The sequence below is a fragment of the Eptesicus fuscus genome, chromosome 5 (genome assembly GCF_027574615.1).
Source record: "Eptesicus fuscus isolate TK198812 chromosome 5, DD_ASM_mEF_20220401, whole genome shotgun sequence".
NCBI lineage: Eukaryota > Metazoa > Chordata > Mammalia > Chiroptera > Vespertilionidae > Eptesicus > Eptesicus fuscus.
The window spans coordinates 58,105,383-58,249,561 of NC_072477.1; the positions used below are offsets into that span (position 1 = coordinate 58,105,383).

Here is a 144,179-nt window from a genome sequence, read left to right on the forward strand (position 1 = left end):
TCACAATCCTGGACCCCTGGCTCCTAATCGCTCACCTGCCTGCCTGATTGCCCCTAACTGCTCCCCCTGCCAGCCTGGTCGCCCCTAACTGCCTCTGCCTGCCGGCCTGATTGGCCCCAACTGCGCCCACCCCGCCAGTCTGGTTGCCCCCTACAGCCCCCCCCCCCCCCCCCCCGCTGGCCTGATTGCCCCTCACTAACACCCCTGCCAGCCGGGTCGCCCCACGCAGCCTGCTGCTTGGTCGTTTGGTCGTCCCTCACTAAACCCCCCTGTCGGCCTGGTCACCCCACATAGCCTGTTCGGTCGTCCTTTAGGTTGTGATGGTCGCTTAGGCTTTTATATAATCTCCCACTGATCACATTTACTCCCTGGCTTTTTCACCCTTATTGTGGATAACTTCTAATTATCTGTCATCATTTCTGACCTTTTTTCCGAATACCAAACTGTTAGTTCTGTATCTTTTTAACAATTCCACCTTGATGTTCTGTCATGATCTTAAACACATGTATAAAATAAAATGTTATCTTTCTCCAAATCTCCTTTTCCTTCTCTTGGTTTTCTCATTTTGTTCATGCTATCACTATTATCTCTTTCAGATGCAAATCTCAACCATCCTTAACTCCTTACCCCTCACACTAAATCAGACATCAAATTTAATATGCCCTTTTCTTAAAAAAAAAAAATTAATTATATATATATATATATATATATATATATATATATATATGTAATTATTGATTTCAGAGAGGAAGGACGAGGAAGAGATAGGAACATCGTTGAGAGAGAATCATTGACTGGCTGCTTCCTGCACATCCCCTGCTGGGGATTGAGCCTGCAACCCGGGCATGTACCCTGAGACAAGGAATCGACACTCAAACACAGAACCACACAGGATAGGCTAATATGCCCTTTTAATAGCTTACAAAGGATTATAAATGAAAAAAAAAAAAGTTAGTTTTATTAAATACCTTTACTACAGATAGGAAAAATGAAATTCAGCCAGGTTTTGAGATATGTCCAGGTCATATAACTACAGAGTAGTTACAGCCTAGACTTAATGGTCAGTTAAGCCTTGAATTTGAGGCTCCTCACTCCAACTGCCATGCTCTTTCACCTTCACATAATGCCTCAAGTTCTGTAGTAGTTTTGCATTTTCTCTTTTACCATTGCCATCCCCAGAATCAGGCCTACCTTATCTTTCACATTTGTAATAAATATATAGAAAGACTGGCTCAGTTAGCAGGGTAAACATTGGTAGTATGTACCCAGCATTCCCCAGGAAAACCTTTTCAAATTTAACTCCAGAAAAAATTTTAAACCATTATATACTAGAGGCCCGGTGCACGAAATTCATGCATGGGTAGGGTCCCTAGGCCGGACCGGCAATCAGGGCCTTCCAGCTGCCAGCCCAGGTCTCCCTTCCCTGGCTGTCCCCTAATGGTCAGTGCATATCATAGTGAGTGATCAAACTCCCAAGGAGACAATTTGTGTATTAGGCTTATATAAATATATATACTAAAAAGCACACCCATCCCAAACCTATAGCTCAATGAATCACAAAGTGAATACCCTTGTAACCCCTTATGTCCAGAAAGAACATTGGCACACTTCAAAAACCCCCTTGCACCTTTCTAAGCACTACTCTGCCCCGCCCCACCCCCAAGCTAATAATTTCTTCTTTAATTTTTATAACCTACATATTCCTAAATGAGTTTGGTTTGGCCTGTTTTTTGAACTTTGAATTTTCCAAAGTGGCTATACCAATATGCATCCCCACCAGCGATGTAGTTTCAATTATTCCAACTCTTGGCATTTTCTGTTTTCCATTTTAGCCATTTTTGTGAGCATGCAGTAGTATCTCACTGTAGTTTTAATTTACCGTATTTTCCGGCGTATAAGACGACCCCCAACTTTTCCAGTTAAAATATAGAGTTTGGGATATACCCGCCCTATAAGATGACACCCGGCGTATAAGACGACCCCCGACTTTTGAGATTTTCCTGAGTTAACCCTTTGCACTCGCTTGCTTTTTTCTCGATTCCTTTATTCTACTCGGGATTTAATTTTTTAAATACCCCAGATTTTACAAAGCGCGGCAGTAGAATAAAAAACTGGAGTTTCTTTTCATACAAACTTATTTATTTGGATTTTTTTATATTTCAAATTATTGATACATTCAAAGAGTAATTTTAATCTCAACATCTGAGTGCAAAAGGTTAAAAAGTTGTCTTATACGCCGGAAAATACAGTACATTTTCCGAATGATTAAAAAAGTTGAGCATCTTTACATGTTTATTGGCCACTTAGATTTCATTTTATGAGGTCTCTTAAAATCTCTTACCCATTTAACATTGAGTTGTCTTTTTAAAAAATTGATTTGTGGGTCTATAAATTCTAGGTAGGAGCAGATATATTTCTATTGTAGAAATGAACTCATTTGCCTGATGCTGTTAGAATACTGCTACCTCCCCTTACTCCGGTCCCAAATTTACCAATGAATCATCTGGGAGAGATGTACAGACATACCTTGGAGATTCCGTGGGTTTGGTTCCAGACCACTGCAATGAAGCAAGAATTGCAATAAAGCCAGTTGTAATCTTTTTGCTAGCAGAGGGTCTTGCCTTCAATTTGTAAAACATGCACTGTCCATGAAGTGCAATAAAACAAGGTATGTTTGTAGTCAACTTCATGCATTCTCTTTAAAACAATGTAGAATTGTTGTGCCAGGAAATTTTCTAGGTATCCTACATAATAAAGAGCTACTATGCAAATGGTCATCACACCCTCACACCATAATGGTTCAGACATTCAACACTGGGGAGAGAGGAATGGGGATCAGCCAGGCACAAATGAGCTCACGAGAGAGAAATGGGGACCAGCCAGACTGCAATCCAGAGCACCAGCAGCTGTTACTACGGCCCAGGAAAGGGGCCTGGGACTCTGCCCGCCCCAGAGTCCCAGGTGCCTGCGGCTGCGGCCAGGGTAAAGCCGCCTGCCCACGGTCCCCCATGGCTGCGGCCGGCAGAGGGAGGGACGCCCGGGTCCTAGGCGAGGCAGAGGTGGTTAGGGGTGATCAGGCAGGCAGGAAGTGGTGGTTAGGGGCGATCAGGCAGGCAGGCAGAGGTGGTTAGGGGCGACCAGGCAGGTAGGCAGAAGGGTTAGAGGTGATCAGGCAGGAAGGCAAGCGGTTAGGAGCCAGCTGTCCCGGATTGTGAGAGGCAGGTGGACATCCCCTGAGGGGTCCCAGATTGGAGAGGGTGCAGGCTGGGATGAGGGACCCCGGCCCCGTGCACGAATTTCATGCACCGGGCCTCTAGTTGGGAATATAATGGCAAAAAAAGTGAATAGGTACAATAATTTTGAAATGAGACCTTTACTGGAATCCTATCTTTAATGTTTACCACTTTGGTAACTTTAGGGAAGTCAACTACTTATTTTAGCCTTAGTTTCCTCGTTGGAAAAATGGGGCTATTAATACCTATTTTATAGAGTTGTTGTGAGGACCAAATGAGACAACATATGTAACAGGCTTTGCACAGTGGCTAGCACATAGGAAGCATTTAATAAATGGTAACTATTATCAATTTGGTTATTTCCATGTAGCCTTCCATTTCCATATGGAAGGAGAAATGAAACAGCTGTTTATTCCTAGCTGTTATAGATCTCACTATAATGGAAAAATGGCATTTGGATTTAGATAAGTATTCTGGGAACTTGGTCCTTTAAAAAATATATATTTTTATTGATTTTTTTTAGAGAAGAACAGAGAACCATTGGTCAGATGCCTCATGCAAGCCCCCTACCAGGATTGAACCCACAACCCAGGCTTGTGCCCTGACCAGGAATCGAACGGGCAACCTTTGGTGCACGGGACGAAAGCCCAACCAAGCAACCACCGGTCCAGTCCTGACTTCCTTCATCTTTTTATATATACACTAGAGGCCTGATACACGAAATTCATGCAAGGGGCTTGGCCCTCAGAGCCGCAGTGGTTTGCCTCAGCCCTCATAGCCCCGACTTCATCCAGGTCACCTGGCTGTCTGGTTTAATTAGCATATTACACTTTTATTACTACTACATATATATATTTTTATTGATTTCAGAGAGAGGAAGGGAGAGATAGAAACATCAATGATGAGAGAGAATCACTGATCAGCTGCTTCCTGCACGCCTCCTACTGGGGACTGAGCCCACAACCAGGCATGTGTCCTTTACCGAAATTGAACCCAGGATCCTTCACCCCGCAGGCTATCCTGAGCTCTATCCACTGAGCCAAACCAGCTAGGGCGACTTCCTTCATCTTGAGTGCCTCTAGAGCAGTGCCTCAAAAATCATGTTGTGAAAGATCATAAAAGATAAAAACAAATTACTAGAAAAGGGTAATAAAAAAGAAAATAAAGTTATACACAATATAAGAGCTATATTTTTATTAGATCCACAGATAAAAAATTTGTGTTAAGTTGCTATAAAAGTTTCTAAATTCTTTTAAAAAAATATATTTTATTGATTTCTTACAGAGAGGAAGGGAGAGGGATAGAGAGAAACATCGATGAGAGAGAAACATCGACCAGCTGCCTCCTGCACACCCCCTACCGGGGATGTGCCCGCAACCAAGGTACATGCCCTAGACAGGAATTGAACCTGGGACCTTTCAGTCCGCAGGCCAACGCTCTATCCACTGAGCCAAACCGGTTTCAGCAGTTTCTAAATTCTTACTCTCAATTTCTGTAAATGCCTAATCATGGCCCAATAATAAAGGGTTTGCAAACTGGCATTGTCCTATGGACCACTTTTGGTGGTGCTGCTATAGAGCACTGACAAAAATCAGACTTATGAATCGAAAGGGCTAAGGGTCAGAGCCTGAAATGCAGGACTCAACTGAAGGGTTGCTCTTGGTTCTGAGTCACCAGCTGGAAACCCAGTGGCCTTTTCCTAGCCTCAAGGACAACATTGTCACTTTGTAGTTCAAAAACTATCCACTATTCCTTTTTTTTGTAGGGTAAAATCCCAACCCTTTAACATGGCATACAAGGCCTTCCCAGGTGGGTTCCAAACATTCCATTAAGATTCCATGGTACAATACAGTAGCAACTAGCCACATGTAGCTATTGGGCACTTGAAATGTGGCTAATTTAGGATCTGAAATTGTAATTTTAACTTTAATTTAAAATTATATTAAAAAAACTGATATGTAATTCAAGTACTGCAAAACTTTTAATTATGTTTGAAATGTCTTGGATATGTAAATGTGCTTTTTAACGGTAAATCTTATAAAATCAAGTATTGAGATATGCTGTCAGGTAAAATACACACCAGATTTCAAACACTTAGCAATGATAAAAAGAATGTAAAACGTTTAAAAACATGTAATACTTAATACTGATCACATATGAAATGATACTCTTGGATACACTGGGTTAAATAAAAAACTATTTAAATTGCAACTGTTTCTTTTTACTTTTTTAATGTGGCTACTACAAAATTATACATGTGGCTTGTGTAATATTGATATTGGACAGTTCTTGTCTAGACAACCATGCCCCAACCCTTGGAATCATTTTAAAAGTCTATAATAAAAAAAGTGTAATATGCAAATCGACCGAACAGCAGGAAGACCCAGACGACCATGCTATGATATGCACTGGCGCCAGGCCAGCCAAGGCAGGTGTGATGCAATTGGTTGGGGGGCCCTGCCATCACCCCCCAGGCCACCCTCTGCGGGGCGATCGATGGGGAAGCTCTGTGACTGATCACCCCAAAGAGGGAGGCCCAGGCCACCCAGCTGGTGGTGCTACAGTGGGTGGGCGGGACCTCCCTCTGCGAGGTGACTGATCTGGGGAACCCGCGATCCATGCCCCGCAAGGGAGGCCCAGGCTAGCCAAGAGATCACACCCCACACCTGTCGCCCGCAGAGGGAGGTGACCCGTGGCGGGGGAGTGGGGGCAGCACCGCACAGATGGCAAGCAGTGGCAGCGGTGGGGGCGAGGCCAGCTACCGGCAGCTAGGAGAAGGAAAGCCCTGATAGGCCCTGATCGCTGGCCAGGCCTAGGGACCCTATCCAAGGGGTCCCGGATTGTGAAAGGTGCAGGCTGGGCTGAAGGACAACCCCCCCCCCCCCCACACACACCCCTGTGCACAAATTTCATGCACCTGGCCTCTAGTCCTATATAATAAAAGCCTAATATACAAATCGACCTAACAGTGGAACGACCAGTTGCTGTGACGTGCACTGACCACCGGGGGGCAGAAGCTGCCCCCAGCCTGCAGGCCAGCCAAGGCAGGTGTGAGCTGGCCCCCCTCCCCGCCACAGGTCGCCCCACAGAGGCAACCGGTGGCAGTGGCAGGGCTGGCGAGTGGGCAGCACCAGGCTGGCCAAAGCGGGTGCCAGTGGGGGCCTCCTGATTGCCCCACAGATTGGCCCTGATTGCTGGCCAGGCCTAGGGACTCTACCTGTGCACAAATTTTGTGCCTTGGGCCTCTAGTATATATATCTTTTTTAATCATTTCAGAGAGGGAGATAGAAATATCAATGAGAGAATCATTGATCGGCTACTTCCTGCATATCCCCTACTGGGGATCAAGGCCGTAACCCATGTGCCCTGACCAGGAATTGAACCATGACCTCCTCCTATTCATAGGTTGAGGCTCAACCATGAGCCACATTAGCCAGGCTGGAATCACTATTCTTCCCCTTCCCTCACTCATGTTTGATTTCTCAGCAACAAACTATATCTCCAACCCATCTATACTTTATCTTTACTGCTATTCTCCTTGTTACTCTCTATTCCTTAAAACCCATCAATGGCTTCTAGAGCAGGGTCACCAAACTTTCAGACCTCACGGACCACCGGTTGGCAACTGCTGTTCTAGAGCACTTAAACTTACCAAGGATGCAGATTTCATCTTCTACCATTCCTTTCTTTGCCCGCTAGACTTCAGCCACACTAGCTTCCTTGCTAAACACAATAAACTCTCACTTCTGGATTTTGCCCTGCTATTCCCTTTGGTCTCAAATATTGCCCTTAACTTATTATCATTCAAGTCTTAGCAGAGAATATCTTCTGAGAGGTCACCTTTGACCAACAACCAAAATTTTGCCCACTCTCTGCCCCAGAACAAGGCTTTTCAATGTTCTTCATGGAACATATTATGGGATATTATTTTTCCTCCTCTTTTGGAAAACTTACAGTCTGTTCCCTCCACCAGAAGCAGGAGCCTTTGTTGGTCTTGCTGCTGCTTAATCTATTCTAGTGTGCAGAACAGTGCCAGTCACAGCTCTTGAAACAACGTAAATGAATAAACATCTAATTACCTACTAGACATATCTGCTTATTTGGTTCACAATCACTTCAATTTCCAAAAGGTCGTAACAAAACCTTCTTCCTTCCCTAATATGTATTTTTCTTTAAATATGTTTTATTAATTTTTTTTTTACAGAGAGGGAGAGAGTTAGAAACATTGATCAGCTGCCTCCTGCACACCCCCTACTGGGGATATGCCCACAACAAAGGTACATGTCCTTGACCGGAATCGAACCTGGGACCCTTCAGTCTGCAGGCCGATGCTCTACCCACTGAGCCAAACCGGTTAGGGCCTAACATGTATTTCTTTCCCCTGGTTTCCAATCTGTCATCCTCCCAGTTGCTCTCCCAAAAACCTTTGGGAGTCATCTTTGACATCTCCCTCTCAGTTATTCCCTTACCCAGTAGACCAATTCACCAAGCTCTCAATCACTGGTAGTCTTCTTCAGGCCTATTTGCCTCTATCTCAATAATCTCTCATCGATTACTGTTTCCATGCCTCTGATTTTTGCACAATCTGTCTAAAATGCAAATCCTTATGATGCTTCTATCTAAAATCTTTCAACTGCTTCTTCTTAGCTCTCAAAAGCTAATTCCTGCACATGGCATTTCTGGCCTTCCCGACTAGACTTCTCAGGCACTCCTGATACAGCACTATCTTCTTCACCCAATATTCTTCAGAGTTTGCATCTTAACCTTTGCACTTATTGCTTCCTCTGCCTGGAAGGACCTTCCCCAATTTCCTTATTAAAGCTAATTGCTTCTCCAGTCCCATTCCATTCCTGCCTCCCAAGGTAAGAGATTCCTCTTGTCTGAGATTTCACAGTAGTCAACAGTTTACCCTCATTCTACTGATGATGCCTAATTACTTGTCTGCATTCTACAGCGTAAGATCAATGAAGGCAAGGATGCTAGAGAAATCATCAGCTGAATGAATTCAAAGAACTCAGTTAAAGAAGAGCATCAGACCAAAAATTTGACCACTTTTTATCAACCGAAGCAATGAAAATATTAGACCAAAAGGAAACACAGAATATGGCCCCTGGGTCATTCACTCTGCTTCTATTTTAGGCACAATGCTTTAAGAAGTCACACAAAAACTATACAAAGCTTGACTACGTCAATGTTACAAAAGGGTTAAGCGGAGAAAAAGATTACTTATCCGAGGCCACAAAAATCAGTGGGCAAAATGGATTTTATTAAACCTGTCAGCTCTCTTGATTTGTCTCAGATAGCCTCAATGCCTAGATATAGGATGCCAAAAGTTGCACAGTTAGCAGGCTGGGGAAGCCGGGTAGGTAAGTCCTTCCCAGGCTCCTCTTGTTAAAAACACATCAGTGTGGGCCTGGCCCTGCAGCTCAGTTGGTTACAGCGTTGTCCTGAGATGCTGTGGGTTTGATCCCCAGCCAGCACACATACAAGGAGCAACCAAAGAATGCATAAATAAGTGGAACAACAAACAGATGTTCCTCTCTGTAGAATAAATCAATAATAACCCCCCCCCCCCAAACAAAGCAGTGTGTTGGGTTTCTTAGCAAATCGGCCCATGTAAATTAAACTCATAAGGCTTTACTTTGCACATCACCATAGCCAAATAAACTTCTGCTCCTCTAAATACAACACAACACACATCCTGACATTCTGGCCACAAAAAAGCACATCTCTACCTCCGGTGACAGTAATCAATCCAAGGGAGTTCAGAGAGCAGTTACTAGGATCTACGAAGTATGAGACAGCATCAGGATTAAAAAAAAAAAAAAAAAAAAAGTAATCTATACGTCATAAACCTGACCGTCCTCGTTCCTCCCCTTGTACCTCCACAGCGACTCCTGTCCCAGCCTGCCTAGCTGAACCTAAGGCCGCTTCTAAGTTAAACCCCGGCCGCCCTTCCATCGCCGCCGGCACTCCGCGAGGCGCCTCAGCTTAACCTCGGAGCCCGGACGCCCCGTCCCGCAGCGTTCATGCCGGAGAGACACGGAGGTTAGCACACGCACTGCAGTTGCCCAACTCCCAGTCCGCGGAGGAGGCGGGAAAGCCCGGCGGCGGCGGCGGCGGCGGCCCGCTCCCGCGCACATGGCCGCACTCCCACCCGTGCGCGCAGGCGCCGGGCGAGCCGGGACTCGCGGGCGCCGAGAGCGGATCATTCCGCCGATTTCTTTGTGTGGCCCAACTCTAGAAATGGCCCATTTCCTGCCCCTCCGTTAAAAACGAAAATCACACCCTCTCGCCCCCTTCTTCCCTCCGGAATGGAGTCGGGCGGCGGGTGGGAGGGGGACCTGCTGACGCGGCCCGGGCGGAAGGGCTCGGAGCCGCCGGGGGCCGGTCCGGGAGGGATGCTGGGAGGCGGACTCACTCGCACACGATGTGTCCCTCCGCGCGCACACGGGGGACTTTTCGGTGGGGATTTTGGGCGCCGACCAGACGCGGCATTTTCGGAAAATAGCGCCCTGTGCAGCTGAAGCGCTGTGTGTGTAGCGGGGCCGCGTCAGCTCGGCCGGGTACGGAGCGCTTCGGGTCCCGCACCCCTCCCGCCGCTCCCCCGCCGCCGCTCCCAAAGCTTTTCCAGGTCAGTGCGGGTCTGTGTAGGGCCCTGTTACCACCGGATGTGGAAGTTGATCTCTTCGCTGGTAAAAAATAATTCCACTTCCCCCGGAACCCAGATCATCCCCGCGATTTCCTGTTTATTGCATTAAGGCGCCGGGTTTCCGGGGCTCCTGGCCCCGCTTATTCCGCGGGGGTCGGCGGGGTCGGCCTGGGCGCCCGCTCCGCCCGCGCCGCCGCCGCGCATTGTCCGCTGGGCACCCCGCTTCGGGGAGGGGCGGGCAGACATGGTGGTGGCCGCCGCCCCCTCCTCGGCCCCGGCGCCGCGGCCTCCCCGCCGCTCCTCGCCAGTCCGGTCCGGAGCGGCGGCTCCGGCGGGGATGGTGTCGGGCCGGGGCGGCGGGGGAAGCCCTGCGGGCGGCGGGCGGGGTAGAGGGGCAGGCGCGGCCCGGCCTCGGCGCCCACCGCCCGGGAGCCGCGGATCTCTTTGTCTGGGCGGCCTGGCTGCCCTGCCGGGCTCGCTGGAGCGGGAAAAGGGCGGCCGGGCCCGGGCGCGCTGCACCGCGGAGCCCTCGGGGCCGGCAGCCGCCGGGGCCGCGGCAGAGCGGACGGTCCGAACAGGGTTAACCCGGGAGCCCTCCCCGTCCCGCTTGGGGCTGCCACGGCGACTGCCTCGGCGTCGGGGACCGGAGCCCTGTGGGGACGAAGCCTGCCACTCTGGATGCTGGGACCTGCTTTTGGGACTGGGCCGCCGGGATCCGCGGGTGCATGGCTTCGGGGAAAGTTGAGAGTTTGGCCAGGTCCCCTCCGCCTGGGCACTGTTCGTGTGTCCTGAAGCGTGCTTCGCTGAAGCTCTCTTACCGGGTGCCTAGCCTCATGGGTGCAACGTGAAAACTGAAACCAAAGGAATGATGCAGGCCCGCTTTGTGTGTGTGTTTTCCCACTTGACGCTTGTTTGCAGTACACATAACTTGCTTTAAACCTGATTGGACTGTGGCGAGCAGACATCTGTCCCGAGGAGGGGCAGAGACCTCAGTGCTTCTGAAGGGGGCTTGGTGATGTGGAAGTATTTTAAGTGCTCTCTGGACAATGGTTTGCTGTCTGGATTCAGGCAAGTTACTTTTCTCAAGTACACTTTTTACCTGGAAAATGGTTTGATGTAGTTAGTAAAGGATCCTTGCAAGTTTGCCATCAGAATTAAAGATGCACTGTGCCGTCACTTATTATGTAGAAGTTAGCGGTCACACGTCCTTTTTTTTTTTTTTTTGCAGATAGTTTATTTCACATATAGATCCACCCGGTTTGGTTTAAATTTCTTAGTAACATGTAACCATCAGCCTTGACACTTCCACTTTCAGGCTCAGACTTTGAATTTAAGGAAACTAAAGACTGCTTTATCTGCGTTTTTTAATTTTCCTCCTTTTAAGTATGTAAAATAACAAAAATAAACTCATTGCATGTTAACGTAAGTGACATATTGGTCAAAGAGTGACATTTCGACAAGAGTTTAAATGTCTGGTTGAATGGAAGACAGATTCTTAAATCTACTTCTGCATTCAATCTGTTGTGGTATCACACCATAAAACCTCTGGAACAATCCACTGTATACTTTTTTTTTTTTTTTTAAACTAAGAAATGGTGAGTTTGTGCTCACCATACAAGTCAAGTCAGGGTATTATACCAGAATTTTTTTTTTTTTTTTAACCAGACATTTTAAAAGTATGGATAAGATGGCGTATTTCTACACTTTTTTTCTTAGGCTCTAACTTTTTTTCAGTTTGGGAATTAGATGCATAAACAAGCATTACGAATAAAGATTGCATAATCCTTTGTGATTCTGTACACAAATGAGATGTGAGTTCCATATTGGATGTGCTTGTGAAAACTTGTATGTAAATGTAATTTTTGAAGCTAGGACACTTCTCAAAGCACTTTAGGAACTCTAGATTTAAAGGGAATCCTGTAGTGAAACCTTTGGTAAACAATACTTTTGTAATGCATATATTTACCCTCCAAGTAAACTCAGAGTTCTGTAACTTAGAGTTCTCTATCTCTGATTCAATCTGGGTTTTCTATGTTGAGGGGCAATTACACTGTAAACGTGAAAATTTAAGGCCACACGTTGATTTAATGGTTTTGAAATGAAGCTAAATTCATTTCCAGTTGTTTCTGTGAACTCGAGTCAGATTCTGTCTGTAGTTCTACACTGTTCCATCAACAGGAAGCATCTGGTCATTCTTCTTGTAATTGTTAGAAAATGCCAGGTATATTTTTGATGTTTGCTATTCAAATGAAAATAAATATCAGATTGGATCTTGGTTTGCCCCTGACCCCCTTATCTCTGAGATGTATTTATAATGGGCCACATCTTTCCTAGAATGGACTTTTTTTTTTTTGCTCCTGAGTACCTCATGAGTTAGAAATAGTAACAGGTAGAACAAACAAGTCATGAGGAATGCAGATTATTACATGAATTTTTGAATCATGACTTCATTTTGAGCATGCATTTTTGGCTGTGTGGTGTCTGTCCTTTTGCAAGTAGCCTGAACATGGATGAACTCACTGATAGATTCCATCGCTTCTTTCTCTGCAAACAAGCCAAACAAATCTTAAGAGTTCAGGGCAACTTAGTTTTCTAATGAATATCATTTCTTTGGTTCCACAGCTTTCCAACTAGTAATCATGTTTCTATAACACTAATGTCTCTACAGTTATAATTAGTATTATACTTAAATTTTCTGAAGATGCTTGTTTCATCATGCTCTCTAGAAGGCAAATCTCTTAAATCTTAGTATTAGTAGTACTAGGGCTTGTGTTTCCTCACACTGTTGACAACAGTGTTATGCACAGAGAAGATACTTTGGTGTAATCAGCTGTCAGTTCAGTCTTTGGTAGGCGAGTACACCTTTATTTGGACTAAGTATGTCCATGATGTAAGTGTAGAGGCTTAGCATGAAGTGATTTTTCTACGGAATGTAATAAATCCATATGCAAGGCTATTGATACATTTAGAAATAGAAATCTAAATCTCTTAGCCCTAGTTCTCTGAAAATTTTTTTTATTTTATTTTAATTGGTTGCAGAGGAAGGGAGAGGGAGAAAGATAGAAACATCAACGATGAGAGAATCATTGAGGCTGCCTCCTGCACGGCTCCTGCCAGGGATCGAGCTTGAAACCCAGGCATGTGCCCTGACTAGGAATTGAATCAGAACCTTTTGGTGCCTGGGTCAATGTTCAACCATTGGGCCACACGGGCTGGGCTAATTTTATTTTTTGAAGTATATGACATCCTGAAGTTGGTAGAACATCATAGATAAAGAGCATTATTAGTCCTACTTTGTACTGGTTGTATTAAAATGAGACATTATGTCAGCATAAGTGGGACCTTGTATCAGTTTTCAGACTTTATATCATAATCACCTGGCAGGCTAATTAAAAAAAAACAACCCCAAAAACCTGCCCTAGCCAGTTTGTCTCAGTGGATAGAGTGACGGCCTGAGGACTGAAGGGTCTGGGATTCGATTCTGGTCAAGGGCACATGCCTGGGTTGCGGGCTCGATCCCAGTGGGGAGTGTGCAGGAGACAGCCGATCAATGATTCTCTCCCATCATTGATGTTTCTATCTCTCCCTCTCCCTTTCTGAAATCAATAAAAATATATTAAAACAAACAGATGAAAGAAAAAAAACCCTGCAGAGGCCCAAGCTTAAGTAGCATAGGATGTGGGCCAGTAGGTGGTAGACAAGTTTTTTTCAAGTTCCCTAGGTGGTAGACACAACCAGAGGACCTTGATCATGGGGGAAATGAAAAGGAGGAAAGGCTCAACAAGCTTATCTGAGAAATGATAGTTGTCTATAAATATTTGGAGGCTTGTCACACAGACCAGGTTTGATCTGACCAGAAAGAACTAGGATCAATCCGTAGAAGTTAGAAGGAGGCAGATTTTAATATTCTTCCAAGATATATTCTTTTGGGTGGTTGGTTGTCTGCTGTCACTGACTGTTCAAGTTAGGGACTTTAGAGTAGAGGAATGGTGCTGAGTGAGCATTTGGGCTCAGTGTCCTTAAGTTTTCTACAAATTATGAGATTTTATGGAATGTATTTAAGTTTGCAGCTACAAAAGTGGAAGAGCAAAAGCTAATCGAGTGAACCAAGCTGGCTAGTTTAACTGGATCATAGTTTTTATTTTCTTGGATTAAAAAGAACTGAGTGTTAAGTGAGAGAGCTATTTGATGAGGTCTTTAAACCCAGCTTTAATTTGGCAGACTCAAAAGCCTTCTGATATGGAAATTCCCATTTAAAGGAATTTATCTTGATCTAATAAAGATACCATTAAATTGGTAGCTTATGAACATACCAATTGCAGCATTGTTGATAATAAAAGCTGTGTATTAACCTTTACCCCCCTTAATCATATAAAGTAGATAATGTCCCATTTTTCAGAAGAGAAAATTGAGCGGTAGAGAAATGGGGTAGCTTGCTTAAGGTAGCAGAGTTAATGGTAGAGCCAGAGCTTGAATCCAAGCCATTTGACTCAAGAGCCAGTGACTCTTGATCATTATGCTGTAAAGTTGTAAACAACCTAAACATTTCACAGTGATTGCTGGGGTATATCCCCACTGTGAGGCACTGCCTCATTGTTAAAATGATGTTAGAAAAATGTAAGACAGGAAAAGATGTCTTGGTATACGGGAGTGAAAAACCATTTAAAAATTCCATTTTGGATGAGAAACACGTATTGACATCTGGAGGATATGTGCCACATTGTTCAGTGGTTATTTCTGAGTGTAGGTTTATAGGTGATTATTTTCTTTTTTCTTATCCAAGTTTTCTAATTTCTATGAATATGTATTGTGTATTACTTGTAATGAAAAAGATATTAAGATGTTACATGTCAATTAAAATTAAAGATATTAACATAAGCTGAGGAGTTTGGATTTTATACTATGCAGTTGATGCAAGTTAGGAATTCACATAATTGAGAATTTGTAAGTGCATGAAGTGTTTTGTATTTTTTGTTTTGTTTTATCCCTTAACATTCTAGAAGTAATATATTAATTGAATAGAGAAACATATCACTGACTCCTACCACTCTACCATAATAATCAGTTCTCTGTTTTATGTTTTTTTCCCCACTTATGTATAATGTTTCAAACGTTGTATGCATTCTAGCCAAGTCACTCTCTAACTATGTGACTTTAGGTAACTTGTTCACTCTGTGCCTCAGTTCCTCTTTGGTAAATTAGGGATAATTATAATACTTCCTTCATGGTAGTTGGGAGGATTAAATGAGTTACTGCATATAAAATTACTGCAGAACAGTGTCTGACATATAGTTGATAACTCAGTAAATATTAGCAATTATTATTATAGGGTCATAGCCCACTAAAATCCTTGGGGTCTAATAGGCTTTGAAATTAAGAATTGTTTCTGGATATAGGGGATGTAATGTTATATAACTTTTCAACAGAGCTTCTTAAACACGTTGCTATTTCTGCAGGAAAATGTATGAACATTTACACTAAATGGGGTAAATAAAGACTATAAATCGCTTCATGTCAGTTCAGGTTTGGTTTTTACTGCTAAATAAGTTATTTTGGGTTTCAGAACTGTTTTTGGACTTTGGAATTGCAGTTAGGAACCTGTAGAATATTTACTCAATTTTGAGTCCTATTTTAATATTAAAATATACACATTTTTATGTTATTTAACTTTGTAATCCATAATAAAAGTTAAAAAATTAAAAAGAAAATACTCACTTCCATTTCCTTTGATTAAAAAATATGCTAAACCCACCGATACTATGATTCTGTTGCATAGTGTAGAATCTTTTCTGGAAGAGGCTTGAGAGTTTCTCTAATCCAGTGGTCGAGAGTCTAGGTCAGTGGTCAGCAAACTGGTTAGTCAACAGAGTGGCAAACCGCGGCTCGTGAGCCGCAGTTTTCCGACCACTGCTCTAACCCAGTTAGCTTTTTTCTGCCTCATTACACTGGAGGGATAAGACATTTTTACTATGCTGCTTTACTACACCAGCGATTCTTTAAAGGAGCTGAGTGGAGGCCATCATGGCACCTCACTTTAATATACCCTCCTATTGTGTAAATGTGGAAACTGAGGTGGATATTTATCCTAAGCCGTAATATTATAGAATTGGACGTTGGAATTAGGATACTTCATCTCATGATAAAGTTTTTGGATGTGCAGTCCTTCTACTCCTGTACTCCTTTGTGTCTACAGCACTTACCATATATCCAAACAGGTAAAACTAATTTTAATTTTTTATTAAAGTATAGTTGACATACAATATTATGAGTTTCAGGTGTACAACATAGTTATGCAACATTTATATACCTTATGTGTTCACGATAAATCTATCCATCTGTCCCCGTACAAAGTTATAGTGACACTATTGATTATATCCCATATGCTGTATATTACATTCCTGTCACATTTATAACTAAGTTTGTACCTCTTACTTCCCGTCACTTTTTTCACCCATCCCCCAAATCCTCTCTCCTATGCCAATAATCAGTTTATTCTTTATAGCTATGAGTCTTTTGTGTGTGTTTTTTTTAAGATTCCATATAAATGAGGTCATAGGGTATTTGTCCTCTGTCTGACTTATTTCACTTAGCATAATATCCTCTAGGTCCATCCATGTGGTCACAAATGGCCAGATTTCATTCATTTTTATGGCTGAGTAATATTCCATTGTGTAATACAACATCTTTATCCATTTATTGAGCATCAGATGCTTAGGTTGCTTCCATATCTTGGCTATTCTGAATGATGCTGTTTTAGTTCATTTGAGACTGGTAGCTTATAAACAACAGAATTTTATTTCTCACAATTCTAGAGGCTGTTAGGTCCAAGATCAAGACAATAGCATTGCTGGTTGGGTTTTGGTGAAAACTCTCTTTCAGGTTGCAGACTTCTCTGTTATATAATCACATAGTAGAAGTAGCAAGGGAGCTATCTCAGGTCTCTTTCATTGGAACATTAATCTCATTCATGATCTATCTGCCTTCATGACCTAATCACTTCCCATCTTATAATACCATCACTTTGGGCATTAAGAGTTCAACATACAAATTTGGGGAGTTGGGGGGCGACACATAAATATTCAGCCCATAGGAAACAGTAGGTGTGTAAGTGAATGATCTAAAAAATTTTCCTCTCATCCTTAGTGGCTTGTGTGAACTTTTTGACTTTTGCCCACTTATTACTCCAGCTATGTTCCTTTATTCCGTTCATAGCAACCTATGGCGGGGTCTCTCTTTTCTGAGTCCAGCACAGAAAGAGAATGATCAGATTCTTCGAGTAGAGGGGCTGGGGATTGAGAAATAAAAGAAAGAGACAAGAGACAGAGATAGAAGGAAAAAGCTGGGACCGGGTGGACCGCTACCCTCTTCTGATGGAGAGAGAGTGACCCAGAGCCGATGCAGCGTGTTTATTTTATACCCCCAAATACCAGGAGGTTTCATCAAAACTTAAAGGAGCTTGGATGGGCCCGGATTGTAGTCATTCCCTCATTCCCGGTGCTAGACTGGATTTACATATCAAAACCCACTTCCTGACACCTGGGCAAAGATAAGAGTCGGTGCTGAGAACGCATCTGCCTTTTTGGTAAATGTCGCCTTGGGTTCAGCTGACAATTATTAAGGAAGAATGCCCATGTGCCTTCCCAGGCGCTCTCCACAGCAACCCTCAATTTCTCTCCCTTAGCTTGTTCCTGTATGCATTAGATATAGCCTGAACTTGACAAGACTCACCTCTCATATTTTACTAGGCTCCTGTTGTCAATCTTTCTACTATCTATTTTCTCTGTTTTTCCTCACAGGTTGTAGTGTATTTGTGGAGGAAGGTGGATAATAATGAAGATATTTTTGGCCACTCTAAATTTATGCTTAACAATTCGAGTGGGTTCTTGCTATTTCTTGGAAAATGCTTTATAAATCTCAGATTTTCTGTTGTCTCATATCTTCTTTCTCTTCCTCAGAATATACCATTGACTTCTATTTAATTGAAAAAGAAAATAGAGTACAATTTTGCACATTTTTTATTGTCACCATGAAAAAAAACTTTCATCTTATTTTGTAAACTGAATGGAAGTAGAATCTTTTGTTTTTGTAGGAATCTTGGTGCCACATCTTTCCTCTCTGATCACTCTGATCATTATTTGCAGTGGTTGTTTCTCCCTGCCTTCAAGTATGTACAGACTTCTATATTTGGGGAAGAGAAAAATCAACTTGGATTAACTATTGCTACTATTCTTTCCAGCTATCCTTGTTTCTCTTTCAAAAATATTTTTAAGGTCTTAGTTAAAATTGCTGTCCTCAGCTCTTTTGCTTTAAGGAACATCCTTCTTGCCATTGGTATTGTTTTCATCCTGATTTTGTTCAGCCAGTCATGTGCCACTTACTACTAATGGAGGGGATACATTTGTTAGGTGATTTTATCATTGTGCAAACATCATAGAATGCACTTAGATCGTCTAGCTTACTACACACCTACGCTATATAGTATAGACTATTGCTCCTAGGCAACAAGCCTGTACACAAGTCTCTGTACAAAACAACATGAATCAAGCACAAGAAAAAATGATGCAATCAAGAGATGTGGAAAACATGAGATGTATGAGACTGCTGCTGAATAACAGCATACTGTTTTACAGCAAACTTTTTTTTTTTTTTTTTTACTAGTATATAAGTAGAAAGAGTTTACTCTAACATAATGATAAAAGGTATACTATAGCTCTGGCTTAGTTGGTTGGAGCGTCATCCCATACACCAAAAGGTGGGTTTGATCCCGGTTGGGGTGCATGCAGGAGGCAGCCCATTGATCTCCCTCCCTCCCTCCCTCCTTCTAAGATTAAAAAAGTATAGTAAAATACATAAGCCAGTAACATAGTTGGTTATTATTATATCAAGTATTATACACTGTACATAATTGTATGTGCTACACTTAATATATGACTGGCAACACAGTAGGTTTGTTTACATTGGTGTCACCACAGACATGTGAGTAACGTGTTGCACATGACCTTAGGACTGCTATGCCAACACTAGGTGATAGGAATTTTTCAGCTCCATTATAATCTTATGGGACTACTATGGTGTATGTGGTCTGTCATTGACTGAAATGTCATTAGGCAGTGCATGAATGAATATATTAATTTCCATGTAGGAACATTCTGAACATTCTTTCCTTGCCCTTCATGTTAGTGTGCTATCCTGGTTTTCCTTCTCTGACTACTACCTTCAGTTTTTGTTGTTTCATGATCCTCTTACCACTGTAGTTATTCCCCTCAGTAGTTGGTCCCATCCTTCCCTCTCTTTGTCTTCTCTCAGATGGATGTTTTATATACTAACTGGAGGCCTGGTGCACGAATTTGTGCATGGGTGGGGTCCGGCTGGCCCACCCCGATGGGGGCCCATCGGGGTGGGGCCGGCTAGGGGGAGGGGCTATTGGGGTGTTGGGAGCCGATTGTGGGTGGGGCTGGCCGGGGGGAGGGGCCGTAGGAGGTCTCCAGGGCGTGTCCTGCCCATCTCACTCAGTCCCAATCTGCTGGACCCTAGCAGTAAGCTAACCTACCCATTGGAGCGTCTGCCCCCTGGAGGTCAGTGCACGTCATAGCGACTGGTCGACTGGTCGTGCATGTCATAGTGAGCAGTTGGGCGTCCTTAGCATATCATTAGCATATTACACTTTGATTGGTTGAACAGATGAACGACCGACCGGACACTTAGCATATTAGGCTTTTATTATATAGGATGCTTCCTAAATGTGTACTCTCCAGGTTTGTGTCTCCCAGTGGCTTACTGAATATGTCCATTGGGAGGCTCAAGGAATTTCCATCACTTTTAACCCTTTGCACTCGCTTGCTTTTTTCTCGATTCCTTTATTCTACTCGGGATTTAATATTTTAAATACCCCAGATTTTACAAAGCGTGGCAGTAGAATAAAAAACTGGAGTTTCTTTTCATACAAACTTATTTATTTGGATTTTTTTATGTTTCAAATTATTGATACATTCAATACAATTTGACATACGAGCTGCTACCGATGCTAACCGTGTCAAGTCACACTTGACATCCGAGTGCAAAAGGTTAATTGTTGTTGATGAGAGAAAGAGGGAGGGAGGGAGGGAGGGAGGGAGAGGGAGGGAGGAGAGAGAGAGAGAGAGAGAGAGAGAGAGAGAGAGAGAGAGAGAGAAAGGGAGTGTGCAGGGAAACATTGATTTGGTGTTTCACCCATTCATGAATTCATTGGTTGATCCCTGTATGTGCCCTGACCAGGGATCAAACTGAAACCTTGGCGTATCTGTATGACACGAAAACCAACAGAGCTACCTGGCCAGAGCTCCATCACTTTTAGATTTATTATTATCAAACTTCCAACCTGTTATATTTTTCTTTGTTAATTTTATCATCATGCTTAAATCTTAAAGTTTTCTGTGATACATGTTTTTCCATTATTTCTTATATCCAGCAATCAGTACAGTTCTTTACTCTTTACTGGATCTTAGTTTGTCCTGGGATTCTGCACTGCCTATTATTTGCCCTTTCCAACTTTAGTCTCCTTCCTCCAAATCCATCCTGCATATGACTGCCAGGTAATTTTTCTAAAACTTTTTTGAACCTATTGCTACCAAATCTAAGCAGTCTGAGGAGAGAACATGTGGTATAGACCTTTGCACTCTCCATTGTGCCAAGCAAAGTGAGTTGAACTTGTGTTGAATAAATGTTTGAATGGATCACCTTTGCTCAAAATGTTGAATGACTCCCAATTGTCTTCAGGACAAAGTCCAAACTCTACTTTCTGGTTTTCAAACCTTTTTATTATCTTCTTCAATCTCATTTTTTTTTTACTCCTAATATTATTATCAAGCTAGTATCTCCTCTGTAATATATCATGTTCAGGCTCAGCTTCATGTGTTCTTCCTTTTCCTTTTCCTTGTCTGTCAAAGCCTATTCAGAAATGTTTGCCCTTTGCCAGGCACTATTGTAATCTCTGGTGTTATAGTAATGAACAAAACAGGAGACAAAGTCTCTGTTTTCTTAGAGCTGACATTGGGGGTGGGAGGAGGAGGAGCACTGTAAACAAATGTCAGGTGGTAATGAGTGCAATGAAGGGAATAACACTGGATAAAGAGATAGAATGGTGTGGGAGATGGTTGTTATATAAGGTGGTCAGGGAAAGCTTCTGTCCTTGCGTGTCTGGAACGATGCAGTTATCTAAGTGAAGAGCTCTCTAGGCAGAGTAGACAACATGTCCAACCAAGACCCTATGTGGGAACGTGTTTAGCTTGTTAGAATAATTACAAAGACTTGTGTGGCTACAGCAGAAAATTAAGAGGGAGTGATAGATAAGGTTAGAGAGGTAATGTACATTTCAAATGGTTAAGTCTTTCATTGAAGAAAAGTCTTCCTTGACTACATCATTTTGTTTGGTAACTTAAAGCGCTCTGAATTCATATAGCTTTCAAATATCATCTCTCAATAAGTCCAATATAGCCAGTTTTTCCTCTAGTGATGAAACATAGCACTGTTTTCTCAATTGTGCCCTAGAAGTTGGCCTGCATTTCTGCATTTATCGGCTATGTTGTTAAAAAAAAATATGTGTGTGTGTGTGTGTGTGTGTGTGTGTGTGTGTGTGTGTATATATATATATATATATATATATATATATATATCCTACCTAATAATAGACAAATATGCAAATTGACCATACCTCCGACACCCATAAGCCACGCCCACAAGCCACGCCCACCATCCAATCAGCGAGTATGCAAATTAACCCGACCAAGATGGCTACAGCCACAGAGAACAAGGTTTCCTAGGTAACAGAGGAAGCCAAGCTTTCCGCCTGCCCTTGCCAGGCCTAAGCCTCCACTCAAGCTACAAAGTTTCAATTATAGAAGGTAAACAAATTCAAACAGAAATGGCGACAGAATGGAGCTTGAGAGAGCAGGCCAGGGTTGCTCCCGGCAACAGGGGAAGCAAAGCTTTCTGCACACCCTGGCCAGGCCCACCCGCTTAAGGCTACAAAGTTTCAATTATAACCCCAAAAGAAATGGCTGCCGGCTGGGAGCCCCAGGCTTGGCTCCGCTCCAGGCTACAAAGTTTCAATTGTAGAAGGAAAATAAATTCCAGATACCAGGGCCTCTGCTTGGGTTGCCAGGGGGCGTGGCCGGCCTGCAAACCACCACAGGCTCCTCGCTCAGGCCGCCCCACACCCCAAGGGAACCCCACCCTGATTAGGGACACCCTTCAGGGCAAACCAGCTGGCCCCCACCCCTGTACCAGGCCTCTATCCTATCTAATAAAAGAGTAATATGCAGATTGATCATCATTGCAACACACAATATAGCTGCCCCCATGTGGTCAAAGATCCTGCCCCAATGTGGACACAAGATGGCCACCACAAGATGGCCAGCAGCGGAGGGCAGTTGGGAGGTACCCGGCCTGCAAGGGAGGGCAGTTGGAGGTGATCAACCCTGCAGGAGAGGGCAGTTAGGAGTGACCAGGCTGGCAGAGGAGGGAAGTTGGGGGCAAACAGGCTGGCAGCGGAGTGGTTAGGGGGTGATCAGGCTGGCAGGCAGAAGCAATTAGGGGCAATCAGGCAAGCAGTTGGGAGCCAGCAGTCCTGGATTGTGAGAGGGATGTCCGACTGCCCGTTTAGGCCCGATACCACGGGCAGTCGGACATCCCTTGAGGGGTCCCAGATTGGAGAGGGTACAGGCTGGGCTGAGGGACAACCCCCCTCTGTGCATGAATTTCGTGCACCGGGCCTCTAGTGTGTGTGTGTGTGTGTGTGTGTGTGTGTGTGTGTGTGTGTGTGTGTATATATATATATATATATATATATATATACACATACATATATATATATATATATATTTAAACATTAAACTTTCATTACAATGTGAAGTTCACTCTATAACAAACATTTGAGAATTGAGACCTACTTAAGAAATGGGAGATTGACAATTTAGGTTAATTCTGGGACTTATGTTTATGAAATAGAAATGTTGGTGGCCAACTATTTAATTATTTTTTACTTAAAGTTAATCCTGTATTCTATAGATGATTGGAATACATGATTATAAATATGTTGTAGAAAGCTATTTTGATAAATTTGACCACAGTTTAAGACTTTGGCAACACTTAAAAAAAATTTAAACAGACTGGGAGGAATACTTGCAAGATGTAAAACTGAAATATACATAATGCACTCCTACAAAGAAAGTGACATAGAAAAATAATTAAAGAATATGAACAGGCAGTTTCAGAAAAGGAAACATAAATGGCCAACAAACATTTGATAAGATATGCAATCTCATTAGTAATTTGAGTTACATGTGCTGCATTTTACCCATCATATAGGCAAAACTTTAAAAAGCTTGGTAATACTAAGATTGGCTATGTTGTAAGGTAGTAATAAATACTATACACTATTGTTTGGAGTATAAATTATATAGCCACTAGGGGGTGTAAATTAGTGTGAGTAGTTTGGTAGTATCTATTAATTTAAAATGCTATTCCTACCCTAATTTGTTTGGCTCAGTGGATAGGGCATTGGTCTGCAGACTGAAGGGCCCCATGTTCGATTCCAGTCAAGGGCACTTACCTTAGTTGCAGGCTCGATCCCCGGCCCTGATTGGGCACATATGGGAGGCAACCAATTGACGTATCTTTCTCACCTCGATGTTTTAAAAAACTGGAAAAATAAGTAAAACTGGCTATAAGTAGGCAAATGAGCAAGTAAATTGCTATATTCATTCTATGGAATAACGTAACAATTTAAAAAGTGAATAATTAGCCGAAACCAGTTTGGCTCAGTGGATAGAGCGTTGGCCTGCGGACGCAAGGATCCCGGGTTCGATTCCGGTCAAGGGCATGTACCTTGGTTGCGGGCACATCCCCAGTGGGAGGTGTGCAAGAGGCAGCTGATCGATGTTTCTAACTCTCTATCCCTCTCTCTTCCTCTCTGTAAAAAATCGATAAAATATATTTTTTAAAAAAAATAAAAAAAAGAATAATTACATAAACTATTTCATGGTAAGTTGTAGAGTAGTATATACAGTATGATAGTATTTATATAAATAAGGAAAATATCAGACCAGTATCCTACATAATAAAAGAGTAATATGCAAATTAACCACCACTCCGCTACACCGACAAACCACTCCCACCAGCCACGCCCACCAGCCAATCAGTGAATATGCAAATTAACCCCAACCAAGATGGCTGCTGCCGCAGAGAGCTGGAGAGAGGCTTGGGTTTCCCCTGGCAATGGAGGAAGCCAAGCTTTCCACACACCCTGGTTGACCCAGGCCTCCACTCAAGGATACAAAGTTTCAATTATAGAAGATAAATCCCAAGAAAAATGGCAGCAGCCACTGAGCTGGAGAGAACTGGCTAGGGTTTCCGCCGGCGACGGAGGAAGCCAAGCTTTCCACCTGCCCTGGCCAGCCTAGGCCTCCACTCCAGGCTACAAAGTTTCAATTATAGAAGGTGAATAAACTCCAACAGAAATGGCTGCCGCCACTGAGCGAGCAGAAGGCTTGGCTTCGCTCCAGGCTACAAAGTTTCAATTGTAGAAGATAAATATATCCCAGATACCAAGGCCTCCGCTTGGATCGCCGGGGGGCATGGCCGGCCTGCAAACCACCACAGGCCCCTTGCCCAGGCCGCCCCACACCCCAAGGGAACCCCCACCCTGATCCGGGACACCCTTCAGGGCAAACCAGCTGGCCCCCACCCATGCACCAGGCCTCTATCCTATCTAATAAAAGAGTGATATGCAGATTGACTATCACTCCAACACAAAAGATCAAGATAGCTGCCCCCATGTGGTCAAAGATCTTGCCCCCATGTGGACACAAGATGGCCAGCAGGGGAGGGCAGTTGGGAGGGACCAGGCCTGCAAGGGAGGGTAGTTGGGGGCAATCAAGCCTGCAGGGGAGGGCAGTTAGGGGTGACCAGGCCGGCAGAGGAGGGAAGTTGGGGGCAAACAGGCTGGCAGGGGAGCAGTTAGACATCAATCAGGCTGGCAGGGCAGTGGTTAGAGGGTGATCAGGCTGGCAGGCAGAAGTGGTTAGGGGCAATCAGGAAGGCAGGCAGGTGAGCAGTTGGGAGCCAGCCGTCCTGGATTGTGAGAGGGATGTCCCAGATTGGAGAGAGTGCAGGCTGGGCTGAGGGACATCCCTCTACCCCCTCGTGCATGAATTTCGTGCACCAGACCTCTAGTTATATTATATGCATGCAAATGCAAAGAATAAGGTCTGGTAAGATAAATACTAAATTTGCCTGACCGGTGTGGCTCAGTGCTTGAGTGTCAATCCATGAACCATTGATATTTCTATCACTCTTTTCCTCTCCCTTCCTCTCTCTGAAATAAATAAATACATATTAAAATTAGAATATTATAGTGTATATTAAAAATTGAAAATGATCAGTTTGGCAATAGGGTGGATAATAGTTGGGGAAGGATGGAAAACCAGTTTTGGGGTACTTCATTAATACAGGCATCAGAACGCATTGGCAAAGAGAATGGTGAGAAAAGGACTAATTTAAAAACGACAGGGCAATTTGGCAATATCTATCAAAATTACAACTGTATTTATCTTTGTCCCAGTAATTCTATTTCAGGGAATTTATCTTACAGTAATATGAAATGAAATGATACATCTACAAAGTTATTCATTATAGCATTGTTTATAATAGCAATAGTGTCCACCTATCCTATAAAGTAAAAGAGTAATAGGCAAATCAACCGAACGGCAGAAGACTGGTCGCTATGACGTGCACTAACCACCAGGGGGCAGATGCTCAATGCAGGAGCTACCCCCTGGTGGTCAGTGCGCTCCCCCTGGGGAGCGCCGCTCAGCCACAAGCGGGGCTGATGGCTGGCGAGCGCAGTGGCAGTGGTGGGAGCCTCTCCTGCCTCTGTGGCAGTGCTAAGGATGTCCGACTGCGGCTTAGGCCTGGCGAGTCGGACATCCCCCAAGGGCTCCTGGACTGCTAAAGGGCGCAGGCCGGGCTGAGGGGACCCCTTCCCCCCAGTGCACGAATGTTGTGCACCTGGCCTCTAGTAATAAAATAAGGCTTATGTACACAGTGACATACTAAGCAGGTGTACAAAAAAATGAGGAAGCTCTTTATGAAATAATAGGAAAAAAGATCTTCAGGATGTTTTAAATAAAAGCAAGTACAGACAAGTATATAGTAGTGCTGTCTTGTGGTAATTATAGAAATACTGGAAGGATATCCATGACATTAGTGAAGGTGGTTACTTATTGTGGCTGGGAGGAGGATGGGAATAGTTTAAGTGCTTTCATTGAGACTTTTCGATGTATGCATTTCTGTGTTTGGATTTTTGAGTTACACTAAAGCATTTCCTATTGAAAAAAAAATTAAGAGAAAAAAGATGTGAAGTAGACCCTAAAGGACTTGATGACCAACTAACTAACTGTATGTAGAGATGTGAGGGAGAAGGAGGAGTTGAGGATAGCTATTAGGTTTCTGATTTGTGAGGTAGAGAGTTTGGTAGCATTCTCAAGGAGTATAGGAGGAAAATTAGGTTTTGGCATGTGTGTGGGAAGTTCTGTATGTGCTAATTGAAAAATTCTTACTCCTTTTCAGTTTAGAGTGTGTGTGTGTGTATAATTTATGTGCTTTAGGTATGGAACTTGACCTTATATTACACATGAATATTAAATCGTCATAAAATATTTTTTAAAGATCTTTTTTATTGATTTTTAGAGAGAAAGGAAAGGAGAGGGAGGGAGAGAGAGAGAGAAACATTGACCATCATTTGCTGCCTCCTGCATGCCCTCTACTTGGGATCAAGCCCGAAACCCCAGGCATGTGCTCTGCCCAGGAATTGAGCCAGCAACCTTTCAGTGCACAGGATGATGCCCAACCAACTGAGCCACAATGGCCAGGGCAATAAATATATCTTATCCTTTGATTACAGACATTGATATTCTAGGTTTTATAGAGAACAGCTTTGAAATGATGTCATAATTTTTCTGTCAAATAGTGACATTGGTATGCATGGATTGAATATAGTTAGAGAACTAGAGACTGTATATCTGATAAATACATAGCTAATGTGGAAAATAGGAACTTGATTTATCAGCATGGTTCCAATTTAATTACAGTTTCTGGTACTTGAAATTTGAAGAAATAAAAATAGCTTTGAATGAAGAAGTAATCTTTAGGGTAGATGAAATTATATTGTAATTTTTAAAGCAGTATTGAAACTGGTTTAGGGAAGTTTATAGTAGAGGACAAAAGTATATACATACTTTTAATCCTCACCTGAGGATATGTTAGAGAGAGAGGAAGGGAGAGAGAATCATAGATCAGTTGCCTCCCACACGCACCCTGACCAGGGATCGAACCCGTAACCTAGTTATGTGCCCTTGATTGGGAATCGAACTCGAAACCCTATGGTGTACAGGATGATGCTTCAACCAACTGAGTCACCCAGCCAGAGCCCAAAGTATATTTTATAGTACATTTGGGAGTAACTGTATATAAGGGAGGTTTATCCTAATGGAGGAAAGGAGTCACCACATTGTGGGTGCTGCCTAAAAGAAGCTCTTGCAATATAATTTGGGGTTTAAAATTTATTTGAATGAGTTATTTCAAAATCTGATTTCTGAGGTCTTAATTTCTTTCATATAACTTTTACCTGATTATATTTGGCTAGACTCAAAAAAGTAAAAGGAGAACACAAGTAAAGCACATACATGTCAGGACATGCAAATGAATTTAGTAGTTCTTTTCTGAGTTTATGTTAATAAGGATTTGGGTGTTGACTAGCAATTAAAAAAGAGCGGTTAAGTAATTCTCACTTGAGATTTAACATTTTAACCATTTTATATCTGAAGAGCAGATGTTTTACTGAAAATAGTTTTATTAATGCTAATAATTTATTTATTAAAATTACAAATAATGTTATATATAGAATCCTATAACAATTAGAGATGATGTTGTTAGATGAAGATGAAACTGTTATGTCACCTTCAACCTGTGCTTACTTCTTTTCCCACTGCCTTTCTTAGTACGGCCTTCCTCCAGAGCTTTGGGAAACACAACTTGAGAAATACTGAATTGGGTTGGGCTACAGTTGGGCTTGGATGCCCTTACCATATATATATATATGTAGTGTGTGTGTGTGTGTGTGTGTGTGTGTGTATTATTATATATCCTATATAATGAAAGGGTAATATGCAAATAGACAGAACGGCAGAACAACCAAACAACCAATCAAAGCATACTATGTGAATGATATGCTAAGGCTGCTCAACCACTCGCTATGACATGCACTGACCACCAGGGGGCAGACAGTCAACTGGTTGAACAGTCGCTATGACGTGCACTGACCACCAGGGGGCAGATGCTCTGACCAGTAGGTTAGCTTGCTGCTGGGATCCGGCAGATCGGGACTGAGTGAGATGGGCTGGACATGCCCTGGAGCCCTTCCACAGTCCCTCGCCGGCCTGATCATGCACTGGTGGGGTCCCTCAGCCTGGCCTACGCCATCTTGCAATCCGGGACCCCTTGGGGGATGTCGGAGAGTTGGTTTCAGCCTGATCCTGCAGGCCACTGCCCTTGGGGGAGGCTGGTGAGCACTGCTGCGGCAGTGCAAGCCTCTCCCGATTGGGACTGATTGGGTGCGAGCCCACGGCAGGCACAGTGGGGCCAGGATGAGCAGGAGCGGCAGGTAGGAGCTGCAGGTGGCATTGGACTGCGGGTTTCGGCCCGATCCTGCAGGCCACCCAGAGGGACCCCATCTGTGCACGAATTTGTGCACTGGGCCTCTAGTATATATATAATTTATTTTAAAAATATTTTTATTGATCTTTTCTTTTTAGAGAGAGGAAGGGAGAGGTAGAGAGAAAGAGAAACATCAGTGTGAGAGTGGATCAATGATCAGCTTGCCTCCTGCATGCCCCCCTACTGGGAATTGAGCCTGCAACCTGGGCATGTGCCTGACCGGGAATTGAACTGTGACCTCCTGGTTCATAGGTTGACGCTTAACCACTGAGTCATGCCGGCTGAGCAGGAACTGAATTTTTAATTTAAGTTTAAATAGCCACATGTACCATATTAATGCAATTCTAAAGAATATACATTGGTTAAAATGAAATTGATCCCACAGTGGAGGAATAAAATGCATAGAAGGGCTGAAAAATAAAGAAAGTGATATATATTTGGAAAATGAAAATTGATTGTATAAACCTGTAAAAATATCTAATGGATTAAAGGCAATAAAGAAGGGGATAAGTGGGGTTTTAGTTTCTAAGGTCCAAGGTAAAGTTTAAAAAAACTCTTTGTATAGAAAACTTTAAATATGTAAAAAGAGAGTATATTGAACCCCCATGTATCTATTACCCATCTTTAAAAATGATCAATCATGCATGACTAATCTAGTTTCATATATATTTCCTAATTATTTTTAGAAATTTCAAGTATCACATTATTTAATCATAAACATATTGTTTTTATCTCTAAGAATATATAAACTTAAACTATAATAGTACCACTATCATATCCAGAAAAACTCAACATAATTCCTTAATATCATTACATATTAAAGCAGTGTTCACATTTTCCCAGTTATCTCCAAAATGATTTTTTTTAAGACAAGATTTTTAGGCCAGTTTTAGGTTCACAGCAAAATTGAGGGAAAAGTATAGGATTTCCCATACACCATCTGTCCCCATGCATGCATAATCTCCCCGTTAACAGTATACCCCACCAGAGTGGTATATTTGACTTTTGAGTTGTGAAAATATTTTACATATTTAAAAATTACAATTCAAGCTTAGTTTGGCTCAGTGGATAGAGTGTCGGCCTGCGGACCAAAGAATCCTGGGTTCAATTCTGGTCAAGGGCATGTACCTCGGTTGCAGGCTCCACTCTGGCCTGGGCCCTGTTCAGGGCTCGTGCAGGAGGCAACCAATCAATGTGTTTCTCTCACATTGATGTTTCTCTCTGTCTTCCCCTCTCCCTAAAAATCAATGGAAAAATATCCTCGGGTGAGGATTAACAACAACAACAAAAATAAATAAAATTACAATTCAAAATAAAAATAATCCCTGAAATTAAAAACAAGCTTAAACAAATGAACTTAGAGTGTATATCAAAAAGGTTATCCTATATAATAAAACCCTAATATGCAAATTGACCAAATGGTGAAACAGCTGGTTGCTATGATGCACACTGACCATCAGGGGGCAGATGCTCAATGCAGGAGCTGCCCCCCGAGTGGTCAGTGCGCTACCACAGAGGGAGCGCTGCTCAGCCAGAAGCCGGCTCACGCTAAGGAGCAGCGAGGCCAGCTTCTGGCTGGCGAGCGCAGCGGCGATGGTGTTGATTGGGCCTAAGCTGGCAGGCGGACATCCCCCAAGGGGTCCCAAACCATGCGAGGGTGCAGGCCGGGCTGAGGGACCCCCCTCCCCCAGTGCACGAATGTCGTGCACCGGGCCTCTAGTTTAAATATATGGAGAAAAACACTATCTCAAGTGACTTTTGAGCTCAACACTAAATGGCATATGTGCTAAGGACAAAAACCTTAAACTTCATTTCATTGCTAGTTGTAATCTTAATATTTTTATTTTGATATCAGTTGATATATATTGTAAGTAAAACCAATAAGTTTTTATGCTTATAGATTAGCAGCCCATAAGATACATGTATAAAATCAAAGAAGCTAAGCAAAAATCTGATAATGTTGAATTTGAATTATGTCATTATGAATTTATGATTTAAAATATATCTCTTAATTCTATTCAAATATACATATATTCCTTTCATAGCTCTGTTCACTGAAAGGACCTAGAAACAAGTATGTCATTTTGGTAGATATGAGTACATCTATTTCCCCAATGTTGGTCTTTAAATACTTCTACTTAGATCCAGGGCTTCTCAAAGCAATGACTGACTTCTGGACTGGGGCAGGCCACATATTTTGTGAACCTGGAACACCTTGTGCCAGAAGCAGGAAGGCTTTTAAAGACACAAAAGCCAATCTGAAGAGGCTCTAATTGGCTAAAATTGGCACAGTTTGAACATCAAAAAGTATGAGATTAATTTATTGAAACAACATCCTATATAATAAAAGCCTAATATGCTAAATGTCCAGTTGTCTGTTCAACCAATCAAAGCGTAATATGCTAACGATATGCCAAGGCTGCTCAACCACTCGTATGACGTGTACTGACCACCAGGGGACAGACAGTTGACCAGTCGACCAGTCGCTATGTCGTACACTGACCACTGGGGGGCAGACGCTCCGACCGGCAGGTTAGCTTGCTGCTGGGGTCCGGCCGATTGGGACTGAGCAAGACGGGCTGGACATGCCCTGGAGCCCTCCCGCGGTCCCTCCCTGGCTGGCCAATCTCCTGCATCCCTCCTAGGCCCTGATCGTGCACTGGTGGGGTCCCTCGGCCTGGCCTGTGCCTTCTCGCAGTCCGGGACCCCTCGGGGGATGTCAAAGAGCCAGTTTCGGCTTGATCCCGCAGGCCAGGCCGAGGGACCCCACTGGTGCACGAATTTGCGCACCAGGCCTCTAGTCTATATATATATAAAAGCCAAGCGACCGGAATGACAGGACAGGAATGACCAGTTACTATGACCCGCACTGTGGCCGGCCAACCAGCCTGATCAGGGACGGGGCTAGCCGGCCAACCTCCTGCAGCCCCGCCCCCCAGCTGTACCCCACCTGTGCACAAATTCGTGCACCGGGCCTCTAGTATAACAATAAAAAGGAATGGAGATGACTGTTATAGATCTATTCTTTACTCTAAAACTTGATGATTATGCATTTAAGCCCTGGCTGGTAGCTCAGTTGATTAGAGCGTCATCCAGATATGCCAAGGTTGTGGGTTCAGAACCCTAGTCAAGGCACATACAAGAATCAACCAATGGCCCTAGTTGGTTTGGCTCAGTGGATAGAGTGTCGGCCTGCGGATTGAAGAGTCCCGGGTTCGATTTTGGTCAAGGGCATATGCCCGGGTTGCAGGCTTGATTCCCAGTAGGGGGGATGCAGGAGACAGCCAAACAATGATTCTCTCTCATTATGATATTTCTATCTCTCTCCCTCTCCCTTCCTCTCTGGATGTCCTTCCGGACAAAGCCACCGTGGCGGGGGCTGAGGCAGAGGTGGTTAGGGGTGATCAGGCCATCAGGGGAGAGCAGTTAGGGGCGATCAGGCTAGCAGGAGAGAGCAGTTAGGGGGCAATCAGGCTGGCAGGGGAGAGTAGTTAGTCTCTTCCTTTGGATAAATACATGTGATTTTAAAAAAGACTAGTAGTTGAATGGGGTAAAGGGACAGTGGGTTGCAAAGATGAGAATTTAGTAGAATTTATGGGTACCTTTATTCCAAATGAATTTGTGAAGTCTTAGGACAAAGGCCATACATATCCTCCTATAGTTTTTAGAGAGAATGTCTATCCAGTGTCATAATGGGTAATTCATCAGATGCAATTTTTCTAAAAGAATGTCCTAAAAAAAATAAATAAAATAAGAGAATGCCCTATATCTTATTTTAAAATGTTGCAACTTTTTGTCCTAGCCGATTTGGCTCAGTGGTTGGAGCGTCGGCCTGCAGACTGAAGGGTTAGGTTTTCAATTCCGGTCAAAGGCACGTATCTTGGTTGCACTCTCGATTCCCAGCCTAGGATGCATGCAGGAGGCAACTGGTCGATGTGTTTCTCTCACATCGATGTTTCTCTCTCTCTGTCTCTCTCCCCTTCCCTTTCACTCTCTCGGAAAATCAATGGAAAAAATATCCTCAGGTGAGGATTAACAGCAACAACAACAAAAAGTTGCAACATTTTGCAATTTTTAAAGTTTTTTAGTAGGCACATTAAAAAAGCCTGGAAGAAACAGATGAAATTAATATTGATAATATATTTTATTTAACTCCATATATCAAAAATACTACCATTTGAACATGTAATCAATACAAAAGCTACTAATAAGCTATTTTATATTATTTTTGCTACCAAGTCTTCAAAATCTGGTGTATTATACTTATACACACCTCAGTTTGGACTAGCCACATTTCAATAGTCAGTAGCCTCTTTTGGCTAGTGGCTATTGTATTGGACAACTCAGTTCTAGAACATACTAATTTGAAACCTTTGAACTCAGTTTGGTATCTTTATTTTCTAGAAATATATACTGCAGTATTTACAGATAAAATATGTCTGATATTTACTTCAAAATAATACTTGTACATGGGAAATGGGTTGGCCATGAATTGATAATTTTGAAGCTAGGTGGTGGCTAAGTGGCAATTCATTATACTATTGTTTCTATTGGGAATTTGTTCAAAAATTTTCATAATAAAAAGTAAAAAAGCCGAAACTGGTTTGGCTCAGTGGATAGAGCGTCGGCCTGCGGACTGAAGGGTCCCAGGTTCGATTCCAGTCAAGGGCATGTACCTTGGTTGCGGGCACATCCCCAGTAGGGGGTGTGCAGGAGGCAGCTGGTTGATGTTTCTAACTCTCTATCCCTCTCCCTTCCTCTCTGTAAAAAATCAATAAAATATATTAAAAAAAAAAAGTAAAAAATAAAAACCACAATATTCCATTATCATCTACTTTAATTTATTGTTTACACAAGGGCATTTTAATTTTTGCCCATTTTACAACATTTGTTATAATTATGCTTCAGATAGTTTCCTTATGATAGATTATATGAGTGATATTACTAGGTCAAAGAGCATGAACATCTTAAAGGATGTTGGTTCATACATAGTGCTAAATCGCTTGATGAAGAACTTTAGAAGAATTTTATTGAAGTGATATTTTATTCTAAAAATTTTAATGAGACAATCGAGGTTTATTATTAAGTATATTAGAGGATTACATTTTCTAAGTGTTTTTACTCATATTCATTTTTAAGAGTGCTAGTAGCAATTTACATGGATCTAGTTAGTATTTTACAGTTTTACAGAGTGTTTTCATGTCCAGTAGATGCTATAAACTCACAAAAGCTCTATGACTTATGAATTACAGAAATTCAAAGCAAAATAGACTTTAAGTTTTAAAAATTTAATTTTGTATAATTCTTCTTACCACTAGATGGCCTTCTTAGCATGTACTTTTGAGCAAATGTAGATTTCATTTTTAGACTTTGGTTTTTGTTTTAGAGGGAGAGAAACATTGATTGGTTGTTCCACTTATTTATATATTCATTGGTTGATTCTTGCATGTGCCCTGACTGGGGATTGAACTGGCAACCTCCTGGTGCAAGGATGACATCCAACCAACTGAGCCACTTAGCCAGGGCTTGTGTATTTTTTAGAAATTGATTTTTAATCTTGTTAGATCTCTGGCTGCCTTTTTATAATAAATGTTTTATATTGCCCCTTTTGCTAACTGGAAATGAAAATCATAGTTAATATTACCTATCTGCATAACTAAAAACTCATTATAATACTCTAATTTTAATATACAGGAGAAATAGAAGGAAAGCAACTTATAATAAAATGTGTATTTCAGTATGTAAATATTCAAGTGCACCACACCAGCTGGCACAAGAGGTATCAAATGGTTGCCACCTACACATAGAATTATTGTGAATGTGACAGCTGTGAAAGCATAATTGATAAAAGTATCATTTATAGTGGTGATTCACAACCCAAGTGGCATTGAGATTGGTGACATGATTTTCCAAATTGGTGAACAATTCCTAGTAAAGTTCTGAACAAACAGATTTATAGTATAGTTGCATTTTGGAAAATTTGGGATACATTAATAATTGTGGAAAATACATTTTTTTACATATTGAATTCTAGCCTTATATATATTCAGTAGAATGTTTGAAATTCATCCAGGACCTGTGGCAATTCTTTTCCATAGTGGATTGTTCCCTGTATTGCTGCACCTCTAGTATCCCTGGCACTTGCCCATTAAATACTAGTAGAGCTTTTACCCCATTCCTCCGTCCATCAATCCCCAGAATGCCTTCGTATATAGAGTGTCCTCTAGGGGTTATTGTTGCTACCATTGAGAACCACTGATTTAAAAGTATTTAGCTATATTAATCTACTACACAGTTGTATTGCTCATGGAACCGCAGTAACTTAAGTATCTTAGGTCATTAAGTATGATGTTTTGAATAGTTAAGATAATTGCAGAATTCTGAGAGAAGTTGATTTGTTCAAATGCATCATTGTTTTGCAATTCTTGAAAGCAGATCAATAAGTTTGCTATTTGAAGTTCTCAATATCCTGCATTTTTTTTCCATTCTTCCTGTTTAGTAAGTCAGTAGTATATAATTTTCCTCAATGTCAGCATTTCCTTATTTAACAGCCACACAACATAATTTGTCCCTTAAAAATCCACTTTTTAATTTACTATCGCACCAAAAAAATTAAGGAATAAACTTAACTAAGGAGGTAAAAGACCTGTACATGGAAAACTACAGGACACTGAAAACAGAGATAGAGGAAGACATAAACAGATGGAAGAACATACCGTGTTCATGGATTGGTAGAATCAACATCACTAACATGTCCATACTACCCAAAGCAATCTATAGATTCAGTGCACTCCCCATTAAAATACCAATGGCATATTTCACAGACCTAGAACAAACTCTCTAAAAATTCATCTGGAATAAATAAAGACCCCGAATAGCTGCAGCAACCCTTAGAGAGAAGAACAAAGTAGGAGGGATCTCAATACCAGATATCAAGCTGTATTCCAAAGCCACTGTTCTCGAAACTGCCTGGTACTGGCACAAGAACAGACATAGACCAATGGAATAGAATAGGGAACCCAGAAATTGACCCAAACCACTATGCTCAATTAATATTTGACAAAGGAGGCAAGAACATACAATGGAGTCAAGACAGTCTCTTCAATAAATGGTGTTGGGAAAATTGGACAGATACATGCAAAAAAAATGAAACTAGACCACCAACTTACACCATACACAAAAATAAACTCAAAATGGATAAAGGACTTAAACATGACGGGAAACCATAAAAATACTAGAGGAATCCACAGGCAGCAAAATCTCAGACATATGCAGAAGCAATTTCTTCACTGATACCGCTCCGAGGGCAATGAAAACTAAAGAGAAAATAAACAAATGGGACTACATCAAAATAAAAAGCTTTTGCACAGCAAAAGAAACCATCAACAAAGCAACAAGAAAGCCCACTACATGGGAGAACATATTTGCCAATGTTATCACTGATAAGTGTTCAATCTCCAACATTTACAGGGAACTCATACAACTTAACAAAAGAAAGATAACCCAATCAAAAAATGGGCAACAGACCTAAATAGATACTTTTTGAAAGAAGACATAAGGAAGGCCAAGAGACATATGAAAACATGCTCAAAGTCACTAATCATCTGAGAGATGCAAATCAAAATGACAATGCAGCCCTAACCGGTTTGGCCCAGTGGATAGAGTGTCTGCCTGTGGACTGAAGGGTTCCAGGTTTGATTCCGGTCAAGGGCATGTACCTTGGTTGCGGGCACATCCCCAGTGGGGAGTGTGCAGGAGGCAGCTGAATCGATGTTTCTCTCTCACCGATGTTTCTAATTCTCTATCCTTCTCCCTCTCCCTTCCTCTCTGTAAAAAATCAGTAAAATATATTTAAAAAAATGACAATGCGGTACCATCTCACACCTGTCAGAATGGCAATCATCAACAAATCAACAAATGACAAACAAATGACAAGTGCTGGTGAGGATGCGGAGAAAAAGGAACCCTCGTACACTGCTGGTGGGAATGCAGACTGGTGCAGCCACTGTGGAGAACAGTATGGAGTTTCCTCAAAAAACTAAAAATGGAACTCCCATTTGACACAGTGATCCCACTTCTAGGAATATATCCCGAGAAACTAGAAACACCAATCAGAAAGGATATATGCACCCCTATGTTCATAGCAGCATAATTCACCATAGCTAAGATTTGGAAACAGCCTAAATGCCCATCAGCAGATAAGTGGATTAAAAAACTGTGGTACATCTACACAATGGAATACTACACTGTGGTAAAAAAGAAGGAATTCTTACTATTTGCAACAGCATGGATGGAACTGGAGAGCATTATGCTAAGTGAAGTAAGCCAGTCAGAGAAAGATAAATATCACATGATCTCACTCATTTATGGAATATAATGAACAACATAAACTGATGCACAAAAACAGATCCAGAGATAGAGAGGTATCCATCTGACCATCAAACCTCAGAGGGAAGGTAGGGGAGGGTGGGGTTAAGGGGGAGAGATCAACCAAAGGACTTGTATGCATGCATATAAGCCTAACCAATGGACACAGACACCACAGGGGTGAGGACATGAGTGAGGAGGGTGGGGGGGGGGGTAATTGGTGCATAAGGACACATATGTAATACCTTAATAAAGAAAAGAAATAAAATTAAAAAAATCCACTTTTTAAATTAGGAAGATAACATAGTAACATTGAAGAAGCTTTGTAAACTGGAGGCAAATTTCCCATAATCACAACTTCAAAAAATAATTTTCAGCATTTTGTTCTCTTTGTGCATATTTTGCCATTCAAAAACTTGTTCTGTATTTTATCTTTTCACTTAACATGACATAACTTTTTAATGTTATTTTATAACTTCAAAACTATTATTTTAAATTACTGCATATTATTCTACTAGATTTCACACTTTAACCATTTTCCAATCTTTAGATTGTTCACATTATAAAAATGATTATGTAGATACATATCATACATATTTACTTATATAATCCTTATTGATAGATCTGTTTCAATATATTTTTGTTTATTCTTCTGAGTAGATCTCAAAAGTTGGGTCATTTATTGGTTCAGTAGTATGGGACATTTTTGTAACTTTGGAGATTTTAAATTCATCTATGTTTTGTTTAGATGTCCCTGGTAGATTTGGGAAAGAAGCTTTTAGAAGCGGCACGAGCAGGTCAAGATGATGAAGTTCGTATTTTGATGGCAAATGGAGCTCCTTTTACTACAGACTGGGTAAAGAATGATTCTAATGTGGTATTTTTTCTTCTCATTTTAGAGGTTTTTTTTTCAGATAAAAATTTAGTATTGTGTTTATAAGTGGTAAAAATTTTATTTTGCAAATTTGTTTGCAACTTTAGAATTATAGCTGTCTTTTGAAGGGAATGGTTTGTATCACAAGAGGGTTTTTTTTTTTTAGACCAGTGGTCGGCAAACTCATTAGTCAACAGAGCCAAATATCAACAGTATAACTATTGAAATTTCTTTTGAGAGCCAAATTTTTAAAACTTAAACTTCTTCTAATGCCACTTCTTCAAAAGACTCGCCCAGGCCGTGGTATTTTGTGGAAGAGCCACACTCAAGGGGCCAAAGAGCTGCATGTGGCTTGCGAGCCGCAGTTTGCCGACCACGGTTTTAGACTATGGAGTTTAATAAGATAGGATGAATATAAAATGTAACTAGTTGTGATTTAATTTAAAGGTCTTATAAATAGCACAGGTACAATTTCTGATTCAGAAAATAACAGGTAAAGATTGGGGTTAATGTTATAATGGCTTCTAAAAAGGAAAAAAAAAGTTTGCATTTTAATTGATAATTTGTAAAACTATTGCAAACATGACCAAAGAGGAAGACTAGAATGGGAAGTTCTTAGTAACTGAAGGCAACTGTGAGGAAGACAAAAACCATAATTCTATTTAATTCTGGGGTTAAATCAAAAGGGTTGCTTTTGGGAATTCCGAGGGCTAGGAATCTAGATTAACCTTTCCACTGGTAACAACTAAAAATTCCAGATTTTTAATTTTGTTGGTTTTGGCTGACTTGTCCTGTGTTCTTTTTTATTATTTATTAAAAACAAAACAAAACAAAACAAAACAAATTTTAACATGGAAAATTTCAAACATTATCAACCCCTTCATAGCCTTTACTCAACTTCAAAAATTATCAAATCATGATGAATTTTGTTTTCTCTATAACCCCATCTACTTTTTTTTATGTATTATTTTAAAGCAAATTCTAGGAATCATCTCACCCATACATATTTTAACATGTCTTTAAAGATAAAGATATTTTGATTAAATATTTCAAAAAATCTTAAGTGCACTCATGAGTTAGAGAGAAAATAGAGATTATCAACCTGAAAAACCAAGTGAAAGGCAGAACCCAGATAAATTTTACCCAAGAACATTTGCTGAACTAAGTAAATTTGCCTATTGGTTTTCCCACCTCATTGGCATGGATTACTGAAGGCAAAGACCTGAGACTGCTCACAGAGAGAAGTCTCCTAGGAAAGTCTCTCCCCATAACTCTGGAACCCCAAAGAGATGCACCTTCAGTACAAGGATAAATCAGAAGTACTCCCTTCCTCCTCCTACCTGCTTCTGCCCCTGGCCCTGTTATTAGGGTACTGCAAAGTAAAGGAACTGACTTGAACCAATACATCAAATGGAGAGAGGAAAAGATTTGGAGTCACAAGCCATTACTTGCACACATTTGTGTCCTGTACATTCTATAAAACCATAAATTGAAAAATGAATGTAAAGTGATCTTTGGACTAGATCCTAGGTTCCTGGGAGAAACAAATGAATATCCTTTCTGGAGGAACCTACCTTCATTCTAGGCTTTATATCCACAAATGAAATTCCAGGAAAAATGAACAGTCAAAAATAACAGATAAAAAACAAAACAAAACAAAAAATAACAGACAAGGAAAAGATATTTTGAACAATAGCCTACTGAAACAACTGACAACAGAAGACTTATAAGAACTTTAGATAATATTTTAATATAAGCAGATTGAGAATAGCTGAAAGAAAATTACTAAACTGAAATATATGAAAAAAATCATCTAGAATGCAATGCAGAAATTGATACAAAATGTAAAAGCTGTCAGGAGTCATGAAGGCTAGTGTGAGAAAGACTAAGATATATGTAGTCATAAACCCACTAGGAGAGTGAGAATAGGGATGAAGTAATATTAAGACACGATGTCAGATTTTTCCAGGACTGATGAAAGATGGCAGCTCACAGATTGAAGTGGCTCATCAAATCTCCAGCAGGATCAATAAAAAAAATCTCTAAGAATAGACACATCATAGTGATACCACAGTATATCAAGACAAAAAGATCTTAAGAAGGATTAGTGTCCATAAAACATGGAATTCCCAGGGCAGTAGTAAAAAGACAAGACAAAGAAGTATGGGCAGATGATTTAATATGCTACTTTACTAAAGATAAAGTTCAAATGACCAATAAACATGAAGAGATGCTCAGCTACATTACTAATTAGGTAAATGCAAAGTAAAATCATGAAATATCGATTGTATATCCACCAGATTAGCCAGAAAAAAAATGTCTAGCAGTACCAAGCAGTGATAAAGAGATGTGTGGAGCACAGTTTGGCAGTACCTAGTAAATTCGAACATGTGCATACTTGTGATGTTGAACTTCTGAAAACATTCCCAAGAGAAACTCTTGTTCATGTACTTGAGACATGTATAAGACTATTTTTAGCAGCAGCATAATTAATAGTAACAAAAACTGGAAACCCAAATGTTCATCAGTAGATTAGTTAAATTAATTAAATTAATTAGTTAAATTAATTAGTTAAATTATTCATTCAGTAGACTATTACAGAGCAGAGAAAATTAGTGAACTACACTTAAATTCACCAGCATGGGTGAATCTTATGAACATACTGGTAAGCAAAAGAAGGTAAGTCACAGAGCATTACATGCAGTATGATTCTATTTAAACAAAGTTCAAAATAGGCAAAACCAAGAGTATATTATTTAGAGATATATAAGTGACTTAAAAACAAAAACAAAATAAAGTGGATGTGAGGGCAATCTGGCTGCGACATCTGTCACCCCATTGATGGCCAGGGATTGATTCAGCTGATCTGCCTGGCAAGGCGGGTATCCCCCTCCTCCCTCACTGATCCATGTGCCTCCCTCCTGAAGCTGCATGCTAGGTCTAGGTCGAAGAGGACAAAGAGGACGACCTTCCCTCCAGAGGAGAGGACCGGTATTGGGTCAAAGGTATATGAGTAGTTGCGCTCCCCTGCTAGAACCTCCAAACAAGCTTTCACTCACATTTTAGTACTGCCGTGTATATTGTGAATGTGGTGTTAATGTAGTGCCTTGCCCAGACCACATGAAATTAATATAATGGGCTCTGTTCTGGTTCTGTCCTGACTGACCTTTGACAGCACACCTCAGCTCATATTTTTTCTTAAAAAATGACTATATGAACTCCTTTAAAAATATCACTTAGGTGCTTTAATTTATTTTTTAAGTCCTATAAAACAGTTTAATATAAAAACATACACTATTACATTTATTTGATATGAATTTCATAGATGAAAAGAAGTTTTGTGTGGTTGATATGAGGAAGTTTCCAATATTCTGAAAAATTTCTCAAACCCTAATTATCTCTAATTCCTGATGAAATTAATTTTGTTTAAGTTATTTTATCTGAAATATTGACTTTTCCTCTTCACTGAGGAAATTTTTGAAGGCCTCTATGAAGAAAATGTCATGAGCATAAATTCTTTTTTTGAATTATTATGTAAACAGATAGTATAATTTTGCTATTTGAACAAAATATAAAATAGAAGGTAGTAATAGAAATGTACTAAAAGACAATAAATGTGGATTTTTTTTCTTGTGGTATAGCTGGGAACTTCTCCACTTCACCTGGCAGCACAGTACGGGCATTATTCCACCACAGAAGTACTACTTCGAGCTGGTGTAAGTAGGGATGCCAGAACCAAAGTGGACCGAACACCCTTACATATGGCAGCTTCTGAGGGCCATGCCAGCATTGTAGAGGTTTTGCTTCAGGTATGTGTTCTCTCTTTTTGTACTTTAAAAAGTAAACCCCTAAAGGGCTTATTGTTTTATAAGAGGGAGAAGAAAAGTAGTTTATTGAATATCTATCCCTCTCCCCATGTTATCTCATTTTGTGTATGTAAGGAGATCAAATGTAAATTACCTTAAGGTTTTCCTTTGTGAGGGAATAAAACACTTATTCTAGGTATGTTCTTAGTTAAGTCAAACAATTGATTTCTTAAACCTTGATCTCTGCCATGGTGAGGGACTATAGTTTTGTCTTAACACAGTTAAAATGCTCATGGAAAAGAAATATTAGGCTTGGATAATTAACAAATAAACAAATAATGCAAATGGGGATTTTTCTTTAATCATTTAAATTCCAGAAAGAAAATTCTGAAACAGAATGATAGATTTAGGTATTCTTAATCCTTTTTATTCTGGCCTCTAGATCAGCAATTTTCAACTGACGTGCTACAAGAATTTTTAAAACATGCAATACCTATTTAGTCAGGAGCTCTGACTTCCTTTCTCTTAGATTTCAAATAAAAAAATGACCAATGTTATTGGTCTTGTCTCAAAATAAGGTTGCTCCTGATTGGTTAAATCTTGGTATCTGAAATCCTTATATGTAAGTACTAGAGGCCCGGGGCATGGATTTGTGCACCAGTGGGGTCCCTCAGCCTGGCCTGTGCCCTCTTGCAATCCGGGACCCCTTGGGGGATGTAATAGTGCGCAAAGCGGCAGGCGGCCAGGGAGGAGCCTGAGCCCAGGCTGGGTGCCAAGCTGCCCCCGCTCAATCCAGTCCCACTGCGCCTGCTGCTGCTGCTGCTGCTGCCGCAGCTGCGCTTGCCAGCCCTGAGCCTGGCAGCTGGCGCCCTTTGGTTGCTTAGGCTTTTATATATATAGAGATAGGCACCTAATTTTTTAAAAAGTCACTTTGGAGCAAAAAGGGTAGGTAATTACTATTATTTATTAAATTTTTTTGTAAGTCAAACAAAATTATACCTATTTTATGTCAGATCAGCAAAAAATATATTTTTTGGTGTGTTGTGTAACTTTAGTATTTTATTTATGCTGTGAAATGAAAAAGGTTGAAAATCTCTTCTCTAGATCAGCCTGTCCGAAAGAAATACAATGTAAGCTTCAAATGCAAATCGTATGTAATTATAGATTTTCTATTTTATAAAAGTAAAAAGCAATTTAAATATTATAATTTATTTAACTTAACATATACAAAATATTACTATTTCTACATGAAATCAATATAAACATTATTATATTGCTTATTTTACATCCTTATTTTGCTGTTTAGTCTTTGAATCCAGTGTATATTTACACATACAGAACTTCTCTATTCGGACTAGCTATATTTCAAGTGCATAGCCACATATGTCTCGTGGCTACCATAATGGACATTGTACCTCTAGTTGGCTCCCCTTAAATTCTTTATATTGCACTGGTTTTGAAAGCAAAGGATATTTTTGTGTAAATAAGAAACTAGAGTTAAAAATAGGGTTTGGGAGGAATGCTCATAGTTTTCCTTCACTTCTTATTCTGTTCTAGCCCTTCATGCTCACAGCTGGGTGACTGAAAAAATCAGTGCTGCTCTCCTAAGAAATTAGAAGGAAAGCAATTAGGAAAGTCATCATGATAGAAAACCGATTAAGTGACAGATGTGTGGTGATCCTGGAACATATAGATTATTCAACACACAAAAAATGGTTGATCATGTTAGTAGCAAATTCTTTTAAAGTGTAATGTCTAGAATTTTCATTTCAGCAATTTTTAATATTTCATATTTTAGAAATCTCTTATTTTTAATATTTTTGTAGCATGGTGCTGATGTCAATGCAAAGGACATGTTAAAGATGACAGCTCTACATTGGGCCACAGAACACAACCATCAAGATGTGGTGGAGCTTTTAATCAAATATGGTGCTGATGTACACACGCAGAGTAAATTCTGTAAAACTGCATTTGATATTTCAGTAGACAATGGGAATGAAGATTTAGCAGAGATATTACAGGTAACTTTTTCTTTTAATTTAAGAAAATAAACAAAAGATCTCTGTTTTATGGATGATTTGAACTATTCAGTTTGTAGCTTTTCATTTTGGACTTAGTTATTTTGGACAGGCCTTTTCCTCTTTTGCTTTTTGTTCATTACTCTTCATTTTCCTGATTGTAAGACTGTAGTCTTTGCATGCAACATAAGATTAGATAAGATGTTACTTTCTGTGTTAAATTCCTAAATTCTCCTACACATTTTATTCTGTTAATTCTTTTTGTTGCATACCATATGGTTTTGGCTACCATATGGTGTTTCAAAGTCTGTTATATTTCACTAAAAAAAAATTTTGTTTGCAGCCATAATAATGTCCCCTGAGTGAGTGATACAGTTTTTATCATTCTGAGTGGTTTCTTTTATTTCTCACCATCCTCAGAAAAATCTATGAGCATGGTTATTTTTGGCTTTTGGTCAAGTTTTTCTAATAACCAACATTTCTATTCTTCAGCTAGACAATATTGATGTAAATTACCTTCTTACTGCCTCTTCTTGCATGTCTTCTTGTTATCCTTCCCAGTAAAACTCTTTAAGACCATCTGACTATTAGACTTCAGCTAGTTACTTAAAGGATATGTTCAGAAAAATGAACTTTGCCAGGCCTCTTCCAACTCTTTTACTCCTAGGAGTGCAGTTTGGGGGTTAGGTTGAAGATGTAGAACAATTGGAAAGGACATGCTTTATATATATAGTGTTATAGATTGCTGAATATAGTGGAGGAAATAATTTGATTTAAATAATTTAATTTCTGAAGCCACAGGGCAGCATATCTTTCAGCTGTGTTCTATAAAAGCCTTTCAGATATCCATTTCTCCTGTCATTGGATTTTGCTGCTTTAGCTAATGGGAACTTAGAATATAAATTCATACTTTTGGTTTACCTCTATATTCTTAGTAGACCATAAAAAAGATACCCATTTATATTATATGATTCTTCTTAAATTACAGAATGTTCCTTTATACTTCTGTTTGTACTACGTTGAGAGCCTGTGCTATATGTTCTGGTTATAATTCTGAAAATATTGTGGTGATTTGTCCCCCAGATTGCTATGCAGAATCAAATCAACACAAACCCAGAGAGTCCCGACACTGTGACGATACATGCTGCAACACCACAGTTTATCATTGGACCTGGAGGGGTGGTGAACCTAACAGGTCTGGTATCTTCAGAAAATTCATCCAAGGCAACAGGTATTGAGATGCATATAGGATAGCTATTGGGATTTTAAGCCTTAGTAGGTATCCATCCTTTTAAGAAAGGACAGTTGGAGAACGAGGGTAAGAAAAACCTTGGTTTTCTTTGGTATAATTGAAAAAACACCCAAATTTTTATGAGAAAATAATTTAAAGAAAGGTGATATTGCAAAACATACTGCAGTATTATCTTTCAAAACTAATGCTATCCAAGCTTGTTTTTCACAAAACTAATATTATTCAGGCTTCATTTAAGAGTTGAATAAAGTAAAACAGAATATCAGATTAAAGCTCCTTAAAAATTCAAATCTATTTTCTCTTTTCTCACAGATGAAACAGGTGTGTCTGCTGTTCAGTTTGGAAACTCCTCTACATCAGTATTAGCTACATTAGCTGCCTTAGCTGAAGCATCTGCTCCCTTGTCCAACTCTTCAGAAACTCCAGGTTAGAAAAACAAGTCACATGTGTACATTAAAAGTTGGAGATTCAAATATTCACAAAGGCCAAGAATCCTAATATATAAAACCCAGGGTCCATAACATCCAAAACGACCGAAGGCTCGACTGGCCGGAAGTCAGTGCTGGGCTGCTGTGGTGACCCAGCACTGACTGCCAAGGGGGCTGCAGATCAGGCCTGAAGAGAGGTCTGGAGAGAGAAGCAGGGTCTGATCTGTAGCCTCCATGGAAGCTGTTGATCAGCCCTTGCCTCTCTCTTTCTCTTGGGGCCTGGCCAGCAGCCGCACTTCTCTCTTGGGCCTCCCCTGGGGCTGCTGATCAGCTCCGCCTCTCTGATCAGGCCCGTTGATAGGCCTGGAGACGCTGACTGGCATAGAAACTGACCAATCAGAACCAAATCAGGGTGAAGTGTGAGGAGCCAATGGCTGCCTAGGAGGTGGAGCTTTTGATGCTGACTGGCATAGAAACTGACCAATCAGAACCAAATCAGGGTGAAGTGCGAGGAGCCAATGGCTGCCTAGGAAGTGGAGCTTTTGATGCTGACTGGCATAGAAACTGACCAATCATAACCTAATCTGGGTGAAGTGCGAGGAGCTAAGGGCTGCCTAAGAGGCGGAGCTTTTGACACTGACTGGCATAGAAACCAACCAGTCAGAACCTAATCTGGGTGAACTGCGAAGACAGAACCTAAGGTGGGGCTGTGGAGGGGTTTTAAGGGCAACAGCTGTTTGGTGTAAGGTGTAAGAAAGCAGTTCAATTTTTTTAATGACCAGTTTGGCAGTATAGTGTATATGGCTGGCTATCCGTCCAGATATAGGGATTATGTATTTTTGTCTGCCAAGAGCATCTCCTCTTGATGAAAAAGGCTCCCCCCCCCCCCCCCATTTAAGCAATCCTATCCTATATAATCTATCTATACTACTAAAAGGGTAATATGCTAATTAGACCGGGTCAACCGGCCATCTTCCGGATGACTGACTTCCTTCCGGACAAAGCCATGGTGGTGGGAGTTGAGGCAGAGGCTGTTAGGGGCGATCAGGCCGGCAGGGGAGGGCAGTTGGGGGCGAGATCAGGCCAGAAGGGGAGGGCAGTTGGGGGTGAGATCAGGCCAGAAGGGGAGGGCTGTTGGGGGCGAGATCAGGCCGGCAGGGGAGGGCAGTTGGGGGCAACCAGGCTGACAGGAGAGGGCAGTTGGGGGCGAGATCAAGCCGGCAGGGGAGGGCAGTTGGGGGCGAGATCAGGCCGGCAAGGGAGGGCAGTTAGGGGCGATCAGGCAGTCAGGCAGAGAGGTTAGGGGCGATCAGACAGGCAGGCAGAAGGGTTAGGGGCAATCAGGCAGGCAGGCAGAGGCAGTTAGGGGCAATCAGGCAGGCAGGCAGAGGCAGTTAGGGGCGATCAGACAGGCAGGCAGGTGAGTGGTTAGGAGCCAGCGGTCCCAGATTGCGAGAGGGATGTCCGACTGCCAGTTTAGGCCCGATCCCAATCGATTGGAGAGTGTGCAGGCTGGGCTGAGGGGAACCTCCTTCCTCTCCCCCATGCATGAATTTCGTGCACCGGCCACTAGTCCTATATAATAAAAGCCTAATATGCAAATAGACAGAACGGCAGAATGACTGGTGGAATGACTGGTCGCTTTGATGCACACTGACCACCAGGGGGCAGACGCTCAATTCAGGAGCTGCCCCCAACCCTCAGGCCCCAGGCCAGCCAAGGTGCTAGAAGGTGCTAGTAGGGAGTAGGGAAACCACAAGATGTAGTGTAGTTACCCCTTGGCTAATAATAGCAATGTGCATTGCTATCCTGAGGTTTTGAAGATGTATAAGGAGACAGCAATTACTGGAACCCAGAGACAGAGGGCTTTTTCATCTTTGTTTCATATGATGTGGTAAGGGCCATAGGACAGTAGCAGGGGGCCCCCCTGATCACCCTGCCAGTCACCCCACAGATCAGCCCTGATTGCCGGCCAGGGCTAGGGATCCTACCCATGCACGAATTTTGTGTATCAGGCCGCTAGTGTCATATAAAAGGCTAAAGTGGGCAGGGTTGAGATAATGGACTTCTAAAGAGAGTGGGGCAGGGCAGGGAGGCCTCAGCTTCTCAGCTACAGCTATTTCTAGTCTTATGCTCAGTGTTGCCAGATACTAAAAATCAAGTGAATAAAAAATCTGATGAACAAAATAAACTGGTGAATATAATAGAATCAGGGGCATAGAAAGGGAGTGGACTGACAATTCTCGGGGGGAAAAGGGTGTGGGGGGTGCGGGAAGAGACTGGACAAAAATCATACACCTATGGATGAGGACAGTGGGGGGGGGGTAAGGGCAGAGGGTGGGGTGGGAACCAGGTGGAGGGGAGCTATGGGGGGGAAAAAGGAACAATTGTAATAATCTGAACAATAAAGATTTGTTAAAAAATAAAACATAATAAATAAATAAATAAATAAATAAATAAATAAATAAATAAAATAAAATCCAGATTTTCAGCTCCCCATGAAAGAGCAGGATCTGGCAACATTGAAGTGTTCTCATAGTGTACTTTCCTGTGCATAAAACTAAAGAGATTAACTTGTGACTGCTGATTTATCTTTGGCCAGCCCATTTTTTAAGATACCTGAGTATGTATTCTATGCTAAGTTCTTAGGGTTTCTTGGGAGCCCATTGTCTTCTTATGTAATTGGTTTCCTTATTTTTTCTTAAATTCCTTACCATAGCACATCTTAAAAAGAAAGCTTTTAGATGAAAGGCAAGAACTCTTATTATTTTAATGACAGTCATTGCAGATAGTGCAAAGATGAAAGTTCTGGAGTTGTGCCTTGATAGTGTGTGATCTCAGAAATTTCTTACAGATGATGATGCTTGGAAATAGTCACTACTTATAGTTAGCATTCAACCTGAGTGAACATTTCTTTTTCATATGGATATTTTCTTAAAAAATCAAAGCAATAATCTATGTGTTTGAAAACCTGAGTAGTTGTTCTATTGAATATATTACTATTTTATGTCCTACATTTCATTTTATAATTATCTTCCTGAAATTTTCTTAAGTGCTTGGTGATAAAGCCTAATTATAGTTTAAGACAAACAAAAAAAAAATGAGAGAACTCAAAAACACAAAGGCTCTTTGCATTTTGAGTATTATCTTCTGCAGTTTGTATTGTAACCCTTGATTATAAAATAAAGCACTAACAGAGTTGCAGCCTGGCCTGCTGCCATGTGTGTATCCTTGGAAAGTAGGGTCCCAGTACTCCCCTGCCTTTAAAAAAGAAAAGGAGTATATAGTACATATGTAGGGCCTCTGTCTTCAGTAAATCCTGTGGTCATTGATATCCATGATGTTATCCTGGGAATTGGTAGCAACTTAGCATGTTTTTGAACAACTGTGTATCTGAATAGTAGCACTTGAGGAGAGAATGCTTTTTTTTTTTAAAAATTATACTTTTGGTAAAAAGTTGCCTCAGATAACTAATTAAAAACCCCATATAATTTAGAAATAGTTCTTATGTCACTTCTTTTTTTCAGAAATAGTTATATTAAACATTTTTTATGTTGACAGTTTTCAAACCCATAGAAAAATTGGAGGATGAACTTTATACCTTTCACCTATATTCACACCTATTAACATCTTGCCACATCTGCATGTTCATCCCCACCACCAAAGTTTAAGAATTTGACCCAAATTATTTTATTTTGCCAAATTATCTGAAAGTAGGCTGCAGACCTCATGACACTTCATTCTTTATTACTTCAGCATGTATTTCTCAAGAATAAGGGCAGCCTTTTACTACTCACATTATATTTCCTAAAAGCATCAGTGTTAATTTAGTGACATTACTGACATATGGTCCATAGTTCAAGTTTCTTCAGTTAACCCCAAGATGTCCTTTAAACTCTGTTTTTCATTCAGGGTCCAATTAAAGTTCACACATTGTATTTGGTTATTGTTCCTCTTTAGTCTCCCCCAATCTAGGATTATTCTACTGTCTTTGTTGTTCTTTATGACATTGAAATCTTTGTAGTCTAAGCCAGTTGTCTGCAGGATCACCCACATTCTGGATTCATTTAGTTCTTAATAATTAGATTCAAGCCAAACATTTCCAGGAAGAACACAGTGATATTTTGTAATCTCACATTGCATCACATCAGGAGGCACATAATGTCAGGCTGTCCTGATAATGACCGCCTGGTGAGAGTGGTAACCACTAGATCTTTATAGTTCCCTCTTTCTAACGAATGCTAATCTTTGGTGTGATACCTTAGGAACATTTAAATATCTTGTTTCCTCAAAACATTTTACCAATGGTTTTAGCATCCTTTAGGATGTGCAATGATATATATATATATTTTTTGGTTACATTGATAATTTTTCTTATGTTATTAAGTAAGTGTTATATATTAACATATTGTTATAGTAGATCATAGTATATTACTATAACATAATATATTATGCTTAATATATTACGTATTAGTTAAATATAATATATTCATATGCTACCAGACCTGCATGCCACTTATTATCAAGGCAACCCCTGTTCACATAATCCAAAAAGGGAATACTGTTTAGTCTGGCTACTTGGAAAATACAAATTTTCATGTTTCATTGGATATTGAAATGTTTATCAACTCCTATATAAATGTAAATGGAGTATAACCACATATAAAATCATCTTTTGGCCAAAACCGGTTTGGCTCAGTGGATAGAGTGTCGGCCTGCGGACTAAAAGGTCTCAGGTTCGATTCCGGTCAAGGGCATGTAACTTGGTTGCGGGCACATCCCCTGTAGGGGGTGTGCAGGAGGCAGCTGATCGATGTTTCTAACTCTCTATCCCTCTCCCTTCCTCTCTGTAAAAAATCAATAAAATATATTTTTAAAAAAATCATCTTTTGGATTATGGAATTTTATTAAGCAGGTGTACCCTTTGTTATATCTGTGACTTTAGGAGACCTTACAAATTTTGTACCTCATATAACTAAATGAAGAGGAATTGTTTATTTAAACACACACATGCATGAATAGTTGGAACTCACTTATTGTAAATTGTGGGACTTGTAGTCATAATGTTTTCATAGATATGAATAGCACTTAATGTTTACATAGATATGTATAGACTAAAGTTTAAAACCATGTACAAACTTTTCTGTGTAAGGAAGAAGCAGGGAAGGCAAAGGTACTAAAGCAAAAAGAAACTTCTGTTTTTATTTTTATATATGTTCACTGATTTTCACATTTATATTTTTTTCCCCCCAGTAGTGGCTACGGAGGAAGTAGTTACTGCAGAATCAGTGGATGGTGCAATTCAGCAAGTAGTTAGTTCAGGGGGTCAGCAAGTCATCACAATAGTAACGGATGGAATCCAGCTTGGAAATTTGCACTCCATTCCAACCAGTGGAATAGGCCAGCCCATCATTGTGACCATGCCAGATGGACAGCAAGGTGAGTAGTAGGCATTTCCATAAAGTTGCTGTTTATTCTCAGTTTGCCTTAAGTTATGTTTTTGTAACCCTTTGCAACAGATTTAGTTGCCTCACTTTATTTGCTTAGGCTAATATTAAAGTTAGCTTGCTTTATCAGAGTATATACTAGGTGGAAAGAAGAATTGGCCCCAAAGTATTCTGCTTGAAAATGAGCTTAAATAAATAATTCAAAATCAGCATTGGATGATAATTTCTTAGTCCATTTAATGCAATTCAGATATCATGTGAGCTTTTAAAAATACCATGTAAGAAAACGCTACCTAAAAAAAAGTTGGACTTAAGATTGTAATAGCTATGTGGTAGCAACTTTTAGCAGCTTTGTTGACAGTTTTTTCATTTTTTCCCCTCTCGGAAACCACAGAGAGCAATAAGATGGATGAAGTAGAAGCCCCAACTATGTTTTCAGTGAATTTAAAAGGTTGAGAAAACCACAGAATTCCACATTTTAAGTGCTGCCAAAGACATCTAAGAACATTACAGTCAGGGCAAGAGAACTCTCATGAAAACCTACAATGGTGCATCAAGAAAAGAAAAGGGTTGAGTTCAGAAATCAGCAATAAGTACACACTCCCAGCAAGACAGGGCCCACACTGAATAGGAAGTGCAGTGCATCCAGCAGGACTAAGATAGATGGAATCGGACGGAATAGTGGAGGAAGCAGAAAGAGAAGGGGCAGCAAGTTCCTAGCTTAGAAAGCATCACCCTGCACCCAGCCTCCGAAAAAAAAGTATGTGCACACACATACTTTTAGAAAATGAGTAGGATGGCAGAGACCACGCCTCTTCATGGCCAGTGAAGGAATTACGGAAGGGAAAGGCTGGAGGTAGAAGTTCTTCTAAACTGCGTTTGGTTTAGCAGTAGAGGAGGTATGACACTTAGGAAGGAGTTTGTCACTGTAGCAGGACAGGAGGAGACCTTGACCTGTGAAGCCTGAGAGGCCTTTCTCCTGTTCTGCAGAAATCACCTGCTGATAGCTGGTCTAAGAGCTCATCAGGCCCAGGTGCTCTCGCAAAGCCTTAACGAACTAATCCAATTATACAGAAAAGAAGAAAGCTTTCAAAGTATCTGTATTAAGCAGATACAGCTTTGTTTCCCAAACCTAACATTTATACAGACAAGTCTCACTGATGAACAAATGGAAAGAAACTCATAGTTTCAAATCGGAAGACTCACTATCAAGAAGCTCTCAATTTTTTCCTGACTTGATTTGTAAGTGTAGAGTGATATATTTTTAAAAATTTTTATTATTTTATTTTTTAAAATAAGTCTTTATTGTTTAGATTATTGTTCCTCTTTTTTCTCCTCATAACTCCCCTCCACCCGGTTCCCACCCCACCCCACGCCCTTACCCCCCCCCCCCATTGTCCTCGTCCATAGGTGTTCGATTTTTGTCCAGTCTCTTCCCGCAACCCCCCCCACACACCCCCTTCCCCCCGAGAATTGTCAGTTTACTCCCTTTCTATGCCCCTGATTCTATTATATTCACCAGTTTATTCTGTTCATCATATTTTTTATTCACTCGATTTTTAGATTTGTTCATAATTTTTATCTTTATCTTTTTTTTCTTCTTCCTCTTCTTAAAGAATACCCTTCAGCATTTCATATAATACTGGTTTGGCAGTGATGAACTCCTTTAGCTTGTTCTTATCTGTGAAGCTCTTTATCTGACATTCAATTCTAAATGATAGCTTTGCTGGGTTGAGTAATCTTGGTTGTAAGTTCTTGCTATTCATCACTTGGAATATTTCTGGCCACTCCCGTCTGGCCTGCATAGTTTCTGTTGAGAAATCAGCTGACAGTCATGTGGGTACTCCCTTGTAGGTAGCTGTTTTTCTCTTGCTGCTTTTAATATTCTCTCTTTGTCTTTTGCACTTGGCATTTTAATTATGATGTGTCTTGGTGTGGTCCTCTTTGGAGTCCTCTTCTTTGGGGTTCTCTGTGCTTCCTGGACTTATAAGTCTATTTCTTTCACCAGGTAGGGGAAGTTTTCTGTCATTATTTCTTCAAATAGGTTTTCAGTATCTTGCTCTCTTCTTCTGGCACCCCCATAATTTGGATATTGGTACGCTTGAAGTTGTCCCAGAGGTTCCTTACACTATCTTCATATTTTTGGATTCTTTTTTCTTTTCTGGTTGGGTGTTTTTGCTTCTTCGTATTTCAAATCTTTGACTTGATTCTTAGGATTCTCTCGTCTGTTGTTGGATCTCTGTATATTATTCTTTATTTGAGTCAGTGTATGTTTAATTTCTAAATGGTCCTTTTTCATATCCTCGAGGTTCTCACTAAATTTCTCGGAGGTTTCTAGAAGATTCTTGAGTAACCTTATAACCGTGGTTTTGAACTCGGTATCCAGTAGTTTGCTTTCCTCCATTTCTCTCATTTGTGACATGTTTCTTTGTCTCCGCATTTTGGCTGCTTCCCTGAGTTGACAGAGTGGCTTTGTGTGCTAGGTGTCCTATAAGGCCCAGTGGCTCAGCCTCCCCAGTCACTTGAGGTGGACGCTTTTGGTGCACCCCTTTGTGGGCTGTGTGCACAATCTTGTTGTAGTTAAGCCTTGCTGTTGGTATCACTGGGTGGAATTGACCTCCAGACCAATTGGCTGTGAGGACCAGTTGTGTCTACAATGGGAGAACTGCTGTGCTGGAAACACCCTTATGGGGCAGGACTTGCTTCAGTGGGGCTTTGGTGCTCAAGAGTCTGCCCCCTGAATGTGTCTCTTATGGATCTGAAAAATTGTAATCTGGTGTGGTCTCACTTTCACCACTGGGTGCACTGGCTCTTGGATCTCCAAGGAGGTGCAAAGTCAACCACTACCTGAAGCCACCCAGATCTTCAGATTCCTCCTCTTAGTTTGGGGTTTGGAGGTGCCCAGATGAGGCACAGCTGTGAAGCAATGCAGGCTGCTGACGAGCCTTAGGCCTTCTTTTGGAAGCTCTGGGGTTCTTTGATCCAGCTGCAGTTTGTTAAGTTAGGTTGCAAAAGGCCAGTCCATTCATATGCAAATGCCTCTGCGCACAGCTTGGGTGGGGTTGTAAATTGGGTGGGGCGTAGTCTCAGGGAATTACAGGGTGGTGCAAACAGCAATGGTTGCCCATTGGCCCTGCCCCGGATAGGTCCCTGGGTCTCTGTGTCCTGCAGCCCCGTGCAGGAACAATGAACGCTGCGACCACCTCTGAGAGAAAGCCGCCCTCGCGTTCCTGTCCCGATGCCAGACAGTCCAGTTTCTCCCCGTATGAGTCTGGGTCCCCAGAGTCTCACCCAGAACTGGAGTTCAGAGCAGTCGGGAGTTTGTATCTCCCTCCCGATTGAAAGAGACCACAGCGTACTCAGTTGCCAGCCCGTTTCCGCGTGCACCTCCATACCTTCCCTCTTCTGCACCTCTGCACCTCCTGCCAGTCTAGATGCGCTTTTCTCTTTCCTTCTTGTTGTAGAACTTCCACTCAGCCAGCCTTCCCGTGGTTCTGAATGATATCCGTTTTTTCTTTTAGTTGTAATTTTGATGTGGTGTGCGAGACAGCAAGTTCAGGTGTTTACCTATGCCGCCATCTTGGTTCCTCCCCTGTAGTGTGATATTTTAAAAAGACTCTATTAATTTGCTGTTATAACAAAATGCTATAGACTGGGTGACTTGAACAATAGCTTTTTATCTTCTCACGGTGCTGGAAGTGTGAAATCCTAGGTAAAGGTGTTGGCAGTTTTAGTTTCTTCTGAGACCTCTGTGGCTTGCCGGTGGCTGCCTTCTTGCTGTGTCCCCACATGGTTGTCCCTCATATGTGTGTATTGTCTGTGTCCTGGTTATCTTTTCGTATAAGGTCACCAGTCATATTGGATTAGGACCCTCCCAAATGACCCTATTTTTGACCTTTTTCACCTCTTTAAAGTCCCTATCTCCAAATACAGTCACATTCTGCAGTGCTGGGGGTAAGGACTTAAACATTTGAACTTTGAGGGGACACAATTCAGCCCATAACAAAAAACCAAGAGGTCTCTTTCTGCAAGTAGCCAAACAGATTCTAAGTTTATAGTGATAGGGGAGGAGGGAAGAAGAAAAAGAAAGAAAACTATGGAAAAGAAGAACAATAAGAGGAACCTACTGAATCCTACCTAATAAAATGGTAATATGTAAATTACCATCACTCCGCTACGCCCACGATTGGGCCAAAGGGAGGCGCAGGGGGCGGGACTTGGGGTGGCCAGGATAGCCGATTGGGCCGGCAGGACGCTGAGCTCGTGTCGCCAGTGGCGGCGGGAGCTCGGCGTCTGCGCCATGGCTGTGCTGCGGCACAGAAGGGGCCTCTGGGGCAGCGAGCTCACGTCTGCTGCGGACCATCAAAAGCATGGGAGCTGGGTGCCTGTCTGCTCCGGCACCAGGCCTTTCGGAGGCTTCTGAAAGGCCTGGTGCACCAGTGGACAGGCACCCAGCTCCACTGTGATCAAAAGCGAAAGCGTGTAGGGGACCCTTCACGTGCATGATTCAATCATGCACTGAGCCTCTAGTATTAAAATAAACTTTTAAAGATTCCATAATTTTAAAATGTGTAACTGATGTATGAACAAATATACTATGCAGACAGTTCAATGAAACAAATACTGTACAAGGTTCTCAAATTCTTGAGTTAATTTGTAAGTGTAACAATATAAGTTAAAAGAAATAAAACTTTCTCATTTCTAATGTTTTAAATTACGTTACACTAAATATTAGTTTTACTTTTTTCATTTGTGTTTACATTTATAAATGACGGGTTTTAATGTTTTGACAAAAAACACACACACACAAAACATTAAAGGCTATGGAACAATTGTAATTTTCCCCATTGTTTTGCAGGGTTTCAGTATGCACATCCATTTCTATAGTCCTGAATAAAGCAAGGACAGTCTCTCTCTCTGTATAATTTACATTTATATAAAGAGATACTAAAAGTTGGGACAAAGTCCAACAACCTAGTAGAGAAACAAGCAAAGTGTATAAACAGACAACGTTCATAATGGCTTATCCACACATTATTATGCAACTAAATAAAAGAAAGCTCATGTGCAGACTAGGGGTCCGGTGCACGGATGCATGCACTGGTGGGGTCCCTCAGCCTGGCGTGCCCCCTCACGCAATCTGGGACCCCTCAGGGGATGTCAGATCGCCGGTTTCCCCCGAGGGATGTAGTAGTGCGTGAAACGGCAGGCAGCTGGCCATGGTGCTGCTCCCGCTCATCCTTGCCCTGCTGCACCTGTCGCTGCCGCAGCAGCGGGAGAGGCTCGCACCCCTGCAGCTGCACTTGCCAGCTGTGAGCCCGGCAGTCAGCTGATTGGTGCTCCCACTGTGGGAGCGCACTGACCACCAGGGGGCAGCTCCTGCATTGAGCGTCTGTCCCGTGGTGGTCAGTGCACATCATAGCTACCGGCCAGTTGTCCAGTCGTCCGGTTGACCGGTCACTTTGGCTTTTATATATACAGATGAAAGACACCTTATATATGTGCAGTGAAAAAAGCAACTGCAGATGATGTATCTGTTGTATGAAAATTTGAATGTATGTTTTATTTGATACCTTTTGTGTAACAAAAAGGAATGTATGTTCATGTTTGTTTTTACATAAATTAACAAGAATAGTACATGAGAAACCAATAAATGATTATCTATTTTAGGAGTGGAATGAGAGCTCTCAAAATATGCTTGTCAAATATTGTTTTGAGTTTGAGCCATGTGAATGAACATATTATATATAAAATAAATTTCTTTAATCCTTACCCAAGGATATTTTTCCCATTAATTTTTAGAGAGAGTGGAAGAGAGAGGGAAAGACAGAGAGAAATATTGATGAGAGAAATACATTGATTGGTTGCCTCCTGCACGCTTCCTGACCAAGGCCTGGCTGGGGAGGAGCCTGCAACTGAAGTATGTGCCCTTGACTAGAATCGAACCTGCAACCCTTTGGTTTGTAGGCCGACACTCTATCCACTGAGCCAAACTGGTTAACGCTTATATATAAAATTTTATAAAAATAAGTAGGTGCTTAAACAAGGAGAAATTTGCAGTAAAAAAGCAAGAAGATGAAGACAAATATGGACATCCTCAAAAGCAAATCAGTGTTTTGAAATTGTTTTAGAATATAATTTATTTTAGATGAGTTGCATCAACAATGTTGTCTAGTTTTATTTCAACTAAATCTATCTGAAAATTAAATAACATTTACATTTTTTCATTTTAGTATTAACAGTACCAGCAACGGACATTGCTGAAGAAACTGTTATAAGTGAAGAACCACCAGCTAAGAGACAATGTATCGAAATAATTGAAAACCGGGTGGAATCTGCAGAAATAGAAGTAAGGAGTCTTTTACCCGGTGTGTTTTGCTGCAGTCATCCGAAATAAATTCAATTTGCTTTTTTTTTTTTTGTCTTTTATATTTATTACTGATAGTATTATTTTGTTTAATTTTTGCTTTATACATATAGCAAGCCCTCAATAAATAAATATTGAATGAATGAATGAATGAGTGAAGAATTTGTTTGTAATGAAGTGTGTCATCCTGGTAACATTGGAATGTCTTTGGTTCTTGCACGCCATCCTTCATTTTCCGTTAAATTTACATACATCATTCTCATAAGTCACTAAAGAAAATATCACTGTATATTGACTAAAACTGTTTTTTCTTTCAAAAGCGAAGTGCGAATGCCTATTTAGGCTGGAAGGCTCCTCTTAAAGAAGGTTGATACTTGTCAACTGGGTTTATTATAAAGCTGTAGTTAACTGCTTATTTTACTTAATAAGTCCTTTAGGAAAATTAAATTTAGACTAGCTCTTGACAGGATTCAACTTTTTTTACCCTCTCCCAAACTAGATTATAAATGTAAACCATTGTGTAAGTATAACTCAACCTTAGTTACCTTGCAGGTTTTTTTCTCACGTGACTATAGATAAAATTATGTACCCCAACTTGGATATTAGCTTATATCAAATGACAATATATTTATTCAAAAAGTTATTTTGGAGTTTTTATGAGAATTAAAAAAATTACTCATTATACACAAATTCATAATTTCTGATATATGTGAATAGTATATGTTGGTGAATATTTAAGGTTCTTTGTAAGAGAAAAGAGAGGATTGAAAAAAACAGTCACTAGAAGGCAACATAATCCTGATTGAGGACAATTAGAAAATATCCTTTGCCCAAGTTCATTTAAATGTAAGACTGGCATATTGTTGGCCACAATCACAAAGAATTTTTGAGGTGAAAATATTACCTGGTTCATCTTGTAACCAGAATATTTGGTAAAATTATCTCTTTAGTTATTGAGGGTGAACTGTTTTATTTCTTCAAAATTTAAAGTGATATTCAGTACATTGAAGTTCTTACAAACTAGCAATTTATTCTATTGAATGGTATCATATACTTATTATTTAGTAATCTTTTAAATATCTTTTTCTGGTATGTCAGATCTTTTCTGGCACATAAGATAAAAAATATATACAGGTGTCTCCCTAAAATGTACATACTTTGAATTATTATAAAGGCAATATTTATTAAAATACATTTCATTTTCAAAATGTAATAGAAATCAGCTATTGAAGTGTATATACAGTTTTGGGGACACCCTGTGTATGTATGTATGTATGTATGTATGTATGTATGTATATATATGTATGCATATATATATATATATATATTTTAAAGGGTGATTTATTTTTTTATTTAAAGAATAGTTTGTTAATTTTTAGAGAGAGAGGAAGGGAGAGGGAGAGAGAGAAATTTTGATGTGAGAGTGCAACATTGATCGGATACCTCCTGCATACCCCCACCAGGGATTGAGCCCGCAACCCAGGCATGTGCTCTTGACCGGGAATGGAACCGGCAACCTCCTGGTGCACCAGATGATGCCCAACCAACTGAACCACACTGGCCAGGGCAAGGTGAAAAATATTTTGTCATGTACTTTGCTTTAACTATTTAATAAAAATTATTTTTAAAGTTCTTGAAATTAAAAAAAAAAATCTTCACCTGAGGATATGTTTATTGATTTTAGAGAGAGGAAGGGGGGAGGAGATAGAGACAAAGAGAGTGAGAGAGAGAGAAGCATTGATGTGTGAGAGAAACATTGATTAGTTGCCTCCCATATGGGCCCCAATCCCGACTGGGGACCAAACCTGCAACCTAGGTATGCCCTGGCTGGGAATCAAATCCTCAACCTTTAGGTGTACGGGACGACACTCCAACCAACTGAGGCACCTGGCCAGGGCATTACTTGAAATTTTATTAAACACAAACTTATTGAATTCAATCAGTTATATTTTTAAATAATCGAATGTGCATCCTGTAGCTTTATTTATCTAATGTGAGAATTGCTGTTTTCTCAAAGTTCCACCTGATTCCTCTCTTATAGTCTTTCAGAGACCAAGAGGAAATAATGGTAAATAACAGGAAAGTATGAATTGAGACATATAAATTAACTAGAACCATGGAGATACACCTTCAGGGGATAGAGTTTTAATTTGGTATAAAGAAGAGTGTTTGTTTTGTTTTTAGTAAGTAGAGCTTTCTGGTGGTGGAAATTGTGTTCTCCATCCACAGAAATGTTCAAGCCAAGGTTGCATGATGTGTTAGAACTATTATAGAGAGACCTTGAAGCATGCTGTAAGTTTAGATGGTAGAGGTGGGCTGGAGGATAGAATGAGGAGACCTCTAGTGTTTTCATCAGATCAGGTAATCTTTTCCTTATAACACATGAAGTAGTTTTTTGAAGTTATTTTCTTAGATAATCAATAGAATTGTCTTGGGGCAGATTTTATATATATATATATATATATATATATATATATATATATATATATATATATACACACACACACACACACACACACACACACACACACACTCTTAAGTGACAGTTTGGCCATTCTCACAAAAGTCTCTCTAAGGCAGTGGTCTCACCTGGGGCAGTTTTGATGCCGGGGACATTTGGCAATGTCTGGAGACATTTTGGGTTATCACAATTAGGGGCGTAACATTGACATTGGGGTAGAAACCAGGGGGATGCTGCTAAACATCCTACAATGATGCACAGGACAGAGACTGCTGTAAAGGAATTAAACTAACTCGTTATATAGAATCTCACATGTTTGGGTTTCTCTGTGTGTGTGTATCCACAACTACCAGAGTGACTGTCTATAAAGAAAGTGTTAATATATACAGGCTATCTCCCCTCCCCCCCCCAAATATATACATTTTAGCAGCTGATAGCTCAATTTTGAAAATGAAATATATTTTAATAAACACTGCCTTTATAATTATTCAAAATGTGTGTATACATTTTTTGGGGACACCCTATATTTACAATTTCCCAGTTAACATAAGAGAGATTTATCAATAATCTCCAGAAAAATTAGTTCAAATTGTAGAAAATTTATTGTAAATGTGGCTTTCAACATCTGCATTATAGCAATATAGGAAATAAAATGGATTTATTTTTTCAGAGGGAGGTATGAATAAAACCAACTTGCAATAATGTATATCATTTTATCACCCCTTGATATTACTGTACAGTATATTTTTGGAAGAAGTGTGCTGTTTTTGCATTTCTTCCATAAATAAACACTAGCCTAATCTGAATTGAAGTTCAAACTGTTCTTTGTACATGTGGGAGAGAGGAGATGTAATTAGTACATTAGGAGTAACAGATTTTTTCTTATTATATCTTTACCTCTTTTTTTGCTGTCGAGATTAAAGATGAATATGTTTATTAGCAAGTTTTGTTTATTTCTAATGAATAATTTATATCTTTTAACCAGTGATAAATTGGGATCCTAAGTGTTCTTTAAATTGGGATCCTTAGTGTTCTTTAAAAAATTAATTTCTATAAACTTTACAAAATGTTTCATTTGATACAGTTTTTAAAATTTGCTTTCCTTTTATTAATGATGAACCTTTTGATCTTCCAAAGTTTAAAATTTTTTATAGTCATATCCCTTTTATTTGTTAAAATATATCTTTATTGATTTCAGAGAGAAAGGGAGAGGGAGAGAAAGAACCGTCAGTGATGAGAGAGAATCATTGATTAGCTGCCTCCTGCACACCCCCCACTGGGGATCGAGCTCGAAACCCTGGGCATGTACCCTTGACCGGGAATCTAACTGTGCCCTCCTGGTTCATAGGTCGACGCTCAATCACTGAGCCACTGTGGCTGGGCAGTTATATTCCTTTTTATTAATTTTTTTTTTAGCGCTGGAGTAGTTTTTTTGTAAAGGGCCAGTTAGCTAATAATTTCGGCTTTCTAGGCTATATAGTCTGTGTTTTGCTACTTAGTTCTGCCATTGTGGCAGGTTAGCAACCACAGACAATTTGGAAATGAATAGGTATGGCTGTATTTCAGTAAAACTTTATTTATAAAACCAGGTTTATATTTGGTTTATGGCAGTTAGAAAATTGATGCTTACACACAAATAAATGGATAGCTCATACACCCTGTCCAGTTTCCATGTTAAAAAACAAAACTAAACAAAACATTTAATAATTTAAGAATATGGGTCTGGAATCAGATTTAGATTTGAATTATACTCTATAATTCTCTGTGTGATATTGGTCAAGTTAATTTAACCTTTCAAGGCTTGGCTTCCCCACCACTAAAAAGGGGAAAATAATAGCACCTCCATTATCAGATTGTGTAAGGTTTAAAGGAGAGTACATGTGAAGGACTAGTACAATGGTAGGCATATAGTAAGTGCTCAGTAAAAGATAATTGCTACTAGCTGAAGCAGAATTCAAGAATCTTCTTTTTTTTAAGTATATTTCATTGATTTTTTACAGAGAGGGAGGGAGAGGGATAGAGAGCTAGAAACATCGATGAGAGAGAAACATCGACCAGCTGCCTCCTGCACACCCCCTACCGGGGATGTGCCCGCAACCAATGTACATGCCCTTGACCCGAATCGAACCTGGGACCTTTCAGTCCGCAGGCTGACGCTCTATCCACTGAGCCAAACCGGTTTCGGCAGAATTCAAGAATCTTGTTTGAAAATGAAAAAGCAAACTTAAGTCTTTCCTCACTCTGTTGTTCCATTGCCTAATGCAATAGTAATATATGGCTTTTGTTTAGAATTGTGTAAGACAAATACTTTCTTTTTTTGCTACCAAATCTTAACAGATTTTATTTTTTTGGAATTTTTCAATGTTAGACAGTTAAAGGGAAAATACTTTAGTATTAATATTAGTACTAATTATTAGTACTAATATATTAGTATGTTTATTGAAAAATGTCAAAATTCTTTTTATTGTGGTTTTATTGCAAAACATCAAAGCCATTGGATTGGCATTTCTATTTAAATATAAATCTCAAATGTGAATCTGCTTCACTATTTATATGCAAAACAAAATTACTGTTTGCATTAAGAAAGTATCTTACATGTAAATACGTTCAGTAAATGAACAAATGAATTTGGAAACAGGATCTTTTGAGTAAAATAAGAAATAATATTTTCCACTTTTTAGAGATTTGTATTTGTTTTGAAAAGTGAGATGGCAAAAAGATTCTTTCCCCAAATACCTATATTTCTGAGAAGTAAAAAATGAAAGCACAAACAAACTTTAATAATGTTAACTATGCTTTTAATTTATATTAAGATACATTCTGCTAGTTGAAAAAAATATAAAATAAGGAAAATAGGACTAAACTGTATTCACTGTTAGACTATTTATCTCACTCAGTTTGCTTTTATCCTTTGAAATACTTGTGACTCCCTTGCTGTTTCTAAATGTTAATAAATAGCTACCATAAAAGATACCTTAGAGTATCGGTTTTAATTTTTCCTACCAAATCAGGGCAAATTACTTTTATCCATATTCAAAACTTTGGCTACCAAAGGATCTTATTTCTTAACACAAGTGAAATTTGATAACACGTACGAATAGCTGTAAGTGTTCCTGCTAGTTGGTGAGGGTCTAGCTCCTGGGGAAACAGCCCCATCTCCCCCTTTCCCATTGTTGTGCTCAGTCTTCCATGGTTCACTGCCAGGGCACTGGCGTTGATTGTTTACATGAGGCTCATTTTTTGGGTGTTCTTTCTGACTTGTTCCTACTCTGTTATCTTGCCTGTGGTAAGGAGTGGGTAAGAAAAGGGTAGCAAAGTAGGGCTTGGGAATTTCTTGAATTGCAGATGAAGGGCACATCTTTCTTCTACTTGTACATTTTGTGTAATTGGAAGATTTGAATACTACTTGCGTAGTCAACCACTTCCACATTTGATGAACCCATGGGAAAAATAAATGTTAGATGTCACTTTATTCCCAGTGTAGGGAAGGGAATGGGATTTACAGGAAGGCAGAAGTAGTAACTATGCTCCCCCTTGTGGACCATGTGAATAATGAAGAAGAGGGAATTTTTGGTTTCACACTGGATAAGGGTCAAGGCAGTGGATGAGACTCACACTGCCCTTTTCCCCAGCAAGATGCTGACCCCTTGCCTTCAGTTTCCTCTGGTCAAGTGTCTTGTCCAGTGTGAGTGTGGCCTTTCTTATGATTAATAGTCTTACCCTCAGCCCCCACCACACTAATAGATCCTGGGCCTCTGTAAGTTGTTTGAGCTTGGGTGTGTGCAGGGTGAGCTTTTGTTCTTGTGCTTACTAGAGGTATGGGACAAGAACCTGTGAAATGTTTTCCCGTGGGCAGCTGAATAGAGGCAGAGTGAGGAGGAGGACCAGATTTGTTTCAACTCTCAATTTATTGAGAAATTCAGTACATATATTTTATACCTGAATAATTCACTAGTCACAATAGAGAAATTAGTACTTTATTGATTTGTAAAATGATATAATTTAGGACACTAATTTAGACCAGCACTCGTCATTTTAGAGATGAGGAATCTTGCTCGCTATCGTTGAGAAAGATAGTTTTATAAGCAGTAATATCAGAATCTCACAAACCTGACTCCTTACCATGTTACCATGAGAAAGCCACATCATCTCCGAGTATCATTTTCCTCATCTGTAAAATGGGCATAATATCTGTCTTAGAGGCTTGTCCTTGGAAATCACCTTGTTTTGTCATATAATGAGTGCTCAATAAATACTGTTTTTAAGTATTATCTTTATTTTTTTTTTTAAAATATTATCTTTAGATAAAAATGCAGATAAAGATATGGAGAGCTATGATGGTATATTTCCTTCTTAAAGTTCTTCACTAGTTTTTGTAGTACATATGAGAGAACAGGTACCTATTTGGGTTCATTATATTAGTCTTATATCTAATTAGGGAATAATTTCCTTGAGATTAAAAAAAACAACAGCAACTGCAATCTGTATCTCACAGTGTGGAGCACAAAATCGGGGGCTTTAATTATTAGTGAATTGGTTGAAAAGGCAACTTGTCTAGGAAATATCAATAGGTAACTATTTTTAGCTACTATTTTTTTGTTAAAGGATGCATGCTTGTAGATGTTAATAATGTATTTATGCAAAAATTGAAAAAACAACAACTTTTTTTTTGCTTAATTAGGAGAGAGAAGCTCTTCAGAAACAGCTGGATGAAGCAAACCGAGAGGCCCAAAAATATCGACAGCAGCTTCTAAAGAAAGAACAGGAAGCAGAAGCCTACAGACAGAAATTAGAAGCAATGACTCGTCTTCAGACTAATAAAGAAGCTGTTTAGTTGAAATGAACATGTAGTTTGAGTTACTTTTGGTCAAGAAAGAATACAGTCTTGAACTGTACACAGTAAGGTGCAGTCACGGAAAGACAGGAGGCTAGAAGAGACTACAGATTGATAATTGGACTATAAAGCCATGTGGTCTGAATCCTTGTAACATAAAACTTTTGAAGTTGTCAAATGTATTTAAAACTGAATTCTGTAAATAGTTTTTGTTTTTTTTTACAGTTCTAAATGAGTTGATAAAGATTGTTGAAGAGATCCAAAAACACAATAAGCCACTGTTTTTGTGAATTCTTTTTGATTTTAGTACGAACGAACCTTAATTTCTCAGAAACAGAACAGTTTTAAGGGTGATCGTTGATTAGACCAAATGTGTCATAATTATGTGGTGGACTGATACTGGAATTGCTCCTGTAGGTTAAAGCTTCTGTATGAAGAGATTTCTCCCAGGAAATGTTTGTACAGCTTTAAGTTGTCTCAGATTCTCTGAAAACATTTTTTAGAAAACAAATTTTTATATTTGTTCAACTTCAGCTATACCCAAGTAGATTTACATGTATATGAAGCAAATATTTTTTAAACTTTGTGTTTGTACATATTCTGCATGTTTTATAATTTCAAAATGTATCACTTGTATAGGTATTTTCCCCACAAAGATGATGAAAGTTATTAGGGGAAAACCCTCCTTTTATTCTGTAGGTCATCTTAGCTAAGTAAACTAGCAGCTGGTTTTATTGGAATGATAGTGTTCTTGGAAGGAGCAGCTTACAAGATAACTTGAATTTGCAAACTACAAAATCTATGCTTTTTTGAAAATTTCATAGTGGGGACGTGAAACTGTATTCTGTGCCTTCCATCATGATTTCCACATGAAAGCACTTTAAGGCAGTATGTTTTAAGATAATGTTTTTGGAAAACTCAAAGCATATGGGTTTCTGAAATATTTCATGGACTCATTCCCCTCCCTTCCCCAGGAAATTATTCTTATGGAAAAAAATGCTTTTGTATGTAGAACAAGAACTTTTTGTACCACAGTGATGCTATAGAGATGTCTACCATAACTTTTACTTTTCCCTGTGAAAGCTGTATGTCTGTGCTGCGACCGCTCTCATCACAATATTGTCGAATTCCACAATGTATGAACATTACATTCTGACATACTGTTCATTCTTTTTTTGTAAAATGTAACTTCATACAGTTTTTCTTGCTTTATTTCTTGCATTAATGTTTTATTGCTTTATGAAAATGTTTAACCCTAAGGCCCTTCTAGATGATCTATACTGTAAAAAGAAGCAATTACCCTTAAGAAGCAATTACTCTGGCCTACTTTTCTATTTTACAATTAAATATCTTTTCCACATATATTCAGTGTAGACTTATATTTTGACCACATTTTGTTCACACGTTATAATTTTTGTTCTGTGTATTAAAGCCATATTCTGCCACATGAAAATATGTATTCTTCACACTGTCTTGAAAGTCTGTGAGGTAGCTCCTTGGGAATTTGTTAATTCTCTTACTGCAGTTATCATTTCAGTAGGTAATATAGTAAAATGATCTGTGACCTATCAGCTTGATAGTTGTTACTTGGAAACTGTTATAAAGGTTCTAGGACAAATTTAAAAACTAAGAAAGAGAAAAAACCATTTTTTTTTCAGTTTTCCACTAAATTTGACATAAATTTTATTTTTTAAAAACATCTTTATTGTTGAAAGTATTACATATGGCCTCTTTTTTCTCCCATTGACCCCTTATAGCCCACTCCTGCCTCCTGCCCAGGCCTCCACCACCCTATTGTCTGTGTCCATGGGTTATGCATATACGCATACAAGTTCTTTGGATCTCTTCCCACCCATCCACCCTCCCCCACCTTCCCTCTGACATTCGACAGCCTGTTCCATGCTTTTATGTCTCTGGATCTATTTTGTTTAACAGTTTATTTATTTATTTTTCCATTAGATTCCACATAGGAGTGAGATCATGTGATACTTGTCTTTCTCTGACTGGCTTATTTCGCTTAGCATAATACTCTCCAGGTCCCTCCAATGCTGTCTCAAAGGGTAAGAGATCCTTTTTTATTGCTGCATAGTATTCCATGGTGTAAATGTACCACAGCTTTTTTACCCACTCATCTACTGATGGGCACTTGAGCTGTTTCCCGATCCTAGCTATTGTAAATTGTGCTGCTATGAACATAGGGGTGCATACATTCTTTCTGATTGGTGCTTCAGGTTTCTTAGAATATATTCCTAGAAGTGGGATCACGGTCAAATGGCAGTTCCGTATTTATTTAATGTTTTGAGGGAACGCCATACGGTTTTTCATGATGACTGCACCAGTCTGCACTCCCACCAGCAGTGTACTAACATTCCCTTTTCTCCACATCCTCGCCAGCACTTGTCATTTGTTGATTTGTTGATGGTAGCCATTCTGACAGGTGTGAGATGGTACCTCATTGTCGTTTTGATTTTCATCTCTGATGATTAGTGACTTGGAGCATTTTTTCATGTCTCTTGGCCATTTGTATGTCCTTTTTGGAGAAGTGCCTTTTAATTGGATTGTTTGTCTTCCTTTTGTTAGGTTGTATGAGTTCCTTATATATTTTAGATATTAACCCTTTATCAGATGTATCATTGCCATACAATAGGCTCCCTTTTAATTTTGTTGATGGTTTCTTTTGCTGTGCAGAAGCTTTTCATTTTGATATAGTCCCATTTATTTTCTCCTTAGTTTCCTTTGCCCTACGAGGTGTATCTGTAAACATATTGCTATGAGAAATGTCTGTGATTTTGCTGCCTATGGTGTCTTCTAGGATTTTTATGGTTTCACGACTTACATTTAAGTTCTTTATCCATTTTGAGTTTATTTTTGTGTATGGTGTAAGTTTTTGGTCTAGTTTCATTTTTTTTTTTTATGTAACTGTCCAATTTTCCCACCACCATTTATTGAAGAGATTGTCTTGACTCCATTGTATTCTTTTGCCTCCTTTTCAAATATTGAGTGTAGTGGCTTGGGTCAATTTCTGAGGTCTCTGTTCTGTTCCATTGATCTTTATTTCTGTTCTTATACCAGTACAGGCTGTTTTGATTACATTGGCTTTGTAGTATAACTTGATATCTGGTATTGTGATCCCTCCAACGTTGTTCTTTCTTTTTTTTAAAAATTTCTTTATTGATTAAGGTATCACATATTTGTCCTCATCCCCCCATTCCCATCCCACACCCCTACCCACGGATGCCCCCACCCTCCTGTTGTCAACGTTGTTCTTTCTTAAGATTGCTGCCGCTATTTGGAATTTTTTTTGGTTCCATATAAATTTTTGGAGTATTTTTTTTCTAGATCTGTGAACTATGCCATTGGTAATTTAATAGGGATTGCATTGAATCTATAGATTGCTTTGGGTAGTATGGCTATTTTAATGATGTTAATGCTACCAATTCATGAACATAGTATTTTCTTCCACTTGTTTATATCTTCCTCTACCTCTTTTTTCAGTGTCCTGTAGTTTTCTGAGTACAGGTCTTTTACCTACTTAGTTGAGTTTATTCCTAGGTATCTTTTTTTATTTTTTTGGGGTAATGAAACATTGACAAGTTCTTTATGGTATTTATTTTCATTTTTTTGTTAATTCTCACCTGATGATATTTTCCCATAGGTTTTTTATTTCATTTTTAAAGGGCATTTTTAGAAAGCATCCTATATAATAAAAGCGTAATAATGCTAAGTGCCTGACAGATTGGTCGACCAGTCGCTATGACACACACTCACCACCAGGGGGCATACACTCTGACCGGTAGGTTAGCTTGCTGCTGGGGTCCGGCCAATCGGGACTGGGCGAGAGGGCTGGACACCGTGGAGCCCTCCCGCAGTCCCTCCTGGCCAGCCTGCCCCCATGGCCCGGATCCAGACTGGGTGAGACTGGAGGGACCCCATGTATTCTTATACAAAGAAGAAACACATAAACAGAGTACACAAATTACCAGCGAGGTAGACCCTAGCCCTTCTCTCCACTCTGGGAAAACAGATCAGCAGAGAAACAATGATTCCATCTTGTTAATTGTTTCCATCTACACAGACAGTGTTTTTAAGCAGCATTTCTACTCCTTTGCTAGTGCTTTTTTTTTTTTTCCTCTCCAATGTGGGAATCAGGCTTTTCAGTCCAGCTTTGACTTTGCTTGCAATTTCTTGATCAGAACTCTGGAAAAGGCTAGAAAGAATGATGGCACCTCGATTTACACTGGCCCAGGACTTCAGGTTCTTCATACCGACATGCTCTACAAGTGTTTTTGCAAAACAACCATCTCTTCCGTTTTCTTTTGTCTTTTTATCTTGCTCTATTAACCACTTCAAAACAAGATGTCCTGCAGGGTGAGGCTCCCCATCCTTGCGTCCAGGACACAGTTCTGCTGCTGCCACGCTGGCGATGGCATTCATGGCAGGTTGAGTGTCTCCAATGGCAGTTCCCAGAATGCAAGACACCAACACACAGGCAGACTTACCTAGCACCGTTTCTTGGGTGTGATCTTGCAGGTAGCTTAACAAAGCTGGGGAGATGGATTCTAAGAGCTCTCGGCGACGGATCTCTGTTACCTTTTTTACTGTGTGCGTTTCCATTTCCTTTCTGCAGAACTTCAATGATTTCTTGTACTGTATGTGCAGGATCTTGGGGGGCTTAGTAGGTACAACAGGGCCTTCCTTCCATATTTGTCATTTAATATGTTAGACAAGGAACTAATAATTTCAGATATAATTATCTGCTTCACAATCAAATGCCCCCAGTAAAACCAAATGGGCGTATTGGCCATTAGCCACCTTTTCAACGTAAGTCTTCATTGCTTTCACAGTCACTTTCCTGACCTTGGGTGTGCCGTGCATGGCCACGCTGGCAACATCATGTGTGTGCGCCAGGTATACCACCACTTCACAGATGGCTTCGACCATTTCTGATCTTAGCTTTGGGGGCGCATAGGTTAAAAAGTCCAAGAATACTTTATGCACCAATGAGTGCTTCATCACAGCTTCCTCCTGGGCCATTGGAGTTAGAATGTGTTTCATTTCATTCATGGTAAGTTCTAGTGTTTCTGGCTGTACCTCTAACACTTTGTCCAGAGTTGGGTGATCTGCTGACTTGTAAAGTTGAAATGTATTCCCATAGAGTGCTCTGTCAACATGTTTCTCTGCTCTAAAATGGCTTTGTCATTGTATGGTACACCACGACGGCTGAGGCTTCCGCGTGTCAGAGCATCTTCCTCACATGGCCTTCAAAACTTCAGATTATCTCCACATTCTGCGGTTTACCCCCATACATGGGAAATTTCTTAACAGTATTTCTGGATATATTTAGCTTTACTTAATTTAACCAAGTTATCTCGCATTTCTTCAAAAGCCTGTTTTCACTGTTCTTCATTGCCAAACTGAATGTAACACTGCATCACACGAGTTGAATCATGTGCAAATGTGCAATAGTTTTAATATTTCCTTGAATCAACTTCTGCAAATCACTCATTAACTTCACTCTTTTTTCTTTGTCACAGTTTTCTCACGATCTCCCAAATCTGCTTTGCCTGAACGACAATGTCATAGTTGGTACTATCCCTGAGTCATCCCATTTGGGTTTCTTGGCTGCTGATTCATCACTTTTACTGTCCAGCTGGAGTTCTCTCTTCTTGTTGAATTTATTTGCCTGCTGGAATTTGTTCTTTGGTATTTTATCCCCTTGTTGCTTATTCTTGAACTGCTTCACACCTTTTCCCCCTGGTTTTGTGGCACTTTTCTGGAAGTTCTTAGATGTGATTTTAGGTCCACCTTCCTTAACAATTTTTCTTTGGAGTGTCTTTGAAAAACCAGAATCATTGTTTTTATAAAATCTGCTTTGTTTTTTTCTTATGACATCTTTGTACCTTTTTCTGTGAATTTTTGTTTTGCTTTGACTTCCATTATGGCAACTCGCACATGTGTGGCTGCCACAGGGCTCGCTGCTGCTTCCTCTTTCCATAGATTTTTATAGAGAGAGTGGAAAGGAGGGGGAGAGACAGAGAGAAACATTGATGTAAGAGATTGGTTGCCTCCTGCACACGCCTACCAGGGCTGGGAATTAGTACATGTCTCTTCCTGGAATCAAACGCAGGACCCTTCAGTCGGCTGGCAGATGCTCTATCCACTGAGCCAAACCAGCCAGGGCTATTACTAGGTATCTTAAATTTTTTGTTGCTATGGTAATGGAATTGTTTGTTTAGTTTCTCTGTCTGAGACTTCATTATTAGTGTATAAAAATGCCTTGACATAAATTTTAAATCATCTAAAACTACATTTTACAAATGCCAGGTCATATTTTCAGTAGCATGAAGCTACTTTTGCTATGTCTGCTTTTCATTACTTTAGTGCATGCATGGACCTATGTCAGGTGGGGGCCCTGACATGCGGTGTTGAAGTGGAGAAGGGCCCGTGTGTTCATCCCAGAGCACAGCCATGGTACAGTCTTGCCTCCAGACTAAGCTTGGCCCTGAAGAGCCTTGAGACTGTTGGAAACAAGCTTCTGAAAGCTCATTTATTTCTAGTTTTCTGTTCTGCTAGAGACTAACCTGGTGCAAGAAAGCATTTTGATCTGTTATATCATGGCATAGATGGGAGAAAATAATTAGCACTTAAAAGGAGGAAGTCTATGGTAGTATCAGATGAATATTCAGATGTCTTTGGGGGACGTTCACTTCTTTCAGATCTGATTGTTATGTAGGACTCGTATCAATCCTCAATCATCTACACCTGATTCACTGTTCTATGAAATCATTGAGACAAGAATTTATAACTAAAGCAATGGGTTGCCTTTTTCTCTTTTTAGCTTCTGTTTTCAGTGGGCTGGAAAAGCTTCCCATTCTAATCATTCTCAATGGTGGTCCGAGCAGAGGATTCCAAGAATGTACAAAATAAAATAATATAAAAGTTTTCAGAAATCTGCACTTAATGTGTTTCCATGATGTAAGGATGGATTTGCCACTTTGATGGTTAGTTACTTCCTTTTATGTGTGAACAGACATCTTCCAGAGCAGCTTCAGGCCTAATGAAGTAATTCCTTGTAATTAATTATTTCTTTTCTATACATCTAGAATAATATTGGTTATGTACTGTCTTAGACACTGAACTCATTAGATGTCTTGTTGCCTTATTTCTTGGTTCAGATTTAACACTTCCCTATGGGACTCTAGGATTCCAAATTTGAAGTTGAGTCTGATGCTTTGGGAAATCTTCATCTGATGAGAGTGGTATCTGCAGGGATACCACTTAGTTGTGCTTCTCAACTAATTTTCATTTATTGTTATTTTAATTATATCTGAATTACTTCTCCAAAGGACTTGGGGATGTAATTTTTTTCATTGGCCTTTAGGGATTATTTTCGTATGTCAATCTCTTATGATATGAATGGCAAAGTATTCTACTTCACTCTGTCACTGGGTTGCTCTATTTGTTCATTGCAGTGGAGTGTTGGGAGTTGGGGAGCTTTCTTCTGTGGCATTCAAAAAGAGCAAAGTTAAAGAGATAAGGGAATGTATGTGAAATCCCATGTAATTTGGATGATGCTTGTTTATAACAAAAAGATCTGTATACCAATATATTTATCCAAAACATATTGCTAATGAAAATGTATGCCAATATGTGTTTCTTCAATATGATAATTTCTGAAATTACTTACCCAACATTAGAAGAAACACTTGCCCATAACAGGAATTGATAAGTTGATAGACACATTCATAGATGCTTTTTCTGATATGACTGATTTTTTTCTGCATTACTCTATACAAAGTTTCTTCCAGATAAAATCAATGAAGTTTCTTTATGCTTTAATACCTGGAAGACCTTGAGAATGGACTCAAAATATACCAAGAAGAAAAACCTTTTCAGATAAAAACACAATATTGTTGATGGAACTTTATGTCCATATGGATAGGTTCCCAAGGCATTAGCACTCAGGCTTATATAGCAAATAGGAAAAAAATCTCTTCTATTCACCTGGCTTCTGTTGAACAAATAACTCCTTCCATCATATCAGGTCTACTTAGGAATGAACTAACTAATGTATTTGTTGATTCATTAAGTACTATTTACTATACTTGGATTTCATTATAGATAACTGGCATATTGTAGTTTTGAATGATGTTTGCTATTTGCTTTCTCCATGTTATGAGAACATCTCAATGCACATGGGTTCAGTTTGACGTAAGCTCTCCGAATCCATTCTCAGATTACTCTGTGTAACCTATGATGGAAAACACAGTATCATCCTTGGAAATATACTTCTGGTTCCAAATCAAAATTTTGGTATCAATATTTTTGTGACTTGCTAATAGTATTTTCCAAATATATAGATATACAGATATTCTTATAGTTGTTTTTTATTTTTATCATTTGATGGCCTGAGCTCCTTTAAAAATATTTCACTTTCATGAAAATCAAATAGTGAATGTAATTTGGATGCAGTTTCTGGGGCTCTTCATTTTTAGATATATATGTAACCCCCCAAAAAACTATCATTTGCTTCCTGGAAAAGTTTTCACCTGATCTCTACTTGATGAGAGAGAATTTGTCCACTGTACTTCATTAATTGCTTATTTGGTTTTTCGTTTGAATAGCTTAGATCTCATGTACACAGTTGATATGTAATGTTTCCTCCATATACAAATACATAGTACTATATAATCCAGTGATTTTCACCCTTTTTCTTCTCATAGCACATATAAACTAATTATTAAAATTCTTCAGCACACCCCAAAAATTTATATTTTGCCAATCTGACACTAAAATAGGTATAATTTTGATTGATTTACAAAAATAATAATAACAGTAATTGCCTTTTTTTTTCTCTAAAGTGACTTTTTAAAAAATCAGGTGCCTGTACTTGTATATAAAGATTCCTAGTACCCAATCAGATGCAACCTTATTATGCGATGTGACCAATAAGATGCAACTATAGTCTTGGCCTGTGTTGTTCAGTGGTTAGAGTGCCAGCCCAATCACTGGAAGGTTGTGTTTGTTTTTTTAAATATATTTTTATTGATTTCAGAGAGGAAGGGAGAGGGAGAGAGAGAGATAGAAACATCAGTGATGAGAGAGAATCATTGATTGGCTGCCTCCTGCATATCCCCCCACTGGGGATCGAGCCTGCAACCCAGGCATTGAACCCAGGATCCTTCAGTCCGCAGGCCAATGCTCTGTCCGCTGAGCCAAACCTGCTAGGCAGGTTGCGGGTTTTAATCCCAGGCAAGGGAACGTAGATGGGTTGCGGGTTTGCTTCTAGTCCCTGGTTGGGGTGTGTGTGAGAGGCAACCAGTTGATGTGTCTCTCTCTCACATTGATGTTTCTCTCTCTCTCTCCCCCCGTCCCTTCCACTCTGAAAAGCAATGAAAAAAATATCCTCATGTGAAGATTGACAACAACAAAAAGATGCAACTTTATTATATGATCTATACATTTATGGTTCAAAACAGGGCATTCACACAGGATAGCTATTGTTGTGTTGGCTGTTATTTCTTAAACTTGATAAGTTTAAGAAATATGGGAAAATAAGTCAGTGCCCCTGACTAAATAGTCAGGTATTGCATGTTTTAAAAATTCTTGTGGGACACCACTTGAAAATAGATGATGTAGCCCTGGCTGGTTTGGCTCAGTGGATAGAGTGTCGGCCTGCGGACTGAAGGCTCCCGGGTTCGATTCCGGTCAAGGCACATGCCTGGGTCGCAGGCTCGATCCTCACTGGGGGGTCGTGCAGGAAGCAGCTGATCCATGGTTCTCTCTCATCAATGATGTTTATATCTCTCTTCCTCTTTGAAATCAATAAAAATATATTTAAAAAGGAAAAAGAAAATAGATGATTTAATCAATTTCAATCTTACTACTGATTGGTTACATGATTTATAATTTTGAATTTTGTGGATTATTTAAATGTCTTCTTGATTTTTTTGTAAGAATTTTTTGTATGACAGGTAACTGTCAGTAAAGCATTAATTTTAAAAATATATATTTTATTGATTTTTTACAGAGAGGAAGGGAGAGGGATAGAGAATTAGAAACATCGATGTGAGAGAAACATCGATCAGCTGCCTCCTGAACACTCCCTACTGGGGATGTGCCCGCAACCAAGGTACATGCCCTTGACTGGAATCGAACCTGGGACCCTTCAGTCCACAGACGGATGCTCTATCCACTGAGCCAAACCGGTCAGGGCAAGCATTAATTTTTTAACAAATGTTTTATTGACTTTAGAGAGAGAGGAAGGGAGAGAGAGAGAGAGAGAGAGAGAAACTTCAATGTAAGAAACATTGATTAGCTGCCTCCTGCATGTCCCCTACTTGGGATTGAGCCTGCAACCCGGGCATGTGCCCTGACCTGGAATCAAACCAGCAAACTCTTGGTGCATGGGATGATGCTCAACCAACTGAGCCACCCTGGCCGAGCAGGCATTCATTTTTGTATTACAATTTTTCATAATTATTCTAGACTTGTCATCCTTATTATAACGCTCAAGAATTATTTCAAAGTAAAATTGCACATTTACTTTGCTATAGAAAATATATATTAAGAAAGCTCAGACTTGAATGAGCCTATAGCTGCTTTAAAAAAAATTCTCAGTCTGCCAGGGAACTGACTCTGTGTCCAAACATTTTTGCCCAGTATCTCAGAGACTCTTGGCATCAAACACTGAAGCACATTATTAAGAATAATGTTTACTATCATTGTTAGGTAAAATTGTATACTCAGGATTTTTTCATGGTTGTTTTAATAAAAACTTCAAAACATATAGAAGGACATCCTACAGTGCCCCTTTGAGAAAACTTTGGAGCATCTGTCCTCCTAGATTATAAACTCATTATACCTTGAGTTGGTGTCTGTCTTAGTCTCCACTGTATCCCCAACTGGAAGTTAGAAGGGGGCCAAAAGATATTTGTTGAGTAAGTGAGCAATCAGGGGAAAATGAGGAAGAAAAAATATCTCGTATGATGATAAACCTACTTACTGATTTCCTCTTCTCAGTGTTATTGTATTTGCTTCAGGTGTAGAATTTTTATTTAAAAATATATATTTTTTTATTGATTTCAGAGAGGAAGGGAGAGGGAGAGAAATAGAAACATCAATGATGAGAATCATTGATGGGCTGCCTCCTGCAATCCTTCCACTGGGGACTGAGCCCACAACCCGGGCATGTGCCTTGACCGGGAATTGAACCATGACCTCCTAGGTCATAGCTTGACACTCAATCACTGAGCCACACCACCAGGCATAGAATTTTCATTTTTTATAGTTTTTAATTCTTTACCAAATTAAAAAATACTATATATATATATATGTATGTATATATAAATATATATATATATATCTGAATAGAGAAAACAAAGATAGGTTAGAAAAAAAATTCCAAACTGAAAGTCAGAGACAAGAAGATGGAAAGTAAAAAGAATATCATATAATTAATTTATATCTATAATGTATATATTATACAATATGTCATAATATATGATATATATGCACACATATAGAATACACAATTATATATATTATGTACTTGTGAGACAAGGTAAAAAAGTTTAACATAAGCATAATTGGAGCCCTAACCGGTTTGGCTCAGTGGATAGAGTGTCGGCCTGTGGACTGAAGGGTCCCAGGTTCAATTCTGGTCAAGGACATGTACCTTGGTTGCAGGCACATCCCCAGTAGGAGGTGTGTAGGAGGCAGCTGATTGATGTTTCTAACTCTCTATCCCTCTCCCTTCCTCTCTGTAAAAAAAAAAAAAAATCAATAAAATATATTAAAAAAATAAGCATAATTGGACTTGCAGAAGGATAGAAGAGAGATAATGGAGCAGAAGCAACACTTGACGAGAAAATAACGGATAATTTTCCATTTAAATTGCCTAACTTGGTGCTTGGTACTTTTTTTATGCGTCCATAAATGTCAGCTATTACCACTGTCAATATTACATTTCCCATAAAGCAAAGCTTTATTGAGGTATAATTCCATATTATAAAGTCCCCCATTTAAAGTGTACAATTCAGTACTTTTAAGATATTCACCGAGTTGTGTAACTATCACAATAATCAATTTTTAAACATTTCCAACAACCCTCTAGAAAGAAACTCCCCAAGCCCTGTTCCTCTGGCTGTCAACCTCTGACTCCTCCCATACCTCGACTCCAGAGCCCCGAGTCACCAGTAATCTACTTTCGGTCTCTGTTGATTTGCTTATTCCGGACATTTCCAATAAATGGAGTCATGTAAGACGTGGTGCTTTGTGACTGGCTCTTCTCACTTAACATAATGTTCTCAGGGTTCATCCATGTTGTGTGTCAGCACTTCCATCCTTCTCATTGTTGAATGGCTATGTCACACTGCATTTCTCCATTTATCTGTTGATGGACATTTGGGTTGGTTCCACTTCTTGGCTGTTATGAATAATGCCACTATGAACATTTAGGTTTCTGTATGTCCCTTTTACATACACGTGCACGCACACACACACACACACACACACACACACACACACACACACACACGTGCTAAGAGCGATTATGTCTGGTGATTGTTATTCTTTTTGCTTATCTGTGTTTTCTCATCTCTTTACAACAATACGTATTATGTAGCAATAAAAAAAAATCATTGTGCGAGATGATAGCATCTGCCTGCTCCTGAGCACAGCGCCAGCGTCCCTCTAAGTGCCCACTCCTCCCTCCCTGCCGATGGGGAAGCAGTGGCAGGAGTAATACTAATAATTTGTGCTACTTATTCTGCATGCCCTCGGCTTTGTTCTGGGCTGCGAGCTGGGAGCTTTGCCTGAGGCTGGCGCTTGTCTGAAGCCAGGGGCCGAAAGAACCGAGGGCTCTTCACCGCATTTCCCTGCAGGCTCGGGTTGCTAAGTGCCACGTTTCTTCCTCCATTTCTTGATTAAAGTCGTGGTCACTGTCCCTCAGAGCACTGGTGGAGGAAGGGGTGGATTGATTCAGCCCAGAGGAAGGGCTTTGGAGGGCGGAGCTAAGGTGGAAGGCGGGAGAACCCTTTAAATACAGGGCCCCATCCTGCTGCCCAGGAGCGCCCCTTGGACCTCGGAGTCTGTGAGAAGGAGTGAGACTGACTGAGAGAGACTGACAGATGATGGAGCCCGAGGAGTACAGAGAGAGAGGTGAGCCAGGGGCACCCCGGGCCCTCTTCCCCGCTGCCTGCCAGCCGCAAGAGCTGCTGTCGGTTGTGGGTCCTTAGATTTTTGGGGTGTCATTTGACTGGGAGTTAGACTTGGCTGCTGCAAATTCTTTTCTGCGAAAGGAATGTGGGACCAGAGCTTAAAACTTTTCTCCACCTCTTTCCTTCTTCCTCTCATATACCCACTCTCATATACGCCCACTCTGCCATGCCATGCTTTTCTACTCTCTCACAGAATAGAGGATTTGGATTCCTGCTCCACTAAATGGCAACCGGGGGATTGATTATTCGTATCCTGAAATAGGGAAAAAAATTCCCTAAGTATTCTGTAGTCACTGCAAGATCTTTTCTTTCTTAGTATTCATTTTTCTGTGTGTGGACTTTTCAGTAGTGTTCTTTCTTTCGGTCATACATTCTGTAAAAGTTTAGTGTGCACCTGCTACACACCAAGCCTTGTGTGTGGAGCAAAACCAAATGGTTATCCCATGTCCAGGCATGGCTCTCCTGAGTGGGGAAGCAGGTCGTTGCTTATAATTTCTTTCTAAGTTTTTATATCCTCCTCCCACTATCTGGTTATGTTTCCTGAAATTCCTTTGCTGTAAGTTATTGTCCTGTGTCAGCATCCAAGTTTTTTTTTTCCTCTCCTCCATCCAGACATAACTCACTAAGTAGCTGTTAGCCTGTAGACGTTAATCTGCACTAGCTTCTATCATTGCTTTCCGAAGGCACTTTCAGCTGAGAGCAGGTTCTTGTGTGTGAGTGGAACACAAATACATTTCGTGCTGTCCCTGGACAAGTGGAGGGCTAGGTCCAGGGCTCCCAGGCCTCTGGTGGGGGCCTGCTGCAGGCACGAGAAGCATCGGGCCGTGGGAGGGTTGAAGGAGAATAAAACAAGAGAGAAGGGCACGGGAGCGTTTGTCTCATTCCCAGTTTTGTCTGAGGCTGTCGTAAGAATTTTGCATGAGGTGGTGCAGAGGGAAGAGGCTCAGGTTCCCTTTCCTTTTCTCTATTTTATTTTACTTGATTTTTTTTGCATGAGGAAAAGGAGCTTAAGGAGTACCAAGGAGGAATTATATATATTGAGAAAGAGAGATGAATACGCAGACACAGATGGGGAGATGGAGAGAGAGAGAGTGAGTCTGAGAGAGACTCCAACAGAGGGACCGCAGACTGAAACTCCCTCCTGGAGAACTGAATGGGAAGAGAGAATAAATCATTTGCAGTGGCTTCAGAGTGTTTGACTTGGCTACCTTTCTTCCTATTCGTTTGTTCATTCATTTGGTTAAACAAATTTTTTTTTTTTTTTTTTTTTTGCGGGGGTGGGGGGCAGGTAAAGTGATTCAGGCAAGCTTTAAGGCTAGTGCAGGGTTCTTAGTTGGGACCTGTGATTGTGCTTTAGGAATTCCATGAATCTCAGAAATTATAGACCAAATTTTGCATGTATGTCAGCCTATAGTTTTAATCCTATTCTTAAAGAAGTTTCTGGCTCTAAAACACATGAGGAATTTTTGATCCATTGGGAATGGTGAACAGATAGATTTTCCCCCTTTCATCAGAACCCGGAATGGGAACTTGCCATCTGTGCTAACAAAGCGTGTGGTCTGTGTGCGTGTGTGAGTGCATGTGTGAGTGTGTGTGTGTAACAGTGTTGGGATAGAAAGAGCCACAGAGTTTCTGCTGAACCTGTAAGGCAATGCATTGACGGATGCTCTGTTTTTGGGAGAAAGGTGGGAGAGATGATCAAAGCTGATACAGACCAGGGAAGGGGAGGAAAAGGAAATGGTTTACGTTGACCCTGGAGTTTTATTGCTTTGGAGATTTTCCCTCTTGTTCATTTGTCCACTCACACATTCCCTCCGTCATTCATTCACTCCCTCGCTCGTTTTGTTCTTTTGAAGACAAGGCCTCTGCTGGGCACCCGACCCCCTCACCCCCCATGAACCCATCCCCCTTTCACCACGTTTCTTAGCCCAGACACGAGGGGCACCGCACACCTGGGCCAGGCCCAGGCAGGGGACACGAGGCCGGTTCCTCTGCCTCCCTTGCAGGAAAGCAGATGGTGGATTACATCTGCCAGTACCTGAGCACCGTGCGGGAGCGGCCGGTGACCCCGGATGTGCGGCCCGGCTACCTGCGAGCCCAGCTGCCCGAGAGCGCGCCCGAGGAACCCGACAGCTGGGACAGCATCTTTGGGGACATCGAGCGAATCATCATGCCTGGGGTGAGAAACGGTCACAGGAGAGACTCTGGACTTTGGGGCATAGGAGGGTGGGCGGGAGGCACGGGAAAGGCCTGGGATGAGCCTTCAGCCACTTGGCCGACATTCAAACCCAACTTCTGGGCATGTGGAGGGCCAGGACTTCGACTGAAATGTGGTTTCTGATGCCAGGGGGGCTGTAGCGTCGGGTGGGGAGCGAGAGAGAATAAGGACTGCGCCCAGGGCCTCGTCGGACAGAAGTGCGGCTGTCCAATGGGTGGGGGGACGTGAGATTGGGTCTGAGGAGGGAGGACACCTGTGGCGAGCACGATGGAGAGAGGGGCTGGGGTGGCCCCTGAAGCACAGCCGCAGGACCAGGGCTCCCACAGAATTCCGGGACATGCGACAGAGCAAGAAGGAGGCTGAGGACACAGCCCCCTGAGGGTTGGGCACCTGGGAGGCTGAGTGAGGCGTCAGCCCCTTCTCCCTCCTCCAGGAGGCACAGCCACCTCCTTCCTTATCAGGTGGAGGTCTGGTGATTGAGCTGCTTTTTGGGAGTAACAAGGGGCTTTCCCCACTTGCCCACACTCCTGGAGACAAAGGGCACGACCTGGGGGCAGCCAGGGGCCAGGGCGCAGGCAGAAGCTGGATGCTGCCCGGGGCCGGGGCTGGGGCTGGGGCTGGAGGCGAGTCTAGTGGCCATGGGCCCTGGCCACGTCCCTGCCGCCAGGAGTGAGGAGCTGAGGAGGGCATTCCTGCTGACAGTGCACGAGTCCTCCTCCCCTGGAAGGGCTGCCCTTTACTGGGCTCCAGGCCACATGCCAGGCACTGTACCAGCCGCACTACAGGCCAGCTTGTCTTATCCGTCGGGGACCCTACGATCCCTGCTTTACACGTGAGTAAACTGAGGCACAGAGTTCATTGTCTTCCCAAAGCCACAGAGTTCGTGCCTGGAAAACCCAGGATTTTAACCTGGGCCAGTCTAACTCCCAAGGCTCTGTCCTTTCTCCTACGCGGAGGTCTCCGCTGGTGAGTGACTGAGGGCCTCAGGCTGTGCCGTGCCCCCAGGCGCCCTCCCTCGGCTGTGCCCCCCCCCCCCCACCACACACACAGGGGCTGTCCCGCTCACTCCCCCGTGTGGGGCCTTGGTGCTCTGACCAGCACATGCCCAGCAGCTCTGCCCGAGGCCAACTCGAGAGCTGCTCCCGTCACCCCCGAAGAGCTGTGGCCTCAGGTGTGCCGACCTGTGCCTGGAGCCAGGGGCGAGAAGCTACTCGAACTCAGAAAGTGATGGCCAGTTTGTGCCACGCCAAATACTCGTCTCTCTGACCAGTCAGCCTATTTCAGAAGCGTCTTTTTACTAAGGAGGCTAGCTCCCCGATAAGATTATCTCATGGATTTGATTCTGTAAAATGTCATCTGCTGAGGGGCCAACGGTAAGTTGGTAGTGCTGGGAAAGCAACTGTCAGAAGAGGCGGAAATGAGCTGATTCATTCGATTGAGAAATTCCAGCAGTTGCGGGGAGTGCGGTCAAAGAGGGTCAAAGAGGCTCATTTCTGGACAGAGATGTCTGTCTGTTTTGATAACCGTCCCTCTGGCTTATCTCACTGTGTGTATCTCACCAGAACGCCCAATTGCCCCTGATAGGATCAGGAGGATGGAGCCCTCCTCTGCGTTTCCAAAATAATGTCGCTAAGCACGTCAGTAACGAGGCCCAATCGCTCATCTCATCTCACAGGCTGCACAGCCCCTCGGAGCCGGCCTGAAAGCTGTTGGCCCTTTGCTTTCTCATTTTGGCCAGCACCTCACTGACAACGGGGTTAATTTTTCTCTCCCGGCCACCTCTGCGATGCAAAGAGAAGGAAAAAAAAAAAAACACCCCACGATCATTTAGCTTTAATTCCCATCCTGGTTAGAAAAATCTCGTCTACTCTTGTTGAGGGGAGAGCAGCAGCGGGAGAGGGCAGGATCCTGCTTAGGCGGTGGGGCTCTGGAGTCGGACAGCGCTGGGTGTTTGCCTGGGCTCTGTTGCCTGCCCCTCCGAGGGATGTGTGATCCCGGGGACCCTGCCTCTCAGCCAGCCCCAATTCTCATGTGTAAGACAGGGATCATGGCAGAACCCACCTGAGACTTAAATAAGGTAAATCATGGAGAGTGGGAGATACTGCTGTTACCTACGATGCCTTCCGCCTGGTGCAACTCAGAGGAAGAGGTATGATCACCTAAGAGTCAAGTCAGGATAAGCGATGTGCCCATCACCAGGTGATCACCGTTCACATTGGTGCTTTACATTTGTTGACACATTTCCTCCAGGCCAGTTTATACAGCAACCCCAGGAGGCAGGATTTAGTTTTTGATGAGAAACTGAGGTGCAGGGGAAGATCCTGGTTTTATGGAGTCTGAATCCCCTACAAATTTTAAGATCCCCGTTAAGAAAATAAAATTAAGGATGGATCTCAAAAGAGAATCATACAAACATGGGACCTTGGAGCTTAAGTTCAGTAGCTTCACAGTAAATAGACAAGGTGACACAGCTGGTCAGGGGCAGAGGTGGGACTGGAACCTGTGCCTTTGAATTTAAACCTGAGGCTCCTTCTACCATACACGCTGTCCAGGACACTGTCCTTGCTCTGGAGGGATAACAGGAATTTGTGCCCCCTAAATAACTCGATGCTACACCAAGGTGTCATCTAATGAGCTCTCAGAAGAATGTAACAACTGGAAAGAGAGTGTTCCTTGGGCTGAGGGAAGGGATCAAAGGGACCGGGGAGTTGGGCAAGGATCTGTGGAGGAAATGAATAGGTTGTAGCTTTCTGTGAATTGACAGATTTTAGGGGGTCATAACTGTGTGTGCAATACCTTCCTGTGAGGGCACACAGCATTGCTCAAGGCCAAGAATGAAGAGATAAACAGGGTGTGTTGGCAGAGAAGTGAGATGAAGCCAGATTAGATCATCAGGGAGGCCAGCGGGCCCCTGAGGATGCTTCAGGGACCTATTCTACTTTCCTCCTTACATCCAGCTTAAGCTGAGTGTGGGCTCAGGGGTTAGCCTGGAGGCAGGGGTCCCATGCCTTTGGGCTTCCACTTCTCCTTCCCTCGTCTCTCCTCTCTCCATCCCCACTGGGAAGCTAAGGACAGATTTGAATCCATTCACCCCGACCCCCCGCAGGAGATTCTTGCCCAGAGAGCTCAGTGATCCCTAACACAAAGACTGCTTTTTACGAAACTGGATGAGACAAGCAACCGGCTGTCCCCAACAGTCTCCCCTTCTTTTTATTACTGGGCGGAGGTGGCGGGGGAGATAAGCATTGGAGACTAATGTGAACATTACCGAGAATCCCCAACTCTAATTACTATAGCAGTTTCCATTTCACATATTCCCTTCTGGTCTTCGCATATGTGCAAATGCTCCACTGAAGATCTAGCTGAGAGGATGAGAATTGTGGGTGGCAAGGACACCGTGAATATGTCTTATTTGTAAGGAGCTGTGTCACTTAGTTGGCTGTCTTAAAAATGTGGGAAGCAGCCCATCTCCAGACTGGACTGGGTGCTTCCCCTTCCCAGGGAGGGTCTCTGGAGGAGGATGGCCTCCTGCACATGCCTTCCGGGGTCACCTGTGTACATGCTCTGTCTCCAGGTGGTACATTGGCAGAGCCCCCATATGCACGCCTACTACCCAGCTCTCACCTCTTGGCCGTCACTGCTGGGCGACATGCTAGCTGATGCCATCAACTGCTTGGGATTCACCTGGGTGAGTAGCAGCGGCTGTAGCTATGACCAGTGGCCACGGGGACGCAGAAGGAAGTGACATCCACGGGCACACATATTTGGTCCTGGTCTCCGAATAGGGTTCCAAGTTAAATATTAACAATGGCTATATTCTTTGGACTTAAGCTTTACATAAATGATCTCAACTTGTCCTTCAATCCTATGGAATCGTGAGTATAGGCCCCATTTTGTGAATGAAGAAAGCGAGGCTTAAGTACCTTATCTCCCTACGAGCACAGAGAGAAGAGGAGCTTTGGACTGAGACCTGACACATCAGTTCTTCTAGTCCTACAACCTATCTTTTGTATATCTATCAAATGATGGTTCTTCAAGTACATATATATTTTTATATTTACATATATAAATATATAATATATATGTTATACACACACATGTTATATACGCCACCGTTTGTGACCCTAACTACGCACTTTGGTGCCTGTAGATACAACTTCATCTGTGCTCCTGTCTTTGAGGCCCTAAGACTTCCCTTAATAACCCCTTAAGCACCAATCAGCTTTAAATTATGCCAGAATACTCTTAGAATAGCTTTATATTTTAAGCCTGAATTGTTATAGGATGTGTGTGTTGGCGGGAGGGGGGGGGAGGGGGAAGGTTTGAGAGGGGAAGATAGGTGCTATCATTTCCAGGAAGGAGTGCTTGCTTTCTTAGTCCTAAAACTTCCTCCTGGCCTATAGAATGCATCTCAGCTGGGTATTTAAGGGACTTGGGGAGCCCAATGGAAGCAACCATTTCTACGGCTTGGAGTCCCAGGAGAATCCACATCATCGAGGGTAGCAAGAATCCAAAAGTCCCACTTTCTTTTTCCTTTTTGGTTTGATAGAGGGTGGGGTGGGCCTGGGGCACAGGGCCCGGCCTTGACCCCTTCTCCAGGGATACCATCACGGCCAGGGGAATACCAGGGCAGAGACAGATGTATTTCTGGGGCTGGTGGGCCCATCTTGGTGCCCTGGGGCTAGCCAGACGAGGCTGCTTTCCCTCTTTCAGGCTTCCAGCCCTGCGTGCACGGAGCTGGAGATGAACGTCATGGACTGGCTGGCGAAAATGCTGGGACTCCCAGAGCACTTCCTGCACCACCACCCTGGCAGCCACGGGGGAGGCGTCTTGCAGGTGCCTCCATTGTCCAAGCTCCCCCTAGCATGGGGAATAGGTAGTGAGAGATAAGCCAAACCCTTGCCGGGGCAATTCTCCTGTTCGTCAGGCGTCTCCACATGTCACTCACACCCCCACCATCGCCATTACCATCATCACTGTCATGGTTGACACCATCATCACCCACACCATCACTGGCATAGCTACCACCCCCTCCTTGGCCACCCCCACCCATTGCTGCCACTCCCTTCTCAACTTCCACTTAGTCCACACTGATGCTTCCACCACCTCCACTCTTTCTCTTTTCCTTGAAAAAGATGAAAAGGTCAACGCATCATCACATTTCCTGTCTTACTGGATTCAGGTTTCTTAGTTTACAATCTGACAACTCCCCTCCCTTGTCCCACTTTATACCATATGTTAATGGGAAAAGAGAAGCAAGTAGAGGTTCTTCCCATCCCTCCTAGGTCCAGGAGGCCCTTGGCAGTGAGAAATTAACAGCATACATCAGTTTGTCTAGTCCTACAACCTATCTTTTGTATATCTATCAAATGATGGTTCTTCAAATATATATATTTATATATACCGTATTTTCCGCCGTATAAGACGACTGGGTGTATAGAAGATTTTCCTGGGTTAAAAAGTCATCTTATATGCCAGAAAACACAGTATATAAATATATAAATATAAAATATATAAATATATAAATATATATATATATAAATATATAAATATAAATATATAAATATAAATATATAAATATATATATATATAATATATATATGTTATACATTATATATTATAACATATAATACATATATGTTATACTCAGCGTATATCCTATATAATAAAAGGCTAATATGCAAATTGTTCCCTTGACCAGCAGGCAGGCCGGCCAACCGCCCATGTCCCCTCCCCCGGCCAGGCTGGCCGGACCCCACCCATGCACGAATTCATGCACCGGGCCTCTAATACACACACACACATACACACACACACACACACACACACTGAGTGGCCAGATTATTATGCGTTCAGAGATCATAATAATCTGGCCACTCAGTGTATAAAGTCAAGAGTAATATAGCATAGTGGACCTTTCTGGGTGCTGGCCAGAGACCATGCCCATTGCCATAAACCCTTGACATTCATGAGGGCTTGGTTCTGAGAACTTTGAGAACCCCTAAATTCTTGAATTCTATTATAATGTGCAATTTTCCTAGTTTTATAATATATAAATAGGATGATAATATTTCCCTCACACCTCGAACTCACACAGTGGATTTGAGGATTAAAAGAATTCTTCTATTCAACAAAAATACCCACACTGCCCTGAGGTGGGGACTGGAAAGTTCGATGGGTCCACTTGTTAACGAAGTGACTCCCTGTCTCACTTCAACCTGGCACCAGGATTAAAGCATGAATCTCACTAGACAGACCCATTATTGTATGTCATGGACGTTCTGGGTGTTAGCAAGTAGCTAAAACTTCAGATGGTCTATCTGGGAGAACATGCTAAATGTCTGCTGTACATGATCTTGCTTTTCATCATTCATCTCAAGAAACCTGTAGGTAAACATCATCATTCCCAATTTTTGAGATAAGAGCACTGAAGGTCACAGAGGTTAAAAGCTTGCTGCAGGTCACACAGCTGGTAAGTGAAAGAAAAGCCCGTCTAAGTCCAAACCATGTTTTACCTGCATTCATCAGCCGGGTGAACTTGGTTGAGTCCAGTAACCTCTGAGCATCATTATCCTCATCTTTTAGACAAGAATCACAAGAATCTCAGAGAGGTTTTATGAGGAGCAAATGGGCTGACAGAAAGTGTTCGGTGAATTACAAATTGCTATACGGCACTAAGGTGGTGTTATTATTACTACTCTGCTGGCTTCTTTGTTGTGGAGTGATTTCCAGCCACTGACTATGTAGGGCAGTGATGGGCAACCTTTTGAGCTTGGTGTGTCAAACTTCGCCAAAAAACTGAGCATAACTCGGGTAGTGTGTCACTCTGAGGAAAAAACATTATTTCGCAAATGTTTCATCCTCAGGAGCAGCAAAGGTTTCATCCTCGGCATGCGGCCGCCTCAGTGGCCGCGTGTCATCAGAAATGGCTACGCGTGTCAGTGCTGACACGCGTGTCATAGGTTCGCCATCACTGATGTAGGGGAATGTGGCCCATACCACTCCCGGGACACTGCCTGAAAGCTGGGAGCTATCAGCAGTAGGTCTCCTGAAGATTTCCAGAGGCAAAGACATTGAAGACTGAGTGGATGAATGAGGAGAAACCGTAAGGATCCTGTGAGGCTGCTGAGGTGGCCCCCAGGATCCCCACCGTCATAACCAGAGCAAAGTCCTAGCCAACCCTCATTGGGATAGTCAGGACTCTCATCCCGGAGGCAGTTAAAGGGACGCGCTCCATTTTATAAATGGAAAAAGTCTTCCAGAGGGAAATAGTAGCTCAAGTCCTGAGCGCCATTGGCAGCAAAACGGAGGCCAAAGTCACCAGCCTCTCAGAGGCCAGGACCCTCTCTTCGGGATATCCCTGTGGAAACAAGCTCCATTTCCTTACCTAATAAATTGAGAGTGCTTTCTCCCTCCCCACCCCCCCCCGCTTTCTTTCTTTAATTAGGGTTAAATTAATGTTTCTCAATTTCCAAGCATAAATATATTTTGATCATTTTTTATTATTTATTTTGAATTTTACTGCATCATAATGAGAAAGTATAGCCTCTAAAATATCTTATTTTATTTTTTAATCCTCACCTGAGGATATTTTTCCATTAATTTTTTTTTTTTGGGGGGGGGAGTGGAAGGGATGGGGAGAGACACAGAGAGAGAAACATCGATGTGAGAGAGACACATCGATTTGAGCCTGCATCCGAGGTACGTGCCCTTGACCAAAATCGAACACAGGACCCTTTGGTCTGCGGGCCGACACTCTATCCACTGAGCCAAACCGGCTGGGACGAGAGCGCTTTCTTTTAAGCATGTTTTACAAGAGGAACAAACATGTCTATAACCAAACTTGTATCTATCAGGGGCTAACCTTTCTCTTTTGGTTTCTGTGGCCTCTCTAATAAAGATGCTGGTTTTAGGTGAAAATGTGCTTTCATTACTTCCCTGGAAAGTTAGAGAGAGGTGTCCCAGGATTGCTTAGGGTGCTGTGAATGGAGAATGCAGAATAGGTCTGTGAGCTTAGGCAGGAGCTGTGTGCTTTTTTGAGGAATAGCTATTAGACACACACACACACACACACACACACACACACACACACACACACACTCACACATACCCCTGTGAAGAGCCTGGGGAATTTGGAAGAGAACCCAGGGAGAGGCTGCCACTGGTAATCCTTCTTCCCTCACAGAGCACAGTCAGTGAGTCCACCTTGATCGCCTTACTGGCGGCAAGAAAGAACAAAATCCTGGAAATGAAAGCGTCTGAGCCCGGGGCAGACGAGTCCACCCTGAACGCGCGGCTCATTGCCTACGCCTCTGACCAGGTGAGTTGCCCACCACAGGCCATACCTTCAGGCCATTGCTTGGCTTCCGGAGTCTTGGCCCTGGAGTCATTTTCTTCTAGACACGGGTGTACTGGGGCTTAGGGGAGCTCAGGCCTGAGAGACTGTCTCCAGGAACCGCAGGGACAGATAAGTGTTCAATGTTATACATGACTCCCTTAGTCTGGCTTCAGCAGTTTCCGGGGAGTGCTCCTCCCAGGATGACTCCGCTAACGGTTTCCGTGGTCCTGCCAGGCTCACTCCTCAGTGGAAAAGGCTGGTTTGATTTCTCTTGTGAAGATGAAGTTTCTGCCCGTGGACAGCAACTTCTCACTCCGAGGGGAAGCTCTTCAGAAAGCCATCGAGGAGGACAAGGAGCAGGGCCTGGTGCCCGTTTTTGTAAGTCGGAATGTGTTCTGAGCTCAGTCTGATAGACTTGGAGGTGAGGAAGGAACATTGGCAGAATTCAGGTCAGTAACACGCTGCAAACAGAAGCAGAAAGGCCCTCCAATGCAATGTGTTATAGTTTATGAGTTGCTCTTTGTTTGTGTGTTAGAAAATAAATCTGGGGGGTTCATAACCAGCATTAAAAAAAGAAATGGAATAGGAAAATCTCAAAGTGCATTCCTGTAGCCAGAGGATGTATTGTTTGGTGAAACTTTTATTTTAAATGCACATGTATATAGGTACTAGGTTACCATATAAAATGCATTTCGTTTTTTAAAAAAGATGTCTTTATTGATTTTTAGAGAGGAAGGGGGGGGGATAGAGAGATAGAAACACCAAAGATGACAGAGAATCATCGATCGGCTGCCTCCTACATGCTCCCTACTGGGGATCGAGCCCGAAACCTGGGCATGTGCCCTGAATGGGAATCGAACCGTGACCTCTTGATTCATGGGCTGATGCTCAACCACTGAGCCACATCGACTGGGCTAAGATGCAGTTCTTACTGTAGGCCATGGTAAAATATAGTGTGAGATACCCATGGCTCTAGAGTCTAGTGGAATGGGTGGGGTAGATAATATCTGTGGTTAAATTTTCTTTCAAGCCAAATGTGTCCCAAGAGCCCACCTTCCCACATTAACTTCCTGTGTTTGCCTCCAGGTCTGTGCAACCCTGGGGACCACTGGGGTCTGTGCCTTTGACTGCCTGTCAGAGCTGGGCCCCATATGTAAGTCTGCCCTGTCCGTCTGGGAAGACAAGTAATGAATTCTAGAATGTTCCCTAGAGCAAGAACCTGAAAGGAACTCTGTGGAATTAACTTGCCCCTCCATGATCATTGCAGAGAGTGTAGGAAGAGCCACCACAGGTGACAAATGTGTCCTCCCAGACAGCCAGGCCACTGCTTCCCCAGAGGTGTGACCAGGGGTGAGAGCTGCTCTCCCTTGCGTCCTGTCCTAGGAGGCCACAGTGTGAGCCTCGGGCTTCTCACCCTCTCACTTTATGTCGAAATCGGCTTAAAGCAGGCTGCATCCCAAAGCACGGGGAGAATGAGGACAGTGAGATGTCTTCTGATCTAGGCTAAGAAAATGAAAAGTGTAGGGTAGGGGAAACCGTGGAGGGACATCAAGACTGAGAAAAATGCCCAAATGTAATTGTTTAAATCTCTGAGCAAGAAACCACCTAGGATGAGGGACATCCCTCTCTAATGCATGTACTAGACGCATTAACATTGCTCTCCGGGCCAGTGGCAACTTGGGGTCTGTGTCAGAAAGCTCTAGGATGAGGCCAACAGGGTGTTGCCCCCTGGCCAGGGAGGGAAAAAGGCCGGGTGGGGCTCCGTAGGCTCTCCCTGTAGGAGGTGGTGGGGCCTCATTCCAGCCCACTCCTCACACCGAGGCTCCCTCTCATCTCCACGGGCCTTGATGTCCCAGGAAGCCAGAGCAGGCCGGCCTTTCCCGGCTCTTTTCTTGTAGCCCACCAGCCAGCTGGGCCAGACAAGAGATGCCTTTTAGCTGGCTGGTGGCAACCCCCACTCCCACCCCGGCCCCACCTCCCAGCCAGGTGACCTTTGCCCCTTCAGGTGCCAGGGAAGGGCTGTGGCTCCACATCGATGCTGCCTATGCGGGCACTGCCTTCCTGTGCCCCGAGTTCCGGGGGTTCCTGAAGGGCATTGAGTATGCCGACTCCTTCACCTTTAATCCTTCCAAGTGGATGATGGTGCACTTTGACTGTACCGGGTTCTGGTGAGTGTGGCAGCCGAGCCCGCAGCCCCCCGGGAAAGCCTTGCTTCCCCTGGAGAGGCCTCTGCCACTTATGCCCTCTGGGAACCCACAGGGTCAAGAACAAGTACAAGCTGCAGCAGACCTTCAGCGTGAACCCCGTCTACCTCAGGCATGCCAACTCGGGCGCGGCCACCGACTTCATGGTGAGTGGCCAGGAGCGAGCAGGGGTGGGCGTGGGGGTTCTGAAATGGAAGTTGGCTGCACGTGACCCCCCAGGGCCTCCTGTATGTCAGCTCTGGTCAGAAAGTGGCACATGAGGAGTCCACCCCATAATACTGTTACTGTAGACCTGTTCCCAGCCTGAAACCCAGGATACTTTAAAAACCCTAAAAATGAGGCCAACTTTTTTTTTTTTAATTTCTTTATTGATTAAGGTGTCACATATTTGTCCTCATCCCCCCATTCCCATCCCACACCCCTCCCCACGGATGCCCCAACCCCCTGTTGAACTTAACCGTTGGATAGGCTCATATGCATGCACACAAGTCCTTTGGTTGATCTCTCCCCCCTCCCCCCACCCTCCCCTACCCTCCCTCTGAGGCCCGACAGTCCGATCCATGCCTCCTTGTTTCTGGTTCTGTTCTTGTTCATCAGTCTATGTTGTTCATCATTTCCCCTAGATGAGCGAGATCATGTGTCACTAGAGATATACTTATAAGAACTGAATGTGAGACGATCAATAATAGTTATGCTGACAGGCAGATGAATCAGTCTGTAGTGAGTTTCTTTCTGGACCAACAGTTCTTTAGAGACCCAATTTCAATGTCCACCAGTTCCTTATGTGTACATGTCAGCACTGACCCCTCAGCTCTGGATGGTGGACAAATGGTGGTAACGGAGGTCCGACTCCCTCTGGTTTGGTCTCGGCCGGACCCAGGGGCACGGCTTCACCCGGACTCAGGTGCACGTGGCCTCACCCAGACCCAGGGGGCGCGTGGCCTCTCCCAGACCCAGGGGCGCGTGGCCTCACCCAGATCCAGGGACACATGGCCTCACCCGGACCCGGGGGCGCGTGGCCTCTCCCAGACCCAGGGGCGCGTGGTGAGGCCAACTTTTGAGGCAGTCTGTACCTTTCCTAAATACTTGTGGCCCTTTTATTAAATTTTTATTTATGTTTTAATTTTTTTGTGGCCCTTAAATTTTATTTTTTTTTATTTATTTATTTATTTATTTATTTATTTATTATTATTCTGAGGATTGTCTCCTTACCAAGAACGGAAAAATTCTCTTCTTCCTCTGTCCTGGACAATCTTTTCTGCCTGCCACCCAGCAGCAGGGCAGGGCGCAGAATTTCCTTGAGTAGGGAAAGGGGTTCCTTGCTTAAATCACTTTTTTTGTTTTTGTCCACGTAGAGGCACTGTGGAGGGCTCCACCTTGGGGCGGGCCAGGGACATTCTGAGTTTCTGGGTGCTTCTAAACATTCCCGGTGTTTTCACTAGCTGCATCTCAGTCTTTCCAACCTGCACACATTCTCAGCCCCCATTTCCCACCTCTTGGGGAAACAGGTTCTTCAGATTTAACGCCGCAGTGAGAAGACAGTCCTTCCTGTAATTGTAGGGCAAACAAATAAGTTGCTTGTCATGTCCACGGGGAGGCGGCAGTGGCGTTGGGAAACTTAGTGGACCTTGACTTCCTTATATGTGCACATTCAATATTATTTTGTATTAGTTTCAGGCATACAGCATAGTGGTTAGACAATCATATACTTTACAAAGTGGTGCCCCCAATATTTCCAGTACCCACCTGGCACCATGCATAGCTATTACAATATTATTGACTATATTCCCTATGCTGTACCTTACAGCCCCATGACTATTCTGTAATTGCCAATTTGTACTTATTAATCCCTTTACCTCTTTCACCCCTCCCCTGTCTCCCTACCCCTATGGCCACCACCAGTCTGTTCTCTGCATCTATGCGTCTGGAAACTTACTGTTCCTATTTCCACATCTAGAAAGTGCTGCTTTGTACCTTTTCTTCTCTCACCTCTAATCCCATGGATTTAATTTTCAAGACTACAAAAGAAACTCCTGGAAAACTAAAGCTGCTATTTGCTGTGACCTGGGGGTCTTCCCTACTGCTCTGACCTGTGCCCCGAGCTCCTTTTCACCCAGGCAGCTGCAGCTTTAAATAGAAGCCCACAGCATCCTGGGAGAGAAGACTTAGTGGCTTCATTCCTGGGGACCTGGAGCCACCCAAACTCAGGGCACGGTTCTCTGACATTAGGGATGTGGGACGGGGAGCGGGGAAGGCATTGTCTTGCAGAGGAGACCTGCAAGATTGTGAAGTACACAGAGGAGGTCTGGGAATGCCTTGAGTTAAAGAAGAGCATGTCACCCGATGTAAGCCCCAAAGATACTATCAGCAGGAACCACTCAGCTGGGTCAGCATGGGTTGGTTTTAGAATAGTGACAAGAGGAATAACTGGGTATATAGACAGAGTGTGAAGAAATCAAAATTAAAATAATCTCTGCCTCTCCTTTAATTTGCTGGTGAAATAAAGTAGCTAATTTATAAGCATCTGGAAAGCAATATTTTTTTAGAGAAGGCCCCTAGCATCCATTCATTTTTCTCCCAGTGTCTGTCTAACAAGTGGTGGAAGTGATGTCTTCCTTGGGATTTTGCTCTGTGTCTGGGTTTTGATGCCCTCTGCTGGTAAATGAAAGTTTCCAAGCTGGTGCTCACCGCGAGTGTTTTGCCTGGAAATCAAAGGCTTAGTATTTGATGTGGGAGAAATACTGTCTCAACCAAGGGGTAAGGTCCCAACTGTGCCTGGGTCAGGAAGCTGGGGTGAAGGATGAAGGTGAGCATGTTTTGGAGGATTTGGCAATCCTGTGGATGAGTAGGTAAATATTCAGTGGGGTCAATATTTATTTTCAGTCAACAGAAATTGTGGTAGAAGCTTCCTGACATTTGAAGAAGAGGTCACTAGAAACCACATTACCCATCAGAATAACTGTAAATATTTTCCACATCCTTTGCTCTGTTTTCAGATCTGAGAAATTGATGAGATATTGCATTGAAAAATTTCACATCTATGGTGCCTGTAACCTTGAACTTTAAGCTCTGTTGAATTTAGTCACCAGGAAGAAAAGGTCAATTTTAGTCTAACAGCGGCTGACATGCAGATGCTCATTTGAAATCTGAAAGCTGGAGTGATGCCCCCTGAGGGCACAGGGAAAAGTTAGGACGAGAAAGTGAAATGAAATGATGACCATCTATGTGCAAGGCAGAAATACTACTGTGGTTTGTGGCTCACATTTTAATTGTGTAAATAGCCCAAACTGACCGTCAACTTCCCGTGAAGCTCTTTACACCCTTTTTGAACCACTTCCCTGGGGGTGCTGTTCCTTTTCTGCCTCACAAAAAACCGGTAGGTGGCACTGCCCAAGGTCACAGCCCGGTGGGGCAGACTCAGGAGACACCAGGTCTGAGGGGCTCCGGCCTCTGAGCTCTTGACCGCTGTACTTTACAGTTTGGGGCTGGGGTAGGGAGTAGAAATAGAACTTTATTTTCTGCTGTTCAAGGAACTGAGGTTCCCTTAGGAAAAAAAAAATGTATTGCCCTTCCTTACCTTGAGTTTCAGCCTGGGATGAAATGTTTAAAGCTGCACTTAAACATCAAGTGTCTTCTCCTTGGTTCAGGGTCATGGACTTGGTTTCCACTTGTCCTGCTCTTGGACAAGGACTTACTGGTCACCTTCATCAGTGACTTCGTCACATGACAGGGCAGCCTTTGGGTAACTTGCCTTGGCTGCTCCTTAGCAACTGCTTCAGAGATCTGGTGATACCGACCATCCCTGGAGGGCTGGGCAGGCAAGGATGCTAAGGCCCAGGAGTGCGTGAGGGGGCGGCGTCCTGTCTCTAACCTGGCTCCGTGTTCCTCTGTTTTAGCACTGGCAGATCCCCCTGAGCCGGCGGTTTCGCTCTATTAAGCTCTGGTTTGTGATTCGGTCCTTCGGGGTGAAGAATCTACAAGCGCACGTCAGACACGTATGTAATCGTTTGTGCGAGGACTGTGGCGGAGCTGGGTTTGCTATGTGTCCCAGTGGGGAGGAAGGCTGGGCTCAGGTGTCTGGGGCTGTTCTCGGGCTGCTGGGAGCTGACTATTCAGGGTGGCCGTCTCTTTGTTAGCTAGAGGAACTCTGAGCAGAGCAAGACACATAAAACAGCTAGAAAATATTTAGCAGGGTGCTTTCCCTGAGAGAGCCTTAGGACCCGAACATGAAGAGTTCTTGAAGACTGTTTTAAAGAGACCATGCTGTGGAGAGAGACAAGTGTTCTGGATGAGGCTTGGAGAAACTCGTTTCATCCTAGTCAAAGACATGATTAGCTGAATCCCTTGCCTTCTCTTGAAATAGAGTAGCAGGTGTGAGAACCAGGTGATAGCAATTACTTAGCAAATGTTTGATTGATATTATTGGATGCTTGGAGAAATTTTAAGAAATGAAAGAAGACAAGTCCTGTTCTTGTTTAGTTAATAACATAGGAAATAACATAGAAAAAAATTGAAATGACCAAATTTCAGTGAAAGATCAATATGGTACAAAGCTTAAATTTTTTTTATTACGGTAAAACATACCTAAAAATCTTTACAATTTTAACCATGTGTAAGTCTACAACGAAGTGGCATTAAATGAAATAATGTGTGCAACCATCACTACTATCAATTTCCAGAAACTTTTCATCTCCAGCAGAAACTCTGTATCCTCTAAAGAGGTACAAAGCCTCTCCACAGTGTACGTGGAGATGATGTGTAAAATACGTTCTTTATGGAATATCGGGGAGAAGGGGATGCAAGGGCATGTGAGGTGGAAAGGTTTGGGAGGCGAGGGAAAGATGGTGCCTTCATGTGCAGTGGAAACAAGCTGCAACCCTCACGAGGCACCGGCTGGGAACGCAGGGCCTGGGCTGGGTGTTGGCCCTCACTTGACCCGTTGGCGGGTCAAGAAGCTGTGAAGGCAGGATATGAGGCCAGATGGTCTCAATCACAAAATACTAGTACCGTATTTTCCGGCGTATAAGACGACTGGGCGTGTAGAAGATTTTCCTGGGTTAAAAAGTCGTCTTATACGCCGGAAAATACGGTACATGCCTTCTGGTTCTGAGGTGAGTTGAAAGAAGGCCCTGAGACAGGAGTCTGGAGGTAGATCTGAAATGACAAGAAACAGGGAGTCCTGGGAAGGTTTCCAGCTTGGAACAGGAGCAAAATCAGACAGAAGAAAATGTGGCGGAAGCCATCCGGATCACAATGGTTCGAAGGCCCTGGCTTAAACCCACGTAGCAGTGTGAAAGTTAATGCATGCTTGTCCCTTGCCTGGCTATTCATCTCAGCTCTCTCTCTATTTACAATTCTAGGGGACTGAAATGGCTAAGTATTTTGAATCTCTGGTCAGAAATGACCCCTTCTTTGAAATTCCTGCCAAGAGGCACCTTGGCCTGGTGGTTTTCCGTCTCAAGGTAATGTCCTCTTCCGAGGCTAGGAATGATGTTATTCGGTGATCGCGTCGCATGTTGGAAACTGTAAATGCTGGGCTTTTGGGGATGCTTACAGGGGATGTGGCACAGACTCCACTTCTCTTTATCCTTCAAACAGGGTCCTAATTGTCTCACGGAGAGTGTGCTGAAGGAAATAGCTAAAGCTGGCCGAATCTTCCTCATCCCGGCCACTGTGCAGGACAAGTTGATCATCCGCTTCACCGTGACCTCCCAGTTCACCACCAGGGATGATATCCTGAGAGACTGGAGTCTCATTCGCGACGCCGCCACTCTCATCCTGAGTCAGCACTGTACCTCCCAGCCGAGCCCTCAGGCCAGGGGCCTCATCCCCCAAACCAGGGGCCCCCGAGCCCTGAGCAGCGGAGTGGCCCTTCAGTCCCTCGGCGGGGCTGAGGGTGACCTAGCCGAGGCCCGAAGGATCGTCAAGCAGCCTCAGCGTGCGGGGGCCGGTCTCGTGGGGAGGGAAGACGGCCGCCCCCTAGAAGCCCTGCTGGACCCACCTGGGGACTGCTTTTCCGAAGAGGCCCCAGCCGTGGCCAAGCGCAAGCCGTCCTCCTTCCTGACCAATTACTTGTCCGTGCGGAGCAAGAAGAAGGCCGTGCGCTCGCTCAGTTGCAACAGCGTGCCCGTGAGTGCCCAGAAGCCACTGTCCTCAGAGGGGCCCGTGAAGAACGGGGGCTCCTCCGCGGCCAACATCTTCTCTAGGTTTCCTGAAGAGATGATGCTGCTGAAGAAAAGTGCCTTCAAAAAACTCATCAAGTTCTACAGCGTCCCCAGCTTCCCTGAATGCAGCTTGCAGTGTGGGCTGCAGCTGCCCTGCTGTCCCCTGCAGGCGATGGTCTAGACCAGGGGTTCCAGCGGAGTCAACCAGGTGTTTCAGGGAGGCTCCGAGCCCCTGGGAATTGTACGCTGAATTTGTGTGCTTATGTGAATGTGCATTTTTATTGGGGGGGAAGCTTATAATTTTTTTCAGATTCTCATAGAGGTTTTACGGCTCATAAAAGGGTACAAAGGGAGAGTTTAAGCCAGCATGGCCCAGAAGGTTCTAGCAGTTTGGGCAGAGGAAAAGGGCCCAGGGTGGTGTACGGACAGGCAGCTTCTGTGGTTTGGCTTGTGGTATGAAATGTAACGTAGAAATAAACTGTGCTTGTCTATGAAAAAAGAAAAAGCATATCCTGTGTGATTTAATTGACGACTGAAACGTTGATGAATTAACCCGCGCATATCCTGGAGCCTAAATGCATGTACTTTTGGATTCTGCTTTAAAAAAAATTTTTTTTTTAATTGATTTCAGAGAGGAAAGGAGAGGGAGAGAGAGATAGGAACACGAATGATGAGAGAGAATCATTGATCAGCTGCCTCCTGCCCTGGGGATCAAGCCCGCAACCTGAGCTGTGCCCTGACCATGCCCTCTTGGTTCATAGGTCAATGCTCAACCACTGAGCCAGCCCGGTGGATTCTGATTTTAGAGGATACTGAAGATTTGGGTTTGACTGTGAAAAAGAGAGTCTGGAGGAGCCCTCAGTATGAAGAAAGCAGGCACTGTGGCTTATAGTTTATAATAAGAGAGGAATATGCTAACTATCCGTTACATTGTGAGGTGTAATGACCAACCGCGTAACGACCGGATCACGGATCTGCAGGAGGGTGGGGCAGTGAACTACAAGCGATGGAGAGCTACAGGAGGGGCAGGGCAGCAAGCTATGAGGGGGCGGTGGGGGGAACTACAGGAGGGTGGCAGTGACCTACTGGCACACGGATTGGTGCACAGGGCTACTAGTAGTTTATAAATGAGGAAACTGAGGCTCCAGATCACTCGGCTTGTAAGTGGCCAAGCCCAGGTGTTCTTGTTTTCAGTAAAACCCATGCCGTTTTCTCTGTACTATACTGTTAAAGGTTGTACTTGACTGGAGGCTCTCAGTAGGCTGTCGGGTCCTTCCGTACATTTAAATTTTCTTCCTCTAGGGATTGTCTCAGTTTTCTGGACCCTGTAGTCAAATAAACGCTGTGTTCAATGGCAGCTTGCTCATAGTTAGTTCATAGGCCAAAAATATTAGTTTCTTTCCATCTCAGAGGGCACTTTTTCAGGGAGTGGCTCTGAAATTGGTTGTATTAGCAATGTCAAAGGTAAACAAAGCTGCAAGAACAGATTTTAATCAGTAATTTTATTCAGTAACTAGAGGCCCAGTGCACAAAATTTGTGCATGGGGGCGTGTGTGTCCCTTAGCCCAGCCTGTACCCTCTCCAATCTGGGACATCCCTCTCACAATCCAGGACTGCTGGCTCCCAACTGCTCACCTGCCTGCCTGCCTGATTGCCTCTAACCACTTCTGCCTGCCAGCCTGATCACCCCCTAACCACTCCCCTGCCAGCCTGATCAATGTCTAACTGCTCCCCTGCCAGCCCAATTGCCCCAACTGCCCTCTCCTGCAGGTCTGGTCACCCCTAACTGTCTTCCCCTGCAGGCCTGGTTGCTCCCAACTGCCCTACCCTATAGGCTTTTTGCCCCCAACTGCCCTCCCCTGGAGGCCTGGTTCCCCCCCCCCCCCAACTGCCTTCCCCTGCAGGCCTGGTTGCTCCCAACTGCCCTACCCTGTAGGCTTTTTTGCCCCCAACTGCCCTCCCCTGCTGGCCTGATCGCCCACAACTGACCTCCCCTGCCAGCCTGGTCACCCCTAACTGCCCTCCCCTGCTGGCCTGGTCACCCCTAACTGCCCTCCCCTGCCAGCCTGGTTGCCCCTAACTGTCCTCCCCTGCAGGCCTGATCACTCCCAACTGCCCTCCCCTGCAGGCCCGATTCCCTCTAACTGCCCTCCCCTGCAGGCCTGGTCACCCCTAACTGCCCTCGCCTGCCGACCTGGTTGCCCCTAACTGTTCTCCCTGCAGGCCTGGTCACTCCCAACTGCCCTTGCCTGCAGGCCTGGTCCTCCCAACTGTCCTCCCCTGCAGGGCTGGTCTCCCCCAACTGCCCTCCCCTGCCAGCCCGATCACCCCTAACTGCCCTCCCTTTCAGGCCTGGTCCCTCCCAACTGCCCTCCTCTGCTGACCTGATCGCCCACAACTGCCCTCCCCTGCTAGCCATCTTGTGGCAGCCATCTTTTACCACATGGGGCGGCCATCTTGTGTGTTGGAGTGACAGTCAATTTGCATATTACCTCTTTATTATGTAGGATAATTACTATTGCAATAGGGAAAGAGTCTAACAGGAACTGGACTCAACTTTGACTTGTCTAGAGGTCACTGGGTATTTTAAAGGGAGAAAGAGGGCATAGGGAGGGGGGGCACGTGGGGACTCAGTAGAGTCAGGGAAGTGAAAAACTGCAAAAAGCAAGAAGAGGGGTTTGGTCCATGTGAAAGCCACCTGGGTTTGCTCCCTGGTGCTTACTGAAGTTAGGCTCCTACCCTCCCACAGAGGCTGGGAAAGAGGGGCCCATCTTCAGGTGTTGGATAGAAAACACAGTCAATTCTTTTGGCATCCTTGAGTTTTTGCTGGCAGGTACTTTAAGGGGGCTCAGGTCATCCTACCCTAGGACGGTGGCCTTAACTGCCAGAAACTTAGTGTTTGTTCACCTCTTTATAGGACAGGGTTGAGGCCATGTCCACAAGGGGGCAACGAGGAGCCTGGCATGGAATTTGGTCAAGGAGAGAATCTTTGTCAAGAGCTTAACGTTTAAAAAAAAAAAAAAAAGAGTTTAACGTTTCATGATATCTGTTCCCTATCAGTGGTCCCTGAACTTTGCTGCATACTGGAATCACCTGAAATCTTTAAAAATGGATAAGATTCATCAAGTGCAGTGACCTGCCCTAAGAAAAAATACTGAAGCCTGGCTCCCACTCTATCAAAATCTTATCTGATTGGTATGGGGTGGACCTGGGCTTTGGATTTTTGACAGCTCCCCAAATAGTTCTAATGTGCCGCAGTGTTGGGGAGCCACTGCTCTAGAGTCCCTTGCTGCTCAAAGAGGGGTGTGTGGACCACAAGCATCCCAGGTGCTGCTCCTGCACCCAAAAGCTTGGGAAGCACTGCTCTACGCCTGCGGTTCTCTAGTTGAGCCTGCGTCGGAATCACCAGCAGGGTTTGCTCAAACAGATTGCTGGGCCCATTCCAGCGGTTCTGATTCAGCAGGTTTGGGGCACGGCCTGAGAGTTAGCATGTCTAACCAGTTTCCAGGTATCGCTGCTGGTCCAGGACCACACACTGAGCACCACTGGTCTACGAGGAAGTGTTTCTTCCTGTAAGTGTCAGGGGGGAGCTCGGTGGGGCCAGTGAGCTGGGCGACGTTTGGCATGCACTGAACCTCCCAGGAGCCAGTTTTGCTTTCATCAATTAAAGAGGTTTGCTTTTAACTTTGATACAGCAAATGATATGTATTTGTGTATCTAGAAAATAAATATGTGCTGTCAATGTGAATTTTCAAGAACAATTGCGGGCTAAAGGTGACAAGGTGCAGCTTTGTGCTGGGCCTTTCCTGGGGCTGCACTTTGAGTCCCTCCAGATCTAAGATGTGAGCCTCAGTTAATAAAATATAATCCTGCTCTAAAGAGCTGAATTACACTAAACACACACGATGTATAACTCTGGATGCTTTTTCTCTGTGTCAGTGGTTCTCAAAACATGGCAACAGCCAGGAGTTTGTTAGAAATGCAAATTCCAATTCTAATGGGCCGCAGCAGTCTGTGTTTTAATAAGACTTTCAGGTGATCTCAATGTTCCAGCTTGAGAATCACTGCTCCATGTGAACTAGAAAACTCAGATCATCTATTTATTCTCTCTGCTACACCCCCATTCCCGCTCCCGCTCCCACCCCCGTCCCCCAACGCTTGCATGGGGAACCGGATATTTATCAGGGTGGCTAGATGAAAAAGCAACAAATACTTATTGGCTACTGTGTGCCAGGTACTGGGTATATAACGATGAGCAAGATAAACAGAAACTGCCCTCATGGAGCTTACAGCTTCATAAAAGCATGACATCTGTGCAAAGGGAAATTGATGATCATGATGGAATAGACCACCAGCTACATATACATACTACAGCACGGCACTTGGTGCGCTCTGGGGCATAGCAGCCACGCTGACTAGGAGATCTGTGTTGGCCAGTCAGCCCCCTCCCTGTGAACAGTGCTGGAGTGATGGTGTGACACGTCCTCCCTGGTAGCTGCCTCTTTACAGACTTCATGCAGCCCCACCAACTGCAATGACAAAACAATTGCTGTTGAAAAGTTAAAACACAAGAACAGTATCTTCCTTTTAAAAAAAAATATATATTTTTATTTATTTCAGAGAGAGGAAAGGAGAGGGAGAGAGAGAGAGAAACATCAATGATGGGAGGGAGTCATTGATTGGCTGCCTCCTGCATATCCCCTACTGGGGATGGAGCCTGCAGCCCAGGCATGTGCCCTGATGGGGAATTGAACCGTGACCTCCTGGTTCATAGGTCGACGCTCAACCACTGAGCCACACTGGCAGGACCAGGACCTTCCTTTTAGGGGTCTTCCCAGTCAACTTTCTTGAATGTCTTACCTGACTTCCTAGATCAGTGATGGGCAACCTTTTGAGCTTGGTGTGTCAAACTTCGCCAAAAAACTGAGCATAACTCGGGTAGTGTGTCACTTTGAGGAAAAAACTAACTCCAAGACTCTAGTTGCAAATGTTTTATCCTCAGGAGCAGCAAATGTTTCATCCTTGGCATGCGGCCGCGTGTCATCAGAAATGGCTACACGTGTCAGTGCTGACACGCGTGTCATAGGTTCGCCATCACTGGCCTAGATAGAGGCTTGGAGAACTTCATCACACTAGCGCTGAACGCATCTCTCAGTCCATAGCAGGCACCCACTAAATGCTTGTAGAGTGGATGTATGATCACTTGTTGGCCTTTTGGCTAAGCTCGAGTGTAGAGTGGATGTATGAGCCAGCATCCCACTAACAAATCATCCCTTAGGGTGAGTCACTGCACTTTATTAATCTTATCCATTTTTATACTGGTTCTCATTAGCTTCCATTTCATGCTGATATTTCCTGGGTTTATCTCCAAATTATTTTGGTGCCCGTAGCCTCTGATAAATGCACTGATTACATGTTTTCAAACATATATTTGAAATTGAAGACCTGTTGAGTGATTTACATGGACATCAGCTTTTGTTTTTAAAAATATCCATTGATACTTTTTAAAAAATATATTTTATTGATTTCTTATAGAGAGGAAGGGAGAGGGATAGAGAGCTAGAAACCTCGATGAAAGAGAAACATCGACCAGCTGCCTCCTGCACACCCGCCACTGGGGATGTGCCCGCAACCAAGGTACATGCCCTTGACCGGAATTGAACCCGGGACCCTTCAGTCCACAGGCCGACGCTCTATCCACTGAGCCAAACCGGCCAGGGCCATTGATACTTTTAAATTATTATTTGTTCAGATATTTCTATGGGCACAATTTCTAACCCTTTTAGAAGAGATAAAATTAGTCTTCAGAATTGATTATCTGTAACAGGTAATGTTTTAATTTTGTGTACACACATGCAAACTGAGGTATGAGGATAGTGTGCTAGTGCCTCTACCCACCACAATATCTGGCCGGAATCATGAAGGTTTGGGGAAGTGGAAGGCTGAGGAAGCCGCTGAGACGTGAGTGTGAGCTGCTGGGTTCGTTGTCTCAAGATGTCGATGAATGAATTCATGGACAATTCATGGTGGGGAGGGGGTAAGCAAAGGGGAGCGAAGTTTATTACAGTGAAAGTAACAAAGTTCTTGACACGCGAGAAGGGTCCCAAAACGGGTTGCTGCGGAAGCTCACTAGCCCAGGGGTTTAAATGTCCCTGCTTTTGCCCTCTATGGGCTCGGTCAAAGAAACACCAGGCATCTCCTTTAGCCCTCATCTCCCCACTGTTAGTTCCCGCTCTTGGGTTGAGGGGGAAGTGGGTCCATTCTGCCTATCTTGTTCACATCCTGACCATCTGATTAATTTCCTCCTTATCTACCATCTTCCCTACCCACGAGGCCCTTACCCTACACTGCCTGATCCCATCTAACTCCTCACCGTCAGTCTGGGAAAGAGTTTCTAATTGGAAAGTCTGAAATGTCAAAGGCGGACGGGCCCCCGCTGGCTCTGGTTACTGGAACACTGTGTTCTGGCTAAAAGTGCAAGTGCTGACCTTTCCTCCAAAAAGGTGCCCCTTGTGACATGATGTCATTGCTTCAACCTCTGCTTACAACCAGATCCACTTCAACAGGATTCCAGGTAATACGTTGCACAACGTGAGAGTCTCAGAAACAAAGGTCATGTGGTCTCCCATCGCTTGGGTTCAAATTCTCCCTGGGAGATCAAAGGCAGGGTCCTTGGGTCCTTGAACAGGCTCTCTGGCAGGAGATTGGCTTTGCTATGAAACCAGCTTAGATCCGAGGGGCATGTGGAACTGGGGGTGCTAACTGGAGACTTGGGATTTACTGGAGTCACAGATATATTTCATTTGCGATGCGTATAAATTAAAATGTTTTGAGACTTCACATTTTAAAAATTGGGAGATTCACATGTATACCCAGCTTTCTAGTTTCTGAATCATCAGAAGATTCCAGCAGTGCCTGAGCTGTATTTCCACATGATAATACGCAGCCAACTGAAGCAGAGTAGTGGCTATCCTCAAGTTTGCCACACTTATTTGTGACCTGCTTCTCTCATCCACATTACCAATGTGAATCCTGAAGGCACTTGAGTTTGCAACCCTTGATGTGACTAAAAAATATCTACCTAGCACATTTTATGTGTCGAATACTGGTGCTATTGCTTAGTCTTTAAGAACTGTACAGGTGGCATTTTCACCTTTTGGGTAACGCTGTTTTAGGCAGTGGCCAGATGCTATTCAGGGGGAGAGTTAGCCTTATACCGGAGCGGGATTTCCATTGGGCTGTTCCTTGGTGACCCCCCCCCCTCAACCTCCCAACTCCTTGCCCTGTATTACGTATTGCCATTGTCATTATGAGTGAGGCACCTGTGAAAAGTTACCAATGGGACTATCAGGCTCAGGATGAAGGAAGGAGAGTTCCATTTCATAATGCTGGCGGTCATCTATTTTATTACATATTAAAAACAAACAAACACCCCTCCCCTCCCTCCCTCTAACAAGCTTAGTTTGCAAATAAAAACAGTAGGGGCACACTGAAAAATAATTATCTCTAAGTCTTTTCACTTGCAGAAGTGTAGGTGTAATTTAGAAAAGGCCCCCTTTATTGGTATGCATGAAAAATGCACCCCACAATCTTCAATCAAATTAAAGTTGGATCCGTTCAGTTTCTTTCTGGAAATATTCAGAGTTTCATAGTTTCAGCACGTATGGCATTGTAAATGTCCTCAGTCATGGGCACATACATTGCTGCTTTGTCATCCAAGAAATACAAGGCATCTTTGATGACTGCAGGGTTGAAGCCCTCCTCCACGAGGGTCACTTTGCGGTGTTTAAAAGTTCCAGTGATCTCAATGGTGTCCTGAAAAACATCAAACAGCCCACATTGTTGTGGTGTTTTGCAAACAGGTCAGGTGCAGGGAAAGGGGTGAGGCTGGCACCTCTGGCTCCTTTGAGAGCTGTGAATGCATTTTGTATGATATGGAGACATCCTGTTTTCTGAAGCTCCACTAGGGGGCCCTTTGTGAAGGTAATTTTCATTCCCTTAAAGCTTCCCCCGCCCCCCCACCTCACTCAAGGATATGTTTATTGATTTTAGAGAGAGGGGAAGAGAAGGAAGGAGGGAGGGAGCGAGGGAGAGAGAGAGAGAAAAGAGAGAGAAAACATCCATGTGAGAGAGAAATATCGGTTGCTTCCTGCACTCGCCCTGACCGGAATCAAACTCGCAACCTGGGGGTATGTGCCCTGACCGGGGATTGAACCCATCACCTTTTGGTGTAGAGCACCAGCCAGGGCTCATTCCCTTAAAGCTTTAAGATCACCTGTGGGGAGTGAAATATGGAGTGCAGAGTCTGTTGCTTGGTGAGCTTCAGGTATGATTGGAATATCCTGATTAAAGGTGTGATCATCTACACAGACAACTCTATTCTTTCAGCCTGTTTGTCTGTTCCACTGAAGATGTTTTTTCTTCCATTAATAGGGAATGACCTGAGGATATTTCAATTTTTATGATCTCATTGTAAAGCAAATGCCAGTGCTTTATGAACATCAGTTTTGTAGCCACAGCAATGTCTGGTAACCTGACACTTCTCAACTCTTCAGAATCTAAGAGCTCAAAGTCCAAAAGTGAGAGTGTTAAACTAATCTAGGGGTTAATGTTTGAGAAAGAAAAAAAATCCCTCTAGTGGTGAAAGGTAAACCTTTGGTAGTTCCAACTGGCTAATGATGCCCATTTGAACTTCACACCATAGAAAGGTCTATGACGTCAATGGATTTTTCCATTCTTCAAAACTGGAAACAACAAATAGGAGGGTCAGAGTATTTCTGTTTTAAGTGTCTGTCACATATCCCCAAACACAGACTTTGAGCGTTACTTGCTAATACTGTTGTTGAATGAACTGGCCTGGTTAATTTTAGGGAGAAAGGGGTTAGGATTTGTGTTTCTGCTAGTTCTATTTTTCTGATATTTCTGCTTCCTGGTTGAACTTCCTGGAAAAGGTAGTGAAAACTTGGCCAATGTGGTCGCCATGGTAGAAGGGGATTTGTTGCCTAAGAGACAGGGGTCTCCATGAGAGAGGAGAATTGAACTTGATAACAAGCAGTCTCACCTGTATCCTTAGAAACCGGGGCCTTGCATAACCAGGCAGGTAGTCGGCAATGTGCTTAAAGAGTTTCTTTCCATCAAATTCATGGCCTTCCTTCATCTTGATTGAGGCCATGCCAATTCGACCCTCGTGACCTGGAAATAACACACAAAAATATTAGATGCGCTGTAGCTATTTTATTTATAATGCTTTGCTGTTTCCAAGAACAGTGGACAGAGGCAGCATGATGGCATACGTTTCTTTTGGATAGTTGGAATTTTTATTTCCAATATAGGCAAAAATTATTCTAAAATGAAAATACTGCTACTACTACTAGCAGCTATACATTGATTGAATTTTTGTTATATGCCAGGTCCTATGGACCATCTCATTTAACCGGCACAACCAACTTATGAAGAGGTTCAAAAGTTATCTCCATTTTACGGATGAAGAAACTGAAGCTTAAAGACATTAAAAGACTTGCTCAAGTTCACACAGCGAATACCGAACTGGGGCAGTCTGGCTCTAGAGCCTGTGCTTGTCATCTTCACCCTTCTCAGCAGCCTACGTGAAACACTTGAGTAGGAAACAGGTCAAACTGGTGGCTAAAGGAACTTTTTTTTTAAAAAAAAATTATTTTTATTGATTTTAGAGAGGAAGGGAGAGGGACAGAGAGAGATAGAAACATCAATGATGAGAGAGAATCATTGATCAGCTGCCTCCTGCACGCCCCCCACCAGGGACCGAGCCCGCAACCCAGGCACGTGCCCTTGGCTGGAATCGAACCAGGGACCCCTCAGTCCACAGGCCAACGCTCTATTCACTGAGCCAAACCAGCCAGGGCTTTTTTTTTTTTTTTACTCCAGTGAAAAGTCCTTGCTCCACTCATGAATAACTGAGCTCAGGTTGTTCTTCAGACTGCAGTGTCAGGTCTGCTGTGCTTCTAGGCACCAACTCCACCTTTGAGACTTACGTATGTATTTAATCAAGGTTCCTAATAGCTTTGCCTTTCTGCACGTTAGAGAAGCTGCGGGACAGGAGGAGAAGGCCAGGTGCAAGGGTGAGTGAGCTGTTGGGTGCCCTCCCACTGATGCCCTTTAGTCCCCAGAGGTTGAGCTCTCCACAGAGAAAATGGACCCTAGCAGCTTTCTTCCCCGCCAGGCAGGGCAGTAATTTCCATTGTTTTCTTGTGAGGACAGTGGTAATTAGGTACTAATCTATCTGCTACCTGATCCAGTAGACCTAGTGGGAGCCCAGGTCCATTTCCCTGAACTACTTAGCTGTAATCAGAGAGGGAGAGGGAACCGCCCTTGTCACCTGGGCCCCAGCTTTCAAAATCTCTCCCATGGTGACTGTGTGTTTACCTACAGCTCTAAAGGAGGCAGAAAACAAGAGGAAACATGGAAAGAAAGAAAACGCACCCTCGTTTTATCTGCCTCTGACCTGAGGGAGGCAGGACATTTGGACCCTCTTTCTCTAGGGGTCCCTGGTAGCTCTCTGGAAGGCACCTATCTCAGGAATCTCAAATGTCTCCAATAAAACTTTTAGAATTAAGGCAGAAGCTGCTGCAACAGAAATCTTCAGCGTCGACGGGCTCCCTGCTTCTTGCTCTGGCACTCACGGGGAGGGGAAGGAGCCTGTAGGGTCTCAGGCCTCCACCCTGGCTCCTGCACGTTGGTTTGGGCCAGTTCAGATCCAGGGGGGAGGCTCCAGTCTGCAGCAGTTCTGGCCAGAGATTCTCTAGAACAGCTGCCCAGCGTGGTAGCCACCGGTCACATGTGGCTATTACAATGAATTATAATTGAAATGAAAAATCCAGTTCCTCAGTTGCACCAGCCACATTGCAGTTGCTGGACAGTCACATGGAGGCTACTGGACACCACACTGGACCGTGCAGATATTGAACACTTTCGTCACTGCAGAACATTCGACTGACAATTACAGTTGTAGAGAGCAGTTGGACAGTGCTGGTGTGACACCTAGAAAAACTTAACTCCCTTCTAAGCCTAAACCTAGAAGTTCCCTCTTTGGACCTCCTGGTCCAAAACTGAGACCCGAGAAGGCTCCGTGAGGATCCCAGAACCTGAAAGTTGGGAGAGACTCCAGAGTTCACCTCTCTAATCTCTAGAGTTCACCTCTAATTTTTCACTGCTGTCAGAATCCTCACAGGATCCCAGGTGGACATCCTCCTCTTTACCCCCTCCAGCTGGTGGGACAGTCCCTACCTCAGGAGACAGTCCTCTCTAGTGTTGGTTGCTCTGGTCAGAGCAGGGTTCTCAGGCTAACATCGGCTCCCTGCTCATTTCAGCCCGTTGTTTTCATTCTGCACATCGGAGCAGGATGAACACACTGGCTCCTTGTTTTATCTGATGTCTCTATCATTGGAAAACCATTAGCTTCCTTTTCTTTGTTCTGGATCAGTGGCTCCTACACATTACTGGTCATTACAGCCACTTGGGAATTTAAAAAAAAGAAAGAAAGAAAACAAGAAAATTCTGAGCCCCAAACTCGAGGTTCTGATCCATCAGACACGGGCTTTAAAAGGTTTCCCAGATGATTCTGATTGGCGAGGTTTTTGGAATCACTACGTGTCGGTGCTTTTCAAGACTTTAGTGTATTGTCTCTAAACTCTGTAAAACATATAACTCATCACTTTAACCATTTTAAAGTGTACAATTCAGTGGCATTTAGTACATTCACAATGTTGTTCAACTATCACCAGTATCTAGTTCTAGAACATTTTTATCACTCCAAAATTAGACTTCAGTGTTTTGAAGAATCACTTAGCCCTGGCTGGTGTGGCTCAGTTGGTTGAGCATTGTCCCATGCACCATAAAGGTTACCAGTTTGATTACAGGTCAGGAGACAATCGACCGATGCTTCTTTCTCACACTGATGTTTCTCTCTCTCTCTCTCTCTCTCTCTCTCTCTCTCTCTCTCTCTCTCTCTCTGTCTCTCTCTCCCCCCTCCCTCTCCTTTCCTCTCTCTAAAATAAATTAAAACAGTTTTTAAGATAAAAGAATCACTTACAGGGCTTATTAAAACACACAGCTCCCTGGCCCCACCCCAGAAAGTCATTCGGTGGGTCTGAGGTGGGCCTGAGCATTTTTAAAGAGCTCCCGGGTGAGGAGGATGGTGCTGCTGGCTCAGGGGTCCCACTGGGCCTTCCATTCTACTTCCTAGATTCTCTCACCTTCTCCTACACATTCTTCTGTGTTGTTACTGTTTTAAAATTCAGCATATAAAAGTGTGTGCAACATTCCAGGTGGGGTCTGCGAGAGCCCAGTGTGGTGTGATGGCTGACAACCATGCTTGTGCTAATTCAGCCTGAGGTCCAACATGAGAAGTATTCTACAACTCACGCTCTGTGACCCGGGTGTGGCTATACTTCCCATTGTGTTGCTGCCACAGGGTTGGAGGAGCAGGCAAGAGAAAGTCCTGAATATTCTTTAAGAAATAAAAGGGCAGTACAAGGTCACATGCAACCGTCACAGCTCAGGGAAAGGGGACTTTAGGGTTTCCATTTTGAATGTAGGTGGAATCCCAAATCCTGAGTTCTGGGGGAGTACTAACACCCATAGCATCTCATATTTGGACAGTGATATAGTGTCTTCCCTGACATCTATATATTTAAAAGCCTAAGTGACCTTTATGACTGGATGACCGGCCAGTAGCTATGATGTGCATTGACCACCAGGGGGCAGATACTCAATGCAGGAGCTGCTCCCTGGTGGTCAGTGCGCTCCCACAGCCAACCTCCCACGGCCGGCCAACCTCCCATGGTCCCTCCCCCCGAGCCAGCCCTGATAGACCCCTATCACTGGCCAGGCCAAGGGACCCCACCTGTGCACAAATTCATGCACCGGGCCTCTAGTCTATAATAAAAATGATTTCTCCTCATGACAACTCTCATGCACATATCTGACAAATATATTTTTACTATTTATGTCGTTGAAATGAATTAGTTCTCTAGACAATCTTCACGACAGGACTGGTATTATCCCTAATTTTAGTGATTTGCCTGAAGCCAAACAGCCAGCAGGTATTGGAGCCAGGATCCCAAATCAGACCTGGGCACTCCCCATGCTGCTGGCAGAAGCAGGTCTATGGAAGAAGGCTTGGTGACACTGCTCCGTGTCATGATTCTGAAACTCAGTTGGGTGGGCTGAGCTTTCTTTTAAAGCTTTTTCTCTGCTTTAAAAGAAGAGTCTGGACAAAACCAGCTGCTTCCCAATTTCTTCTCTTAGCAACCGCACTTGCTCTTACTTGTGTCTCACATCCCATCTCCCAGCTCTCCAGTGTGCCGCATCTTTTCTTGAGGAGTGCCAGATGCAGCATGGGACCTGGAGAGATGTGGCTTATCGGGGAGCCCAGCTGGGGAGCTGAGCCACAGAGGAAGGCCAGGTTCAGGTGTACTGACTGAGGTGATTTAGAAAGGAACATAAGCCACACATAGCCCCTTACTCAAGTGGCTGACAGAGTCGTTTGATTCTCCAGCCGACAGAAGGCAATGACATACCTTGCCCTGGGGTTAAAATGATATGGATTTAGGCATAGATTTATAATATCTCGTGCATACCTGGCACAGGCACTCCATAAACATTTGCTTCTTGGACAAAATCAACCAGTCCCAGTATGTCAGCAACTTCAGTGGTGGCCACATTTTCTCCTTTCCACCTGGAAGAAAAGGTGAGGTTAGCAGAGGTCACAGGTGGTCTCTGGCTCAGGATGCGATGACAGGGAGTAGCTGGTTCCCTCCAGACCTCTGTGGGGTGGCTGCACTCTATACCTCAGCTTGGTCCCCAAATTCCCCGACTTCATCATGAGAGAGGCATCCTGCTTGAGGAGCAAAAGACAAAGGCATACTCCTAAGTGGAATTTCAACCTAGCCACATGAAACATGACTTACAGAATGATATTGTTCTAATGTCAAAACACAGACTTGGCCTAAGAAAGGCACTGGAAATAAAAAGTAAACCATCAATGGCCCTCGCCGGTTTGCTCAGCGCCAGCCCTCAGACTGAAGGATGGCGGGTTTGATTCCAGTCAAAGGCATGTGCCTTGGTGGCAGGCTCGATCCCGGGCTCCGGTTGGGCTGTGTGCGGGAGGCAACCAATCCATATGTCTCTCTCACATTGATGTTTCTCTCTCTCTCTCCCCTTCTCTTCCACTCTCTAAAAATCAATGGGAAAAAACCATCCTCAGGTGAGGATTAACAAAAAACAAACCAAAACAAAAACCCACCAATGACTTTTTGCTGTATGCAGGTCTCTCCCTTTCCTCATTCTCTAACTTTGGTTGCTATTTCATTCAATTAGTGAACTTCTGTTTAATTAAAGTTCCTATTTGTATTTCAGGGTCTCAGGGCAATGAGAAAGTTCTTAATAAGATAAAATATCATACTTTATTTGCAAGGAGACTATAATGTTAGTGCTCAACCAAGTGCTATTTTTCACTTCATAAAGTTTTTTTTTTTTTTTACATTAAAACATTTTTTTCTTTATATCTCTTAGAAGTAAATTTTCTCCTGACCGGGAATCTTTACAGTGACATGACGGTGGCATAATAAAATGACAGGGATCCTGAGTTAGGGAATATTACAGAGGGAAGAAACAATGAGGATCATCGGGACCCTCCTTTCATGGATGAAGAAACTGGGCCGAGAAAGGTTACCTGCCTTGTTAACACAGATGTTCAGGGGCAGAGGTGAGCTTGGGAACTCTGTTCTCATTCAGATCCACACTCTTTCTACTTCAATATACAACTTCCATCCCTTCCTCATGAGTTCTTACAAAACGTAATTACGTTGCCAGGCACTGTGCTGGGAGCTGGGGCCTGCCCTCAGGGAGTTCATGAAGGAAGATGATTAAGCAAAAGTGTTATGAGGCTGGAGGACTGTGCTGTTGTTGGGAATTCATTTCCTGATCTATTATCATGACTTTCAAACTGTTGCACTGTTTTGGGGGTTCTGTGGGGAACCACCTAGTTGGGGATGGAGAGTAAGAGGGAGGGAAAGAGGTGGGGCTCCGAATCCCTCACCTCCTCTTTAACTAAATCAACTCCACCTTAATTTGCATTTGATTTTAGCTGAAGGAAAGCCCCATAATTGAAAACTGAAAATCCCTGGCTGTCCTATGAGTGACCAGTAATAATGAAGAAACTGGACGGTCTGAGCTATCGAGACACATACTAGTATATACACTAAGGTTTCCCACCTTACTTTCATCTGGTGTTGCTCAACCAAGTTAACTGTACATTGAAGAGTGACCCCTCAGATATTTTGCTCCTTTTTCTCTAGGAATACAGGAGGTTGAACTGACATGCTAAAGAGATAGAAGAAAATGGAGTACCATAACCAAAATGGAATGGGATTTATCAATTTAGGAGTATGCCAACTTGTGCATGTTTCTCCATAATTCAGAGAAACCCACCGGAATGTATCGCCAACTCTGTCGTGGAAGTAGATGAAATTGTCATGGTCAATCATTAAGAGATCTCCACTGTTGAAATAGACATCTCCTTTCTTAAAGACGTCTCTCAGTTTTTTCTTTTCTGTCTGAGTTTTCCCTCCCGCATAGCCACTAAATGGTGTAAGTTGTGTGATTCTGCAAACTAGGAGTCCAACTTCACCTAAGACAGAAGGAAGTACATTGTTATTTTATGAGCTTGCAGTGGGCACATTTTATTATTAACCTCTTAAATTTGATGCTATGCAACTCATTAGCAGCAGGCTGGCTACACATGTGCATGTATAGTCATATACATCATATACACACATATACATATACTATGTGCACATATTACTCTATATGGCCACACATTTGTAATTTTTAAATGCTAACCTTTTACTGAATAATGATTTATACACATAATTAAACAAATGAACAGTAGTTTAAGCATAAAGGTAAAGACTCCCTAAAACTATAGTTTTGCAACCATCCTATCTAATAAAGAGGTAATATGCAAATTGACCATCACTCCAACATACAAGATGGCCACCCCCATGTGGTCAAAGATGGCCACCACAAGATGGCCTGCAGGGGAGGACAGTTGGGGGGACCCAGGCCTGCAGGGGAGGGCAGTTGGGGGCAACCAGGCCTGCAGGGGAAGGCAGTTGGGGGGATCAGGCGTGTAGGAGGAGGGCAGTTGGGGGGGGGGGACCAGGCCTGCAGGGGAGGGAAGTTGGAGGGGATCAGGCCTGCAGGAGAGGGCAGTTGGGGGTGACCAGGCCTGCAGGGGAGGGCAGTTGGGGGGGGACCAGGCATGCAGGGGAGGGAAGTTGGGGGCAACCAGGTCTGCAGGAGAGGGCAGTTGGGGGCAACCAGGCCTGCAGGGGAAGGCAGTTAGGGGTGATCAGGCCAGCAGGGGAGCAGTTTGGCATAGATCAGGCAGGCAGGGGAGTAGTTAGGAGGTGATCAGGCTGGCAGGCAGGAGAGCGTTTGGGAGCCAGCAGTCCTGGATTGTGAAAGGGATGTCTGTCTGGGATTGGGCCTAAATGGGCAGTTGGACATCCCTCGAGGGTCCCAGATTGGAGAAGGTGCAGGCTTGGCTGAGGGACACTCCCCCCCTCCTCCGCCTCGTGCACGAATTTCGTGCACTGGGCCTCTAGTAATTATATATCCCTTCCCACAAAATGCTAATCTCACAATCAAGAAGTTGTTAAGCTAGGTTTCAAACTACAATTATGTTACATGTAGTGGTTAAATTAGTATCTTTTGGAGTTTCTGTAACTATTTCTGAGTGTACAAAAATATATCTCTTTTCCCCCTCCATTCTGATAAATTTATCAGGTGTTCATTTTATCAATGATATGTTAGTTCTTAACAGTCATTTAGTCAAGGTAAGAAAATGACAGCTTAGGCCCTGGCTGGGCACTCAGTTGGCTAGAGCCTCATCCCCATATGCCAAGGTTGCAGGTTCAATCCCAGGTCAGGGTACATATAAGGATCAACCAATGAATGCATAAATAAGTGAAACAACTAATACTTCTCTCTCTCAAAATTAAAAAAGAAAAGAAAAAGAAAATGAATGGTTAATTGAACAAAAATCCACTGTACCTTTGGGAACTTTGATGCAATATCCATTTTCATCTCGGACAGGTTCATCTTTCTCCACATCATATTTAATCAGCTCATAAGATACAACTTTCTAGCGAAATTAAAATAGATCACTTTGAGCATTCATTTTCACATTTTTTTTCTTTTGTAGTACTGCATGCATAAAGTATATAAAGAGGACCTATCTTAAGTGTATAGCTTGGTGAATTTTATATGTGTGTACACCCATGTACCTACCACCCAGATTAAGATATTAAATATTTTCATTACCTTAGGAAGTTTCTTCCTGCCCCTTCTGTCAAGTTAACCACCATTCTGACTGTTATCACCATCAAGTAGTCTAAACTCTCAATAAAGGAAGTAGATATTTGCCTTTGTGTCTGCTTCTTTCACTCAACACACTGCGTGAGACAGTCATCCATCCATGTTGGTGTTTGTTTCAGTGGTTTTCCTTGTATGAATATACAGCAATTTATTTATCTTTTCTCCTATTAACAGGCATTTGGATTGTTTCAGTTTTGGACTACTAAAAATAAAGCTGTTATGAACAGTCTCATACATATCACAAGTGCGTTTTAAAAATCTGTATAACCTTAATGTGCCCCTGTTGTATGTTTTACATTTCCAGAGACATGCTCTCCAATATATTTAAGGTTCAATAGTACAATTACTTCATGCCCATGGCTATAAAATAATTAAAACTCCATTATGTTTCATATATACTATAATTCAATGGCATACAAAATTTAATTTATATAATTTAGTAAGGGCAATAAGTACATTATTTTCTCTGTTAACAGATAAGTACAAATATAACAGTATTTAGATGTAATTATCACCCATAATTACTGTGTCCATTTCAAATTTAAATTCAAATCTATATGATAAATTAACCAATTATGTGTTTTGGTAGTAGCAGATAGCCATTAAAAACCAAGTGGCATTCATAGTCAACAAATGTAGATCTTTTTGATATGCAAGAATGTGAAAAAAACAATAGGGATGGTAACTCATGCTTCTTTCCACATCAATTACAGGGCCATCTCCCTCTCCTCCTTTTTAGTTTTAAAACATAGATTTGTTTAAACTAGAAAAACTGACAATAAAACACAGAGATCAATGGATGTGATACAAAGAACTAGTAGCATACAGCACCAACTCCTAAGGTCTTCACGTGTGGTTTGTTTCCTTGTAACAACTCATCATAACAACACAGACAGCTTGCACCGTGCCTCGGCCCACCTTTGAGCCCTCTCTTGTTCTGAACTGCATTTAGCCTGGGCCTTCAAGGTCTGGGCTAGTACAGCTTGGACTGAAACTAGCGAAGACAGACCTCTCCCAGTGTGGAATGGGAAATTGATTCTCAGTCTCTAGTGGTGCTGCCCAGCAGAATTTTCTATGATGATGGAAGTATTCTCTATCTGTACTGCTCAAAATGGTAATCACAAAGTATGGCTACTGAGCACCTGAGAGGTGGCTAGAGTGAATAAAGAACTAAATTAAAATTTTATTTATGCAATTTAAGTTTACATAGCCACACTTAGCTAGTGGCTACCGTACTGGATGGCCCAGGTGTGGAGGACAGCGGAGAGACCTGTGTAGTATAGGTTTGGCTGTCATTGTCAGGGAGGTTTCTTGGACTCAGGAATGTCTAGAGACCAGGCCAGAATAGAAGGAATGGAATGAAAATTATCATAACAGCTAACAATTATTCCAGGCTATTATGTGACAGGCATTCGGGCTATATCCTCTAATGGTCTTTTCATAAATTATTTAATTGAATCCTTTCAACAACCCTTTTCCTTTAACAACATTGAGTTTGGGCCTGGCACTGGGCTCTATATTTTCTCTCTTTAATCTCTGTTTTACAGATGATGAATTGAGGTCTAAGGAACATAAAAGTGATTTGCCCTGGGTCATTCAGCCAGTATATGGCTGTGCTGGAATCTGATCTCTAGAGCCAAATCTCTTATGCTCATGCATCACTGCCCTCTGTACTCTCCTGGTCAGTCCCTGGAGACACAGGTTGCTTGGGAGCTCTGGGTGGCTGTTTTGGCCAGGACAAGTTATCAGAGGCATAAAGAAAGCAGTCACTGCTCAAGCCAGTGGAAGCTCAGCATTTGAGGAATCTTCCTGAGATTTTGAAGAATAGGTGGTCACCTGGGAGACTGACTGCTTGAACACAAAAATGGCAAAGAGATTGTCTAGAGATCCCAGGCAATAAAAGAGACTTCTGGCTTAAAAATAGGAAATGTCAATCATATATCTGATAAGAGGTTAGTATACACATATGAGTTGGCTTAAACACAGGAAATGTCAATCATATAACTGATAAGAGGTTAGTATCCAAAAATACATAAAGAACTTATACAGCTCAGTGGCAAAACAAACAATCCAATTAATAAGTAGACAAATAATCTAATAGACATTTTCCAGAGAAGACATATAGATGACCCACAGGTGCCTGAAAAGATGTTCAGCATCACTAATTATAAGGGAAATGCAAATCAAAACCACAATGAGATAGCACTTCACTTCTATTTGAATGGCTACTATAAAAAAGACAAGAGCCTGGCTGGTGTAGCTCAGTGGTTGAGCGTTGACCTATGAACCAGGAGGTCATGATTCAATTCCCAGTCAGGGCACATTGAGGGCTCAATCACCAGTAGGGGGTGTGCAGGAGGCAGCCAATCAATGATTCTCATCATGTTTCTATCTCTCTCTCCCTTCCTCTCTGAAATCAATAAAAGAATATATAAAAAAAGAAATAACAAATGCTGAAGGGAATGTGGAGAAAAGGGAACCCTTGTGCACTGTTGATGGGAATGCAAATTGGTGCAGCCACAATGGAAAACAGTATGGAGTTTCCTCAAAAAATTAAAAGTGGAACTACCATATGATCTAGCAATTCCATTTCTGGGGTATTTATCCAAAGGAAATGAAAACACTAATTAGAAAGATGTATGCACCCCCATGTTCATTGCAGCATTACTTACAATAGCAAAAACATGGAAACAACTTAGATGTCCATTGATAGGTGAGAGGATAAAGAAAGTGTGGTGTATATACAGCGATGTATATATACAATGGAATATTATTCACCCATAAAAAGGAAATCTTGCCACTTGGAACAACATGGATGAACCTTGAGGACATTATGCTAAATGAAATAAGTCAGAGAAAGACAAATATCACATGATCTCATTATATGTTGAATCTGAAAAAAAAGAATGAATTCATAGATTTAGAGAACAGATTGGTGATTTCCAGGGGTGAGGAGTGAAGAATAGGTAAAAATGGGTGGCCCTGGCTGGTGTGGCTCAGTTGGTTGGAGTGTCATCCTATACACTGCAAGGTTGCGGGCTCAAATCTCAGTCAGGGCACATGTCCAGGGTGCAGGTTAGATCCGGTTGGGCGTGTACAGGAGGCAATTGATCGATGTCTCTCTCTCTCTCTTTCTAAAATCAATAAAAACACATCATTGGGTGAGGATATGTTTAACTTAAAAAAATGGGTGAACATGGTTAAAAGATAGATATTTCCAGTTATAAAATAAATAAGTCCTGGGTATGTAATGTACAGTATGGTGACTATCTATCCTATATAATAAAAGGCTAATATGCAAATTGTCCCCTTGACCGGGAGTTTGACCAGAAGTTCAACCAGGGGGCGGGGCTGGCCGGCCAACCACTCATGGCCCCTCCCCCCAGCCAGCCCAGCCTGATCAGCCCTAATCGGGTTGGGCCAGCCGAACCCCACCCGTGCATGAATTTGTGCACTGGGCCTCTCTCTTTCTATATAAAAGCCTAAGTGACCATCTGACCATCTGACTGTCCAACTGGTAGCTATGATGTGCAATGACCACCAGGGGGCAGATGCTCAACGCAGGAGCTGCCAAGCTGCGGTGACTTGACAGCTGCGGTTCTTGGGTGACGCACCTGGAACAAGAGAGGAGGGAGCCTGATTCCAGGGTGTCACCTGAGAACCACCCTCTCGCAATCCAGGACCCCTCGAGGGATGTCAGAGAGCCAGTTCCAGGCTGAGGAACCCCACCTGCCAGAGGGACCCTGATCAGTCCGCAGATGCCCTTTGAGCCACAGTGTTGCCCCAGGTGTGGCTAGCTGGGGAGGGACTATGGGAGGTTGGCTCCAGGGTGTGTCCGGCCCATCTTGCTCAGTCCCGACCCACCAGTCACCTTCTAATTAATTTCCTTTCAATGTGCACGAATCCGTGCACCAGGGCACTAGTAGTTAATAATAGGGTGTTGCATATTTGAAAGTTTCTGAGAGAGTAGATCCTAAAAGTTCTTATGACAGATCGGGCCGGTGTGCTCAGTGGTTAGAGTATGGCTTGCTCACCAAAGGGTCGTGGGTTTGAATCCCAGTCAAGGGCATGTACCTGGGTTTCAGGTTTGCTCCCCACCCCTAGTGGAGGTGGCTCTCTCACATAGATGTTTCTCTCTCTCTCTCCCTCCACTTCATCCTCCCCTTCCACTCTGAAAAAGCAATGAAAAAAATATCCTCAGGTGAGAATTAAAAAAAGTTCTTATCACAAGAAAAAAAATGGTAACTATGTGAGGTGATGGATGTTAACTAGACTTATTGTGGTGATCATTTTGCAATATATACAAATATTGAGTCATTATGTTGTACACCTGAAACTAATATAATGTTATATGTCAATTACATCTCAATTAATAAGAAATATATTTTTAATGCAGTTACTAGAACACAAACCTTTTAAGATAATGCTTCTTAACTCTGGCTGCAGAGCTTTCAAAAAACACTGATGCCTAGGCCCCACCTCAAGATGTCTGCATCCAAAGCTTAGGGGCTGAGGCCCTGCCCCTCTATATGTAAAAAGTTCCCCAGATGGTAGTAACTCACAGCACAATGAAATGGAAATCTCTGGAGAATGCACTCACATATGAATAATTGGCTTTATGTTTCCACATACTTATGTTGGTTATGAATTCACCTTAGTGCACACATTCTCTGTCACCCATGTACATAACTCCTCCTTTCCCCCAACCACATTTCACCATTTCACAGAGTATGGTAAACTTATGGAACTGGTAACGTTCAGGTGTTTTATCATATCTACACTAATAAAAGAGTAAGATGCAAATTGACCATACCTTCGCAACGCTCACCAGCCAATCAGGAGTGAGTATGCAAATTAACACAACAAAGATGGCAGATTAATTTGCATATGCAGGTGCCGAGCGGCAGGGGTCGGGGGCAGGATGCAGGCATTCTGCACCACCCCAGCCACTCTGGGCCTCTGGGCACTTGGGAAGGCGGAAAGGCAGAAAGGCGGCTCCAACCAGAGTGAAGGCGGTGCTGGCAGCCAGGGGAAGGAAGGCCCATTCTTGCACGAATCTTCGTGCATCAGGCCTCTATTACACATATAAGTGACATAGGAAAACTTTACCTGAATTGCAGATGGCAAAGGCATAATGGGTTGTTATTCACAGAAATTAAGATTTTTAAATTACAGCACCCGATCTTCCTGAGGTCCTTGTTACAGAGACTGAACAAAACCTCTCTTGGTGATATAAATGGACTGTAGTTCTGATGCTTTATGAAATTCTGATAACAACATCATTATGACATAGCTTTTAAGAAATCTCTGTATTCTGAAAACTGGCTATATATACTCTCATTTTTCAATGTACTTACTCTCTGTAGGTAGTTTACTCTCCCAACAGCACCAATTTTTCTCGTGTAATTCGCAAAGCCGATATTGCCTTCAGTGGAAGCATAGAACTCATAAATGTGAATGTCCCCAAATCTCTTGATGAATTCTCTCCACACATCTCCTCGCAAGCCATTTCCCAAGGCTACTCTCACTTTGTGATCACGGTCGTTTGGTTTCTGTTGGAGGAGGGGGAGGAGACCAAATTGAAACATCTCTGGAGACTGCACTCACATATGAATAATTGGCTTTATGTTTCCACATACTTATGTTGGTTATGAATTCACCTTAGTGCACACATTCTCTGTCACCCATGCACATAACTTCTCCTTTCCCCAACACGCACAGTCTGGGCCAACAAGTAGTCCTCTGATTTAATAACCAAAAGACTTGGATTTTCCCATTTTGATTTTTAAGAGGCAAGCTGAGACAATTTGACAGAACTCAGTGATGCCAACATTTAATCCATATCCAATCTGAAGCTAGAACAATGTATTGATGTTTGCTTGATGGGGCTGGTGAATCTCAGTGAATTGCCAGAAAGGAGGGGCTATGTGGCAAAGATCTGTCAGAGACTAGAACAATCTGAAGCAATGATTTTCACTCAACAAGGAAGAAGAAAACTAGGAACGCAGTCCAAGGAAAAAGGTCATGTTCCACAGAGCCATTAAAGAGCAATAATATTAGAGCCTGATGGGCCTGGAGAGAATAATCTTGATCATACCCTCATTTAACGGATAGACCAGCGGTCACAAGACCGAGACAATGAAACTGCCCCACAGGGACGAGGGGGAGAGGAGGAGAAAGCTGGCTCCCAGTTGCCTCAGTGGCCTGGGAGGAATATGCTTTGCTATAAATAAAAGTCACAAAAGGAAAAGCTGTTTTGAATGTAAGAAGTAAAGGAGAGCTTGTGCCAGCAAGAAAGGAGGGGTTAAGACTGGGGTGCATTCCACTTGACCATATCATTTATGAGGCTCCTGCAAATATGTCTAAACCTATGGTTTTTAAAAGTATATTTTATATTAAGAAGGCAATTGATGTCCTCAAGGAGATCACAGCCTTGTGGGAGAGGCAGGTAAATAATAAATATAGTTTTAACTTGTATATTTTGTTACTCTATGATTTCTACTCTAACGAAAAACCAAATAGAATAGAGTAAAAGTGCTAGGTAATGAGGACTCGCTTCAAACACCAAGTTTTAATTTCTTTGATCGAACAGCATTTTGCTTTGAAGAGCATATGCTCTCAGAGTATATATATCCTTCCCTGCTCTGTGGAATCACTGTGAAATGATTTAGGAATAAGGGTTCCTCTTGGAAAGGAACTGTTTGAAGAGAGAGGCAGTTCTCTGCTAAAGGCGAGGGTATGGATAAGGCACATATACACCAAACCAAAGCAAACCTTGATTTGGTTTCCATGCGGGAGGAGCCAAGGGACCTGGGGTGCAGCATATATGCATTTAATTTTTAAGAAGCTTATTGGTCAAAACTCAGGTGGGGAAGCTCTTTCAGGGATCCTACCCAGAGAGGTGGACAGATGCTGGCCACTGGTAAAAACTGGGCCGCCTGAGCAACCTTACTGAGGAGGAAATGTAGAGAGAACTGTGCCAGGTACTGCAGATGATATAGAAGTATATTTGGCCTCCAAAGCATTTACAACATAATGGTGAGTTACCTGAAAAGCCTTTGAACTTGCATGAACCCTAGGTCCGGAGGTCACTGAATCTATTCCTTTTTATAATGACTAAGTACCTGTTAAGTAGGGAGACCAAGGTTTGCCAAGGCATGTCTCGGCGTATGCTGTTGTCCTGATGTGCTTGTTACACTCCTTTCACTCTCAAGTGTCTCCCTTGGGATAAGGAATTCTGTGGCATCCTGTCTGTCCATAATCACTGTTCTCAGTAAGAACTGTCAGCTTTTCAGAGACCATCCTCAGCCCCCACCATTGCTGTGCCTCACGGCCACTCCAGGAATAGAAGATCACAGATGTTGGAAGAATACTTTCTTTTGCTTAAAAATAACCCCTTGACCTGGGGCTTACCTGCCCCCAGGCCCATGTGAGAAGCTCCAAAGTAGCAGTCTAGCATGTAAACTCAAGACCTTACTTATTCTGTATGCAGCCCACAATTACCATCTTAGTTCATTTCCTTGTCTACTGGGTGGTGAACATCTATCTCCTCCAATAGATTGTAAAAACCTTTGAGACCAAATAGCCTAGCTAATAAAAGAGTAATATGCAAATTAACCATCACTTCACGATAAAGATGGCAGCACCCACAGCCAATAAGGAGGGAATATGCAAATTGATGCAACAAAGATGGTGGTGCCGTCTGGAGCCATGGAGCTGGCTGGGGCGGGCGGGAGGCTTGGCTTCCTTGGTCATCCCAGCTGGCTCCATGGCCGCTGCCCAGAAAAGCCATAGTGGTAGGGCAGAGGCAGAGGCAGTTAGGGGTGCTCAGGCCAGGAGGGGAGGGCAGTTGGGGGTGATCAGGCTGGCAGGGGAGGCAGTTGGGGCCGAGTAGGCTGGTGGGGGGCAGTTGGGGGTGATCAGGCCAGCAAGGGGGGGCAGTTAGGGGTGAGGAGGCTGGCAGGCAGAGTGGTTAGGGGCGATCAGGCAGGCAGGTAGGTGAGCAGTTAGGAGCCAGCAGTCCTGGATTGTGAGAGAGATGTCCACAGGGTTCGGGCCTAAACTGGCAGCCAGACATCCCCCAAGGGGTCCCAGATTGGAGACGGTACAGGCTGGGCTGAGGGCCACCCCGCCCCCCGTGCACTGGGCCTTTAGTATTTCTATATTATCCTTTGCCCCAGCTGACCACCCCATTAGATTGTAAATGTCTTTGAGGTCAAATATATTTCTATATCATCCACAGTACCTGGACCTGTGCTTTACATATAATGTAATCCTGAAGGAAAAGAGGAAATAACTCCACCAGGAAACCCTCGACTTCCCTGTTCAACAGTTAGTAGCTGGGACACCAGCACAGGGCAGGGCGGTGGGTGCAGGAGGCTGCAGGTGCCCTGGGTGTGTGGGAGTGGGCCAGCCTCACAGGTGCAGCTGTCACCTGCGGTAGCAGGTAGCTGGGGCATAGTCACAATACCATGGGCTCAGTTTTCATCATAATCTGAGGGATTTTATTACGTCAACAGAAGGGATTAAGGCTCTAGGCTGGAAATGTTTGTGGACACAAACCTCGAGATCCTGGAACCTTCTGAGATGGCTGGTTCTCATCTAAGAGTGAGATGGCTGAGCATACTGGCTGCGACTCGAGTTTTCCTTTCCCAGAGGAGACATGGTGTTTTCACATCACCAAAGCCACTCCTCTAAAGAACTAGCTGTATGCGAAGTCAAGGGTCACCTGGCTCAGTTTTCTTTAAAAGGATCAAACATTCTACTCCACATTAGAGGTGAGCTGCAACGTGCAAACACACCTGGGTGCTTAAATCCTCACGGGATTTAATGATCGATGGAGGGTGAGAGGTCAGTGTAGCCAGAGAGGAATGTAGGGCACCAGGAAATTAGAGTAGCAGAAAACTTTCATTGAGGACTTTACTGTGTGTTAGGCATTTACCTAGGTTACTAAAGAACCCTATCAAAATGTGAGTGGTAACAAAGCATTTGCTTCAAATAACAATTGAGGAAATTAAACTGAGAGGATTAAAAGAATTTGCTGAAATCAAACTGGTTGCAACATAGTTTCTCCAAGATTCAAATTCCAATCTATGTGACTTCAGAGAGTGCTTTTTTCTTTAATTAAAAAAAGAAAAAAAGTGTGACAGACATAGTTTAAGAATTGAATAGAACTGAAAGGCTTTTAGATGAAGGAAGCTGTTAATTCACTTCTCTGTTCTCATCCTTTGTCCCAGCTTACCATCCTTTTAACTTATAGCTGTTTCTTTTCCTCTTATTTCTAAACTAGAGGCCTGGTGCACGAAATTCGTGGGGTTGGGGGGTCCCTTAGCCCGGCCTGCACCCTCTCCAAACTGGAACCCCTTGGGGGATGTCCGACTGCCAGTTTAGGCCTGATCCCGTAAATTGGCAGTCGGACATCCCTCTCATAATCCAGGACCACTGGCTCCTAACCACTCACCTGCCTGCCTGCCTGATCGCCCTTAACCACTCTGCCTGCCTGACTGCCCCTCACCGCCTCTGCCTGCCTGCCTGATCACCCCTTACTACCTGCCTGCCTGATCGTCCCTAACCACCTGCATGCCTGATCATCCCTAGCTGCTCTCCCCTGCTGGCATGATCATCCCTAACCACTCTCCCCTGCTGGCCTGATTGCCCCTAACTGCCTCTGCCTTGCCCCTGCCACCATGGCTTTGTCTGGAAGGATGTCCGGTCCATCTGGTCTAATCCTATCTAACAAAAGAGTAATATGCAAATTGACTGTCACTCCAAGACACAAGATGGCTGCCCCCATGTGGACACAAGATGGCCACCACAAGATGGCCTGCAGGGGAGAGCAGTTGTGGGCAGTTAGGGGTGACCAGGCCAGCAGAGGAGGGCAGTTAGGGGAGACCAGACCAGCAAGGGAGGGCTGTTGGGGGGGGGTCCCAGGCCTACAGGGGAGGGCAGTTGGGGGGAACCAGGCCTGCAGTAAAGGGCAGTTGGAGGGGGGGACCAGGCCTGCAGTGGAGGACAGTTGGGGGAGGGGGGACCCAGGCCTGCAGGGGGGGGGAGTTGTGGGCGATCAGGCCAGCAGGGAGGGCAGTTAGGGGTGACTGGGCCAGCAGAGGAGGGCAGTTGGGGGGGACCAGGCCTGCAGGGGAGGGCAGTTAGGGGTGACCAGGCCTGCAGGGGAGCAGTTAGGCATCAATCAGGCTGGCAGGGAAGTGGTTAGCAGGTGATCAGGCTGGCAGGCAGAAGGGGTTAGGGGCAATTAGGAAGGCAGGCAGGCAAGCAGTTGGGAGCCAGCAGTCCTGGATTGTGAGAGGGATGTCCGACTGCCCATTTAGGCCCGATCCTACTTGAATCGGGTCTAAATGGGCAGTCGGACATCCCTTGAGGGGTCCCAGATTGGAGAGGGTGCAGGCTGGGCTGAGGGACAGTCCCCCCCCACCCCCACCCCCGCACGAATTTCATGCACTGGGCCTCTAGTATATATATACATATATATTTTAAAAAGCTGTTTCAGTAGCTTTATGTGGTAGGGAGAGGCTGTTGTCAGGTGGGCTGCACTATCTGGTGATGGGGCAGTGAACAAAGTCTAATTTCTTTTCTGGGAAAGTTGAGTTCTCCCTAAGAATTACCCTCCTCTATTCTCTTGTCTATAAGCATAAACTGGCTACTGGAGTTCTAAAAGCGGTACCGGGGAAAGGGAGCTGGGGTTTTCCCTGGTCAGTAAGTAGATATTTACTCAATCTCTATTTTCAGTGCCTCACCCCTTCCCTGCTTGCTCTTGGGATCCTTGAGTTCAAAGCCTCTCTAGGTCTCCTCCAGCGAATAAACCTCCTGTCTCTCTCTAGGGCGGGAGCGGAGGCAGCAGGTCTAGCTGTTTCCCACACAGACTTTCACTTTAAAAAATCCTCTTGTTTCCAAGCCTGACACCTCATCCCATTTTCAGTTGTGTTTGGTGTCTTCAATTTCTTTCTTGTTGGCACCTGCCTCTCGTTTCACCTCCCTCAGTCCTGTGATGTCAGTGACCTTCCTCTCTCCGCTCTGTACTACGTAGTTCCCTGTTGCTATGTCTCTTAGTTTCTAAGACAATGTGCATCTTCTTCTTGTCCTCCTGGGTTCTGGGAGACTTCCAAGAGGTGAAAGGGCAGAAGGTATTCACCATCTTCGAAAAAATCCCTGAGTCCATGTTCTTACCAGTGAATCTGCTAGACTTCAGCCTGGCTCCCCAGGAGAGGAGAAAGCATCGACTGACAGGAATAAAAGGGCGAGGCTCAATGTCTCTGCTTTACAGAGAGTCCTCTCTCCCTGCAGGGGATCTCCCGACTGCGGCCACGGGACTGTCTAAAATACGCTCTTCCACATCACTCTTCCATGAAAGGCCCGTTAGGATGCTTTGCCACGTTCACAATTAGTTCTCAGTAAAGTAAAGCCCTTCTCATCTGGCCCAGTCAACCAGTCTCACCTTCTGCCACACTGCTCGCAGTTCCCAATATGCCAGGCCCTTCATCCCACCGCTCTGCAGCTCTGCACGTGTGTTCCAGCTAACCAGAAGCCCTTCCTTCTCTGGGTGGCTGGGAAACTCCTCTGCACTCTTCAAAACGCACCTGCTGTGGCACCTTCCCTGATTCCGCTCTTTCCCTCCTTCCTCTTGCCTGGCCCTGTCCTGGCCCCCACAGGTCAAATTGGTCACTCTTCCCTCGAACTGTTACATACCTCTCTATTCTGTTTTCTGCCAGAATGGAGGTGATACAGAGATAGACATTTGGGGCTGGGAAAGGACCACCGAGGTTACCTAGTTTTGGAAGGGTGGCAGATAACACTAGGATATAAGCCGAGTTTAGTCAGCTATTTCAGAGTTCTGGTCTACCTTATTCCCCCTTCCTAATATCATGCCTGCTCTGTGTGGCCCCTAGAACTCTTTTCTGGTTCCCTTTTCCTCCTCCTGCCCGGGTCACACTCTTAGTAGGCAGGACAAAGCCTCGTTTCGACCCCTTCCTATAGCTTCAGTCCCTAATTGGAGTAGAGAAACATTCAGCTTTAGAGGTATCTTGTTCCAATAAATAACGGGGACACTGAATGATGCTGTCTTCTTAGACAATGACACAAACTTAATGGGAACTGACAACTACACACGGCAGGAAATGAACCAAACTGGCCTTTCATTGTAAAGAGGTGCTCAGAATGCTAAGCCCCAAATATAACAATGGGAGACGGGTAAACAGATAAGACTCTTCAACAATAATACTGTAAAAAAAATCTCTTAAGTCAATAGTGTTGCTATCCAACACCCCCCTCAACATTAGATAAGAGTGATTGACTAATTTGAGTATCTTCTCTTATTTCTTCCTTTGTGTGATGTGGCAGAATTTTCTTTGATTCATTCAATGAGTATGTATAGAGCACCTACTATGAGCTATACATTCTTCAGCACTGAAAACAATGAGAATAATTGTTACCATTTGTTGGTTATAGTGTCAGGTACTTTGCTACATGCTTAACATACGTCATTTTGCCTTCACAGCCCCTTGTGATGAAGGTACTATTGTTTCCCCTGTTGGCTGATGGGGAACAGATTTAAAGGTTAACTATCCTGATCAAACAGCAGAGTCAGGAGTCAGACCTGCTGACACCAGAGTTCTTGCTCTTGAGCACTACATTAAGTCCCTTGCTCCAAATCTGGACTCCTCCCCTAAGGGTGGCTAGGAGCATACCTCCCTACTCCTCTGTTCTACCAAAGGAGCTACTAAATGTGGTTAAAAAGAGAGAGGAGAAGCATTACCCTAGAATACCCCAAATTCTCCTGAGGAGCCATGCCATGTCTGAGAAAGGATGTCATTGGGCCCATGTGCTCAGCTAAAGCAGAAGTTGTCACCCTGATATCCACTGCTAGGGGCTGGTGGTTAGCCCTTCCAGGGACAGCCTATTTAGGCAGCTCTAAGGATGAGAAAGATCCTGATTACATTGATCTACAGCCTTCCACCATTAGTTCTATTTTTGTTTGGGAAGTTCATTTAATATAGTCGTCCTTTAAACTCCCTTTAAATCCATCTGGGCTTCCCATCATGACCTGTTTTCTTCTTAAATTGTAGTAAAATACACATAACAAAATTCACTACCTTAACCATTTTTAAGTATACAGTTTGATGGTATTAAATATATCCATAATGTGCAACCATCACTAGCATCCATCTCCATAACTCTTTTCATCTTGTAAAACTAAACTCTGTACCCATTAAACAATAGCTTCCCATTACTTCCCTCACCCAACCCTTGGCAACCACCATTCTACTTTTCTGTCTCCATGATTTTGGCTACTCTAAGTACCTCATATAAGTAGAATCATACCATATTTGTCTTTTCGTGACTGGCTATTTCACTTAATATAATGTCCTCAAGGTTCACCCATATTGTAGTATATTTCAGAATTTCCTTCCTTTTTAAGGCTGAATAATATTCCATTGTATGTATGTACAATACCACATTTTGCTTATCCATTCATCTGTGAACTGACACTTGCATTGCTTCTATATTTTAGGTATTATGAATAATACTGCAGTGAACATGGTGTATAATACAACTACTTCTTAAAAGCAAGTTCATAAGCATAAGTTACCACTTTTTCCTTCTGAGCAAATTTATATGTCAAGAGATTTTCAGAATCTGTGTAGCTTCCTGTGCCTCAGCTTTTTGCTTATCCATCCATCCATCCATGGACACTTGGGTTGCTTCCATATTTTAGCTATTATGAATAATGCTGTTATGAACATGGTGTACAAATAGCTCTTTGAGACCTTGCTTTAAGTTCTTCTGGATATGTACTCAGAAGAGGAATTGCTGGATCATATGGTAATTTTATTTTTAGAGGAACTGCCATATTGTTTTCCACAGTAACTATACCATTTTACATCCCCACCAACAGTAGACAGGGTTCCAATTTCTCCACATCCTTGCCAACACTTGTTGTTTTCTGTTTTTTTGGTAGTAGCCATCAAATGGGTGTGCAGTGGTATATTATTAGAGTGTGTGTGAGCCTGAAAGAGCTACACACAAACATTTCTTTTCCTCAAGTCAAAAGGCAGGTCCCGATAGAACTAACAGAAATAACATGCTCTCCCTCAGGAGACTTCCATTTGACAAGGAGGTAACTTTAGGCAAAGAGGAAAAGCCGAACAGAAGGGCCCCATATGGGTTTCTGGGTTTTAAAAGAGAGTCATGCAACCTTGAAGACCCGATGGAAAACTAATGGAAAAAAAAAATTCAATAATGACATCAACAGAAATGGTTGTAGAAAAAGTCCTAACCCAGCTTACCGCTAATTATGACCCTCATGAATCCTTTGAATTTGCCCCCCCCCCAAAATCAGAATAATAAGTGCGAAGCCCTAACATTTTGGGGGAACATATTACCTCCTTTAACTTAATTATATATCTTTCCTTGGTAAGAACTTAGATGTTCATTCGGCAAAATTTGTTGCTGCCTAGGATGTGCAGATACAGATCTTGGTACTAGGGATCTGGCAGCCAACAAAGCCCCCGGTGCATGGAGATTTCATTTAACTGGGGGAGACAGACAACAGTCATGTAGACCTGGACTATGTCAGATGTGACAGTGCTGCGAAAAGCAGTAACCCATGAGATGAACAGTAAGAGGCAGGTGATAACTTCGTTGTTAGTAGGAGGGGCCTCGGATGAGGTGACATGTGATTCAAAACTGAATGAGAGAACTGGGGCTAGAGCTTCTTATACCTAAACTTCTTATACACAAACTTCTTATACACAGCAGCTGTTAAATAAGTTGAACATAACCAATGTTTATAAATAGCAATTTATCAACTTAGTGATTCTTCTAATTTGTTTTCCTATGATGAGTGAAACGATTAAAGGAAGTAGAATCTGGTGAATTTACTGCATTGCCTAGTCTAGTATTTCTCAACTGAGGATGATTTTGCCTGCCAGGGGACATCTGGAGTGTTTCCAGACATTTTGATTATCACGATCTGGGGGAAGAGTGGACGGGTACTACTGCCATGTCCTGGGTAAAAGCCAAAGATATTACTAAGTATCCTTCAGTGCATTCAATGAGTCCCTACAGCAAAGGGTGGAGGGACCTACAATGTCATCAGTGCCACTGTTGAGAAGCCCTGATGTGGTCACCAGGCAGGCTGGTGAGAGCTGAGGGCCTGGGCAGGAGGTGCCCTTCCAAATATTCCATCAAGATATCTGGACATGTGTAAACGGGATAGATCCAGGGCCCTTGGAGTTACCCTGGGGCATCTGTTCCAAACCATCAGACTTAGATAGTTTCAAAGCCACATGGGGATTTATTCATTAAAGGAACATAAACTAAGTTTCCTGAATGCCTTTGGTATAAGAGAAGGCCAGGAGACAAGATGTGGTCCCAGCCATCAAAACTTTTATTCCCCCGGGAGAACGGGAGATGTGAAGACAAACACCTGCAATGTGACAAGGACCACAATAGGGTAGATATCAAATGATGTACGGTAGAGAGTAATGACTCTTGTTGGAGTGACCCAAGTAGGTTTGACATATAAACAGTCATTTGAGCTGAGCTTTGAAAGTGAGTGGGCTTTAAGTAGGCAGAGAGTGGAAAAGAGGGTAAGATGTGAAAACAGGAACAAAGGTAGGGCATAATAATATTAAAATCAACTGTCATCTAGCAAATCTCTTCTATGCAATGGGGTGGTGCCAAGCACTTTGTTGTGACAAACAATTAAAGTCTAAAAATAAAAACTGATACATACAAACCAGTGAAAGCCTAGCATGACCCAAACTGACTTGAATTCCCATCTTATCCATTTCAAAAAGATAATAAAACATGGGGAGTTACCTGGGGTGAGTTGCATAAATACCGAAGCAGTTCACCGATATATTGAATGACAGTGACGTTATATTTTCTGCAATCATCCCAAAACTGGCTGGCTGAAAATCTGTTCCGCAAAACTAGGGTGGCACCTACAGAGAAGAAATAGAAAGGGTTAGTAAGGAAAGTGCCACAAGTATTACACTCATAAATGTGCTGAGTACCAAGTATATTCAACGCATAAAAACCCAAATGAGACCTGGTTTTGTCCTGGAGGAGCTTCCAATCTAGTCAGAAGAAGACATAAAAAAGTCAGTGTGCAATAAATAAAAGGTTCAAGCAAGGCCCGAAGGGAATGTGAGTGTGTGTGTGTGTGTGTGTGTGTGTGTGTGTGTGTGTGTGTGTACATTAATTCTGCTTGGGCAAGGGCTGAGAAAGGCAATTTTTGGAAGAGGTAGGATTTGAATTAGCTCTTGAGAAATGAATATGGATAAAGATGAGAGAATTCCAGGCAGAGGAAAAAGCATGAACATAAAGGCAGGATAATTCAGAAGGCGTTGGAGGATGGCCAACACTCAGTTGGTGTATAAGTGGGGTGGTAAAGGGTGGGTGGCTCATGAAAGATGAACCTGGAGAAGCAACAAGAGGTACAATCATGGAGAGCCTGGAAGTGCCAGGTGGAGGAACCAGACTTCATTTTGTGGGCACTGGAGAGCCAGGTTCTTGAGCAAGCAGAAGAATTCTTGTTGGGGGAGTAGACAAAATTGTTCCCCAAGATGTCCATATCCTAATCCCTAGAACCTGTGAATATGTTTGGTTACATGGCAAAAGGGTCTGTTTAAATGTACTTAAGTTAAGAATTTTGAGGTGGGAAGATTATCCTGGATTATCTGGGTGGGCCCGATATAATCACAAGGGTCCTTATAAGAGGAAGGCAGGAAGGTCAAGGGCCAAAGGAGATGGGACGATGGAAACGAAAGGCTGGAGTGATATGCTTTGAAGGTGAAAGAAGGGGCCATGAGCCAACGAAAGCAGGCAGCCTTTAGAAGCTAGAAAAGGCAAGGAAACAGATTCTGCCCTAGAGCTTTCAGAAGAAATGCAGCTCTGCTGATACCTTGATTTTAGGACTTCTGACATTCAAAACAGTAAAAGAACAAATCTGTGTTCTCTTAAACTACTAAGTTTGTGATTTGCTACAGTAGCAATAGGAGACTATCACAAAGGGTAAAATAATATATCTATTATATTCAACCTAATGAGAGGCATGAAATGTAGCAAAGTGAAGTAAACTCACAAATATTTATGTTATTAGTTTATTTTTACTCTTATATATACAAAAATCCAATGTTTTCAAAGATGAGACATTTTAAAAAATACTACTTATTCCTTCTTTTGCATGTATGTTTGCTGCTCCAGGAAATGTGTAAGTGATTGAATTGTCTCTTTGGGAGCCTCAGATCCACCCTGTTCTTGCAGGGCTCAGCAGTATGACCAGGGCCACTCATTTCTTGCTGATTTGGAGGCTGATATGGGGCTAAGTGTTTTATAGCAGCTCACTAAGTTGGTGAGGGAAAGCAGCAGAGTCTTGGGCAACTGTATATGTATAAGTGTATATATAGGGTGTCCCCCCCAATGTATACACACACTTTGAATAATTATAAAGGCAGTGTTTATTAAAATACATTTCATTTTCAGAATTGAGCTATGAACTGTTAAAGTGTGTATACATTTGGTGGAGGGGGGGGATACCCTGTATACACATATATAAATATCTAATCTAATAATAGACAAATATGCAAATTGACCGCACCTTCGCTACACCTAAGCCATGCCCACCAGCCAAGCCACGCCCACCAACCAATCAGGATGAGTATGCAAATTACCCCAACAAAGATGGCGACTAATTTGCATATCAAGACAGCCTCGAAAGAAGCCAAGAGCTGCAGAAGGGAGTAAAGCTTCAAAGAAGCAAGCAAGCCAGGGGGTGGGGGGAAGGAGAAGGGAGGAGCGAAGTCAGGGCCGGGGGCGAAGGGAAACGCGGGCGGGCTGGAGGAGAAGGTGGGGCGGGCGACAAGGGAGGAACGGAGGCGGGGTAGAGTGCAGCAGGAAATCCTATTGCAGGATTTTTCCTGCAACGGGAAAGCTAGTTTATAATAAAATAACATGGCAAGAAAAATTTAAGTTTTTTAGCTTAGAGCATTAGAGATGGTTTCCTGGAAGAGGTGGATACAAGACAGGGCCTTAATGTAAGAAAGATTAGCATCAATCCTACTGAAAGGAGAGAGGGTGGCAACTCTGTTTTGAATGGTGAAGTTTGAGAAGGAAAGAGAAGATGTGACAAGCCAGGTATTCTGACCAGAGCTAAGGAGTTGGAGGAGTAGGGAAGAATAAAGTAGAATGGGAACAACTGAAGGAAAAGTTTAAACGAGATGCTGATAGAGACCAACATGCAGATTTCCAAAAATGGAAACGATGGCAGAGAATTATGTATGGAATATAAGAATCAAGTGTTTGTCTTGGCTGCTGTGGCTCGGTTGGTCAGGTGTCATTCCATTCATGGAAAGGTTGCTGGTTCAATTCCTAGTCAAGGCACATGCTTGGGTTTCAGGCTCAGTCCCTTGTAAGAGGCGTGCAGGAGGCAGCTGAATGATCATTCTTGCATTGATATTTGATATTCCTCTCTCTCTCTCTCTCTGTCTCTCTATCTCTCTCTCTCTCTCTAAAAAAAAAAAGTAAAATAAAAAGAATCAAGTGTTGCCGAAACCGGTTTGGCTCAGTGGATAGAGCATCGGTCTGCGGACTCAAGGGTCCCGGGTTCGACTCCGGTCAAGGGCATGTACATTGGTTGCGGGCACATCCCTGGTAGGGGGTGTGCAAGAGGCAGCTGGTCGATGTTTCTCTCTCATCGATGTTTCTGGCTCTCTGTCCCTCTCCTTTCCTCTCTGTAAAAAGTCAATGAAATATATTAAAAAAAAAGAAAAAGAATCAAGTGTTTTGACCAGGGTAAAGGCATTAATGACATACTGAACTACTATAGCATTATACTGTTAGATAAGCAGGCATGAAAAAAAATAATTCAAATACCTGCTTGCCATGTGTGAGTCAAATAGCTTTGTTATTAACACCTTCCCACCACACAGGAGAGTAGCCAAATTCTGAATTACTTTTTCTTATGAGTAGGTGTGAATGTATACTGACCTCCATTGCCTTGTTGAGAGAAAAAGCTTACCAGCCACAATGCATCCATTTAAGCCAATCATAAGCGCAGCGCTGTGGTACAAGGGCAGAGTGGTATAGATGATATCATCTTTCTTAACCCTGCTTATACGACTGAGGCCGGTTCCATACCATAAGCGATGATGATTGATCACTGCAGCTTTTGGGAGACCTTCGTAAAGATACAAGAGTAGGTCTGAGTGAGCCAAGACCAGCCATTCACAGACACGTGGTCTGGGAGAGAGATCTGGCTTAAGATTCATCGTCGGGCGATTAGAGAATTGCAGATTGAAGGGCCATAATCAGTTAGACCAGGAGTCGGAAAATTTTTCCGTGACCAGGGGTCCTCAAACTTTTTAAACGGGGGGCCAGTTCACTGTCCCTCAGACCGTTGGAGGGCCGGACTATAGTTTAAAAAAAGCTATGAACAAATTCCTATGCACACTGCACATATCTTATTTTGAAGTAAAAAAACAAAACGGCAAAAACACCCGCACGTGGCCCGCGGGCCGTAGTTTGAGGACGCCTGGACTAGACAGTAAATGTTTTAGGCTTTGCACAGTCATACAGTCTCTGTTGAAACTACTCAACTCTGTTCCTATATTGTAGCCAATAGCAACCAAACAATAAAGCAGCGATTTTCAACCTTTTTCATCTCATGGCACACATAAACTAATTACTAAAATTCTGCAGCACAAAAAACAAACAAACATATTTTTTTTTGCCAACCTGACAAAAAAAATTAGGTATAATTTTGATTCATTCACACTGGATGGCTATTGTGTTGGCTGTTATCATTTTTTAATTTGACAATCTAAGGGAAAAGAGGTCAGTGCCCCTGTCTAAATAGTCAGGTATTGCATGTTTTAAAAACTCTTGCGGCACACCAGTTGAAAATTGCTGACATAAAGGAATGAATGTGGCTGTGTTCCAATACAACTATTTACAAAAACAGGTCTGTGTACGGGGGTAGGGGCTATATTTGGCCCACAGGCCAGAATTTGCTGACCCCTGTGTGACATGGTTATTACTGTAGTAACTTTAAGAGAAAGGAAGAGATGGCTATTCCATTTCTGCTCTATGTCTACCACCTTACAGAGTAATTTTCAAAATTTCATTTAATCCTCATAATTAATGAGGTAAGTAGAGTTATGTTCTCTAATCCGAAGATAAGAAGGCTGAGATTCAGAGAGTAAATAGCCTATCCACCCCATCACTTTCCTTCATAACTACTTTTATGATTTCTTATGTACTCTTCTAGAGTTTCTGTATGTACTTTACACATATATATGAAATTATGAACATTTGCTCATATGTTCTTGCCCTTTCTTCCATTTAAAAAATAAAAACACTCTTCAGCACTTTTCCTTACACTTAACAATCATCTTGGAGATCTGTCCACATTTGTACATAGAAATTTCCCTTATTTATTCATTCATGTATTCTCTCTCAGTTGCATCAAGTCCTTTGTATGTGTATACTATATTTTATCCACGCCATTTTGCTATTTTAAAAGATGCTGCAGTAAGTAACCCGGTCCACATGGCAGTTCACACTGTGAATGATACCATGTCTGTAGGATACATTTGCTGAAGTGAGATTGTGGGGTCAAAAGACATGCCTTTGTAATTTTGATAGGTACCACCAAGGTGCCAGTTGTAAGGTCGGTCCCTATTTTTCCTCCCGTCAGCAATATATGAATGTACATGCTTCCTCATAGCCTTGCCAAGGTGTGCTCTCAAATGGGAGAATTTTTGCAGGCCTGAAAGGTGAAAATGGATATCTCAGTGTAGTTTTAGTATACTAGACTAAGTACGTTTGCATATTCTTAACTACAATTTATGTAAGTTTTTTGTAAGACCTTATTGAAAGGATATGCTTATATTGTTTCCTAAGGAAGGTCAACTTAATTGAGGAGGGTGTGAAGGCCTTACTAAGGGGCTGAGCTAGAGTTTAAGACCTAAGTGGGTCTATTGGCTTTGTGAAGAGAAATGCAGTTCTCTGTACACTCAGACCCTTCAGTACTTGATGGTACCTTCGCCAGGTGTTGCCTAAAGAACAGCAAACTACCATCATTATAAACACAATTCAAAATTCATTTTCTCTGGCATTGTGTTAGTATTTAATGCCCCATTTTAAGAAATACTAATATTAAGAAATAGAAGAAAATATCAATAAGCCCATTGTATTCACCATGGAAAAAGAATCTTCTGAATAGTAAAATCTCTGAATTATATATAGACATGCATAGCCTTTGCTGCTTTGAAGTACTTTCAGAAACTTTCCTAATTTAAGATTTTTTGTATTAATGAAGAATTAAGAGTGCTTGGTAACTATTTTATAATTTTGTGCTAATGACTGCCTTTGGAGGAACACGGAAAACATTGTGTTCTCCAGTTGCTTAAGGGAGTTCTTTGAATTAATGTTTATAAGAGCAAAATTTTATTTAGAGACAAGAGGAAAAGTAAAATAAACATCAACCCAATTATCTTCCATATAAATATAAGTTCTGAATTATGGGATTAGATAAGGAGTGTGGATTCTCTTTTTCTTCCTAGAATGGGTTTTATTTTTGACAGCCCAAACCTGCACGGTGGAGGTGTTCCATACTTATCTATTTAGTATTAAGACTAGAACTCCCAGTCACTCACCAAGGGTTCATTAATTTCCCAAATCGAAGTTTACAATTTAATTTTTCCATTCTCTTAAGAATTGAGGACAAAAATATAATATGTTAAGGTAGAGTCTATATGTAGTAGAAGCATTTAGTTAACTATTCAGCCTACCATTTGGTTGGCAATGTAGTATATAACTTTTGGGAATAACAATAGTATACACCTTAAGAGTGGTCGGAGAACTGTATGAACAAATGCAATAAAGCTCCTAGGAGCACACCTAGTACATTCTACCCTTAATATTTATTGTCCATTCCATATAGCAGTGCTCCAATAACACTGTTAATTGGCAGTGTTTTTTCTTAGTGCCTCATAAAAATAAATGTGCAACATCCCAATGTGATGAAATACAGTATTTTAGGCCCTGAGTTGAGAGCCATCCTACACCCACAGCAGCAAACAGCTTCAACTCAGTATTGCATGGGAAGATAGTAGTCAAACCATTTATATAAATACTAGAGGCCTGGTGCAGGAATTCGTGCACCAGTGGGGTCCCTCGGCCTGGCCTGCGGGATTGGGCTGAAACCAACTCTCCGACATTCCCTGAGGGGCGCAGGCCAGGCCAAGGGACCCCACCGGTGCACAATGGGGGCAGGGAGGGACGTGGGAGGTTGGCCAGCTGGGGAGGGACCGTGGGAGGGCTCCAGGGCATGTCCGGCCTGTCTTGCTCAATCCCGATCAGCCAGACCCCAGCAGCAAGCTAACCTATCTGTTGGAGCATCTGTCCCCTGTTGGTCAGTGCATGTTATAGCAAGGGGTTGAGTGGCCTGAGCATATCATTAGCATATTATGCTTTTATTGGTTGAACGGCCGACTGGAGGACCGAACACTTAGCATATTAGGCTTTTATTATATAGGATGACTCCATTATTGCCCTATAGTTTTCTCTGGTGATCCATTTATAATTGGTTATACATTACATATGGACTCTGACTATAATCAAAATACAATAATCATTTAAAAAATTCCCCAAACCTACTCAGTGCCAAATTGATCCATCATCACAACTATTTTGGTAAACTTTATTCTTCTACATACCAACAAGGGGGAAATATGCGTAGCTTGGAGAAAGTCAAGCAGGATCATGTGCTATGAGATAATATCAGTTCTCACAGACAAAGAGCTAAATCCCCCAGAGAAAGATAAATATCACATGATCTCACTCATTTGCTGAATATAATGAACAACAAAAACTGATGAACAAAAATAGAACCAGAGTCATAGAAGCATTGAACAGACTGTCCAACCTATGAGGGAAGGTGGGGGGAGGGGGTAAGAGATCAACCAAAGGACTTGAATGCATGCATATGAGCATAACCAATGGACACAGATGGGGGCGGGGAGTAGTGAGGTCATGTGCTGGGGGGAGGTGGGGGCAGCCAGGGAGAGGTCAATGGGGGAAAAAGGAGACTTATGTAATACTTTAAACAATGAAGAATTTAAATAAAAAAAGAAGAGCTAATCCCCTGAAGTATTAGTTATTTGATAACTTTTGTCAAAGAGACCATTTGAAAACCTAACCCACCACTGAACTCCTTCTTCAGGGTAGGTCCATTTCTTTTAGAATCCTGTCTTTATTTTTACCTGTGGTTCCAGAAGTATAAATGTATAAGGCAGGCGTGGAGAACGTGACTTCAGACCTCCAGGACTCTGGGATAGGTTCGGTTGATACTTCATCCACTTTGTCGAGGAAAGAGTCAACCCCGTCCGTGTTGGAAGTTCTGCTCACATAATAGATGGACACATCATCTTTCTTCAGGCTTGGCAGCACCTCTTCAACAGCTGCTTGTAGTTCTTAATTTAATAAGAAAAAAATCCAAACGAATTAAGTTAGCCATTAAAGTTCTAGTAGTGCAACAGGTGGGAGGGTTCACTGGAAATGCAGGCAGTTAGGGCAGGGGTCCAGAGGAAAACGAAGGCAGGTGGAACACTGGCAGGGGCAGACACAGCGGTCTGAATAGCCTAACCACAGGAGCCAACCAAGCAGAAATAATAAGATGCTTCTGGACTCAAAGCGGGAGGCATGGGAAACCAAGGAAGGGTCTGCAGTAAACAAGGTGTATGAACGCATAGAAACAGAGAAAGTTCAGCATAGGAACAGAGGAAGAACACATAGAAACGGGGGAAGTTTAGGTCTGCTGCTGAGCAAGAACAATTGAGGGAATCAATCAGGTGTCGTCACAGACAGACATAGAGCAGGCTTGTAGCACATCTCTACCCCTGGACCACAAGGCTTTAAGGGGCAGCCCATTGTTGGGTCCCCCTCCCCTCGCGGGGAGTCTGGATCTGCTTATAATACATTTTCCACACTTTTGCTTAAATCTTCTGGTCCCTGTAACTCATTCTTTGGTGTCGCGAGACACTACCCCGGGAAAACACTCGGCTCACCGTTCAGGTTATCACAGGCTTCACGGAAATTTTATTTTCAGCACGTAATTTTTGTTAAAATGCGTAGACATGACAAGTAATGCTTAGAGTTAACATCACAAGGTTCTGATATTTGAGGGAAGGTTGGGTTTTAGTGGTTTTTCTTAAGCAGCAAATGGTTGGTTAAAATCTATACAAACAAATGAACATATGGGTAAACACCAATATACATAAGTGCATATATTGGCATACATCTCAAATAAATTTAGTTATTCCCAATATGTGCCCCACAGGCTCATAGGTGAAAAAGGAAAGAGAAGAGAAATGAAAATAAGGGAGCCATGCTAAGTAGTAACAAAGATGATGGAAGTTGACTTTTTTTTTTTTTTAAACAGATCAGTAACAGGAAGTTCCATTAGGAAGCTTCAGCTGATCTGAGAAATAAGCTCCAAAGTTCACAGGCACATCCTCTGGTTTGAGAAAAACAACGATTAGCATGTTTTCACCCTGGTCACAATACAAGAGTGGATTATGAAAATCATTTAAAGTGATCAGTATTGCCTTAGCTGGTTTGGCTCAGCCTTCGGACCAAAGGGTTCCGGGTTTGAGTCCGGTCAAGGGCACATACCTTGGTGGCAGGCTCCTCCCAGGCCCGGGCCCTGGTCGGGGCTGGTGCAGGAGGCAACCAATGTGTTTCTGTCTTTCCCTCTCTCTTCCACTCTCCCTAGAAATCGATGGAAAAAGATCCTTGAGTGAGGATTACAAAAAAAAAAAAAAAAAAAGGGACTAGTATTTTTAAAATTACTAGTAAAATAGAATGAAATAGAAATTTTCAGAGAACGTCATGCATAGTAAAAGATAGGCATTGTTTTTTAAAGGTTTGCTTCAGTTATGTGGGTGTTTGGGTACTGGATCACACATAAATGTATTTTTTACTGTGGTTCAAGGTAAAAAAATTTTAGATACCGATTTAATATGCAAACCACATTTAATGTTTGCTACTTGGATTTCTGTGCTCTTAAACCATAAGATGAGATGGCCTTTAAGCTTACTTATCTTGAACTGTGACAACTGAAGTGAACATTAATGGGAAGGTGACTCAATATCCCAGGGACTTGCCTTGGGGAGGCTCTGCCTAAGTCATCTTATATGCTTTGTTTTTCAGATGTTTGTGAACCAGCGACTTCTCAGTGCATGGGATGATGCTCAACCAACTGAGTCACACAGACCAGGGCGGATGCATTTACATTTTTTAAAAAACATTTTAATCAGACTCATGGACCTGATAAAAATAAATCAAATAGTACAAAAGGGTTTATAATGAAAATCAACAGGCTTTTACTTCATCCCTCCTCAAAACAAAACCTTTTTAAAGCTGTTTCTTCTGGCAATCAACTCTTCATCACCAAGTAATGTACTTTTCCTGCTACCTCTTGAACTATTAATTTTCATCCCTACCCCCATTTTACCCATGTCCACTCACAACAGTTCACTTTACGCTATGTTGTCTAGGATAATGGTATTTACATCTATTTTGAGACCATAATTCTGTCTTCTGAGCTTTGTCTATGGGTTGGCTCTAGAAGCTAAAAACCAAAATCTGAATCGACAAGATTATGAGTCTGTAAATATTATTCACACTATAGTCACATTTCCACTTACATGTGGAATCTAATGAACAAAATAAATTAACAAACAAAATAGAAACAGACTCATAGGTACAGAGAACAAACTGACAGCTATCTGAGCCGAAGGAGGTTGGGGGCTGGGTGAAAAAAGTGAAGGGATTAAGCAAAAAACAACACACCACAAACAACCTCACAGACTCAGATAACAGTACGGTGATTACCAGAGGGAAAGGGGGAGTGGGAAGGTAGAAGAGAGTAAAGCGGAGATAAATGGTGATTGAAGGAGATTTGACTTGGGGTGGTAAATACACAATACAATATACAGATAATGTATTACAGAATTTTACACCTGAAACCTATATATTTTTATTAAGTAATGTCACTCAAATTAAAAAAAGAAAAAAGATAAAAAGGCCCTAGCTGGTTTGGCTCAGTGGATAGAGTGTCAGCCTGTGGACTGAAAGGTCCCTGGGTTCAATTCTGGTCAAGGGCACATGCCCTGGTTGTGGGCTCAATCCCCAGTGGGGGGCATGCAGAAGGCAGCTAATCAATGATTCTCTCTCATCATTGATATTTCTCTCTCTCTCTCCCTTCCTCTCTGAAATCAATAAAATATATTTAAAAAAAAGAAAAAGAAAAAAAAGTATTCCTAGTTACGCTAGCAAAGTGCTAGTTTGTTTTTGAATAGAAATGTACTACCACCTCCTTTTAAGAAGGCTAAGAAGAAAATTTGAGAGAACATGTTTAAGCTAGCTGTCCATTCAGACCTTGGGCTACCTGGCTGGGACCCCAGCCCTAGAATACACTACTTATTTGATGTCTGTGTTTCTGTCCCCCACCATCCTGTGCACAGACTCCCTACATGGTTCCAGCCCACCCTGTGCTCATCAATAGTTTCCTCTCTGGCAATGAGACCCGAGAAAGAAAGAACACCTCTCTCCTACACCCACTGCCAGGTGTAAACTGGGACATAAACAAGTCTTTGGTAGGGTGAGTTTGGGCCTGGGGGAGATTGTGTCTAAATGGATTTTCTCAAATCAGGATACATGTGATTTGTTTTACATCATTTTTTATGTCCTCTTGCCCAAAGCTTCAGAGAAGAGAGTCTGTTACATTCAGCTAGAAAGGCACAACTCAATGCAACATTTACTGAGTGACTATTGCCTGGCGGTATGGCTCAGTGGTTGTATTATGTGCTAGATATATGAGAGAATTCTATGTCCTTGAGACAATCAAAGAGAATTAAAGCGATTCATCAAAGTTACTCCTTGGGCAACGCAGAGAGATAACAGGGTTGGAGATAAGATTATATCTATGCCCTGATCCTTGGCTAACATTGACACTGGAAAATTATCTCTTTCCATCAAAGTTAGGCCACTGCTATTGGCCATTCCTTGAATTCTCTGAGTCCCTATTTTCTCAACAGTGGAATCTCGTAGGTAAACTGCTTAAAAAATTATTTAATTTCAGCCAGCTCTTGTCCTTACATAGTAAAATTCTTTAATGAAGCATCTCACTGTGTTACTGAACTGATGAAAACTGCCTCTTGGGCTCCTCTTGCCTGAAATGCCCCCTCCCCAATTGCACTTGCTCAGCTCAGTTGTCACCCTCTGCTCTTTCCCCCCATAGCACTTTGGAGCTCCTGCAGCCTACTTATCACATTCTCCTGGAAGTCACAATCAGAGGTGTAGGTGGCTTAGTTTTTTTGCTGGACAGTAAGATCCTTGAACTAATTCATTTTCTTAACTTTTCATCCCACTCTGGCAACTAGCTTGTACTTTGTGGGGACTCTCTAAATGCTTCTGATTTGAAGTTAAATTGTTGTGCCATCTGCTTTTCTTAATCTAACCTCTAAAGTTTGTATGACAAGACTTCTCCTTGGTCCTGACACTAGTTTTATAATGAAGTTCTCCCGTTTTAGAATTTACAATGATGCAACACCTTTGAAAAAAATTGGAAGCATTTTCTTTTATCACATTGCTTAAAGGTCCAATTTTGTTTTTCACAACCTTAGAATCCAGGTCAAAGGTAACCTGGAACATTTTATAACCTCTCTGGACCCGGGTCTTGCAACAGGAAGCATCTTTAACTGTTACTAAAGCCTTGTACAGGAGTAGAGGCCACACTGTGGGAGCCTTGCATGGTTATATTGGGTCAGACTGTGGAGACCTTGCCAGTAAACTGATGGGAGACCTGGGTTACCCCTCTAGTAGGAGAGCTAGCTTAGGATAGCATAAGTGGAAACAAAGCAAATTGAGCATTATTGTTTGGGTCATTTCACATGGAGAGTATAATAAAATTTACTGAACTCTCTTTTGGATGGTTTCACAAAATATCCTATGTCGTATGAAATTAATGATATAACTATATAATTATAACTAATTAATTCCTGTGTTTCTCATATTCCATGTTTGGGAAGTTGCTTGAAAAACTGCCAGACCAACAAGTTGGCTTCTATCAACAAAGCTAACACAGATTCAAATAGGTGAAGGCAATTGTTTTCCATGTAATTATTTACACCATTGCCTGCCATGGAGAAGGATCCTGAGATGTACTATAGAGAAGATGATATTCTCTGGGAGACGGGAGCTTGTGTTTGATTCGGGGAAGTGTTTGTGAATCTTTGACTTTGGGAAATAGAGAAAATCTGAAGAAATAACTGGGCACTGAAATTCCTGATAGCGCAGACTCAGACCCTATTGAACTGTCACCACTCCAACACATAGTTCTAAAACCCGTCACCTTTACGCACCACGTTCAGATAGTGTAACAGGATAAGTGCCCTGTAAGTGAGAAAGAAAACTGGATTCTGTCCCTAGCTCTCTGTTGCTAACTAGCCCTGCGACTCCAGGCTAGTGATATCACCCCTCTGGGAAGTTGCTCAGCTATGAAACAAGTGGAAATTAGACTAATCATTTCTCAAAGTCTAATCCTCAGACCATTTGCTTCAAAATCATCTGAGGATGGGTGGGGCTTGTTATAAACATACACATTCCTGGGTCCCACCACAGTTCTTCCGGATCAGTGCTTTTTGGGGATTGGAGTTCAGGAATCCATTTTTCAAAATAATCTAGCTTCCGAGGTGATTCTTATGCTCATTAAAATTTCTTTTTTAGTTTTTTTTTTTTTTTTTTTTTTTACTGAAGTATAACACACTCACTGAAGTTGGAGGATTATAGGATTAGAACATCTGTAAGATTCTTTCCAACTTGAAAGAATTCTAAGAATCTGTCAATTCGACACATTTACACATGGGCACATTTACTCAGCATGCAACTTTGGACTCTGTGCGCTACCTCCTTTGCAGGAACTGATTCTGGTCAGAGTGTAATTCTGCACGATGTGCCCTAGTCCCTCAGTGATTTGGAAAAACTGAATGTTTTGCAAATGTGTGGCCTCTCTCAAAGGTCAGTTTGCTGCTAGAAAATGCCATGGGTCCACTGGAAAGCTTGGCTCAAGTATGATCTAAATGTTGGAATTTCATTATATTCTCCATGTAAAATGACCCAAACAATAATGCTCAACGGCAGAGGACTGCTGTCTGGGTGGAGATGGAGATATCTGGTTGTATTGTTGACCTGAAATTCAGAACCAAACTTTATTATGGTCATTTAAACCCAAGTTCTTTGTCTACAGAACTCCCAGTCCTTGACCTTCCTCACAGGGGGCCTGGGATATAGTCATGTGCTGCATGATAATGGTTTGGTGAATGACGAAATGTATATACAACAGTGGTAAACTAGATAGCCTAGGTGTGTAGTAGGCTGGCTATACCATCTAGGCTTGTGCACCTTATGATGCTGGCACAGTGACAGACTGCCTTACAATGCATGTCTCAGAATGTATTCCCACCGTCACACAATGCCAGACAGTCCTGTGCAGTTTAATAGTATTTCAATTCCTCCTGAAGTGGTACAAAGATCACAGTGCTAAGAACTTCCCTCTGAATTGACTGGTAAAGGAATAGATTTAAGAGAGTCTTTCGGTTAAATAGTGAAGTTGTCTCATTTCCCAGGCAACTAGAAACTATTGGGAGTTTTCTTTGAAAGGACCATGGCCTCCAAGTAACTCCACTGCCTTTAAAACTGCTCCCCCGTCCCTGCTTTTAAACTTTTAGATAACACCTTCATTTTTGGGATCTATTATGCCACATGAAACTGATGTGAAAATTTCCTGGTTACTCACAAGTGAATAGATATCTCATCTTCCTGAAAGGCAAACTGCTTAGCTTGCCTCAGTTTCCTTAGCTATGAAATGAAGGGGGAGAGCAGATGGATGGTTGATCCCTTCCAGCTCTAATGCTGCACAGCCATGCAGAGGAAGGAACACCACCCAAGGGAAGTCAGGGCTCTGAAGTTGGATAGACCTAGGTTGGAATTTTGTTGTTGCTGTCAATCCTCACCTGAGGATATTTTTTCCATTGATTTTTAGA

General features: G+C 42.6%; 3 protein-coding genes and 1 pseudogene across 20 annotated transcripts in view; 2 read left to right on the forward strand and 2 right to left on the reverse strand.

Annotated features, from left to right (window-relative positions):
• The first annotated feature begins 9,135 nt into the window (after positions 1-9,135).
• GABPB1 (GA binding protein transcription factor subunit beta 1) lies at positions 9,136-65,851 on the forward strand. Of its 17 annotated transcripts, none has more exons than XM_028147709.2 (10): positions 9,136-9,281; positions 37,751-37,858; positions 41,518-41,685; positions 43,509-43,703; positions 44,784-44,931; positions 45,265-45,378; positions 50,634-50,819; positions 57,061-57,176; positions 58,658-58,765; positions 64,337-65,851. In XM_028147709.2, the coding sequence occupies exons 2-10, from the start codon at positions 37,751-37,753 to the stop codon at positions 64,487-64,489; spliced, it is 1,296 nt and encodes a 431-aa protein (XP_028003510.1). In that variant the 5' UTR covers positions 9,136-9,281; the 3' UTR covers positions 64,490-65,851. The 17 variants fall into 17 exon arrangements, with proteins under 17 accessions (XP_028003510.1, XP_028003509.1, XP_054572217.1 ...); XM_028147708.2 differs by lacking the exon at positions 9,136-9,281 and adding an exon at positions 9,752-9,867; XM_054716242.1 differs by lacking the exon at positions 9,136-9,281 and adding an exon at positions 9,816-9,867 and having other exon boundaries at positions 50,637-50,819.
• A 2,691-nt stretch (positions 65,852-68,542) lies between these two features.
• On the reverse strand, positions 68,543-70,432 carry LOC103287553 (pumilio homolog 3-like; annotated as a pseudogene).
• A 7,148-nt stretch (positions 70,433-77,580) lies between these two features.
• Positions 77,581-97,111, forward strand: HDC (histidine decarboxylase). The gene is made up of 12 exons (XM_008143134.3): positions 77,581-77,650; positions 79,716-79,888; positions 83,502-83,615; positions 84,641-84,763; positions 88,113-88,247; positions 88,500-88,643; positions 89,352-89,418; positions 90,271-90,433; positions 90,525-90,615; positions 94,366-94,464; positions 95,830-95,931; positions 96,068-97,111. The coding sequence occupies exons 1-12, from the start codon at positions 77,620-77,622 to the stop codon at positions 96,812-96,814; spliced, it is 1,989 nt and encodes a 662-aa protein (XP_008141356.2). The 5' UTR covers positions 77,581-77,619; the 3' UTR covers positions 96,815-97,111.
• Positions 97,112-104,190: 7,079 nt separating this feature from the next.
• The window catches only part of SLC27A2 (solute carrier family 27 member 2), a 41,656-nt gene continuing 1,667 nt past the window's right edge, over positions 104,191-144,179 (reverse strand). Inside the window, exons 2-10 of one of the 2 annotated variants that reach the window (XM_008143132.3) lie at positions 137,337-137,546; positions 133,091-133,249; positions 129,889-130,013; positions 119,409-119,603; positions 113,728-113,818; positions 112,102-112,300; positions 110,250-110,347; positions 105,695-105,825; positions 104,191-104,448 (exon numbers count right to left, since the gene is read on the reverse strand). In XM_008143132.3, coding sequence (XP_008141354.1) covers positions 104,272-104,448; positions 105,695-105,825; positions 110,250-110,347; positions 112,102-112,300; positions 113,728-113,818; positions 119,409-119,603; positions 129,889-130,013; positions 133,091-133,249; positions 137,337-137,546 — 1,385 coding nt within the window. In that variant the 3' untranslated portion in view covers positions 104,191-104,271. The remainder of the gene's footprint in view (positions 104,449-105,694; positions 105,826-110,249; positions 110,348-112,101; positions 112,301-113,727; positions 113,819-119,408; positions 119,604-129,888; positions 130,014-133,090; positions 133,250-137,336; positions 137,547-144,179) is intronic. The other variant, XM_054715534.1, reaches the window with a different exon arrangement.

Excerpts from the sequence above, each read along its gene's own strand:
- GABPB1 (XM_028147709.2), top strand. The coding sequence starts at position 37,751 with ATGTCCCTGGTAGATTTGGGAAAGAAGCTTTTAGAAGCGGCACGAGCA. Across the intron at positions 45,379-50,633 it reads CAACTCTTCAGAAACTCCAG|TAGTGGCTACGGAGGAAGTA; the intron begins GTTAGAAAAACA and ends TTTTCCCCCCAG. Across the intron at positions 58,766-64,336 it reads ACCACACTGGCCAGGGCAAG|GAGAGAGAAGCTCTTCAGAA; the intron begins GTGAAAAATATT and ends TTGCTTAATTAG.
- HDC (XM_008143134.3), top strand. The coding sequence starts at position 77,620 with ATGATGGAGCCCGAGGAGTACAGAGAGAGAG. Across the intron at positions 88,644-89,351 it reads AGGGCCTGGTGCCCGTTTTT|GTCTGTGCAACCCTGGGGAC; the intron begins GTAAGTCGGAAT and ends GTTTGCCTCCAG. Across the intron at positions 89,419-90,270 it reads GTCAGAGCTGGGCCCCATAT|GTGCCAGGGAAGGGCTGTGG; the intron begins GTAAGTCTGCCC and ends TTGCCCCTTCAG.